This window comes from Oncorhynchus kisutch, linkage group LG15 (genome assembly GCF_002021735.2).
Source record: "Oncorhynchus kisutch isolate 150728-3 linkage group LG15, Okis_V2, whole genome shotgun sequence".
Lineage (NCBI taxonomy): Eukaryota > Metazoa > Chordata > Actinopteri > Salmoniformes > Salmonidae > Oncorhynchus > Oncorhynchus kisutch.
This window is the reverse complement of record NC_034188.2, coordinates 104,137-248,315: the sequence shown is the minus strand read 5'-3', so window position 1 is coordinate 248,315 and position 144,179 is coordinate 104,137. Positions and strand designations below refer to the sequence as shown.

Sequence of the window (144,179 nt, the reverse complement as noted above, 5' to 3'; positions counted from 1 at the left end):
GACGTTCCAAAGGTCTGTGTCAGCGGCAATAACCGTGAGACCGACAGTTATTTGCTTGACAATCACTGGCTGACGAAATTTCGTGACCGCCACAGCTCTAGTTAGTCCTCAGGCTGGTTAGGGTTGGTTAGTCCTCAGGCTGGTTAGGGATTGTCACTCATTCTGTAGACAAACACAAAGACACATCACATCAGTGATGTCTGTAGAAAGACGTCTAACACATAAAGGTGAGAGGTTAAAGGTCATGTCTTCACCTCAACCTCCAGGTCTGACTTCCTCTGAACCTTCTGAGTTTCTCTCCTCCTGGCCCCCTCTCTGCTCACCGCACCTACACACACATACAGCACATCTTAAACGTGTAATGTGTCTGCCTGCACATACAGTGTGTTGGTGTGTGTCTCACCATAGTCTGAGAGGCTGGTTGGTCTGTCTGGCTGGTCTCTCCCTGGTTGTCTGTCTGGCTGAGGATCATCAGACTTCTTATAGTAGTAGTCCTGGTCAGGGGGCCCGAATCTCTGACAAACATAGTACTATTGGATTTGTGTGTGTGTGTGTGTGTGTGTGTGTGTGTGTGTGTGTGTGTGTGTGTGTGTGTGTGTGTGCGTGTGCGTGTGCGTGTGCGTGTGCGCGTGCACACGTGTGCGTGTGCGCGTGCGTGTGTGTGTACCTTGTCCGGCCACATGTAGCTGATGAAGAGGGTGATGGGTAATCCCACCGTGAAGATGTAGACACCCCAGAGCCAGGGACGAGAGTTAGTTGCTATCAGGAGTCGCTCCAACAGGCCGGGCTGGGAGAACACACAGCGCACGGACACCGCACACACACACACAAACCGCACGCACACACACACAAACCGCACGCACACAGTTATTTCCGAGTGGAGTATCACAAAGAGAGACGTACAGATTGAGAGAGAGATGAGTGAAACAGAGAAAGAGAGACATACAGATTGAGAGAGAGATGAGTGAAACAGAGAAAGAGAGACATACAGATTGAGAGAGAGATGAGTGAAACAGAGAGAGAGAGAGACGTACTTGTTTCTGTCCCCAGGTGTCCTGTGTCCATCTCTCAGCCAGCTTCAGGTCATCAGTCAACAGGAAATTGTCAAACATAACTTCCCCTGACAATGACCACAGTTCCAGACCCAGCGCCGCGACTGACCCCACCCCTAATCCAGACACCGGGGACTCTGGTTGGCTGTCAGGGGATTCTGTGTACTGGACTTCGTCTGTCAGCAGGCGGCCTTGACTGATCAGCGATTGGTCAATGAAAATCTCATACCTGCTGTCTTGATACAATTCTACACACACACGCACACACGCACGCACGCACACACACACACACACACACACACACACACACACACACACACACACACACACACACACACACACACACACACACACACACACACACACACACACACACACACACACACACACACACACACACACACACACACACACACACACACATTTTAAATACTTTATTTGAATCCACCAATCAAATGTCTCTGTCTGCATGTCCCTCAAGGGTCCAGAGAGCACCTCCTTCTCCAAGCAGCTAGGATGCCCACGGCAGCTGAAACAGAGCAGTACCCAGTACCCAGCCTGCTTTGCCCTAGTTGTTGTCAGGCCCACAATCTGGTGGCCACACACTGCAAGCCTGTGAGCGTGGCAGAGACTGCCACATATCATCACCTCCAGCTTGCACCTCCACCGAGGCTGTTCCAGCCTGCCTGCACCTCCACCCGAGGCTGTCCCAGCATGCCATGAGGGGCTGGTATTTAAGCAGATTCTCTGCCAAGGCCTTTTCCATGTAGCCATCCAATGAGCAGCCCACTTCCAAAATGAGCACCTCCCCCTGGCCTCCCCCCACAACAACAATATCTGGTGTATTTGGCACACAGAAAACACATCATAAACATCACACCAGCTTCCCTTTACACAAAAATGTTCATGCATGTGTGTTGTTGGTGAGACCACTTGTCTCACCTCGCTGGCTATCAGGTCAACAAGCCAGTCATGTGAGAGTCATTTCTCTGGGTATGAACATTGACTGTCGCAACATGAATGGAAACAGACTCATGAGAAAAATCCTAGACACTAAACTGCTCCAGGAGAAAACCATGTTTGTCTCCTCCGGAGATCCAGGGAAATGGAGTAGAGTGGCGGCAATCCTGAATGGAACTTTCTATAGGAAAGCCATGTGTTTCACACACAGATGTGAGGTTTACTGTGTAGTATTTAGTGGTTAGGCTGCATACTAACGTAGTGTGTAGAGGTAGGGTTTAGTGGTTAGGCTGCATACTAACGTAGTGTATAGAGGTGTGGTTGTCGGTCGGTGAAGTACACCGTCAGGTCATCGACGGGTTGGGGGGCGTGTATCTCTTGGTTACGGCCGTTGCTAGAGTCCATTACCCTGACGATGAGATGGAGGCGGTGGCTGGTGCCGCACTTATCAGGACCAAACATCACAGAGTACGGAGTGGACTCACTGAACTGGCTCTAAGCACATACACAGAGATATATACAGAGAGATATATATATATATATATATATATATATATATATATATATATATATATATATATATATATATATATAAATACACACACACACACTTTGACACATGCACACACACAACATCATACAACTTCCTCCATACGAAACAAGAACAGAACAAGGAGCATCGTTATAGAGGACGAGTAGATGTTGAGCAGCAGCAGTTGGGTCAACTCACCAGTCGTAGCAGATGGGTCTGAGTCAGCAGTTTGATGTAGGCTCCACTGCACTCTACATCTCTCCCGAACCTCACCTCATACCTGTACACACACACACAGTAGTAAGTAGTTTGAAAAAGACTCAACTGATGTGGGCGTGTCGTGCATACATATGTGTGTGTTCTCACTGCAGGCAGAGCGGTGTGTGTATGACAGTGACGGGTGTGTGTACTCACTGCAGGCAGAGCGGTGTGTGTACTCACTGCAGGCAGAGAGGTGTGTGTATGACAGGGAAGGGTGTGTGTACTCACTGCAGGCAGAGCGGTGTGTGTATGACAGTGAATGGTATGTGTACTCACTGCAGGCAGAGCGGTGTGTGTATGACAGTGGAGGGTGTGTGTACTCACTGCAGGCAGAGCGGTGTGTGTATGACAGTGAAGGGTGTGTGTACTCACTGCAGGCAGAGCGGTGTGTGTATGACAGTGAAGGGTGTGTGTACTCATTGCAGGAAGAGCGGTGTGTGTATGACAGTGAAGGGTGTGTGTACTCACTGCAGGCAGAGAGGTGTGTGTATGACAGTGAAGGGTGTGTGTATTCACTGCAGGCAGAGAGGTGTGTGTATGACAGTGAAGGGTGTGTGTACTCACTGCAGGCAGAGAGGTGTGTGTATGAAGTTGAAGGGTGTGTGTAGGTAGGCAGCGATGGCATGGTGTCGTCCTGATGACTTCATCACCAGTGCTCTGTTCCCAGGATACATTGCAGCCGCTGGCTCTTCCACCACCCATTGGCCTGGAGGAAACACACCTTTAACCCCTGGCTCTAACGCTAACCTCTGGATACTCTACTGCCTCCTGCCCTGTAGGAAAACACATCGATGACTTTTAACCCCTGAAATTGTACACTTAACGTCGGTGACAGCTCCTGGTGTAGTCTACCTACCATCAAACTGTCAGTACTCTACCTCCTATCATACTGCAGTACTCTGTCTACCTCCCATCATACTGTCTACTCTGTCTACCTCCATCATACTGCAGTACTCTGTCTACCTCCCATCATACTGTCAGTACTCTCTCTACCTCCCATCATAATGTCAGTACTCTGTCTACCTCCCATCATAATGTCAGTACTCTGTCTACCTCCATCATACTGTCTACTCTGTCTACCTCCCATCATAATGTCAGTACTCTGTCTACCTCCATCATACTGTCAGTACTCTGTCTACCTCCCATCATAATGTCAGTACTCTGTCTACCTCCATCATACTGTCAGTACTCTGTCTACCTCCCATCATAATGTCAGTACTCTGTCTACCTCCCATCATAATGTCAGTACTCTGTCTACCTCCATCATACTGTCTACTCTGTCTACCTCCCATCATAATGTCAGTACTCTGTCTACCTCCATCATACTGTCAGTACTCTGTCTACCTCCCATCATACTGTCAGTACTCTGTCTACCTCCCATCATAATGTCAGTACTCTGTCTACCTCCCATCATACTGTCAGTACTCTCTCTACCTCCCATCATAATGTCAGTACTCTGTCTACCTCCCATCATAATGTCAGTACTCTGTCTACCTCCATCATACTGTCTACTCTGTCTACCTCCCATCATAATGTCAGTACTCTGTCTACCTCCATCATACTGTCAGTACTCTGTCTACCTCCCATCATAATGTCAGTACTCTGTCTACCTCCATCATACTGTCAGTACTCTGTCTACCTCCCATCATAATGTCAGTACTCTGTCTACCTCCATCATACTGTCTACTCTGTCTACCTCCATCATACTGTCAGTACTCTGTCTACCTCCCATCATACTGCAGTACTCTGTCTACCTCCATCATACTGTCAGTACTCTGTCTACCTCCCATCATACTGCAGTACTCTGTCTACCTCCCATCATAATGTCAGTACTCTGTCTACCTCCATCATACTGTCTACTCTGTCTACCTCCATCATACTGTCAGTACTCTGTCTACCTCCCATCATACTGCAGTACTCTGTCTACCTCCATCATACTGTCAGTACTCTGTCTACCTCCCATCATACTGTCAGTACTCTGTCTACCTCCATCATACTGTCTACTCTGTCTACCTCCATCATACTGTCAGTACTCTGTCTACCTCCCATCATACTGTCAGTACTCTGTCTACCTCCCATCATACTGTAAGTACTCTGTCTACCTCCCATCATACTGTCAGTACTCTGTCTACCTCCATCATACTGGCAGTACTCTGTCTACCTCCCATCATACTGTAAGTACTCTGTTTACCTCCCATCATACTGTCAGTACTCTGTCTACCTCCATCATACTGTCTACTCTGTCTATCTCCATCATACGGTCAGTACTCTGTCTACCTCCATCATACTGTCAGTACTCTGTCTACCTCCATCATACTGTCACATTGTAGTCTACATACCATCGTATTTGAGAGCCTCAGCATCTGTCTCTTTCACAGCCTTGGATTGGACCCATCTCCTGTAAAACACATGACACATTGTCTTACTGATACGATATTAGTTATATTACTAAGACACTACTATTACTAACTACTATTACCTTGACAATACTATTACTAACTACTATTACCTTGACAATACTATTACTAAGACATTACCATTACTTACTACTGTTACTAAGATAATACTATTCCTATTACCACCTACTTTTACCAATATATTACTGTTACTAACTATTATTACCAAGATATTACTGTTACTAACTACTATTACTAAGACAATACTATTACTAACTACTAATTCTACCTAGTAATACTAAGATATTACTATTACTAACTACTGTTACTTAGACAATACTATTACTAACTACTATTACTAAGACGATATTATTACTACCTACTATTACTAAGACATTACTATTACTAACTACTAATTCTACCTATTATTACTAAGATATTACAATTACTAGATATTACTATTACTAACTACTATTACTAAGACAATACTATTACTAACTACTATTACCAAGACATTACTATTGCTAACTACTATTACTAAGACATTACTATTGCTAACTACTATTACCAAGACAATACTATTACTAACTACTATTACCAAGACATTACTATTAAAACCTACTATTACTAAGACAATACTATTACTAACTACCGTTACTAAGACAATACTATTACTAACTACTAATTCTACCTATTATTACTAAGATATTACTATTACTAGATATTACTATTACTAACTACCGTTACCAAGACAATACTATTACTAACTACTAATTCTACATATTATTACTAAGATATTACTATTACTAGATATTACTATTACTAACTACTATTACTTAGACATTACTATTACTAACTAATATTACTAAGACAATACTATTACTAACTACTGCTACTTAGACAATACTATTACTAACTACTAATCATATCTATTATTACTAAGATATTACTATTACTAACTACCGTTACTAAGACAATACTATTACTAACTACTAATTCTACCTATTATTACTAAGATATTACTATTACTAGATATTACTATTACTAACTACTATTACGAAGACAATACTATTACTAACTACTATTACCAAGACATTACTATTACTAACTACTATTACTAAGACAATACTATTACTAACTACTAATTCTACCTATTATTACTAAGATATTACTATTACTAAGACATTACTATTGCTAACTACTATTACCAAGACATTACTATTACAACCTACTATTACTAAGACAATACTATTACTAACTACTATTACTAAGACATTACTATTACTAACTACTATTACTAAGACAATACTATTACTAACTACTATTACCAAGACATTAATATTACTAAGACATTACTATATGGTGAATGTAGAATACAGATTTAAACAGATCACGTCACCTATCTAGAGGATCTGAGTCAAACGTCTCTGCAAAATGTGCTTCTTCTGGAACCTGAACAAGTCTGTAGGTATCCTGAAAGAGAGAGAGAGAGGGGAGAGAGAGGGGAGAGAGAGAGGGGAATAGAGTGAGAGAGAGAGAGAGATATCTACTGGGTGAAATTCCACAGTGTGCCATCACAGCAGCAAGATTTGTGACCTGTTGCCACGAGAAAAGGGCAACCAGTGAAGAACAAACACCATTGTAAATACAACCCATATTTATGCTTATTATTTATGCTTGTGTCCTTTAGCCATTTGTACATTGTTAGAACACTGTATATATATATAATATGACATTTGTAATGTCTTTACTGTTTTGAAACTTCTGTATGTGTAATGTTTACTGTTAATTTTTGTTGTTTTTCACTTTATATATTCACTTTGTATGTTGTCTACCTCACTTGCTTTGGCAATGTTAACACATGTTTCCCATGCCAATAAAGCCCTTGAATTGAATTGAAATTGAGAGAGGGGAGAGAGAGGGGAATAGAGTGAGAGAGAGAGAGAGAGAGAGAGAGAGAGAGAGAGAGAGAGAGAGAGAGAGGGGAATAGAGTGAGAGAGAGAGAGAGGGGAATAGAGTGAGAGAGAGAGAGAGAGAGAGAGAGAGAGAGAGAGAGAGAGGGGGGGGGAGAGAGAGAGGGGAATAGAGTGAGAGAGAGAGAGAGAGAGAGAGAGGGGGGAATAGAGAGAGAGAGAGAGAGAGAGAGAGAGAGAGAGAGAGACAGAGACAGAGAAGGGAGAGAGAGAGAAAGACACAGAGAGAGAGAGAGAGAGAGAGAGAGAGAGAGAGAGAGAGAGAGAGAAGTGAGAAAGAGAGAAGTGAGAAAGAGAGAAGTGAGAAAGAGAGAAGGGAGAGAGACAGAAAGAGAGATAAGAGAGACAGAAAGAGAGAGAGAAGGGAGAGAGAGAGAAAGAGAGAGAGAGAGAGAGAGAGAAAGACAGAGAGAGAGAGAGAGAGAGAGAGAGAGAGAGAGAGAGAGAGAGAGAGAAGTGAGAAAGAGAGAAGTGAGAAAGAGAGAAGTGAGAAAGAGAGAAGGGAGAGAGACAGAGAGAGAGATAAGAGAGACAGAAAGAGAGAGACAGAGACAGGGACAGAGAGAGATGAGAGAGAGGAGAGAGAGAGAGAGAGGGGTAAACAACAGTTTATAGGTTAACAGGGAAGTTAAAGAGTAAAGAGGTCAGTGTCACCTCAGTTAATAAAACAACGACAGGAGAACAGCACTCAATAACTCTAATAATATGGCACATGTAGTAGACATTATAGTAATCCAGTCCATATACTGTATCTAGTATGAATGAGAGTAATCCAGGTCATATATCTAGTATGAATGAGAGTAATCCAGGTCATATTTCTAGTTTGAATGACAGTAATCCAGGTCATATATCTAGTATGAATGACAGTAATCCAGGCCATATATCTAGTATGAATGACAGTAATCCAGGTCATATTTCTAGTATGAATGACAGTAATCCAGGCCATATATCTAGTTTGAATGACAGTAATCCAGGCCATATATCGAGTATGAATGACAGTAATCCAGGCCATATATCTAGTATGAATGACAGTAATCCAGGTCATATTTCTAGTATGAATGACAGTAATCCAGGCCATATATCTAGTTTGAATGACAGTAATCCAGGCCATATATCGAGTATGAATGACAGTAATCCAGGCCATATATGTAGTTTGAATGACAGTAATCCAGGCCATATATCTAGTTTGAATGATATTAGCAGAGCCTGACCTGAACTGGATCCGCCGGGGTTAAACACACACAGGCAAGCAGCAGGCGGCCGAACATCATGTCTGTTTCACACGCAGGCACGCACACACAGACACACACACACACACACACACACACACAATACATAACCATGTTTCCCTCTCGTCAAGAGTTACGTCGCTAGCTACTAGATAACAGATACTGTATCAACACAACAGATCCTATAACCTACAAACCCCGCCACTCCAAAAAGATACAGTACGTAATCACCACGTGTGTAAAAACAACATACAGGTGTTTACCTGTTAATACACTTATAATAATTGTGAGTGTTTACCTGGTCAGACGAGGTTCTCAGAGACTGGTGGCTCGGTGGGAAACAGACTTCCTTACAGCTGGACTCTGACCCCTCCTCAGTCAGTCAGCCATCTCTTAGCAACCAATGAGCTTTGTCACCATTAAGGCATTAAGAGCAGCAATGCACTGTGGGATTGACATCAGGTGCTGCAGTTTCATCTGTATTGGTCATCATTATTTAATGACGTAAAACCAGTTTAATCTGTATTGGTCATCATTATTTAGTGACGTAAAACCAGTTTAATCTGTATTGGTCATCATTATTTAGTGACGTAAAACCAGTTTAATCTGTATTGGTCATCAATATTTAGTGACGTAAAACCAGTTTAATCTGTATTGGTCATCATTATTTAGTAAAGTAAAACCAGTTTAATCTGTATTGGTCATCATTATTTAGTAAAATAAAACCAGTTTAATTTGTATTGGTCATCATTATTTAGTAAAATAAAACCAGTTTAATCTGTATTGGTCATCATTATTTAGTGACGTAAAACCACTTTCATCTGTATTGGTCATCATTATTTAGTAAAATAAAACCAGTTTAATTTGTATTGGTCATCATTATTTAGTAAAGTAAAACCAGTTTAATCTATATTGGTCATCATTATTTAGTAAAGTAAAACCACTTTCATCTGTATTGGTCATCATTATTTAGTAAAATAAAACCAGTTTAATCTGTACTGGTCATCATTATTTAGTAAAGTAAAACCAGTTTAATCTGTATTGGTCATCATTATTTAGTAAAGTAAAACCAGTTTAATCTGTATTGGTCATCATTATTTAGTGACGTAAAACCAGTTTAATCTGTATTGGTCATCAATATTTAGTAAAGTAAAACCACTTTCATCTGTATTGGTCATCATTATTTAGTAAAATAAAACCAGTTTAATCTGTATTGGTCATCATTATTTAGTAAAGTAAAACCAGTTTAATCTGTATTGGTCATCATTATTTAGTAAAGTAAAACCAGTTTAATCTGTATTGGTCATCATTATTTAGTGATGTAAAACAAAGGTTCCATTATATTTGTGTCACTCCGCGGCGGAGGGATACATCCGAGGTGAGGATTTACCGATTTACTCCCGTGTACACCTGTCACGGTTAGGTCCGCCCCTATGTATAGACCCCATGGCAGCGACACACGTTCTCCACATCATTGAGGCGCCTCTAGCACCGTAGAGGATTGGAGTGATTCATATAGCTCATAAATGTGGTTACATACATAACCTTCATTATGTTTCACTATATTGGATCACTCCAATTTATTGGTATACCCGTACCAGATTAGTCGATGGGGAGATTAACAAGAAGTTTATCTTTCATTTAGTGTATTGGACTTGTTAATGTGTGAAAGTTGCATATGTAAAAAAAATAAAAAAGAATTTCGCACGCTGCCTTTTCAGCGGAATGTTGTTGAGCGGAACCCCTAGCCATAAGAAGCTTAGCTTGGTGATGAGCTTTGAGGACACTATGGTGTTAAACGCTGAGCTGTAGTCAATTAATAGCATTCTCAGGTGTGAAAGGGCAGTGTGGAGTGCAATAGAGAATGCATCATCTGTGGATCTGTTGGGGCGAGTCTAGGGTTTCTGGGATAATGGTGTTGATGTGAGCCATGACCAGCCTTTCAAAGCATTCCATGGCTATGGGTCGGTAGTCATTTAGGCAGGTTACCTTAGTCCCTGTGCCCAAGAATACTATGGTGGTCTACTTGAAGGATGTTGGTATTACAAACTCATTCAGGGAGAGGTTGAAAATGTCAGTGAAGACACTTGCCAGTTGGTCAGCTCATGCTCGGAGTACACGTCCTAGTAGTCCATCTGCCCCTGCGGCTGTGTGAATGTTGACCCGTTTAAAGGTCTTACTCACATTGGCTGCGGTAAGCAGGATCACACAGTCGTCCGGAACAGCTGATGCTCTCATGCATGTTTCAGTGTTACTTGCCTCGAAGCGAACATAGAAGTTATTTAGCTCATCTGGTAGGCTCGTGTCACTGGGCAGCTCTCGTTTGTGCTTCCCTTTGTAGTCTGTTATAGTTTGCGAGCCCTGACGATCTTAGTTTTATATTGACGCTTTGTCTGTTTGATGGTTTGTCGGAAAGCAGCAGCTCTACCCTTTAGCTCAGTGCGAATGTTGCCTGTAATCCATGGCTTCTGGTTGGGGTATATACGTACAGTCACTGTGTGTGCAAAGTCGTCGACACACTTATTGATGAAGCCAGTGCTTGATGTGATGTACTGCTCAATGCCATTTGCAGAATCCAAGAACATATTCCAGTCTGTGCTAGCAAAACCATTCCTGTTAGTAGAGACCTTGAAGAGTATGAATATTAAAATAAAAAGTACCAATTTAAAAGACTAAAAAGAAAAAAGATAGATAAAAAATAATCTGTGCTCAAACAAGTGGTTGATATGTCAATAAAAGGTAGACTAAGAATAAGGTACTTTTATTTTTTTATATACTTATTTTGGTGAAAAGTATTATTGAATTGTCGACAATATACCATAACCTATGGTCAATAATGAGAAAGAGTGTGTTATGGGTTTTCAACCTCTGCCATATTGTGGATTGAGAGCTATCTAATAGAACAGAGGGTTTTCTTTAATGGAAGCTTCTCTAATGTCAAACATGTAAAGTGGGGTGTACCGCAGGGCAGCTCTCTAGGCCCTCTACTATTTTCTATTTTTTACCAATGACCTGACACTGGCATTAAACAAAGCATGTGTGTCTATGTATACTGATGATTCAACCATATACCCATCAGCAACCGCAGATGAAGTCACTTAAACCCTTAACAAAGAGTTGCAGTCTGTTTTGGAATGGGTGGCCAGTAATAAACTGGTCCTGAACATCTGTAAAACTAAGAGTATTGTATTTGGTACAAATAATTCCTTAAGTTCTAGACCTCAGGTGAATCTGGTAATGCATGGTGTGGCTGTTGAACAAATTGAGGAGACTAAATTACTTGATATTACCTTAAATTGTAAACCGTCATGGTCAAAATATATTGATTCAATGGTTGTAAAGATGGGGAGAAAAAATGCTTTGCTTTTTTGACACCACAAAGCAAGTTCTGCAGGCTCTAGTTTTATCTTATCTTGATTATTGTCCAGTCATATGGTCAAGTGCTGCAATAAAATACCTAGTTAAGCTGCAGCTGATCCAGAATAGAGCTGCACGTCTTGCTCTTCATCGTAATCAGATGGCTATACTGTATCAACACCGTGCATGCCAGTCTCTCTCAGCTAAGAGTCGAGGAAGACTGACTGTGTCACATCTTGTTTTTATATGTGAAGGAAATTCAAAATTGTTTGCATAGTCAACTTCCACACAGCACTGACACACACACTTATCCCAGCAAACATGCCACCAGGGGTCTTTTCACAGACCCCAGGTCCAGAACAAATTCAAGGATACATACAGTATTATACAGAGCCATGAGTGCATGGGACTCCCTTCTTATATAGTGAACAGCATACCTGGTTTCAAAAACGAATAAAACAACAAATAATTTCAGTCGAATGCATTCAGTTGTACAACTGACAAGATATCCCCCTTTCCCTTTCCCTCATGGCACAACGACTCTCCTCCATGTGACCTACTTGTTGTGTGTATGTACTGATATGTATGTGGAGCAGTGGTCTAAGGCACTGCATCTCAGTGCAAAAGGCATCACTACAATCCCTGGTTCAAATCCAGGCTGTATCACAGATCTGTTATTTCCTGTTGACTTCTCAACCGCCTGGTAGAGAGCTCTGTTATTTCCTGTTGACTTCTCAACCGCCTGGTAGAGAGCTCTGTTATTTCCTGTTGACTTCTCAACCGCCTGGTAGAGAGCGCTGTCATTTCCTGTTGACTTCTCAACTGCCTGGTAGAGAGAGCTCTGTTATTTCCTGTTGACTTCTCAACTGCCTGGTAGAGAGCTCTGTCATTTCCTGTTGACTTCTCAACCGCCTGGTAGAGAGCTCTGTTATTTCCTGTTGACTTCTCAACCGCCTGGTAGAGAGCTCTGTTATTTCCTGTTGACTTCTCAACCGCCTGGTAGAGAGCGCTGTCATTTCCTGTTGACTTCTCAACTGCCTGGTAGAGAGAGCTCTGTTATTTCCTGTTGACTTCTCAACTGCCTGGTAGAGAGCTCTGTCATTTCCTGTTGACTTCTCAACCGCCTGGTAGAGAGCTCTGTTATTTCCTGTTGACTTCTCAACTGCCTGGTAGAGAGAGCTCTGTTATTTCCTGTTGACTTCTCAACTGCCTGGTAGAGAGCTGTCATTTCCTGTTGACTTCTCAACCGCCTGGTAGAGAGCTCTGTTATTTCCTGTTGACTTCTCAACCGCCTGGTAGAGAGCTCTGTTATTTCCTGTTGACTTCTCAACCGCCTGGTAGAGAGCTCTGTTATTTCAAAAAATAACCATCAAGTAAAAAAAAAACTATTGGAAGTTATTATTTGGGTTGTCATTAACAGGAATTTAAGGTGAAATCATTTTTTCAACATGTTTTTCAAGAGCCAGTTTTGTTTTTACATTGTTGAACATACAGTAGCTTACAGGTAGACTCAGCGTTACACCATCATTAAACACAGCGACACCCTGCTGACAACAACAACAACAGATATCAAATCTGCCACAAAATATGAAATCTAACTAAATAAAACAGAGTAAATAAGATTAATGATCTTCCAGCTGTCTCTATGGCGATACAGCGTTGTTGTCACAGTCTGATGTTGATCTCACTGCGTGCTCCGTCGTCACCACCACTCTCATTGCCATCGGCGTCGGACAGGAAACCGCTTCCGACGGTAACCGTGGTGCCGACGCTGTGTTCCAGAGCCGTGATTCGCTGCTTCAGACGTTGTTGCGCGGTGGCATACTCCATTTGTAAACGTGCCAACCGCGTCTGGAGACGATCCACACACGCCTCCAACTTCCCCACCTATAAGAGGACAGCAGTTAAGATGATGATGATTAGTATTATAATTCTGTACCCAGTTCAAATACTCGGTTCACACACTCTTCCATGTGAGGCCCATGAGGAAAATTTGTATTCCATATACTCTTAGCGGTGAGTTCTATGGGGGCCCTCCATGAGGCTAGAGTCATATGGGGGCATTCCTTGAGGCTAGAGTTCTATGGGGGCATTCCTTGAGGTTAGAGTTCTATGGGGGCATTCCTTGAGGTTAGAGTCCTATGGGGGCATTCCTTGAGGCTAGAGTCCTATGGGGGCATTTTTTGAGGCTAGAGTTCTATGGGGGCTCTCCTTGAGGTTAGAGTTCTATGGGGGCATTCCTTGAGGTTAGAGTCCTATGGGGGCACTCCTTGAGGTTAGAGTTCTATGGGGGCATTCCTTGAGGTTAGAGTCCTATGGGGACACTCCTTGAGGTTAGAGTCCTATGGGGGCACTCCTTGGGCTAGAGTCCTATGAGACCATTCAGGAAACACATAGGTCTTTAATGTGTCCACCTCAATCATCTGCATGTTGTGCTTCCTTACAAACAAACAAAACACACCTTCTCCTCCATTTCCTCCACTCCCAGGCTATCTCCTCCCACTTCATCCAGTAGCCCCTCCTTCCTGAGGATATCCCGCCCCCTCTGCTCCAACTGGGTTCTAGCATGAGGGAAGTCGCTGAGTGCCTCGGTCAGATCTCTCTTAGACAGACAGAACAGGTCAGAGTAACCAAGGCTACGGATGTTAGCTGTTCTCCTGTTTCCCATCTTACTGCCCCGGATGTTCAGGATGCTGACAGAGGAAAACACACAAACATTATAGTATTTATGTAACAACAATTAGACAGAAACACCCACAGTCGTGCACACACTCCCACCCCCACTTACCTGATCTCCCCGAAGCAGCTTCCTGAGGTGAGCATGGCCAGCTGAGTAGCTCCATCATCTCCCACCACCGCCAGGCGGCCATCTTTAATAATGTACATCTCCTTCCCAATATCTCCTTTACGACAGATATAATCTCCTGGAGAGAAGACCTGGGGACGCAGCTTCAATACCAACTCTACTAGCAGGCCTGCTTCACAGTCCTGGAAGATACGCACCTAGAGGAGTGGGGGAGAGGGGGGAACAGAGAGAGAGAGGAGGAGAGAGAGAGAGGCAGGCAGGCAGTCCGAGGGAGAGGCCGTGAGAGAGGCAGAGAGAGAGAGAGAGAGAGAGAAAGAGAGAGAGAAGCAGAAACAGCTTCAATACCAACTCTACTTCCTCACAGTCATGGAAGTTGCACACCTCGAGAGAAGGGGAGAGAGAAAGAGAGGGAGGCGAGGAGATGGGACAACAAGTGTATGTGGGTGTGTGTGCGTGTGTGTCTGTGCATGTGTGTGTTCTACCTTCTTTAAAGTTTCCAGGTGCACATTGATAGCAATCTCAGCCCTCAGTTTATTGGGCAGGCTCTTCAGAACTTCCTGTTCGTCTACCGCCTTCTGATTGGTCCAGAGGTAGTCGAACCAGCGAATGACACGGTGCTCCAGGTCACGGCTGACGTGTCTGAACTGCATGTAGTGTTTGACCTGGTCGATGCGGCTCTGGAACTCTGCCCGCGTAGCGTTCATATTGGAGATCATGGCTCCCACGTTCCCCACGATGCTGGCAAAGATCAACACACCCACCTAAAATAAACATATCCAATATGTTAATATTCTAGGATTAAGACACCCAATATGTTAATATTCTAGGATTAAGACACCCAATATGTTAATATTCTAGGATTAAGACACCCAATATGTGAAAGTTTCCACAGATGGTTCTACCTGGAACCAAAAAAAGGATTCTCCCTGGAAACAAAAAGGACCATTTTGGAACACTTTTTCCTAAGAGTATATCTGATCTGGGGAATAAGGTGTACTATCTAGGGAATAGAGAGCACTATCTAGGGAATAGAGAGCACTATCTAGGGAATAGGGAGCGCTATCTAAATTACTAAATAAACATACTAAATTACAAATAAACATAAATACATTAATTTATATTGACATGTTTAAAAGTGTCACTATTCGCTGTAATTGTCCCTAACCTTAAAAATCTAATTTCACATTTCGACCTTAAAAAACAATCTATAATTGCCCATCATACCTATCATTCATATGAATACACCTGACCAGCAGTAGGGGCACAAGGGGCAGTGGAGTGGCTTCTCTAACTTAGACAACCTAGTCCAAATGAAAACCTTTGCCTGCTTTTTAAAGCTATTTCTACTTTATCTTTGCTTGATCTCCAAGAGGAAGCTATTCCATAGACAAATGCCTGTATAGAAAAACCTGCTCCTCGCTGTAGTGTTTACTCTTGGGATTTTACAAGACATAACACTAGATCTGGTATTGTACCCTTATTCTACTCCTCCTATGTTCCTCTGGCGATGTAGAGGTGAATCCAGGCCCTGCAGTGCCTAGCGCCACTCCTATTCCCCAGGCGCTCTCTTTTGGCGACTTCTGTAACCGTAATAGCCTTGGTTTCATGCATGTTAACATTAGAAGCCTCCTCCCTAAGTTTGTTCTATTCACTGCTTTAGCACACTCTGCCAACCCGGATGTTCTAGATGTGTCTGAATCCTGGCTTAGGAAGACCACCAAAAATTCAGAAATTTTAATTCCAAACTACAACATTTTCAGACAAGATAGAACTGCCAAAGGGGGCGGTGTTGCAATCTACTGCAAAGATAGCCTGCAGAGTTCTGTCCTACTATCCAGGTCTGTACCCAAACAATTTGAACTTTTACATTTAAAAATCCACCTCTCTAAAAACAAGTCTCTCACCATTGCCGCCTGCTATAGACCACCCTCTGCCCCCAGCTGTGCTCTGGACACCATATGTGAACTGATTGCCCCCCATCTATCTTCAGAGTTCGTGCTACTAGGCGACCTAAACTGGAACATGCTTAACACCCCAGCCATCCTACAATCTAAACTTGATGCCCTCAATCTCACACAAATTATCAATGAACCTACCAGGTACCTCCCCAAAGCCTTAAACACGGGCACCCTCATAGATATCATCCTAACCAACTTCCCCTCTAAATACACCTCTGCTGTCTTCAACCAAGATCTCAGCGATCACTGCCTCATTGCCTGCATCCGTAATGGGTCAGCGGTCAAACGACCTCCACTCATCACGGTAAAACGCTCCCTGAAACACTTCTGCGAGCAGGCCTTTCTAATCGACCTGGCCGGGGTATCCTGGAAGGATATTGATCTCATCCCGTCAGTAGAGGATGCCTGGATATTTTTTTTAAATGCCTTCCTAACCATCTTAAATAAACATGCCCCATTCAAGAAATTTTGAACCAGGAACAGATATAGCCCTTGGTTCTCCCCAGACCTGACTGCCCTTAACCAACACAAAAACATCCTATGGCGTTCTGCATTAGCATCGAACAACCCCCGTGATATGCAGCTGTTCAGGGAAGCTAGAAACCATTATACACAGGCAGTTAGAAAAGCCAAGGCTAGCTTTTTCAAGCAGAAATTTGCTTCCTGCAACACTAACTCAAAAAAGTTCTGGGACACTGTAAAGTCCATGGAGAATAAGAGCACCTCCTCCCAGCTGCCCACTGCACTGAGGATAGGAAACGTTGTCACCACTGATAAATATACGACAATCGATCATTTCAATAAGCATTTTTCTACGGCTGGCCATGCTTTCCACCTGGCTACTCCTACCCAGGCCAACATTTCATCACCCCCCACAGCAACTTGCCCAAGCCTCCCCCGACTTCTCTTTCACCCAAATCCAGACAGCTGATGTTCTGTAAGAGCTGCAAAATCTGGAACCCTACAAATCAGTCGGGCTAGACAATCTGGACCATCAATTCAATTCAATTCAATTCAAGGGCTTTATTGGCATGGGAAACATGTGTTAACATTGCCAAAGCAAGTGAGGTAGACAACATACAAAGTGAATATATAAAGTGAAAAACAACAAAAATTAACAGTAAACATTACACATACAGAAGTTTCAAAACAGTAAAGACATTACAAATGTCATATTATATATATATACAGTGTTCTAACAATGTACAAATGGCTAAAGGACACAAGCATAAATAATAAGCATAAATATGGGTTGTATTTACAATGGTGTTTGTTCTTCACTGGTTGCCCTTTTCTCGTGGCAACAGGTCACAAATCTTGCTGCTGTGATGGCACACTGTGGAATTTCACCCAGTAGATATGGGACTTTTTCAAAATTGGATTTGTTTTCGAATTCTTTGTGGATCTGTGTAATCTGAGGGAAATATGTCTCTCTAATATGGTCATACATTGGGCAGGAGGTTAGGAAGTGCAACTCAGTTTCCACCTCATTTTGTGGGCAGTGAGCACATAGCCTGTCTTCTCTTGAGAGCCATGTCTGCCTACGGCGGCCTTTCTCAATAGCAAGGCTATGCTCACTGAGTCTGTACATAGTCAAGGCTTTCCTTAATTTTGGGTCAGTCACAGTGGTCAGGTATTCTGCCGCTGTGTACTCTCTGTGTAGGGCCAAATAGCATTCTAGTTTGCTCAGTTTTTTTGTTAATTCTTTCCAATGTGTTAAGTAGTTATCTTTTTGTTTTCTCATGATTTGGTTGGGTCTAATTGTGCTGCTGTCCTAGGGCTCTGTAGTGTGTGTTTGTGTTTGTGAACAGAGCCCCAGGACCAGCTTGCTTAGGGGACTCTTCTCCAGGTTCATCTCTCTGTAGGTGATGGCTTTGTTATGGAAGGTTTGTGAATCGCTTCCTTTTAGGTGGTTGTAGAATTTAGCAGCTCTTTTCTGGATTTTGATAATTAGTGGGTATCGGCCTAATTCTGCTCTGCATGCATTATTTGGTGTTCTACGTTGTACACGGAGGATATTTTTGCAGAATTCTGCGTGCAGAGTATCAATTTGGTGTTTGTCCCATTTTGTGAAGTCTTGGTTGGTGAGCGGACCCCAGACCTCACAACCATAAAGGGCAATGGGCTCTATGACTGATTCAAGTATTTTTAGTCAAATCCTAATTGGTATGTTGAAATTTATGTTTCATTTGATGGCATAGAATGCCCTTCTTGCCTTGTCTCTCAAATCGTTCACAGCTTTGTGGAAGTTACCTGTGGTGCTGATTTTTAGGCCAAGGTATGTATAGTTTTTTGTGTGCTCTAGGGCAACAGTGTCTAGATGGAATCTGTATTTGTGGTCCTGGTGACTGGACCTTTTTTGGAACACCATTATTTTGGTCTTACTGAGATTTACTGTCAGGGCCCAGGTCTGACAGAATCTGTGCATAAGATCTAGGTGCTGCTGTAGGCCCTCCTTGGTTGGTGACAGAAGCACCAGATCATCAGCAAACAGCAGACATTTGACTTCGGATTCTAGCAGGGGGAGGCCGGGTGCTGCAGACTTTTCTAGTGCCCTCGCCAATTTGTTGATATATATGTTGAAGAGGGTGGGGCTTAAGCTGCATCCCTGTCTAACCCCACGACCCTGTGTGAAGAAATGTGTGTGTTTTTTGCCAATTTTAACCGCACACTTTAGCACCACTTTCCATCAGTTTGTATAGCAGACCCTCATGCCAGATTGAGTCGAAGGCTTTTTTGAAATCAACAAAGCATGAGAAGACTTTGCCTTTGTTTTGGTTTGTTTGGTTGTCAATTAGGGTGTGCAGGGTGAATACATGGTCTGTTGTACGGTAATTTGGTAAAAAGCCAATTTGACATTTGCTCAGTACATTGTTTTCATTGAGGAAATGTACGAGTCTGCTGTTAATAATAATGCAGAGGATTTTCCCAAGGTTACTGTTGACACATATTCCACGGTAGTTATTGGGGTCAAATTTGTCTCCACTTTTGTGGATTGGGGTGATCAGTCCTTGGTTCCAAATATTGGGGAAGATGCCAGAGCTAAGTATTGTTGTCTGTATATTTGATCATTTCATTGAGGATACCATCAACACCACAGGCCTTTTTGGGTTGGAGGGTTTTTATTTTGTCCTGTAACTCTTTCAATGTAATTGGAGAATCCAGTGGGTTCTGGTAGTCTTTAATAGTTGATTCTAAGATCTGTGTTTGATCATGTATATGTTTTTGCTCTTTATTCTTTGTTATAGAGCCAAAAAGATTGGAGAAGTGGTTTACCCATACATCTCCATTTTGGATAGATAATTCTTCGTGTTGTTGTTTGTTTAGTGTTTTCCAATTTTCCCAGAAGTGGTTAGAGTCTATGGATTCTTCAATTGCATTGAGCTGATTTCTGACGTGCTGTTCCTTCTTTTTCCGTAGTGTATTTCTGTATTGTTTTAGTGATTCACCATAGTGAAGGCGTAGACTCAGGTTTTCCGGGTCTCTATGTTTTTGGTTGGACAGGTTTCTCAATTTCTTTCTTAGATTTTTGCATTCTTTATCAAACCATTTGTCATTATTGTTAATTTTCTTCGGTTTTCTATTTGAGATTTTTAGATTTGATAGGGAAGCTGAGAGGTCAAATATACTGTTAAGATTTTCTACTGCCAAGTTTACACCTTCACTATTACAGTGGAACGTTTTACCCAGGAAATTGTCTAAGAGGGATTGAATTTGTTGTTGCCTAATTGTTTTTTGGTAGGTTTCCAAACTGCATTCCTTCCATCTATAGCATTTCTTAATGTTACTCAGTTCCTTTGGCTTTGATGCCTCATGATTGAGTATTGCTCTGTTTAAGTAGACTGTGATTTTGCTGTGGTCTGATAGGGGTGTCAGTGGGCTGACTGTGAACGCTCTGAGAGACTCTGGGTTGAGGTCAGTGATAAAGTAGTCTACAGTACTACTGCCAAGAGATGAGCTATAGGTGTACCTACCATAGGAGTCCCCTCGAAGCCTACCGTTGACTATGTACATACCCAGCGTGCGACAGAGCTGCAGGAGTTGTGACCCGTTTTTGTTGGTTATGTTGTCATAGTTGTGCCTAGGGGGGCATGTGGGGGAGGGAATGCTTTCTAAAAATGATCCACCGAAATTGCTGCAACCCCTATTACTAGCCTGTTCAACCTCTCTTTCGTATCGTCTGAGATCCCCAAAGATTGGAAAGCAGCTGCGGTCATCCCCCTCTTCAAAGTTCAAGACACTCTAGACCCAAACTGCTACAGACCTATATCTATCCTACCCTGCCTTTCTAAGGTCTTCGAAAGCCAAGTCAACAAACAGATTACTGACCATTTCGAATCCCACCATACTTTCTCCGCTATGCAATCTGGTTTCAGAGCTGGTCATGGGTGCACCTCAGCCACGCTCAAGGTCCTAAACAATATCATAACCGCCATCGATAAAAGACAATACTGTGCAACCGTCTTCATCGACCTGACCAAGGCTTTCGACTCTGTCAATCACTGCATTCTTATTGACTCAATAGCCTTGGTACTGCACTATCTAGGGAACAGGGTTCCATGTCAGACAAAGTAGTCCGCTATCTAGGGAACATGGTTACACATCAGACAAAGTAGTCCACTATCTAGGGAACAGGGTTCCATGTCAGACAAAGTAGTGCACTATCTAGGGGATAGGGTTCAATGTCAGACAAAGTAGTGCACTATCTAGGGAACAGGGTTCCATGTCAGACAAAGTAGTCCGCTATCTAGGGAACAGGGTTCCATGTCAGACATAAAGTAATCCACTATCTCGGTCAATTGGTTCCTTGTCAGAAATAAAATGGTACACTATCTATGGAATAGGGTATATGGTATACGGTTACATTATACACTCACCAGGAAGTCAAAGACCACAAAGAGGAACTCCTCATCTCGTACGGGTGGCGGTGTCTCTCCTATGGTGGTGAGGGTGAGGGTGGACCAGTAGAGGCAGTAGATGTAACCCCGCGACAGAGTTGTCTGGTTGGGATACACCCAGGAGTCAGACCCCAGTCCCAGGGCCTTGGAGAAGGAGTAGTACATACAGGCATTCCAGTGGATGATCACCTGGAGGAGAGACAGCAGGGTTAAATCAAATCAACATGAATTAGTCAACAGGTGATCAGACTAACAGACTAACAGGAAAAGCTAACTTATGGGTCCTTTTCCAACAACCCACTGGGCAAAAAATTGTTGAATCAAGATTGTTTCCTAGACATTTCAACCCCTCAAATCTATGCGATAACGTTGAATCAGTGGCAGACAGACTCAGGGTATTAGATTAATCATTGGATTTGCAAAAAGTCATCAACGTAAGGGCATTTCAGTATTTTTTTCATCCAACTTTTACCCTAAATCCAATGATAGGTAGCCTAGCGGTCAGGAGTGTTGGGCCAGTAACCGAAAGGTTGCTGGTTTGTAAAAAATCTGCCGATGTGCCCATGAGCAAGGCACTTAACCCTAATCGCCATAGTAAGTCACTCTGAATAAGAGGGTCTGCTAAATTACTCAAGTTTGTGTGTGTTGGGGTGTCAGTATATGTATGTGTGTATGTATGTCTGAGTGTGTGGGTAGAGTCAGTGTAAAAGAGTTGGAAAAAGAGCTGGAAAAAGGGTCAATGCAGGTAGTCCGAGGTAGCCATTTGATGAGCTATTTAGTGGTCTATGGCTTGGGGGTAGAAGCTGTTCAGGGTCCTGTTGGGTGGCTGGACTCTCCTCCTGGTATAGAGGTACTGGATGGAAGGGAACTCGGGCCCAGTGATGTACTGGGTCGATCACACCACCTTCCCAGTGATGTACTGGGTCGATCACACCACCTTCCCAGTGATGTACTGGGTCGATCACACCACCTTCCCAGTGATGTACTGGGTCGATCACACCACCTTCCCAGTGATGTACTGGGTCGATCACACCACCTTCCCAGTGATGTACTGGGTCGATCACACCACCTTCCCAGTGATGTACTGGGTCGATCACACCACCTTCTCAGTGATGTACTGGGTCGATCACACCACCATCTCAGTGAAATACTGGGTCGATCACACCACCTTCCCAGTGATGTACTGGGTCGATCACACCACATTCCCAGTGATGTACTGGGCCGTTCACATCACCTTCCCAGTGATGTACTGGGTCGTTCACACCACCTTCTCAGTGATGTACTGGGTCGATCACACCACCTTCCCAGTGATGTACTGGGTCGATCACACCACATTCCCAGTGATGTACTGGGCCGTTCACATCACCTTCCCAGTGATGTACTGGGTCGATCACACCACCTTCTCAGTGATGTACTGGGTCGATCACATCACCTTCTCAGTGATATACTGGGTCGATCACACCACCTTCCCAGTGATGTACTGGGTCGATCACACCACATTCCCAGTGATGTACTGGGCCGTTCACATCACCTTCCCAGTGATGTACTGGGTCATTCACACCACATTCCCAGTGATGTACTGGGACGTTCACACCACCTTCCCAGTGATGTACTGGGTCGATCACACCACCCTTTGAAGTCACATCATTACTGTCACAACAGCGCCTTACGGTTGGGTGCATTGCAGTTGCCATACCAAGCGGTGGCGCAGCTAGTCAAGATGCAGCTGTAGAATCTTGTGAAGATCCGAGGGCCCATGCCAATATTTTCAGCCTAGTGAGAGGGACGAGGCGCTGTTGTGCCCTCTTCACAACTGTGTGAGTGTGTGTGGACAATGATAATTCCTTAATAATGTGGACACTGAGAAACTAATACAACCCCATTGATGTGGATATGGGTGTGCTCGCTCCCCCGTTTCCTGTGGTCCACGATCAGCTCCTTTTTGATGTTAGAGTCTGTGTGTGTTTATATACTGGTTTAATGCTGTTTGCTTATCAGTATAGCTTCCTTCCTGATGAGCCCAAACTGGTATGCCATGTTGAATCCTCAGCCTCGCAAACCCATGTGACCACCCTGTTTGAAACACTTTAGACAGCTGCGCCACCAAAAAATGGCGCAGGTGGTGGTATTTTTAGCTGAGCTGTTAGTTTAACTAATTCAACTTGGTTACACATGCATGCTTGTGTGTGTGTAAATGTGTTAGTTTGTGTGTGTACCACATATCTCCCACCAGTGTGTGTGTGTGCGTGTGTGTTCACACACCAGTATGTAAAGGACCAGGTTAGTGATGCGGAAGGCGTTGGGGTAACTGGTCCTGGTCTCTGTACGGTCGAAGAACTCGAACATGCGGTTAAACCGCAGAAGTCTGTTGAAACGGAGGAGAGGAGTGTGTATTCCCAGAGATAGGTAGAACAGGTCAGTAGGCAGGATAGACAACAGATCTAGTTTAAACTGAACCGTCTTCAGATAACTGTCTCTCAGCTTAGAGAGGTCCTTCACCAACAGACCCTGCTCCAGGAAACCTGATAAACAAACAGGTAGAGTTACACAGTCAGTGTTAGGGCACAGGCTCAGGGTAGGCAGACAGATTCAGGGTAGGCTGACAGACTCAGGGTAGGCTGACAGACTCAGGGTAGGCTGACAGACTCAGGGTAGGCAGACAGACTCAGGGTAGGCAGACAGACTCAGGGTAGGCAGACAGACTCAGGGTAGGCAGACAGGCTCAGGGTAGGCAGACAGATTCAGGGTAGGCTGACAGACTCAGGGTAGGCAGACAGGCTCAGGGTAGGCAGACAGACTCAGGGTAGGCAGACAGACTCTTTCAGGAGGTGAGAACATGGGACATGAGGAATCAAGGGAAGAGAACAGAAACACGACAGAAACAAATTGTGGAGAATTGACCTCTGACCTGTGCGTAGCCTGACGGCTGTGTCCAAGATGTAGAGACCGTCACACAGGTAGTCCAACACCAGCCACACGATGGCACCACTCGTCTGAAGCTCATCAAAACATGCCCTGCACAGAACACACAACAATTCTGTCACAACATTACTGTCACTACATTACTGTCACTACATTACTGTCACTCCAATACTGTCACTCCAATACTGTCACTACATTACTGTCACTCCATTACTGTCACTACATTACTGTCGCTACATATCTTTAAGGTGAGTAAAGAATGAACCAGTCAGTCTGATGCTAGGTGGGGTAGCTTCGAATCCATATACATTGTTGACGAAAAGGGAGTGGTCAAAATGTACACAATTACCCAGAGGAAAATGGGGGATGGTCATCCATTTTAAATTTGAATTTAGATTAAATGTCATAATGCTAAGGGGTTGATAATGAGTTGCTTGTTATAGTATCTCATGTGTGCTCGATGATGCCCCCAATCCCTGATTCTCTGCTGGACGCTCAGTATCAAGTTCAGTTAGTGTGGTGTTGATTACTATAGGCCATAGGCCTAGGCTACAGTGGCTTGCCAAAGTATTCACCCCCCCCCCCCTTGGCATTTTTCCTATTTTGTTGCCTTACAACCTGGAATTAACATAGATTTTTTTGGGCTGTTAATATCATTTGATGTACACAACATGCCTACCACTTTGAAGATGCAAAATCTTTTTTTATTATGAAACACAAGAAATAAGACTTGAGCGTGCATAACTGTTCATCCCCCCCAAAGTCAATACTTCGTAGAGCCACCTTTTGCAAGTCTCTTGGGGTATGTCTCTATAAGCTTGGCACATCTAGCCACTGGGAATTATTATACCCATTCTTCAAGGCAAAACTGCTCCAGCTCCTTCAAGTTGGATGGGTTCCGCTGGTATACAGCAATCTTTAAGTCATACCACAGATTCTCAATTGGATTGTTAAACCATTCAAGTTTTGCTTTAGCAGTATGCTCAGGGTCATTGTCCTGCTGGAAGGTGAACCTACGTCCCAGTCACAAATCTCTGGAAGACTGAAACACGTTTCCCTCAAGAAATTCCCTGTATTTAGCGCCGTCCATCATTCCTTCAATTCTGACCAGTTTCCCAGTCCATGCTGATGAAAAACATGTCCCCCGGCATGATGCTGCCACCATCATGCTTCACTGTGGAGATGGTGTTCTCGGGGTGATGAGAGGTGTTGGGGTTGCGCCAGAGTAGAGTACCAGAGTACCTTCTTCCATATGTTTGGGGTGTCTCCCACATGCCTTTTGGCGAACACCAAATGTGTTTGCTTATATTTTTCTTTAAGCAATTACTTTTTTCTGGCCACTCTTCCGTAAAGCCCAGCTCTGTGGAGTGTACGGCTGAAAGTGGTCCTATGGACAAATACTCCAATCTCCGCGGTAGAGCTTTGCAGCTCCTTCAGGGTTATCTTTGGTCTCTTTGTTGCCTCTCTGATTAATGCCTTCCTTGACTGGTCTGTGAGTTTTGGTGGGTGGCATTCTCTTGGCAGGTGTCACGACTTCCGCCGAAGTCGGCTCCTCTCCTTGTTCAGGCAATGTTCGGCGGTCGACATCACCGGCTTTCTAGCCATCGCCGCTCCGTTTTTCATTTATCCATTTGTTTTGTCTTGTTCTCTGTACACCTGGTTTTCATTCCCCAATCAATCTACATGTATTTATTCCTCATGTTTTTGTGTGGAATTGTTTGTGTTACGTGTTTATTGTTGACTGGTTTGCTTTTACCGTGTTTGTTCACATGTTTATTGTTAAACATAAATAATTGTGACTGTTTTTGCGTGTTTTTCACTTTTGTCTATGGGCTGGAGGTTTAGACGCAGTTGCGTCCATCTGTTGGTTTCTCCTGCCTCATTAAAGTGTGCGCCTATTCACAACTCTCTGCTCTCCTGCACCTGACTTCGCTACCAGTAGCGCACACCTGACAGCAGGTTTGTTGTGATGCCATATTCTTTCAATATTTTAATAATTTATTTAATGGTGCTCCTTGGGATGTTCAAAGTGTTTTTATAACGCAGCCCTGATCTGTACTTCTCCACAACTTTGTCCCTGACCTTTTTGGAAAGCTCCTTGGTCTTCATGGTGCCACTTGCTTGGTGGTGCCGATGCTTAGTGGTGTTGCAGACTCTGAGGACTTTCAGAAAAGGTGTATATACACAGTTGAAGTCGATGGTTAAATATACCTCAGCCAAATACATTTAAACTCAAATCCTGACATTTAATCCTAGTACAATTACCTGAATTAGGTCAGTTAGGATCACCACTTTATTTTAAGAATGTGAAATGTCAGAAAAATAGTAGATATGACTTATTTCAGCTTTTATTTATTTCATCACATTCCCAGTGGGTCAGAAGTTTACATACACTCAATTAGTATTTGGTAGCATTGCCTTTAAATTGTTTAACTTGGGTCAAACATTTCAGGTAGCCTTCCACAAGCTTCCCACAATAAGTCGGGTGAATGTTGGCACATTCCTCCTGACAGAGCTGGTGTAAGGCCTCCTGACAGAGCTGGTGTAACTGAGTCAGGTTACCTCTTTGCTCACGCACACTTTTTCAGTTGTGCCCATGCATTTTCTATAGGCTTGAGGTCAGGGCTTTGTGATGGCCACTCCAATACCTTGACTTTGTTCTCCTTTAGCCATTTTGCCACAACTTTGAAAGTATGCTTGGGGTCATTGTCCATTTGGAAGACCCATTTGCGACCAAGCTTTAACTTCCTGCCTGATGTCTTGAGATGTTGCTTTGATAAATCCACGTAATTTTCCTACCTCATGATGCCATCTATTTTGTGAAGTGCACCAGACCCTCCTGCAGAAAAGCACCGCCACAACATGATGCTGCCACCCCTGTGATTCACGGTTGGGATGGTGTTCTTCGGGTTGCAAGCCTCCCCCTTTTTCCTCCAAACATAATGATGGTCATTATGGACAAACAGTTCTATTTTTGTTTCATCAGACCAGAGGACATTTCTCCAAAAAGTACGATCTTTGTCCCCATATGCAGTTGCAAACCATAGTCTGGCTTTTTTTACGGCGGTATTGGAGCAGTGGCTTCTTCCTTGCTGAGCAGCCTTTCAGGTTATGTCGATATAGGACTCTTTTTACTGTGGATTGCGTACTATTGCCTACCTTTTTGACATATTATAATAATATTAATAATAATAATAATATATGCATTGTGTCCCACCACCCGCCAACCCCTCTATTTACGCTACTGTTACTCTCTGTTCATCATATATGCATAATCACTTTAACCATACCTACATGTACATACTACCTCAATCAGCCTGACTAACCGCTGTCTGTATATAGCCTTGCAACTGTTATTTTCAAATGTCTTTTTACTGTTGTTTTATTTCTTTACTTACCCACACACACACGCCTTTTTTTCGCACTATTGGTTAGAGCCTGTAAGTAAGCATTTCACTGTAAGGTCTACTACACCTGTTGTATTCAGCATTTCACTGTAAGGTCTACTACACCTGTTGTATTCAGCATTTCACTGTGAGGTGTACTACACCTGTTGTATTCAGCATTTCACTGTAAGGTCTACTAAACCTGTTGTATTCAGCATTTCACTGTAAGGTCTACTACACCTGTTGTATTCAGCATTTCACTGTAAGGTCTACTACACCTGTTGTATTCAGCATTTCACTGTAAGGTCTACTACACCTGTTGTATTCAGCATTTCACTGTAAGGTCTACTACACCTGTTGTATTCAGCATTTCACTGTAAGGTCTACTACACCTGTTGTATTGAGCATTTCACTGTAAGGTCTACTACACCTGTTGTATTCAGCATTTCACTGTAAGGTCTACTACACCTGTTGTATTCAGCATTTCACTGTAAGGTCTACTACTGTTGTATTCAGCATTTCACTGTAAGGTCTACTACACCTGTTGTATTCAGCATTTCACTGTAAGGTCTACTACTGTTGTATTCAGCATTTCACTGTAAGGTCTACTACTGTTGTATTCAGCATTTCACTGTAAGGTCTACTACACCTGTTGTATTCAGCATTTCACTGTAAGGTCTACTACACCTGTTGTATTCAGCATTTCACTGTAAGGTCTACTACACCTGTTGTATTCAGCATTTCACTGTAAGGTCTACTACACCTGTTGTATTCAGCATTTCACTGTAAGGTCTACTACACCTGTTGTATTCAGCATTTCACTGTACGGTCTACTACACCTGTTGTATTCAGCATTTCACTGTAAGGTCTACTACACCTGTTGTATTCAGCATTTCACTGTAAGGTCTACAACTGTTGTATTCAGCATTTCACTGTAAGGTCTACTACTGTTGTATTCAGCATTTCACTGTAAGGTCTACTACTGTTGTATTCATCATTTCACTGTAAGGTCTACTACACCTGTTGTATTCAGCATTTCACTAAGGTCTACTACACCTGTTGTATTCAGCATTTCACTGTAAGGTCTACTACTGTTGTATTCAGCATTTCACTGTAAGGTCTACTACACCTGTTGTATTCAGCATTTCACTGTAAGGTCTACTACTGTTGTATTCAGCATTTCACTGTAAGGTCTACTACTGTTGTATTCAGCATTTCACTGTAAGGTCTACTACACCTGTTGTATTCAGCATTTCACTGTAAGGTCTACTACACCTGTTGTATTCAGCATTTCACTGTAAGGTCTACTACACCTGTTGTATTCAGCATTTCACTGTAAGGTCTACTACACCTGTTGTATTCAGCATTTCACTGTAAGGTCTACTACACCTGTTGTATTCAGCATTTCACTGTGAGGTCTACTACACCTGTTGTATTCAGCATTTCACTGTAAGGTCTACTACACCTGTTGTATTCAGCATTTCACTGTAAGGTCTACTACACCTGTTGTATTCAGCATTTCACTGTAAGGTCTACTACACCTGTTGTATTCAGCATTTCACTGTAAGGTCTACTACACCTGTTGTATTCAGCATTTCACTGTAAGGTCTACTATACCTGTTGTATTCAGCATTTCACTGTAAGGTCTACTACACCTGTTGTATTCAGCATTTCACTGTAAGGTCTACTACACCTGTTGTATTCAGCATTTCACTGTGAGGTCTACTACACCTGTTGTATTCAGCATTTCACTGTAAGGTCTACTACACCTGTTGTATTCAGCATTTCACTGTGAGGTCTACTACACCTGTTGTATTCAGCATTTCACTGTAAGGTCTACTACACCTGTTGTATTCAGCATTTCACTGTAAGGTCTACTACACCTGTTGTATTCAGCATTTCACTGTAAGGTCTACTACACCTGTTGTATTCAGCATTTCACTGTAAGGTCTACTATACCTGTTGTATTCAGCATTTCACTGTAAGGTCTACTACACCTGTTGTATTCAGCATTTCACTGTAAGGTCTACTACACCTGTTGTATTCAGCATTTCACTGTAAGGTCTACTACACCTGTTGTATTCAGCATTTCACTGTAAGGTCTACTACACCTGTTGTATTCAGCATTTCACTGTAAGGTCTACTACACCTGTTGTATTCAGCATTTCACTGTAAGGTCTACTACACCTGTTGTATTCAGCATTTCACTGTAAGGTCTACTACTGTTGTATTCAGCATTTCACTGTAAGGTCTACTACACCTGTTGTATTCAGCATTTCACTGTAAGGTCTACTACACCTGTTGTATTCAGCATTTCACTGTAAGGTCTACTACACCTGTTGTATTCAGCATTTCACTGTAAGGTCTACTACACCTGTTGTATTCAGCATTTCACTGTAAGGTCTACTACAGCTGTTGTATTCAGCATTTCACTGTAAGGTCTACTACACCTGTTGTATTCAGCATTTCACTGTAAGATCTACTACACCTGTTGTATTCAGCATTTCACTGTAAGGTCTACTACACCTGTTGTATTCAGCATTTCACTGTAAGGTCTACTACACCTGTTGTATTCAGCATTTCACTGTAAGGTCTACTACACCTGTTGTATTCAGCATTTCACTGTAAGGTCTACTACACCTGTTGTATTCAGCATTTCACTGTAAGGTCTACTACACCTGTTGTATTCAGCATTTCACTGTAAGGTCTACTACACCTGTTGTATTCAGCATTTCACTGTAAGGTCTACTACACCTGTTGTATTCAGCATTTCACTGTAAGGTCTACTACACCTGTTGTATTCAGCATTTCACTGTAAGGTCTACTACACCTGTTGTATTCAGCATTTCACTGTAAGGTCTACTACACCTGTTGTATTCAGCATTTCACTGTAAGGTCTACTACACCTGTTGTATTCAGCATTTCACTGTAAGGTCTACTACTGTTGTATTCAGCATTTCACTGTAAGGTCTACTACACCTGTTGTATTCAGCATTTCACTGTAAGGTCTACTACACCTGTTGTATTCAGCATTTCACTGTAAGGTCTACTACACCTGTTGTATTCAGCATTTCACTGTGAGGTCTACTACACCTGTTGTATTCAGCATTTCACTGTAAGGTCTACTACACCTGTTGTATTCAGCATTTCACTGTAAGGTCTACACCTGTTGTATTCAGCATTTCACTGTAAGGTCTACTACACCTGTTGTATTCAGCATTTCACTGTAAGGTCTACTACACCTGTTGTATTCAGCATTTCACTGTAAGGTCTACTACACCTGTTGTATTCAGCATTTCACTGTAAGGTCTACTACACCTGTTGTATTCAGCATTTCACTGTAAGGTCTACTACACCTGTTGTATTCAGCATTTCACTGTAAGGTCTACTACACCTGTTGTATTCAGCATTTCACTGTAAGGTCTACTACACCTGTTGTATTCAGCATTTCACTGTAAGGTCTACTACCTGTTGTATTCAGCATTTCACTGTAAGGTCTACTACACCTGTTGTATTCAGCATTTCACTGTAAGGTCTACTACACCTGTTGTATTCAGCATTTCACTGTAAGGTCTACTACACCTGTTGTATTCAGCATTTCACTGTAAGGTCTACTACACCTGTTGTATTCAGCATTTCACTGTAGGTCTACTACACCTGTTGTATTCAGCATTTCACTGTAAGGTCTACTACACCTGTTGTATTCAGCATTTCACTGTAAGGTCTACTACACCTGTTGTATTCAGCATTTCACTGTAAGGTCTACTACACCTGTTGTATTCAGCATTTCACTGTAAGGTCTACTACACCTGTTGTATTCAGCATTTCACTGTAAGGTCTACTACACCTGTTGTATTCAGCATTTCACTGTAAGGTCTACTACACCTGTTGTATTCAGCATTTCACTGTAAGGTCTACTACTGTTGTATTCAGCATTTCACTGTAAGGTCTACTACACCTGTTGTATTCAGCATTTCACTGTAAGGTCTACTACACCTGTTGTATTCAGCATTTCACTGTAAGGTCTACTACACCTGTTGTATTCAGCATTTCACTGTAAGGTCTACTACACCTGTTGTATTCAGCATTTCACTGTAAGGTCTACTACACCTGTTGTATTCAGCATTTCACTCTAAGGTCTACTACACCTGTTGTATTCAGCATTTCACTGTAAGGTCTACTACTGTTGTATTCAGCATTTCACTGTAAGGTCTACTACTGTTGTATTCAGCATTTCACTGTAAGGTCTACTACACCTGTTGTATTCAGCATTTCACTGTAAGGTCTACTACACCTGTTGTATTCAGCATTTCACTGTAAGGTCTACTACACCTGTTGTATTCAGCATTTCACTGTAAGGTCTACTACACCTGTTGTATTCAGCATTTCACTGTAAGGTCTACTACTGTTGTATTCAGCATTTCACTGTAAGGTCTACTACACCTGTTGTATTCAGCATTTCACTGTAAGGTCTACTACACCTGTTGTATTCAGCATTTCACTGTAAGGTCTACTACTGTTGTATTCAGCATTTCACTGTAAGGTCTACTACACCTGTTGTATTCAGCATTTCACTGTAAGGTCTACTGCACCTGTTGTATTCAGCATTTCACTGTAAGGTCTACTACACCTGTTGTATTCAGCATTTCACTGTAAGGTCTACTACACCTGTTGTATTCAGCATTTCACTGTAAGGTCTACTACACCTGTTGTATTCAGCATTTCACTGTAAGGTCTACTACTGTTGTATTCGACACACGTGACAAATACACTTTGATTCGATTCTATAGCGCTTTTCATAACAATCTCAAAGCGCTTCAAAAGCAACCAAGTAATACATGAGTTAGGGTTAGGGTTAGTAATACATGAGTTAGGGTTAGGGTTAGTAATACATGAGTTAGGGTTAGGGTTAGTAATACATGAGTTAGGGTTAGGGTTAGTAATACATGAGTTAGGGTTAGGGTTAGTAATACATGAGTTAGGGTTAGGGTTAGTAATACATGAGTTAGGGTTAGGGTTAGTAATACATGAGTTAGGGTTAGGGTTAGTAATACATGAGTTAGGGTTAGGGTTAGTAATACATGAGTTAGGGTTAGGGTTAGTAATACATGAGTTAGGGTTAGGGTTAGTAATACATGAGTTAGGGTTAGGGTTAGTAATACATGAGTTAGGGTTAGGGTTAGTAATACATGAGTTAGGGTTAGGGTTAGTAATACATGAGTTAGGGTTAGGGTTAGTAATACATGAGTTACTCATGATGATGTTGTCAGATCTCTCCAAAAGGAGATGTGGGTGTGGAGTCAGGCGCAGGAGAAAGCAAGTTTCTGAAAAGGGAGTTTAATAAACAAGGTCCAAAGAGCATGAAAAACAGGACTAACACAGTATCCTCAAACCACCTGTACAACAGAACCTGTACAACAGAACCTAAAACGTAGCCCAGAACAGAACGACAGCAAACAAAACAATCCCGCACAAAACCCGGAAGAAATTAAGAGATTTTGAATACCACCCCCCTAATTACCCAAATAGAACACAGGTGGCACATAAGACAGACATAACCAAATGAAAAGAAAAAAGGATCGTTGGCAGCTAGTAGACCGGCGACGACGACCACCGAGCACCGCCCGAACAGGGAGAGGAGCCACCTTCAGTGGAAATCGTGACAGATGTATTGGTTGATCTAACTATAACTAGACTACTAGTGATGATGTATTGGTTGATCTAACTATAACTAGACTACTCATGATGTATTGGTTGATCTAACTATAGTTGCATTTGAATGAACGTTTAGAAACACAGGTTTGACCCGTCTTTTGTTTGAGAATCATGTGGTGATTTATGCATGTCTTCTTAATTTAGCCTATCAGATGCTCTTATATTCCCATGTGGTAAGCTAAGCATGCTTTGTTAATTTAGCCTATCAGATGCTCTTATATTCCCATGTGGTAAGCTAAGCATGCTTTGTTAATTTAGCCTATCAGATGCTCTTATGTTCCCATGTGGTAAGCTAAGTATGCTTTGTTAATGTAGCCTATCAGATGCTCTTATATTCCCATGTGGTAAGCTAAGCATGCTTTGTTAATTTAGCCTATCAGATGCTCTTATATTCCCATGTGGTAAGCTAAGCATGCTTTGTTAATTTAGCCTATGAGATGCTCTTATATTCCCATGTGGTAAGCTAAGCATGCTTTGTTAATTTAGCCTATCAGATGCTCTTATATTCCCATGTGGTAAGCTAAGCATGCTTTGTTATTTTAGCCTATCAGATGCTCTTATATTCCCATGTGGTAAGCTAAGCATGCTTTGTTAATTTAGCCTATCAGATGCTCTTATATTCCCATGCCCTGATCACAGTCACCATACATCTATTTTGTAACAACAATATCAAGGAATGAATTAGAAAATGTTCATATATAAAATGTGCATACAGGCCTACCTAATGTGTTAAGAATCCAATCAAACTGGTTCTGTTGAGCTACATTTTTAAAGTTGGTAGATTTAAATAAATAAATAAATAATAATATTTCCCCTTTATTTAACCAGGTGACCAGTTGAGAACAAGTTCTCATTTACAACAGCGACCTGGCCAAGATAAAGCAAAACAGTGCGACAACAACACAGAGTTACACATGAAATAAACAAACATACAAGTGCGGACAGCGATCGGTTGAAGTGCTTGCATTTAGTTTTACTAGCGTTTAAGAGCAGTTGGAGGCCATGGAAGGAGTGTTGAATGGCATTGAAGCTCGTTTGGAGGTTTGTTAACACAGTGTCTATTGAAGGGCCAGAAGTATACAGAATGGTGTCGTCTGCGTAGAGGTGGATCAGAGACTCACCAGCAGCAAGAGCGACATCATTGATGTATACAGAGAAAATAGTCGGCCCGAGAATTGAACCCTGTGGCACCCCCATAGAGACCGCCAGAGGTCCGGACAACAGGCTCTCCGATTTGACACACTGAACTCTATCTGAGAAGTAGTTAGTAAACCAGGCGAGGCAGTCATTAGAGAAGCCAAGGCTATTGAGTCTGCCGATAAGAATGTGGTGATTGACAGAGTCGAAAGCCTTGGCCAGGTTGATGAAGACAGCTGCACAGTACTGTCTTTTATTGATGCCAGTTATGATATTGTTTAGGACCTTGAGCGTGGCTGAGGTGCACCCATGACCGCTCCAAAACCAGATTGCATAGTGGAGAATGTACGGTGGGATTCGAAATGGTCGGTGATCTGTTTGTTAACTTGGCTTTCAAAGAATAGAAAAGCAGGGCAGGATGGATATATGTCTATAACAGTTTGGGTCTAGAGTGTCTTGCCCTTTGAAGAGGGGATTACTGCGGCAGCGGGATTACTGCGGCAGCGGGATCTCAGAGGGATCTCAAACGATACAAAAGAGAGGTTGAACAGGCTAGTAATAGGTGTTGCAAAAAATGTTGGCGTATAATTTTAGAAAGAGAGGGTCCAGATTGTCTAGCCCAGATACTTTGTAGGGATCCAGATTTTGTAGCTCTTTCAGAATATCAGCTATCTGGATTTGGGTGAAGGAAAAGCGGGGGGGGGGGGGGCTTGGGCAAGTTGCTGCAGGGGGTGCAGAGCTATTGGCCGGGGTAGGGGTAGCCAGGTGGAAAGCATGGCCAGCTGTGGAAAAATGCTTTTTGAAATATTCGATTATCGTAGATTTATTGGTGGTGACAGTGTTTCCTATCCTCAGTGCAGTGGGCAGCAGGGAGGAGGTGCTCTTATTCTCCATGGACTTTACATTGTCCCAAAACATTTTGGAATTAGTGCTACAGGATACAAACTTCTGTGTAAAAAAAGCTAGCCTTAGCTTTCCTAACTAACTTTGTATTTTGGTTCCTGACTTGCATATCGTGGGGGTAATTCGATGCTAATGCAGTACGCCACAGGATGTTTTTGTGCTGGTCAAGGGCAGTCAAGTCTGGAGTGAACCAAGGGCTATACAGTTGAAGTCGAAAGTTTCCATACACTTAGGTTGGAGTCATTAAATCTAGTTTTTCAACGGCTCCACAAATTTCTTGTTAACAAACTATAGTTTTGGCAAGTCTGTTAGGACATCTACTTTGTGCATGACAAGTCATTTTCCCAACAATTGCTTACAGACAGATTATTTCACTGTATCACAATTCCAGTGGGTCAGAAGTTTAAATACACTAAGCTGACTGTGCTTTTAAACAGCTTGGAAAATTCCAGAAAATAATGTCATGGCTTTAGAAGCTTCTGGATAATTGAGTCAGTTGGAGGTGTGCACCTGTGAATGTATTTCAAGGACTACCTTCAAACTCAGTGCCTCTTTGCTTGACATCGTGAAAAATCTAAAGAAATCAGACAAGACCTCAGACAAAAAATTGTAGACCTCCATCGCTGGTTGAAAACTGTTTTCTGCCCCTCCCAAAAGATAGAATTTGTAGATAATTGGCCCTCTTTCTGGGACTCACCCACAAACAGGACCAAGCCTGGCCTGTTGAGGAGTGATGGACTCCATCCTAGCTGGAGGGGTGCTCTCATCTTATCTACCAACATAGACAGGGCTCTAACTCCTCTAGCTCCACAACAAAATAGGGTGCAGGCCAGGCATCAGGCTGTTAGCCAGCATGCCAGCTTAGTGGAGTCTGCCACTAGCACAGCCTGCTTAGCTATCCCCATTGAGACCATGTCTGTGCCTCGACCTAGGTTGGGCAAAACTAAACATGGCGGTGTTCGCCTTAGCAATCTCACTAGAATAAAGACCTCCTCCATTCCTGCCATTATTGAAAGAGATCGTGATACCTCACATTTCAAAATAGGGCTACTTAATGTTAGATCCCTCGCTTCAAAGGCAGTTATAGTCAATGAACTAATCACTGATCATAATCTTGATGTGATTGGCCTGACTGAAACATGGCTTAAGCCTGATTTAAATGAGGCCTCACCTCCTGGTTATACTAGTGACCATATCCCCCTTGCATCCCGCAAAGGCGGAGGTGTTGCTATAATTTACGATAGCAAATTTCAACATACAAAAAACCCTCCCTGATGTTTTCGTCTTTTGAGCTTCTAGTCATGAAATCTATGCAGCCTACTCAATCACTTTTTTTAGCTACTGTTTACAGGCCTCCTGGGCCATATAATGCATTCCTCACTGAGTTCCCTGAATTCCTATCGGACCTTGTAGTCATAGCAGATAATATTCACATTTTTGGTGATTTTAATATTCACATGGAAAAGTCCACAGACCCACTCCAAAAGGCTTTCGGAGCCATCATGGACTCAGTGGGTTTTGTCCAACATGTCTCTGGACCTACTCACCCTCACAGTCATACTCTGGAGCTAGTTTTGTCCCATGGAATAAATGTTGTGGATCTTAATGTTTTTCCTCATAATCCTGGACTATCGGACCACCATTTTATTACGTTTGCAATCGCAACAAATAATCTGCTCAGACCCCAACCAAGGAGCATCAAAAGTCGTACTATAAATTCTCAGACAACCCATAGATTCCTTGATGCCCTTCCAGACTCCCTCTGCCTACCCAATGATGTCAGAGGACAAAAATCAGTTAACCACCTAACCGAGGAACTCAATTTAACCTTGTGCAATACCCTAGATGCAGTTGCACCCCTAAAAACTAAAAACATTTGTCATAAGAAACTAGCTCCCTGGTATACAGAAAATACCTGAGCTCTGAAGCAAGCTTCCAGAACATTGGAACGGAAATAGCGCCACACCAAACTGGAAGTCTTCTGAGCCCTCACTGCTGCTCGATCATCCTATTTTTCCAACGTAATTGAGGAAAATAAGAACAATCCTACATTTATTTTTGATAACTTCACAAAGCTAACTAAAAAAGCACCTGTCACACCCTGACCATAGTTTGCTTTGTATGTTTCTATGTTTTGTTTGGTCAGGGTGTGATCTGAGTGGGCATTCTATGTTGTGTGTCTAGTTTGTCTGTTTCTGTGTTTGGCCTGATATGGTTCTCAATCAGAGGCAGGTGTTAGTCATTGTCTCTGATTGGGAACCATATTTAGGTAGCCTGTTTGGTGTTGGGGTTTGTGGGTGATTGTCCCTGTCGAACCAGATAGGGCTTCTTCACGGTTATTGTTTTTGTATATTGTTCTATTGTCATCTTTATTAAAGATGTATCCAAATAACCACGCTGTGTTTTGGTCCGCCTCTCCTTCAACAGAAGAATCCCGTTACAGCACCATTCCCCAAGAGAGGATGGCTTTCACTTCAGCAGTAATAAATTCATGAACTTCTTTGAAGAAAATATCATGATCATTAGAAAGAAAATTACGGACTCTTTAAATCTGCGTATTCCTCCAAAGCTCAGCTGTCCTGAGTCTGCACAACTCTGCCAGGACCTAGGATCAAGAGAGACACTCAAGTGTTTTAGTACTATATCTCTTGACACAATGATGAAAATAATCAATCTTCAAGCTGCATACTGGACCCTGTTCCAACTAAACTACTGAAAGAGCGGCTTCCTGTCCTTGCCCCTCCTATGTTGAACATAATAAACGGCTCTCTATCCACCGGATGTGTACCAAACTCACTAAAAGTGGCAGTAATAAAGCCTCTCTTGATAAAGCCAAACCTTGACCCAGAAAATTTTAAAAACTATGGGCCTATTTCAAATCTTCCATTCCTCTCAAATAAAATGTAAAAAGCTGTTGCGCAGCAACTCACTGCCTCCCTGAAGACAAACAATGTATACCAAATGCTTCAGTCTGGTTTTAGACCCCATCATAGCACTGAGACTGCACTTGTGAATGTGGTAAATTACCTTTTAATGGCGTCAGACCGAGGCTCTGCATCTGTCCTCGTGCTCCTAGACCTTAGTGCTGCTTTTGATACCATCGATCACCACATTCTTTTGGAGAGATTGGAAACTCTAATTGGTCTACACGGACAAGTTCTGGCCTGGTATAGATCGTATCTATCGGAAAGATATCAGCTTGTCTCTGTGAATGGTTTGTCCTCTGACAAATCAGCTGTAAATTTCAGTGTTCCTCAAGGTTCCATTTTAGGACCACTATTGATTTCACAATATATTTTACCTCTTGGGGATGTCATTCGAAAACATAATGTTAACTTTCACTGCTATGACACATGGTGAAACCCCAAAATTGCCCTCGCTAGAAGCCTGTGTTTCAGACATAAGGAAGTGGATGGCTGCAAACATTCTACTTTTAAACTCGGACAAAACAGAGATGCTTGTTCTAGGTCCCAAGAAACAAAGAGATCTTCTGTTGAATCTGACAATTAATCTTGATGGTTGTACAGTCGTCTCAAATAAAACTGTGAAGGACCTCGGTGTTACTCTGGACCCTGATCTGTCTTCTGCAACGCTCTACTTTCCGGACACCTGGATAAAGCACTAAATAAACTTCAGTTAGTGCTAAATACGGCTGCTATAATCCTGACTAGAACCACCAAATGTGATGATATTATTCCAGTGTGGCCCAGGAGTGTGAGTGTGAAGGTGAACGGAAAGGCTCTGGCGCAACGAACCGCCCTTGCTGTCTCTGCCTGGCCGGTTCCCCTCTCTCCACCGGGATTCTCTGCCTCTAACCCTATTACAGGGGCTGAGTCACTGGCTTACTGGTGCTCTTCCATGCCGTCCCTAGGAGGGGTGCGTCACTTGAGTGGGTTGAGTCACTGACGTGATCTTCCTGTCTTGGCTGGCGCCCCCCCCTTGGGTTGTACCGTGGCGGAGATCTTTGTGGGCTATACTCGGCCTTGTCTCAGGATGGTAAGTTGGTGGTTGAAGATATCCCTCTAGTGGTGTGGGGGCTGTGCTTTGGCAAAGTGGCTGGGGTTATATCCTGCCTGTTTTGCCCTGTCCGGGGGTATCATTGGATGGGGCCACAGTGTCTCCTGACCCCTCCTGTCTCAGCCTCCAGTATTTATGTTGCAGTAGTTTATGTGTCGGGGGCTAGGGTTAGTGTGTTATATCTGGAGAATTTATCCTGTCTTATCCAGTGTCCTGTGTGAATGGAAGTATGCTCTCTCTAATTCTCTCTTTCTTTCATTCTCTCTCTCGGAGGACCTGAGCCCTAGGACCATGCCTCTGGACTACCTAGCATGAATACTCCTTGCTTTCCCCATTCCACCTGGCCGTGCTGCTGCTCCAGTTTCAACTGTTCTGCCTGCAGCTATGGAACCCTGACCTGTTCACCGGATGTGCTACCTGTCCCAGACCTGCTGTTTTCAACTCTCTAGAGACAGCAGGAGCAGTAGAGATACTCTAAAAGATCAGCTATGAATTGCCAACTGACATTTACTCCTGAGGTGCTGACTTGCTGCACCCTCGACAACTACTGTGATTATTATTTGACCATGCTGGTCATTTATGAACATTTGAACATCTTGGCCATGTTCTGTTATAATCTCCACCCGGCACAGCCAGAAGAGGACTGGCCACACCTCATAGCCTGGTTCCTCTCTAGGTTTATTCCTAGGTTTTGGCCTTTCTAGGGAGTTTTTCCTAGCCACCATGCTTCTAGACCTGCATTGCTTGCTGTTTGGGGTTTCTGTACAGCACTTTGAGATATCAGTTGATGTAAGAAGGGCTATATAAATACATTTGAGGTCTGGTTTGTCCATGGGATCAATTTCCAAACGCCTGAATGTACCACTTTCATCTGTACAAACAATAGTACGCAAGTATAAACAACATGGGACCACACTGCCGTCATACCGCTCAGGAAGGAGACTCGTTCTGTCTTCTAGAGATGAACGTACTTTGCTGAGAAAAGTGAAGATCAATCCCAGAACAACAGCAAAGGACCTTGTGAATATGCTGGAGGAAACAGGTACAAAAGTATCTATATCCACAGTAAAACAAGTCCTATATCGATATAACCTGAAAGACAGCTCAGCAAGGAAGATCCAATGCTCCAAAACCACCGTAAAAAAGCCAGACTATGGTGTGCAACTGCACATGGGGACAAAGATCGTACTTTTTGGAGAGATGTCCTCTGGTCTGATGAAACAAAAATAGAACTGTTTGGCCATAATGACCATCATTATGTTTGGAGGAAAAAGGGGGAGGCTTGCAAGCCGAAGAACACCATCCCAACCGTGAGCTTTGCTGCAGGAGGCACTGGTGCACTTCACAAAATAGATGGCTTCATGAGGCAGGAAAATGTTGTTTATATATTGAAGAAACATCTCAAGACATCAGACAGGAAGTTAAAGCTTGGTTGCAAATGGGTCTTCCAAATGAACAATAACCCCAAGTATACTTCCAAAGTTGTGGCTAAAGGACATCAAAATAACGCTATTGGAGTGGCCATTAGAAAGCCCTGACCTCAATCCTATAGAAAATGTGTGGGCAGAACTGATAAAGTGTGTGCGAGCAAGGAGGCCAAAACACCTGACTCAGTTACACCAGCTCTGTCAGAAAGAATGGGCCAAAATTCACCCAAATTATTGTGGGAAGGTTGTGGAAGCCTACCTGAAACGTTTGACCCAAGTTAAACAATATAAAGGTAATGCTACCAAATACTAATTGAGTGTATGTAAACTTCTGACCCACTGGGAATGTGATGAAAGAAATAAAAGCTGAAATAAATAATTCTCTCTATTATTATTCTAACTGACCTAAGACAGGGAATTGTTGCTGGGATTAAATGTCAGGAATTGTGAAAAACTGAGTTGAAATGTATTTGGCTAGGGTGTATGTAAACTTCCGAATTCAACTGTATCTTTTCTTAGTTCTACATTTTTGAATGGGGCATGCTTATTTAAGAGAGTGAGGAAAGCACTTTTAAAGAACAACCAGGCATCCTCTACTGACGGGATGAGGTCAATATCCTTCCAGAATAGGGTTGTACCTGGTAGGTTCCTTGATAATTTGTGTGAGATTGAGGGCATATAGTTTAGATTGTAGGATGGCCGGGGTGCTAAGCATATCCCAGTTTAGGTCACCTAACAGTACGAACTCTGAAGATAGATGGGGGGCGATCAATTCACATATGGTGTCCATGGCACAGCTGGGGCTAAGGGGGGTTTATAACAAGTGGCAACAGTGAGAGACTTATTTCTGGAAAGGCGGATTTTTAAAAGTAGAAGCTTGAATTGTTTGGGCACATACCTGGATAGTGTGACAGAACTCTGCAGGCTGTCTCTGCAGTAGATTGAAACTCCTCCCCCTTTGGCAGTTCTATCTTAACGGAAAATGTTGTAGTTGGGGATGGAAATGTCAGAATTGTTGGTGACCTTCCTAAGCCAGGATTCAGACACGGCATCAGATAACTTCAGCACTGTTCCAAACTTAGACTCTTTTTAACAACTGCATGAATAGAAATCAAAACGTCTCCGGTGCTGCAGCATGTGCTCACTTGTTGTCATGCTCTGTTGTGGTATTAAAAGAGATTCTGCTTGCCTCTAGTCATGTAGAATTGCATGAAATATGTTTATAAAAGTAAATTTTTTTCTCGGATGCAAATAAGTAGAAAGATTTAAGTAGTGCTTTATAGTGGCTATCTTTTCACTCCAACCCTTGTCAGCGGTGATATGCTACAACCTTCTGGCTACTTTGCCATGTAATGCTTGCAAACCGAAGAACAGCAGGTTAGGCATGTTCTCTGCTATCCACTTTGTTTTAATTATTATTTAGGGTCAGTAGTTTTTTCTCTCCAAGCATTCAGGGAGGGTTGATTTGCAACATGATCTGATAGTTGACCAGGCGATGCATTAAGAGGTGCTGAAAAGGAAATCATGTGCAGATATGGCTACACCCTGATAAGCAGCGCACAACGATTCCATGATTGGGCGTATGATCGTACAACATCCCTGATCACAAATGCATGATCTAATTAGGCTGGCCAAGAGCCAATTGCTGAACCCCTGACACTCACAACCATCGAGAAAGTGGTCATAGATAAATGTATACGCTCTCTCCCGGTCGAAGCTCCCAGTTAGCCAGCCAAGTTAACCCGCAGAGTGCAGATCAGCTGGTGGAACCGGTTGAAGGACAGGAAGCGGCTTTGGAGGTCCTGCGCAGTGGAAAACCACGGAAGGCAGAACCCTCCACTCGCCCAAAGGAGCGGAAAAGGAAGGCGGACAAGGCCGTAACCCCAGCCAAGGATGGGGGACACCGACAGGCAGCTCCTCGAGATGACGCCCCTTCCTGAACCTGGCAGGAAGTGCTACGAGTGTGGTGAGCTGGGACACATTGCCTGGAACTGTCCAGCCCGCAATGTCCCAATGCCTTCAGCCTCAGCCAGTGAGGTAGCCACCGGGCTTACTGAGGGCATGCTGGGCTGAGGAGTGTGGTCCTTCCCCTGTCACCTGGGTAAGAGCCAACGGAAAGGACACCACGGCACTTTTGGAATCCTGGAGTATGGTGACCTTGATCCGACCTGACTTCGCCAGGTCCCTGAACCTGACTGACACTGTGAGACTCCTCCACCTACAGACCACAAAGGGACCAGTGGTTAAAAGCAATGGTTCGTGCTTTCAGTTTCACGCGAATGCTGCCATCAATAAACGGTTTCTGGTTTGGGAATGTTTTAATTGTTGCTATGGGAATGACATCATCAATGCACTTTCTAATGAACTCGCTCACCTAATCAGTGTATTTGTCAATGTTGTTGTTGGTCACAATGCGGAACAGACCCCAATCCACGTGATCGAAGCAGTCTTGAAGCGTGGAATCAGATTGGTCGGACCAGCGTTGAACAGACCTGAGCGCGGGAGCTTCTTGTTTTAGTTTCTGTCTGTAGGCAGGAAGCAACAAAATGGAGTCGTGGTCAGCTTTTCCAAAAGGAGGGTGGGGGAGGGCCTTATATGCGTTGCGGAAGTTAGAATAGCAATGATCCAAGGTTTTACCAGACCTGGTTGCGCAATCGATATGCTGATACAATTTAGAGTCTTGTTTTCAGATTAGCTTTGTTAAAATCCCCAGCTACAATGAATGTAGCCTCAGGATATGTGGTTTCCAGTTTGCAAAGAGTCAAATAAGGTTAGTTCAGGGCCATCAATGTGTCTGCTTGGGGGGGAATATATACCGCTGTGATTATAATCGAAGAGAATTCCCTTGGTAGATAATGCAGACGACATTTGATAGTGAGGAATTCTAAGTCAGGTGAACAGAAGGACTTGAGTTCCTGTATTTTGTTGTGGGCACGTCTCGTTAATCATAAGGCATACGCCCCCGCCCCTCTTCTACCAGAAATATGTTTGTTTCTGTCGGCGCGATGCGTGAAGAAACCAGCTGGCTGCACCGATTCCATTAGCATCTCTCGAGTGAGCCATGTTTCCGTGAAGCAAAGAACGTTACAGTCTCTGATGTCTCTCTGGAATGCTACCCTTGCTCGGATTTCATCAATCTTGTTGTCAAGAGACTGGACATTGGCAAGTAGTATGCTAGGGTCTGGTGCGCGATGTGCCCATCTCCGGAGCCTGACCAGAAGACCGCTACGATTCCCTCTTTTACGACGTCTTTGTTTTGGGTCGCAGGCTGGGATCCATTCCGTTGTCCTGGGTGGAAGGCAGAACACAGGATCCGCTTCGGGAAAGTCATATTCCTGGTCGTACTGATGGTGAGTTGACATTGCTCTTATATTCAGTAGTTCTTCCCGACTGTATGTAATGAAACCTAAGATGACCTGGGGTACCAATGTAAGAAATAACACGTAAAAAAACAAAAAACTGCATAGTTTCCAAGAAACGCGAAGCGAGGCGGCCATCTCTGTCGGTGCCGGAAATGATCGATTCTGTAATGATTTTAGGAAGGTAAATTAAATCTCAAAGTTCGACGCCTACCCCATGCCCCGACTTGATGAACTAATAGAATGGCAAGGGACCGCCCGATTGATCAGCACGCTCGACCTGACAAAGGATTATTGACAGGTGCCCTTAGCTCTCAAGGCATGGTAGAAAACTGCTTTCGCCACCCCGGATGGTCTGTTCCATTATAAGAAGCTGCCCTTTGAACTGCAAAGGGCCCCGGAGGTTGATGGACATGGTTCTCTGACCCTATCGGAAGTACGCGGTGGCGTACATTGATGATTTTGTGATCCATGAGAGTGAGTGGGAGGTACATCTAAACCAGGTGATCACAGTACCAAAATCCCTAATAAACTTCCCCTTTGCATTCTATTTGTGCTACTGGTGCCTGTTTTGTTATTGAACTTGGTGACGTGGAAACCCCACACCCTTGATCTTGCTACAATGTAAAGTGCTGGTCCAATGTTTTATGAGCTGAAATTTAAAAAATCCCCGAAATCTTCCATATGCACAAAGCTTATTTGTCTAAAATGTTGTACACAAATTTGATTACATTCCTGTTAGTGAACATTTTATCATTTGTCAAGATAATCCAGCCACTTGGCATATCAAGATGATTAAACAGCATGATCATTACACACAGCTGCGTGATCATCAAGGAGGGGGGTGTGAATGCTGAAATATAGCCCTTTTGTGGGGGAAAAAACAAATTCTGATTGGCTGGGGCTGGCTCCCCAGTGGGTGGGTCTGGCTACCTCCCAGGCCCACCCATGGCTACACCACTGCCTAATCATGTGAAATCCATAGATTAGGGCCTAATGAATTCATATAAATTGACTGATTTCCTCATATGAACTGTAACTCTGAAAAATATTTGAAATTGTTGCATGTTGCTTTTATATTTTTGTTCAGTATAAATAACATCCCTAACAGACTTTTAAAGGTGGAGCAAAATGCCTTGATTGTCAGCTGTCTAGCGCGCTGCTCTGAAAAATTGCCTTGGATTAATTCCTGACCTACGTAAAAAGTCTCAGAAGTCTCACAGCAATGATGTTGTATTAAAGAAGAGAAGTGTGCTGCCTTACCTGGCCACCAGGAGGCACCAGTTGTAGAGCACAGCAGTCGAGATGATCAGGAGCCAGTGGTAATAGATATTATCAGCTGGAGATAATATCAACATACCTGGACTCTTACTGCAGGAAGGGGGGAGAGAGGGGTGAGAGGAAGTGAGTGACAGAGAGGGAGTGAGTGACAGAGAGGGGTAGGGAGAGAGAGAGAAAGAAAGAGTGCGAGAGAGAGCGGAAGAGTGGAATTGCTTTGCTGTGTTTGTCAGCTGACTGGTGGTATGAATTGTCACTATTTGTAGTAAATCAGAAATTAGGAGCATCATACGTGTTGTGTATGTGGTCGTTGTGGACAGTGGGCTCAGCATCCGGTCGTGATTGGCTGATCCTGCTGGGCGGAGCCTGCAGATCAGGGCCTCGGAACCTTTCCAGGAACGAATCAGGTCTCTCTTGCTCCTCAACCAAACTCTTATGAGCCCACTCTCTCAAAGTCACCACCATGCTGACCAACCTGGAAACACACACAGAAACACACACACAAACACACATGTATATTAGGATATTGTGACATAACACTGTATTGTACTATGTTAGAAAATATTGACATATTATTTATACCGAAGCAAAACTTATAAAACACACTTCATATCAGGAAATCAGTCAATTGAAATAATTTCATTAGGCCCGACTCTATGGATTTCATGACTGGTTAGGGGCGCAGCCATTGGTAAGCCATGGAGAGCATAGGCCCACCCACTGGGGAGCCAGGCTCAGCCAATCAGAATTAGTTTTTCCCCCAAAAAGGGCTTTACTACAGACAGAAATACTCCTATTTCATCAATCTTGTTGTCAAGAGACTGGACATTGGCAAGTAGTATGCTAGGGTCTGGTGCGCGATGTGCCCATCTCCGGAGCCTGACCAGAAGACCGCTACGATTCCCTCTTTTACGACGTCTTTGTTTTGGGTCGCAGGCTGGGATCCATTCCGTTGTCCTGGGTGGAAGGCAGAACACAGGATCCGCTTCGGGAAAGTCATATTCCTGGTCGTACTGATGGTGAGTTGACATTGCTCTTATATTCAGTAGTTCTTCCCGACTGTATGTAATGAAACCTAAGATGACCTGGGGTACCAATGTAAGAAATAACACGTAAAAAAACAAAAAACTGCATAGTTTCCAAGAAACGCGAATCCTCCGGATTTTAAAATTCAGTTCATGAAACATTGGACTAACACTTTACATGTTGCGTCTGTAATTTTGTTCCTTGTATAAACGTTATATGTGAAAATAACAGACAACAGTGTTTTTTGTGTCACCTGGACATGGCTCCTCTTCCTCTGAAGGAGTTCTGGGAGGTGAGTCCTCTCCGGTCAATGACAGCCATCCGTTGTAGTTCTGACGACGTGTCATCACACATAGACTGGCCCCTACACGCACACATGAAGGATTAAGAAATGTGTGTGTGTGTGTGTGTGCGTGTGCGTGTGCATGCGTGTACACCTGAGAGACATCCTATTAAACATCCTGTGTACCAGTCAAAAGTTTGGACACACCTACTAATTCAAGGGTTTTTCTATATTTTTAACATTTTCTACATTGTAGAATAATAGTGAAGACATAACAACTAAGAAAAAACACATACGGAATCATGTAGTAACCAAAAGAAGTGTTAAACAAATCAAATATATTTCAGATTTTAGGTTCTTCAAAGTAGCCACCTTTTGCCTTGATGACAGCTTGCACACTCAGAGGAAGGGCCCTAAAATGTTCAAAGACTCCAGTCACCCGTCATAATTCTCTATGCTACGACACGGCAAGCCATACCGGATCACAGGTCCACGTCCAAAATCAAATCAAATCAAATTTATTTATATAGCCCTTCGTACATCAGCTGATATCTCAAAGTGCTGTACAGAAACCCAGCCTAAAACCCCAAACAGCAAGCAATGCAGGTGTAGAAGCACGGTGGCTAGGAAAAACTCTCTAGAAAGGCCAAAACCTAGGAAGAAACCTAGAGAGAAACCAGGCTATGTGGGGTGGCCAGTCCTCTTCTGGCTGTGCCGGGTGGAGATTATAACAGAACATGGCCAAGATGTTCAAATGTTCATAAATGACCAGCATGGTCGTATAATAATAAGGCAGAACAGTTGAAACTGGAGCAGCAACACAGTCAGATGGACTGGGGACAGCAAGGAGTCATCATGTCAGGTAGTCCTGGGGCATGGTCATAGGGCTCAGGTCCTCCGAGAGAGAGAGAAAAAAAGAGAGAATTAGAGAGAGCATATGTGGGGTGGACAGTCCTCTTCTGGCTGTGCCGGGTGGAGATTAAAACAGAACATGGCCAAGATGTTCAAATGTTCATAAATGACCAGCATGGTCGTATAATAATAAGGCAGAACAGTTGAAACTGGAGCAGCAACACAGTCAGATGGACTGGGGACAGCAAGGAGTCATCATGTCAGGTAGTCCTGGGGCATGGTCATAGGGCTCAGGTCCTCCGAGAGAGAGAGAAAAAAAGAGAGAATTAGAGAGAGCATATGTGGGGTGGACAGTCCTCTTCTGGCTGTGCCGGGTGGAGATTAAAACAGAACATGGCCAAGATGTTCAAATGTTCATAAATGATCAGCATGTTTGAATAATAAGAAGGCAGAACAGTTGAAACTGGAGCAGCAGCACAGCCAGGTGGACTGGGGACAGCAAGGAGTCATCATGTCAGGTAATCCTGGGGCATGGTCCTAGGGCTCAGGTCCTCAGAGAGAGAGAAGGAGAGAATTAGAGAACGCACACTTAGATTCACATAGGACACCGAATAGGACAGGAGAAGTACTCCAGATATAACAAACTGACCCTAGCCCCCTGACACATAAACTACTGCAGCATAAACACTGGAGGCTGAGACAGGAGGGGTCAGGAGACACTGTGGACCCATCCGAGGACACCCCCGGACAGGGCCAAACAGGAAGGATATAACCCCACCCACTTTGCCAAAGCACAGCCCCCACACCACTAGAGGGATATCTTCAACCACCAACTTACCATCCTGAGACAGGGCCGAGTATAGCCCACAAAGATCTCCGCCATGGCACAACCCAAGGGGGTGCGCCAACCCAGACAGGATGACCACATCAGTGAATCAACCCACTCAGGTGACGCACCCCTTCCAGGGACGGCATGAGAGGGCCCCAGTAAGCCAGTGACTCAGCCCCTGTAATAGGGTTAGAGGCAGAGAATCCCAGTGGAAAGAGGGGAACCGGCCAGGCAGAGACAGCAAGGGCGGTTCGTTTCTCCAGAGCCTTTCCGTTCACCTTCCCACTCCTGGGCCAGACTACACTCAATCATATGACCCACTGAAGAGATGAGTCTTCAGTAAAGACTTAAAGGTTGAGACCGAGTTTGCGTCTCTGACATGGGTAGGCAGACCGTTCCATAAAAATGGAGCTCTATAGGAGAAAGCCCTGCCTCCAGCTGTTTGCTTAGAAATTCTAGGGACAATTAGGAGGCCTGCGTCTTTGACAGGAAGCCAGTGTAGAGAGGCTAGCACTGGAGTAATATGATCAAATTTTTTGGTTCTAGTCAGGATTCTAGCAGCCGTATTTAGCACCAACTGAAGTTTATTTAGTGCTTTATCCAGGTAGCCGGAAAGTAGAGCATTGCAGCAGTCTAACCTAGAAGTGACAAAAGCATGGATTAATTTTTGGACAGAAAGTTTCTGATTTTTGCAATGTTACATAGATGGAAAAAAGCTGTCCTTGAAATGGTCTTGATATGTTCTTCAAAAGAGAGATCAGGGACCAGAGTAATGCCGAGGTCCTTCACAGTTTTATTTGAGACGACTGTACAACCATTAAGATTAATTGTCAGATTCAACAGAAGATCTCTTTGTTTCTTGGGACCTAGAACAAGCATCTCTGTTTTGTCCGAGTTTAAAAGTAGAAAGGGCAATTTTGGGGCTTCACCATGTTTCATTGAAATGTACAGCTGTGTGTCATCCGCATAGCGGTGAAAGTTAACATTATGTTTTCGAATAACATCCCCAAGAGGTCAAATATATAGTGAAAACAATAGTGGTCCTAAAATGGAACCTTGAGGAACACCAACATTTACAGTTGATTTGTCAGAGGACAAACCATTCACAGAGACAAACTGATATCTTTCCGACAGATAAGATCTAAACCAGGCCAGAACTTGTCAGTGTAGACCAATTTGGGTTTCCAATCTCTCCAAAAGAATGTGGTGATCGATGGTATCAAAAGCAGCACTAAGGTCTAGTAGCACGAGGACAGATGCAGAGCCTCGGTCCGATGCCATTAAAATGTCATTTACCACCTTCACAAGTGCCGTCTCAGTGCTATGATGGGGTCTAAAACCAGACTGAAGCATTTCGTATACATTGTTTGTCTTCAGGAAGGCAGTAAGTTGTTGCGCAACAGCCTTTTCTAAAAATGTTGAGAGGAATGGAAGATTCGATATAGGCCGATAGTTTTTTATATTTTCTGGATCAAGGTTTGGCTTTTTCAAGAGAGGCTTTATTACTGCCACTTTTAGTGAGTTTGGTACACATCCGGTGGATAGAGAGCCGTTTATTATGTTCAACATAGGAGGGCCAAGCACAGGAAGCAGCTCTTTCAGTAGTTTAGTTGGAATAGGGTCCAGTATGCAGCTTGAAGGTTTAGCGGTCATGATTATTTTCATCATTGTGTCAAGAGATATATTACTAAAACACTTGAGCGTCTCTCTTGATCCTAGGTCCTGGGAGAGTTGTGCAGACTCAGGACAACTGAGCTTTGAAGGAATACGCAGATTTAAAGAGGAGTCCGTAATTTGCTTTCTAATAATCATAATCTTTTCCTCAAAGAAGTTCATGAATTTATCACTGCTAAAGTGAAAGTCATCCTCTCTTGGGGAATGCTGCTTTTTAGTTAGCTTTGCGACAGTATCAAAAAGGAATTTCGGATTGTTCTTATTTTCCTCAATTAAGTTTGAAAAATAGGATGATCGAGCAGCAGTAAGGGCTCTTCGGTACTGCACGGTACTGTCTTTCCAAGCTAGTCGGAAGACTTCCAGTTTGGTGTGGCGCCATTTCCGTTCCAATTTTCTGGAAGCTTGCTTCAGAGCTCGGGTATTTTCTGTGTACCAGGGAGCTAGTTTCTTATGAGAAATGTTTTTACATCTAGGGTATTGCGCAAGGTTAAATTGAGTTCCTCAGTTAGGTGGTTAACTGATTTTTGTCCTCTGGCGTCCTTGGGTAGACAGAGGGAATCTGGAAGGCAATCAAGGAATCTTTGTGTAGTCTGTGAATTTATAGCACGACTTTTGATGTTCCTTGGTTGGGGTCGGAGCAGATTATTTGTTGCAATTGCAAACGTAATAAAATGGTGGTCCGATAGTCCAGGATTATGAGGAAAAACATTAAGATCCACAACATTTATTCCATGGGACAAAACTAGGTCCAGCGTATGACTGTGACAGTGAGTGGGTCCAGAGACATGTTGGACAAAACCCACTGAGTCGATGATGGCTCCGAAAGCCTTTTGGAGTGGGTCTGTGGACTTTTCCATGTGAATATTAAAGTCACCAAAGATTAGAATATTATCTGCTATGACTACAAGGTCCGATAGGAATTCAGGGAATTCAGTGAGGAACGCTGTATATGGCCCAGGAGGCCTGTAAACAGTAGCTATAAAAAGTGATTGAGTAGGCTGCATAGATTTCATGACTAGAAGCTCAAAAGACGAAAATGTCTTTTTTTTTTTTTGTAAATTTAAATTTGCTATTGTAAATGTTAGCAACACCTCCGCCTTTGCGGGATGCACGGGGGATATGGTCACTAGTGTAGCCAGGAGGTGAGGCCTCATTTAACACAGTAAATTCATCAGGCTTAAGCCATGTTTCAGTCAGGCCAATCACATCAAGATTATGATCAGTGATTAGTTCATTGACTATAATTGCCTTTGAAGTAAGGGATCTAACATTAAGTAGCCCTATTTTGAGATGTGAGGTATCATGATCTCTTTCAATACTGACAGGAATGGAGGTGGTCTTTATCCTAGTGAGATTGCTAAGGCGAACACCGCCATGTTTAGTTTTGCCCAACCCAGGTGAAGGCACAGACACGGTCTCAATGGTGATAGCTGAGCTGACTACACTGACTATGCTAGTGGCAGACTCCGCTATGCTCGCAGGCTGGCTAACAGCCTGCTGCCTGGCCTGCACCCTATTTCATTGTGGAGCTAGAGGAGTTAGAGCCCTGTCTATGTTGGTAGATAAGATGAGAGAACCCCTCCAGCTAGGATGGAGTCCGTCACTCCTCAGCAGGTCAGGCTTGGTCCTGTTTGTGGGTGACCCCAGAAAGAGGGCCAATTATCTACAAATTCTATCTTTTGGGAGGGGCAGAAAACAGGCTCCTCCACCCCCAAGCCATCAGACTGCCAAACAGCTTCTAACCCTCAAGCCATCAGACTGCCAAACAGCTTCTACCCCCAAGCCATCAGACTGCCGAACGGCTTCTACCCTCAAGCCATCAGACTGCCAAACAGCTTCTACCCTCAAGCCATCAGACTGCCGAACAGCTTCTACCCTCAATTCATCAGACTGCCGAACAGCTTCTACCCTCAAGCCATCAGGCTGCTGAACAGCTTCCACTCCCAAGCCATCAGACTTCCAAACAGCTTCTACCCTCAAGCAATCGGACTGCCGAACAGCTTCCACCCCCAAGCCATCAGACTGCCAAACAGCTTCTACCCCCAAGCCATCAGACTACCAAACAGCTTCTACCCTCAATCCATCAGACTGCCAAACAGCTTCTACCCTCAAGCCATCCGACTGCCAAACAGCTTCTACCCCCAAGCCATCAGACTGCCAAACAGCTTCTACCCCCAAGCCATCAGACTGCCAAACAGCTTCTACCCTCAAGCCATCAGACTGCCAAACAGCTTCTACCCCCAAGCCATCAGACTGCCAAACAGCTTCTACCCTCAGGCCATCAGACTGCCAAACAGCTTCTACCCTCAAGCCATCAGACTGCCGAACAGCTTCTACCCTCAAGCCATCAGACTGCCGAACAGCTTCAACCCTCAAGCCATCAGACTGCCGAACAGCTTCTACCCTCAAGCCATCAGACTGCCAAACAGCTTCTACCCTCAAGCCATCAGACTGCCAAACAGCTTCTACCCTCAAGCCATCAAATGGCCAAACAGCTTCTACCCCCAAGCCATCAGACTGCCAAACAGCTTCTACCCTCAAGCCATCAGACTGCCAAACAGCTTCTACCCTCAAGCCATCAGAATGCCAAACAGCTTCTACCCTCACGCCATCAGAATGCCAAACAGCTTCTACCCCCAAGCCAGACTGCCAAACAGATTCTACCCTCAAGCCATCAGACTGCTGAACAGCTTCTACCCTCAAGCCATCAGACTGCCAAACAGCTTCTACCCCCAAGCCATCTGACTGCCAAACAGCTTCTATCCTCAAGCCATCAGACTGCCAAACAGCTTCTACCCTCAAGCCATCAGACTGCCAAACAGCTTCTACCCCCAAGCCATCAGACTGCCGAACAGCTTCTACCCTCAAGCCATCAGACTGCCGAACAGCTTCCACCCCCAAGCCATCAGACTGCCGAACAGCTTCTACCCTCAAGCCATCAGACTGCCAAACAGCTTCTACCCTCAAGCCATCAAATGGCCAAACAGCTTCTACCCCCAAGCCATCAGACTGCCAAACAGCTTCTACCCTCAAGTCATCAGACTGCCAAACAGCTTCTACCCTCAAGCCATCAGACTGCCAAACAGCTTCTACCCCCAAGCCATCAGACTGCCAAACAGCTTCTACCCTCAAGCCATCAGACTGCCGAACAGCTTCTACCCTCAAGCCATCAGACTGCTGAACAGCTTCCACCCTCAAGCCATCAGACTGCCAAACAGCTTCTACCCTCAAGCCATCCGACTGCCAAACAGCTTCTACCCTCAAGCCATCCGACTGCCAAACAGCTTCTACCCCCAAGCCATCAGACTGCCAAACAGCTTCTACCCTCAAGCCACCAGACTGCCAAACAGCTTCTACCCCAAGCCATCAGACTGCCAAACAGCTTCTACCCTCACGCCATCAGAATGCCAAACAGCTTCTACCCCCAAGCCAGACTGCCAAACAGCTTCTACCCTCAAGCCATCAGACTGCTGAACAGCTTCTACCCTCAAGCCATCAGACTGCCAAACAGCTTCTACCCCCAAGCCAGACTGCCAAACAGCTTCTACCCTCAAGCCATCAGACTGCTGAACAGCTTCTACCCTCAAGCCATCAGACTGCCAAACAGCTTCTACCCCCAAGCCATCTGACTGCCGAACAGCTTCTACCCTCAAGCCATCAGACTGCCGAACAGCTTCCACCCCCAAGCCGTCAGATTGCTGAACAATTAATCAAATGTTGACATCCTGCTAGTAGCTATGTTAAACACCTAACCTGACAGACATCCTGCTAGTAGCTATGTTAAACACCTGACAGACATCCTGCTAGTAGCTATGTTAAACACCTGACATACATCCTGCTAGTAGCTATGTTAAACACCTGACAGACATCCTGCTAGTAGCTATGTTAAACACCTGACAGACATCCTGCTAGTAGCTATGTTAAACACCTGACCTGACAGACATCCTGCTAGTAGCTATGTTAAACACCTGACAGACATCCTGCTAGTAGCTATGCTAAACACCTGACAGACATCCTGCTAGTAGCTATGTTAAACACCTGACCTGACAGACATCCTGTTAGTAGCTATGTTAAACACCTGACCTGACAGACATCCTGCTAGTAGCTGTGTTAAACACCTGACCTGACAGACATCCTGTTAGTAGCTATGTTAAACACCTGACAGACATCCTGCTAGTAGCTATGTTAAACACCTGACCTGACAGACATCCTGTTAGTAGCTATGTTAAACACCTGACCTGACAGACATCCTGCTAGTAGCTATGTTAAACACCTGACAGACATCCTGCTAGTAGCTATGTTAAACACCTGACAGACATCCTGCTAGTAGCTATGTTAAACACCTGACCTGACAGACATCCTGTTAGTAGCTATGGTAAACACCCAGTTGCCCTGCCTCTCAGAGGCTGCTGCTGTATATAGATATGGAACACAGGTCACTTTAATAGTGGAACACTCGTCACTGGCAAGCCAGCGGTGGAAAATAGGATGGTGTGCTGCTGGAAAATAAATGTGTGTGTGTGTTCATACCGACTCAGATGACTCAGGTTGCTGTCTGCTCTCTCGCATTCCTCGTCCAGCCATGTCTTCACTGACAGCCTCTGAGACGCCAGCTCAGTACCCTCACCCAACACCTGCCCCGTCATCTAGACACACAGTGTGAAGGTCAGCCAGGACATGGATTGTCCAGAAACATAACCAAACGTAACCAACAAGCTGCCATCACCATGGAGACAACCTTGGCCACCATAGCAACCACCTGGTCACAGAAACAAAGAATGGGATGAGTAACGAAGGAGAGAGAGGGAGGAGAAAGATGGGGGGGAGAAGGAGAGAAGAAGAAAGAAAATGAGAGGGAGAGAGGAACGAGAGAGCGTGAGGGACAGAAAGGGAGATTGAGAGAGAGGGAGAGAGGAGAGAAGGAGAGAGGAGAGAAGGAGAGCTAGAGACAGAGGTAAAGAGGAAAGGACTAGTGGGATGAAGAGAGGAGAAGTGTGAAGTGAGGAACCCTAGACAAATACCTTCACATTTGGTATTTTTCAGGCTTCACCTTCCTGTTGTCCTCCGTCCCTGTAGAATGCTAGACACTAGATTGTCCCGTCCCAGCCAGTCAACCAGCCACACAACCTCAAAACCAACTCACCGTGTACTAACATTGAGTAGTAAACCACAGACTAAATCATCTGTCTCTCTCCATAGCCGTGTGAATGTGTGTGTGTGTTGAAAATGTGTGTGTTGTCTGTCAGTTTAGATGTGTGTATATGCTATAGAGGTCTGCCTATATGTCAGTCTGCCCCTGAATGCAACAGGTTATTTCTGTGAAATCCAAACACAGACAGATGGAGGGACGAGGGGAGAGATGAGAGGGACGAGGGGAGAGATGAGAGGGAGGAGGGGAGAGATGGAAGGATGGAGAGACGGAGAGATGGAGAGAGTGGGAAGAGCTGAGAGGAAATGAGAGGGTAATCATATGCCACTCCAAACAGAAACACACCACACGCCTCCCTTCATCTCAGTTCAACTAAGACAAATGCTTTCTCTCTCTCTCTCCATTCCTCCCTCTCCCTCCATCCATCCGTATCTCTCCATCGCTCCATCTCCTTTGAGTGGTGGTCTTCCAACGTTCTGTCTTTGTGTTCAACCCCCTCCCAGCTCCTGTCCTATTGTACCATGAGCTCATCATTATTCAGGAAGCTTGTTTGAAGTGTGTGAAGTGCCGAGAACGTTTGGTAATGTGTATGTCTGTGTGGACTAAGTGCAGAAATTTAATTCAGAGTGTTCTGTTTCATGTTCAGATCTGCTAATTAATACATGGTTCTAATTGAGATACAGGTAGCTGATTAATACATGGTTATATTAGAGATACAGGTAGCTGATTAATACATGGTTCTAATTGAGATACAGGTAGCTGATTAATACATGGTTCTAATTGAGATACAGGTAGCTGATTAATACATGGTTATATTAGAGATACAGGTAGCTGATTAATACATGGTTATATTAGAGATACAGGTAGCTGATTAATACATGGTTATATTAAAGATACAGGTAGCTGATTAATACAGGGTTATATTAGAGATACAGGTAGCTGATTAATACATGGTTATATTAGAGATACAGGTAGCTGATTAATACATGGTTCTAATTGAGATACAGGTAGCTGATTAATACATGGTTCTAATTGAGATACAGGTAGCTGATTAATACATGGTTCTAATTGAAATACAGGTAGCTAATTAATACATGGTTCTAATTGAGATACAGGTAGCTGATTAATACAAGGTTATATTAGAGATACAGGTCGCTGATTAATACATGGTTATATTAGAGATACAGGTCGCTGATTAATACATGGTTATGTTAGAGATACAGGTAGCTGATTAATACATGGTTATATTAGAGATACAGGTAGCTGATTAATACATGGTTCTAATTGAGATACAGGTAGCTGATTAATACATGGTTATAGTAGAGATACAGGTAGATGATTAATACATGGTTATATTAGAGATACAGGTAGCTGATAAATACATGGTTATATTAGAGATACAGGTAGCTGATTAATACATGGTTATATTAGAGATACAGGTAGCTGATTAATACATGGTTATAGTAGAGATACAGGTAGCAGATTAATACATGGTTATATTAGAGATACAGGCAGCTGATTAATACATGGTTATATTAGAGATACAGGTAGCTGATAAATACATGGTTATATTAGAGATACAGGTAGCTGATTAATACATGGTTATATTAGAGATACAGGTAGCTGATTAATACATGGTTATATTAGAGATACAGGTAGCTGATTAATACATGGTTATAGTAGAGATACAGGAAGCTGATTAATACATGGTTATATTAGAGATACAGGTAGCTGATTAATACATGGTTATAGTAGAGATACAGGTAGCAGATTAATACATGGTTATATTAGAGATACAGGTAGCTGATTAATACAGAGTTATATTAGAGATACAGGTAGCAGATTAATACATGGTTATATTAGAGATACAGGTAGCTGATTAATACAGAGTTATATTAGAGATGTATTTATTTATTTATTTATTTAACCTTTATTTAACCAGGTAGGCAAGTTGAGTTAAGTCTTCCAACGTTCTGTCTTTGTGTTCAACCCCCTCCCAGCTCCTGTCCTATTGTACCATGAGCTCATCATTATTCAGGAAGCTTGTTTGAAGTGTGTGAAGTGCCGAGAACGTTTGGTAATGTGTATGTCTGTGTGGACTAAGTGCAGAAATTTAATTCAGAGTGTTCTGTTTCATGTTCAGATCTGCTAATTAATACATGGTTCTAATTGAGATACAGGTAGCTGATTAATACATGGTTATATTAGAGATACAGGTAGCTGATTAATACATGGTTCTAATTGAGATACAGGTAGCTGATTAATACATGGTTCTAATTGAGATACAGGTAGCTGATTAATACATGGTTATATTAGAGATACAGGTAGCTGATTAATACATGGTTATATTAGAGATACAGGTAGCTGATTAATACATGGTTATATTAAAGATACAGGTAGCTGATTAATACAGGGTTATATTAGAGATACAGGTAGCTGATTAATACATGGTTATATTAGAGATACAGGTAGCTGATTAATACATGGTTCTAATTGAGATACAGGTAGCTGATTAATACATGGTTCTAATTGAGATACAGGTAGCTGATTAATACATGGTTCTAATTGAAATACAGGTAGCTAATTAATACATGGTTCTAATTGAGATACAGGTAGCTGATTAATACAAGGTTATATTAGAGATACAGGTCGCTGATTAATACATGGTTATATTAGAGATACAGGTCGCTGATTAATACATGGTTATGTTAGAGATACAGGTAGCTGATTAATACATGGTTATATTAGAGATACAGGCAGCTGATTAATACATGGTTATATTAGAGATACAGGTAGCTGATTAATACATGGTTCTAATTGAGATACAGGTAGCTGATTAATACATGGTTATAGTAGAGATACAGGTAGATGATTAATACATGGTTATATTAGAGATACAGGTAGCTGATAAATACATGGTTATATTAGAGATACAGGTAGCTGATTAATACATGGTTATATTAGAGATACAGGTAGCTGATTAATACATGGTTATAGTAGAGATACAGGTAGCAGATTAATACATGGTTATATTAGAGATACAGGCAGCTGATTAATACATGGTTATATTAGAGATACAGGTAGCTGATAAATACATGGTTATATTAGAGATACAGGTAGCTGATTAATACATGGTTATATTAGAGATACAGGTAGCTGATTAATACATGGTTATATTAGAGATACAGGTAGCTGATTAATACATGGTTATAGTAGAGATACAGGAAGCTGATTAATACATGGTTATATTAGAGATACAGGTAGCTGATTAATACATGGTTATAGTAGAGATACAGGTAGCAGATTAATACATGGTTATATTAGAGATACAGGTAGCAGATTAATACATGGTTATATTAGAGATACAGGTAGCTGATTAATACATGGTTATAGTAGAGATACAGGTAGCAGATTAATACATGGTTATATTAGAGATACAGGTAGCAGATTAATACATGGTTATATTAGAGATACAGGTAGCTGATTAATACATGGTTATAGTAGAGATACAGGTAGCAGATTAATACATGGTTATATTAGAGATACAGGTAGCTGATTAATACATGGTTATATTAGAGATACAGGTAGCTGATTAATACATGGTTATATTAGAGATACAGGTAGCTGATTAATACAGAGTTATATTAGAGATGTATTTATTTATTTATTTATTTAACCTTTATTTAACCAGGTAGGCAAGTTGAGAACAAATTCTCATTTACAATTGGCCAAGATAAAGCAAAGCAGTTCGACAGATACAACGACACAGAATTACACATGGAGTAAAACAAACATACAGTCAATAATACAGTATAAACAAGTCTATATACAATGTGAGCAAATGAGGTGAGAAGGGAGGTAAAGGCAAAAAAGGCCATGATGGCAAAGTAAATACAATATAGCAAGTAAAACACTGGAATGGTAGTTTTGCAATGGAAGAATGTGCAAAGTAGAAATAAAAATAATGGGGTGCAAAGGAGCAAAATAAATAAATAAATAAAAATTAAATACAGTTGGGAAAGAGGTAGTTGTTTGGGCTAAATTATAGGTGGGCTATGTACAGGTGCAGTAATCTGTGAGCTGCTCTGACAGTTGGTGCTTAAAGCTAGTGAGGGAGATAAGTGTTTCCAGTTTCAGAGATTTTTGTAGTTCGTTCCAGTCATTGGCAGCAGAGAACTGGAAGGAGAGGCGGCCAAAGAAAGAATTGGTTTTGGGGGTGACTAGAGAGATATACCTGCTGGAGCGTGTGCTACAGGTGGGAGATGCTATGGTGACCAGCGAGCTGAGATAAGGGGGGACTTTACCTAGCAGGGTCTTGTAGATGAGAGATACAGGTAGCTGATTAATACATGGTTCTAATTGAGATACAGGTAGCTGATTAATACATGGTTATATTAGAGATACTGGTAGCTGATTAATACATGGTTCTAATTGAGATACAGGTAGCTGATTAATACATGGTTCTAATTGAGATACAGGTAGCTGATTAATACATGGTTATATTAGAGATACTGGTAGCTGATTAATACATGGTTCTAATTGAGATACAGGTAGCTGATTAATACATGGTTCTAATTGAGATACAGGTAGCTGATTAATACATGGTTCTAATTGAGATACAGGTAGCTGATTAATACATGGTTATATTAGAGATACAGGTAGCTGATTAATACATGTTTCTAATTGAGATACAGGTAGCTGATTAATACATGGTTCTAATTGAGATAGAGGTAGCTGATTAATACATTGTTCTAATTGAAATACAGGCAGCTAATTAATACATGGCTCTAATTGAGATACAGGTAGCTGATTAATACAAGGTTCTAATTGAGATACAGGTAGCTGATTAATACATGGTTATATTAGAGATACAGGTAGCTGATTAATACATGGTTCTAATTGAAATACAGGTACCTGATTAATACAAGGTTCTAATTGAGATACAGGTAGCTGATTAATACATGGTTATATTAGAGATACAGGTAGCTGATTAATACATGGTTATATTAGAGATACAGGTAGCTGATTAATACATGGTTATATTAGAGATAGAGGTAGCTGATAAATACATGGTTATATTAGAGATACAGGTAGCTGATTAATACATGGTTATATTAGAGATACAGGTAGCTGATTAATACATGGTTATATTAGAGATACAGGTAGGTGATTAATACATGGTTATATTAGAGATACAGGTTGCTGATTAATACATGGTTATTTTAGAGATACAGGTAGCTGATTAATACATGGTTATATTAGAGATACAGGTAGCTGATTAATACATGGTTATATTAGAGATACAGGTAGCTGATTAATACATGGTTATATTAGAGATACAGGTATCTGATTAATACATGGTTATATTAGAGATACAGGTAGCTGATTAATACATGGTTATATTAGAGATACAGGTAGCTGATTAATACAGAGTTATATTAGAGATGTATTTATTTATTTAACCTTTATTTAACCAGGTAGGCAAGTTGAGAACAAATTCTCATTTACAATTGCGACCTGGCCAAGATAAAGCAAAGCAGTTCGACAGATACAACGACACAGAATTACACATGGAGTAAAACAAACATACAGTCAATAATACAGTATAAACAAGTCTATATACAATGTGAGCAAATGAGGTGAGAAGGGAGGTAAAGGCAAAAAAGGCCATGATGGCAAAGTAAATACAATATAGCAAGTAAAACACTGGAATGGTAGTTTTGCAATGGAAGAATGTGCAAAGTAGAAATAAAAATAATGGGGTGCAAAGGAGCAAAATAAATAAATAAATAAAAATTAAATACAGTTGGGAAAGAGGTAGTTGTTTGGGCTAAATTATAGGTGGGCTATGTACAGGTGCAGTAATCTGTGAGCTGCTCTGACAGTTGGTGCTTAAAGCTAGTGAGGGAGATAAGTGATTCCAGTTTCAGAGATTTTTGTAGTTCGTTCCAGTCATTGGCAGCAGAGAACTGGAAGGAGAGGCGGCCAAAGAAAGAATTGGTTTTGGGGGTGACTAGAGAGATATACCTGCTGGAGCGTGTGCTACAGGTGGGAGACGCTATGGTGACCAGCGAGCTGAGATAAGGGGGGACTTTACCTAGCAGGGTCTTGTAGATGAGAGATACAGGTAGCTGATTAATACATGGTTATATTAGAGATACAGGTAGCTGATTAATACATGTTTCTAATTGAGATACAGGTAGCTGATTAATACATGGTTCTAATTGAGATAGAGGTAGCTGATTAATACATGGTTCTAATTGAAATACAGGCAGCTAATTAATACATGGTTCTAATTGAGATACAGGTAGCTGATTAATACAAGGTTCTAATTGAGATACAGGTAGCTGATTAATACATGGTTATATTAGAGATACAGGTAGCTGATTAATACATGGTTCTAATTGAAATACAGGTACCTGATTAATACAAGGTTCTAATTGAGATACAGGTAGCTGATTAATACATGGTTATATTAGAGATACAGGTAGCTGATTAATACATGGTTATATTAGAGATACAGGTAGCTGATTAATACATGGTTATATTAGAGATACAGGTATCTGATTAATACATGGTTATATTAGAGATACAGGTAGCTGATTAATACATGGTTATATTAGAGATACTGGTAGCTGATTAATACATGGTTCTAATTGAGATACAGGTAGATGATTAATACATGGTTCTAATTGAGATACAGGTAGCTGATTAATACATGGTTCTAATTGAGATACAGGTAGCTGATTAATACATGGTTATGTTAGAGATACAGGTAGCTGATTAATACATGTTTCTAATTGAGATACAGGTAGCTGATTAATACATGGTTCTAATTGAGATAGAGGTAGCTGATTAATACATGGTTCTAATTGAAATACAGGCAGCTAATTAATACATGGTTCTAATTGAGATACAGGTAGCTGATTAATACAAGGTTCTAATTGAGATACAGGTAGCTGATTAATACATGGTTATATTAGAGATACAGGTAGCTGATTAATACATGGTTCTAATTGAAATACAGGTACCTGATTAATACAAGGTTCTAATTGAGATACAGGTAGCTGATTAATACATGGTTATATTAGAGATACAGGTAGCTGATTAATACATGGTTATATTAGAGATACAGGTAGCTGATTAATACATGGTTATATTAGAGATACAGGTATCTGATTAATACATGGTTATATTAGAGATACAGGTAGCTGATTAATACATGGTTATATTAGAGATACAGGTATCTGATTAATACATGGTTATATTAGAGATACAGGTAGCTGATTAATACATGGTTATATTAGAGATACCGGTAGCTGATAAATACATGGTTATATTAGAGATACAGGTAGCTGATTAATACATGGTTATATTAGAGATACAGGTAGCTGATTAATACATGGTTATATTAGAGATACAGGTAGGTGATTAATACATGGTTATATTAGAGATACAGGTAGCTGATTAATACATGGTTATTTTAGAGATACAGGTAGCTGATTAATACATGGTTATATTAGAGATACAGGTAGCTGATTAATACATGGTTATATTAGAGATACAGGTAGCTGATTAATACATGGTTATATTAGAGATACAGGTAGCTGATTAATACATGGTTATATTAGAGATACAGGTAGCTGATAAATACATGGTTATATTAGAGATACAGGTAGCTGATTAATACATGGTTATATTAGAGATACAGGTAGCTGATTAATACATGGTTATATTAGAGATACAGGTAGCTGATTAATACATGGTTATATTAGAGATACAGGTAGCTGATTAATACATGGTTCTAATTGAGATACAGGTAGATGATTAATACATGGTTCTAATTGAGATACAGGTAGCTGATTAATACATGGTTCTAATTGAGATACAGGTAGCTGATAAATACATGGTTATATTAGAGATACAGGTAGCTGATTAATACATGGTTATCTTAGAGATACAGGTAGCTGATTAATACATGGTTATATTAGAGATACAGGTAGCTGATTAATACATGGTTCTAATTGAGATACAGGTAGCTGATTAATACATGGTTCTAATTGAGATACAGGTAGCTGATTAATACATGGTTCTAATTGAGATACAGGTAGCTGATAAATACATGGTTATATTAGAGATACAGGTAGCTGATTAATACATGGTTATATTAGAGATACAGGTAGCTGATTAATACATGGTTATATTAGAGATACAGGTAGCTGATTAATACATGGTTATATTAGAGATACAGGTAGCTGATTAATACATGGTTATATTAGAGATACAGGTAGATGATTAATACATTGTTCAAAAACCAGGACTATTCTAAGTGACCCCAAAGTTTTGAATGGTAGTGTTTATGAACATTGTAGTAGTTATATATGTAGTATATATGATATAGTAGTAGGTATATATGAATATAGTAGTAGTTATTGTCATGACGTTGGCCTTGGTTTATGACAGTCATAAATACCTCTTCCCCCCTTTTTCCTCTCTCTAACCTACTGAGGTTACATTTAAATAAAAACTTGGTTAACATAGAGATTCTGGGAACATCAGTATGTGGGGGGAAATGAACTATATTCTGGTAATCCGATCAATTGAACATATGCAGTGGTACTTAATGAATATGATGTCAGTGCGGTTGTCATCTGAGACATTCTCATCAATGATAAGATGACATAAACTCAACAGTGGAAAGTCTACACATCAGAGTTATCGGATACACATGGAATTGTTGTTCAATTTAAATGTTTGAATATGAAATTATTCATGATGGGATGAAATGTGATTTTAGCTTCTAAAATGTGAGATTTGAGTTTTCATAAGATAGGGCTCTGCTCAATCAGTGGCCCTCCCCTGTGAACAAGGGCTATAAAACTTTTGAAACACACCCTCCTCTTCCTTCCTATATAAGCTCTCGACGACAACACAACTTTCTGTTCCGCGGATGTGAGGATGACGATCCCATGTCAGAATGGTTCAGATAAAACTACAAGCCAACATCAGCATGAGCTTTGGTTGCGAATGGAATGAACTTTTAACTCTTATTCACGACAGAAGTGATACCTCCTAGCCGTTGAGTTAGCGACCGCAGCTGCAAATGCAGGTTAGGAAGGAACAGACAGAGTATCCCATCCACCACACAACGACGTTACTACAACTTATCCAAGTGACCACCAGAGACATTCTTCAAGGACAAAGGACTCAGTTTGGCAACACGGCCTTCCATCTACCACCAACCTACTGAAGCGCAGCTCAGAGTAAATATTTATTTTCCTTTTCCAAATGGGCGGTAATTTAGAATGCATAAGATACTGTATTTACGATAGCACAACTTCTTCCCTTTGTTCTCCAGTCTCCCGCTCTTTCACTCAAACCCTGCCCCTTTTCCTTTGTGTAACAAGCCGTCATAGCTGTTCCGCCTGCTAGGGACGTTTTCCTATGACGTAAAGAATTATCTAGGTATAATTCATTCTTTGTATATGTAATTCTATGTGATTAGTTAGGTATTTAGTAAACAAATAATTAAACCCACTTTTGTATTGCTGATTCAACTTGTTAGCCAGGATTCTTGCAGATAACCAAGAATTTACAACTTTCAGATTATGAGACTGAAGTAAAATGAGGATTAATGTTGACTGCTATTGATGTAAAATATGACTAGGTCTTTAAGAGTTTATTCGGAAGATAACAGCTCTATAAATATTATTTTGTGGTGCCCGACTCTAGTTAATTACATTTACATGATTAGCTCAATCAGGTAATATTAATTACGGAGAAATTATTTTATAGAATAGCATGTCATAGCAATTAATCCGGCATAGCCAAAGACACAACATTATATATGTATTATATATGATATAGTAGTAGGTATATATGAATATAGTAGTAGTTATATATGTAGTATATATGATATAGTGGTAGGTATATATAAATATAGTAGTAGTTACATATTGTGGCAGACCAGGGGGTTTGGTCAAGACGTTTACACAGATCAGACAAGGACAGAGTAGGATTAGCGCAGTTTCAAGGGTGTTTATTTAAATAATAAATCAAAAAGAAAAGGATAGGTCTCCCCATGAGACCCTCTCCGGGATATCATCTTCTGGGCTTCGTGTCTTGCTCTATCCACAAAAACTAAACTCCCTCCTCATACCTCTGCAGCCATCCCCAACTATATGGGAGTCCTTTCTTCCCCCACTCTCCCTGTGTGCTGCCTTGCACAGCTGGTGAGCAATCAGCCCTTGATTACTCACCAACTCCCAATCAGCCCCAATTAGTCCTGGCCGGATAGCCCGTCGAGACCTGGCACATCCAGCAGATGGAACCATCGCCTCACGATGTATACTCCGTCTGTCACCAGGCCTCGACGAGTCTCCCCCTGGTGGCTGACCTGCTGTACGCCACAATATGTACTGTATATGAATATAGCTATAGTAGTTATAGTTATATATGTATTATATATAATATATATATATATATAATGTATTATATATGAATATAGTAGTAGCGTGTGTATATATATATATATATAGTAGTAGTTATATATGTAGTATATATGAATATAGTAGTAGTGTGTATATGTAGTGTATATGAATATAGTAGTAGTCTATATATGTAGTATATATGAATATAGTAGTAGTTATATATGTAGTGTATATGAATATAGTAGTAGTCTATATATGTAGTATATATGAATATAGTAGTAGTTATATACAGTTGAAGTCGGAAGTTTACATACACTTAGGTTGCAGTCATTAAAACTTGTTTTTCAACCACTACACAAATATCTTGTTAACAAACTATAGTTTTGGCAAGTCGTTTAGGACATCTACTTTGTGCATGACACAAGTCATTTTTCCAACAATTGTTTACAGACAGATTATTTCAATTATATTTCACTGTATCACAATTCCAGTGGGTCAGATTTTTACATAAACTAAGTTGACTATGCCATTCAACAGCTTGAAAATTCCAGAAAATTATGTCATGTCTTTAAAAGCTTCTGATAGGCTTATTGACATCATTTGAGTCAATTGGAGGTCTACCTGTGGATGTATTTCAAGGCCCACCTTCAACTCAGTGCCTTTTTGCTTGACATCATGAAAATCAAAAGAAATCAGCCAAGACCTTGTAGTAAAACGCCAAATGGATCTACCTCCTGGCCCTCTTCCCCTGGCTTACCCACCAATGGTAGAGACAGAGATGACCACGCCTACTGAAATGCCGGATTGGACAGCGTCACCAGAAGATGACTCAAGCCAACCCACTACTGAACAAGACTGGTGTCAGGAAGAACCACCCTCTGCCTCAAGTGACACCTCTGAATGGGAACAGCTGTTAGACTCATTGCTGATAGAGTAAGGGAACTGTCCTAAACGGATGCCCATATATGTACTGTTATAAGAGTAAGGGCACTATCATAAACGGATGCCCATATATCAACTGTTGTTAATATGTGGTAATGCAGCTGTGTGTCCTCCAAAGTTTGTAGAGGGGAGGACAGTCACGTGACCTCGAGTGAGAGATAAAAAGGTATATATAGAGAAACTGCCGATACTTCGGCGCTGCCTTCTTGAAATCTGAATTCATTTAGACAACCATTTGACTTAGGGTAATTGGCACCTGACTCAAATTACTTAAAGATTCTAACTTGTTGGATCTGAGAAGTGTCTCTCCGATATACCGTTTAACTATTGAACAGCTGTTCTGTCACCTGTGGCCTTGGTGCTTGTATACTGGTGCAAATTACATCCAGAGAAAGTCTAAAAAACTTAACCTCTCGATTGAGCTCAGTACCTCGCCCTAGTTGCATGGCACGGACGCTGCGGTAGTTCAACGGGACTGAGAGTCACTCTAGTCCTTAAGTTGATCCCCTGTCTATACCTATGGTTATCCGAATTGACTCCGTCGCCTGTGGCCTTGGTGCTTGTATACTGGTGCAAATTACATCCAGAGAAAGTCTAAAAAACTTAACCTCTCGATTGAGCTCCGTACCTCGCCCTAGTTGCATGGCACAGACTATTCGATATTCCAGTGGGGCAGGGAATCACCAGCGGGTTCTCTCATCCAGTACAAACTTGAATCTCTAAATTTAGTAAAGCACCGACTCCAATTCAACCTCTCAGCCAGTAGAGGGGAGTCGCTACCTACCTAAATTCTTAAAAGAACTCTGACCGACTGAAACTCTGCTCCTGATACCGTGGGTCTCCCTGTCAGCTTTTAAAGGTAATTAAGTTGAAATATTATGTTTTATTAGAGATAAGTGTTATCATTGTACCAGGCATTATAGAGCATTAAGGCAGTTGCATGTTTTTGATTAACGCTGTGTGTAACCAAGTAACAAATGGTGTATTTTGAAGTGTGCTTGATTGTAAAAGACAGTGTTTCCAAAAATAAATGGTAGTCTTATTTTGTCTCGAGTAAAACGCCCTCCCAAGACAGTTAACGGCACGGGAGATAACAACTCTGACACTCCCCCCTACCTGGACACTGGAAACCAATACTCCATGACAAAGTGAGTTACCATTAAAAGACAAAGAGGAAGGTGTGTCCAGTAGTGATTCATTAATTGTCTTATCGATCTATCTAAGTTTTATTATCCAAGCGATACATAGCTGACGGGCAGAGTAGTGAGACTAAGTTGACTAAAGGTCTTCACACTTTAAACTAGATACATCACAGAAGGGGAATACTCAACCTGAGGGAAATCATATAGAGACTGGTAGGAAGAAGGCTTAATAACACCTCAAGGATCCATTAGTGGTGTAAAAGGAGTCTAGAGGATAAACGTGGTGTTCACACATCCCAGCTAGAGCTAGACCGTTGAGAGTGACAAGGCAAAAGACCTCTCTACGCCAACGTATCGATAAAGAAAGAGAGGCCGGGCTACGCGAGTGGTCCTGGTTATACCGAGATAGCCTGAAGTACAGTGCCTTGCGAAAGTATTCGGCCCCCTTGAACTTTGCAAACTTTTGCCACATTTCAGGCTTCAAACATAAAGATATAAAACTGTATTTTTTTGTGAAGAATCAACAACAAGTGGGACACAATCATGAAGTGGAACGACATTTATTGGATATTTCAAACTTTTTTAACAAATCAAAAACTGAAAAATTGGGCGTGCAAAATTATTCAGCCCCTTTTACTTTCAGTGCAGCAAACTCTCTCCAGAAGTTCAGTGAGGATCTCTGAATGATCCATTGTTGACCTAAATGACTAATGATGATAAATACAATCCACCTGTGTGTAATCAAGTCTCCGTATAAATGCACCTGCACTGTGATAGTCTCAGAGGTCCTTTAAAAGCGCAGAGAGCATCATGAAGAACAAGGAACACACCAGGCAGGTCCGAGATACTGTTGTGAAGAAGTTTAAAGCCGGATTTGGATACAAAAAGATTTCCCAAGCTTTAAACATCCCAAGGAGCACTGTGCAAGCGATAATATTGAAATGGAAGGAGTATCAGACCACTGCAAATCTACCAAGACCTGGCCGTCCCTCTAAACTTTCAGCTCATACAAGGAGAAGACTGATCAGAGATGCAGCCAAGAGGCCCATGATCACTCTGGATGAACTGCAGAGATCTACAGCTGAGGTGGGTGACTCTGTCCATAGGACAACAATCAGTCGTATATTGCACAAATCTGGCCTTTATGGAAGAGTGGCAAGAAGAAAGCCATTTCTTAAAGATATCCATAAAAAGTGTCGTTTAAAGTTTGCCACAAGCCACCTGGGAGACACACCAAACATGTGGAAGAAGGTGCTCTGGTCAGATGAAACCAAAATTGAACTTTTTTGGCAACAATGCAAAACGTTATGTTTGGCGTAAAAGCAACACAGCGCATCACCCTGAACACACCATCCCCACTGTCAAACATGGTGGTGGCAGCATCATGGTTTGGGCCTGCTTTTCTTCAGCAGGGACAGGGAAGATGGTTAAAATTGATGGGAAGATGGATGGAGCCAAATACAGGACCATTCTGGAAGAAAACCTGATGGAGTCTGCAAAAGACCTGAGACTGGGACGGAGATTTGTCTTCCAACAAGACAATGATCCAAAACATAAAGCAATATCTACAATGGAATGGTTCAAAAATAAACATATCCAGGTGTTAGAATGGCCAAGTCAAAGTCCAGACCTGAATCCAATCGAGAATCTGTGGAAAGAACTGAAAACTGCTGTTCACAAATGCTCTCCATCCAACCTCACTGAGCTCGAGCTGTTTTGCAAGGAGGAATGAGAAAAAATGTCAGTCTCTCGATGTGCAAAACTGATAGAGACATACCCCAAGTGACTTACAGCTGTAATCGCAGCAAAAGGTGGCGCTACAAAGTATTAACTTAAGGGGGCTGAATAATTTTGCACGCCCAATTTTTCAGTTTTTGATTTGTTAAAAAAGCTTGAAATATCCAATAAATGTCGTTCCACTTCATGATTGTGTCCCACTTGTTGTTGATTCTTCACAAAAAAATACAGTTTTATATCTTTATGTTTGAAGCCTGAAATGTGGCAAAAGGTCGCAAAGTTCAAGGGGGGCGAATACATTCGCAAGGCACTGTATCTATAGTGCCCTGTCCAATCCAGGGAACGGGACGCTAACCACCTCTAGCACCCCGCTGCCGGCCAAGGGGCGGAGCTGAAGGTTTCGTATCGCGACAACCTCAGGAAAAAGAATTGTAGACCTCCACAAGTCTGGTTCATCCTTGGGAGCAATTTCCAAACGCCTGAAGGAACCACGTTCATCTGTACAAACAATAGTATGCAAGTATAAACAACATGGGACCACGCAGCCATCATACCGCTCAGGAACGAGACGCGTTCTGTCTCCTAGAGATGAACATACTTTGGTGTGAAACGTGCAAATCAATCCCAGAACAACAGCAAAGGACCTTGTGAAGATGCTGGAGGAAACAGGTACAAAAGTATCTATATCCACAGTAAAACGAGTCCTATATCGACATAACCTGAAAGGCCACTCAGCAAGGAAGAAGCCACTGCTCCTAAACCGCCATAAAAAAGCCAGACTACGGTTAACAACTGCACATGGGGACAAAGATCATACATTTTGGAGAAATGTCTTCTGGTCTGATGAAACAAAAATCTAACTGTTTGGCCATAATGACCATCATTATGTTTGGAGGAAAAAGCGGGAGGCTTGCAAGCCGAAGAACACCATCCCAATCGTGAAACACAGGGGTGGCAGCATCATGTTGTGGGGATGCTTTGCTGCATGAGGGACTGGTGCACTTCACAAAATAGATGGCATCATGAGGCAGGAAAATTATGTGGATATATTAAAGCAACATCTCAAGACATCAGGCAGGAAGTTAAAGCTTGGTTGCAAATGGGTCTTCCAACTGGACATTGACCTCAAGCATACATCCAAAGTTGTGGCAAAATGGCTTAAGGACAACAGAGTCAGGTTATTGGACTGGCCATCACAAATGTCTGACCTCAATCCTATAGAAAATTTGTGGGCAGAACTGAAAAAGTGTGTCAGCATTTTTACTAGGATTAAATGTCAGGAATTGTGAAAAAGTGAGTTTAAATGTACTTGGCTAAGGTGTATGTAAACTTCCGACTTCAACTTCATTTACTATATTGCTCGTTGTGCTTCTTTGTAAACACGTGACTGGCTCAAACTGCAGGTTTGGGAAACTAGTAAAGTAAACTAATCTAACAGGTGAAATGATGAACACGATCTGCTTGATCTATTACCTACGAGATGACTGATAGCATTTCTTTAACAAGGTACTAATATTAAAATTATAGAGAACCACTGGGTTTAGAGCTATAGAGAACCACTGGGTTTAGAGCTAAAGAGAAACACTGGGTTTAGAGCTATAGAGAAGCACTGGGTTTAGAGCTATAGAGAAGCACTGGGTTTAGAGCTATAGAGAAGCACTGGGTTTAGAGCTATAGAGAACCACTGGGTTAAGAGCTATAGAGAAGCACTGAGATTACAGCTATATAGAAAAACTGGGTTTAGAGCTATAGAGAACACTGGGTTTAGAGCTATATAGAAACACTGGGTTTAGAGCTATAGAGAACACTGGGTTTAGAGCTATAGAGAAACACTGGCTTTGGAGCGGCAGAGAAGCGCTGGGTTTAGAGCTATAGAGAAACAATGGGTTTAGAGCTATAGAGAACACTGGGTTTAAAGCTATATAGAGAAGCACTGGCTTTGGAGCAGCAGAGAAGCGCTGGGTTTAGAGCTATAGAGAACAATGGGTTTAGAGCTATATAGAAACACTGGGCTTAGAACTATATAGAAACACTGGGTTTAGAGCTATAGAGAACACTGGGGTTAGAGCTATAGAGAACACTGGGATTAGAGCTATATAGAGAATACTGGGTTTAGAGCTATAGAGAACCACTGGGTTAAGAGCTATAGAGAAGCACTGGCTTTGTGCGACAGAGAACCACTGGCTTGGTGCGACAGAGAAGCACTGGGTTTAGAGCTATAGAGAACCACTGGGTTTAGAGCTATAGAGAATACTGGGAGCTATAGAGAAGCACTGGCTTTGTGCGACAGAGAAGCACTTGGTTTAGAGCTATAGAGAACACTGGGTTTAGAGCTATAGGAAACACTGGGTTTAGAGCTATAGAGAACACTAGGGTTTAGAGCGGCAGAAAAGCACTGGCTTTGGAGCGGCAGAGAAGCACTGGGTTTAGAGCTATAGAGAACACTGGGTTTAGAGCTATAGGAAACACTGGGTTTAGAGCGGCAGAAAAGCACTGGGTTTAGAGCTATAGAGAACACTGGGTTTAGAGCTATATAGAAACACTGTGTTTAGAGCTATAGAGAACATTGGGTTTAGAGCTATCGAGAACACAGGGTTTAGAGCTATAGAGAAGCACTGGGTTTAGAGCTATATAGAGAACACTGGGTTTAGAGCTATAGAGAACACTGGGTTTAGAGCTATAGAGAACACTGGGTTTAGAGCTGCAGAAAAGCACTGGGTTTAGAGCTATAGAGAACACTGGGTTTAGAGCTATATAGAAACACTGGGTTTAGAGCTATAGAGAACATTGGGTTTAGAGCTATCGAGAACACAGGGTTTAGAGCCATAGAGAAGCACTGGGTTTAGAGCTATATAGAGAACACTGGGTTTAGAGCTATAGAGAACACTGGGTTTAGAGCTATAGAGAACACAGGGTTTAGAGCTATCGAGAACACAGGGTTTAGAGCTATAGAGAAGCACTGGGTTTAGAGCTATAGAGAACATTGGGTTTAGAGCTATAGAGAACATTGGGTTTAGAGCTATATAGAGAACACTGGGTTTAGAGCTATATAGAGAACACTGGGTTTAGAGCTATATAGAGAACACTGGGTTTAGAGCTATATAGAACACTGGGTTTAGAGCTATATAGAACACTAGGTTTAGAGCTATATAGAAACACTGGGTTTAGAGCTATATAGAAACACTGGGTTTAGAGCTATATAGAAACACTGGGTTTAGAGCTATATAGAAATACTGGGTTTAGAAATATAGAGAGGCACTGGGTTTAGAGCTACAGAGAACACTGGGTTTAGAGCTATAGAGAACACTGGGTTTAGAGCTATAGAGAACACTGGGTTTAGAGCTATATAGGAACACTGGGTTTAGAGCTATAGAGAACGCTGGGTTTAGAGCTATAGAGAACATTGGGTTTAGAGCTATAGATAACATTGGGTTTAGAGCTATAGAGAACACTGGGATTAGAGCTATATAGAGAACACTGGGTTTAGAGCTATAGAGAACACTGGGTTTAGAGCTATAGAGAACACTGGGTTTAGAGCGATATAGAAACACTGGGTGTAGAGCTACAGTGGGGCAAAAAAGTATTTAGTCAGCCACCAATTGTGCAAGTTCTCCCACTTAAAAAGATGAGAGAGACCTGTAATTTTTATCATAGGTTCACTTCAACTATGACAGACAAAATGAGAAAATAAAATCCAGAAAATCACATTATAGGATTTTTTATGAATTTATTTGCAAATTATGGTGGAAAATAAGTATTTGGTCAATAACAAAAGTTTATGTCAATACTTTGTTATATACCCTTTGTTGGCAATGACAGAGGTCAAACGTTTTCTGTAAGTCTTCACAAGGTTTCCACACACTGTTGCTGGTATTTTGGCCCATTCCTCCATGCAGATCTCCTCTAGAGCAGTGATGTTTTGGGGCTGTTGCTGGGCAACACGGACTTTCAACTCCCTCCAAGGATTTTCTATGGGGTTGAGATCTGGAGACTGGCTAGGCCACTCCAGGACCTTGAAATGCTTCTTACGAAGCCACTCCTTCATTGCCCGGGCGGTGTGTTTGGGATCATTGTCATGCTGAAAGACCCAGCCACATTTCATCTTCAATGCCCTTGCTGATGGAAGGAGATTTTTCACTCAAAATCTCATGATACATGGCCCCATTCATTCTTTCCTTTACATGGATCAGTCGTCCTGGTCCCTTTGCAGAAAAACAGCCCCAAAGCATGATGTTTCCACCACCATGCTTCACAGTAGGTATGGTGTTCTTTGGATGCAACTCAGCATTCTTTGTCCTCCAAACACGACGAGTTGAGTTTTTACCAAAAAGTTATATTTTGGTTTCATCTGACCATATGACATTCTCCCAATCTTCTTCTGGATCATCCAAATGCTTTCTAGCAAACTTCAGACGGGCCTGGACATGTACTGGCTTAAGCAGGGGGACACGTCTGGCACTGCAGGATTTGAGTCCCTGGCGGTGTAGTGTGTTACTGATGGTAGACTTTGTTACTTTGGTCCCAGCTCTCTGCAGGTCATTCTCTAGGTCCCCCCGTGTGGTTCTGGGATTTTTGCTCACCGTTCTTGTGATCATTGTGACACAACGGGGTGAGATCTTGCGTGGAGCCCCAGATCGAGGGAGATTATCAGTGGTCTTGTATGTCTTCCATTTCCTAATAATTGCTCCCACAGTTGATTTCTTCAAACCAAGCTACTTACCTATTGCAGATTCAGTCTTCCCAGCCTGGTGCAGGTGTACAATTTTGTTTCTGGTGTCCTTTGACAGCTCTTTGGTCTTGGCCATAGTGGAGTTTGGAGTGTGACTGTTTGAGGTTGTGGACAGGTGTCTTTTATACTGATAACAAGTTCAAACAGGTGCCATTAATACAGGTAACGAGTGGAGGACAGAGGAGCCTCTTAAAGAAGAAGTTACAGGTCTGTGAGAGCCAGAAATCTTGCTTGTTTGTAGGTGACCAAATACTTATTTTCCACCATAATTTGCAAATAAATACTTTTTTGCCCCACTGTATATAGAAACACTGGGTTTAGAGCTATATAGAAACACTGGGTCTAAGGCTTATTAACTAAGAGTTTCTAGTGAATCACAGATCACACAGTATAACAGACATTATAAAGCCACTCCGTTCCATCTGTCTTGTCACCTTGAAGCTGGAGATCTTAGAGTTCTTCCCGGCTCCAGTCTTGGTTCTGTTGACCCAGTTGATGATGAAGTCATCGTTAGCAGCCTCTCCATCTCAAGGTCCTCCAGAATATTCAGAGTGTATCTGAGGTGATCTATTAGTCAGGTCTGACAGAGGAGCAGGAGGGGTTGATCTATTAGTCAGGTCTGCCAGAGGAGCAGGAGGGGGTGATCTATTAGTCAGGTCTGACAGAGGAGCAGGAGGGTGTGATCTATTAGTCAGGTCTGACAGAGGAGCAGGTGGGGGTGATCTATTAGTCAGGTCTGCCAGAGGAGCAGGAGGGGGTGATCTATTAGTCAGGTCTGACAGAGGAGCAGGTGGGGGTGATCTATTTGCAGCTTCTCCATCTCCCAGGTCTTCCAGAACAGTCAGAGTAATTGAAAAGGACATTAGCTGTTAGTTAGATCTCCGCTCCTGCTCCCTCCCACTCTCCTTCCCCCCACCCTCTTCCTCCCACTCTCCTTCCCTCCCACCCACTCTCCTTCCCTCCCTCCCACCCTCTCCCTCCCACTCTCTTTCCCTCTCTATCCCTCCCTTCCTCCCTCTCTATCCCTTCCTCCCTCTCTATCCCTTCCTCCCTCTCTATCTTCTGACCTCCCATCAGCTCTTAGTTAAAACCCCTAACTCTCTCCCTCCCCCTACCCCTCTCCCTCCCTCTCTCTTTCTACTTCAAATCAGCTGTTAGGGAGGGGAGGGAGGGGATCAAACTAACAACTGATGGGAGTTAGAAAGAGAGCGGGGGGAGGTAGAGAAAGGGGGTGGAGGGAGATAGTTAGATCCCCTCCCTCCTCTCTCCCTCCACCCTCCTTTCTCTAACTCCCCCCGCTCTCTTTCTAACTCCCATCAGCTGTTAGTTAGATCCCCTCCCTCTCTCTCCCCCTATTCTTCCCTCCCACTCATTCCCTCCCTCCCTCCCCCTCTCTCTCTATCCTCTCGCCACCCCCACCCCGCTCCCTCACTCTCTTCCCAGTCACTCACTGTCTCCTCTAAAAATCAAATCAAATGTATTTATATAGCCCTTCGTACATCAGCTGATATCTCAAAGTGCTGTACAGAAACCCAGCCTAAAACCCCAAACAGCAAGCATTGCAGGTGTAGAAGCACGGTGGCTAGGAAAAACTCCCTAGAAAGGCCAAAACCTAGAGAGGAACCAGGCTATGTGGGGTGCCCAGTCCTCTTCTGGCTGTGCCGGGTGGAGATTAAAACAGAACATGGCCAAGATGTTCAAATGTTCATAAATGACCAGCTTGGTCAAATAATAATAATCACAGGCAGAACAGTTGAAACTGGAGCAGCAGCACGGCCAGGTGGACTGGGGACAGCAAGGAGTCATCATGCCCAGTAGTCCTGAGGCATGGTCCTAGGGCTCAGGTCCTCCGAGAGAGAGAAAGAAAGAGAGAAAGAGAGAATTAGAGAGAGCATACTTAAATTCACACAGGACACCGGATAGGACAGGAGAAGTACTCCAGATATAACAGACTGACTCTAGCCCCCGACACATAAACTACTGCAGCATAAATACTGGAGGCTGAGACAGGAGGGGTCAGGAGACACTGTGGCCCCATCCGATGACACCCCCGGACAGGGCCAAACAGGAAGGATATAACCCCACCCACTTTGCCAAAGCATAGCCCCCACACCACTAGAGGGATATCAACCACCAACTTACCATCCTGAGACAAGGCCGAGTATAGCCCACAAAGATCTCCGCCACAGCACAACCCAAGGGGGGGGCACAAACCCAGACAGGAAGATCACATCAGTGACTCAACCCACTCAAGTGACGCACCCCTCCTAGGGATGACATGGAAGAGCACCAGTAAGCCAGTGACTCAGCCCCTGTAATAGGGTTAGAGGCAGAGAATCCCAGTGGAGAGAGGGGATCCGACCAGGCAGAGACAGCAAGGGCGGTTCGTTGCTCCAGAGCCTTTCCGTTCACCTTCACACTCCTGGGCCAGACTACACTCAATCATATGACCCACTGAAGAGATGAGTCTTCAGTAAAGACTTAAAGATTGAGACCGAGTCTGCGTCTCTCACATGGGTAGGCAGACCATTCCATAAAAATGGAGCTCTATAGGAGAAAGCCCTGCCTCCAGCTGTTTGCTTAGAAATTCTAGGGACAGTAAGGAGGCCTACATCTTGTGACCATAGCGTACGCGTAGGTATGTACGGGAGGACCAAATCGGAAAGATAGGTAGGAGCAAGCCCATGTAATGCTTTGCAGTAAAACCTTGAAATCAGCCCTTGCCTCCTCTCCACCACACTCTATCTTCCTACCTCCCGTCAGCTTTTAGTTAGATCCCCTTCCTCCCCCTCCCCCTCCCCCTCTTTTCCCTCCCTCTCTCCTTCCCTCCCTCCCCACTTCTACCTCCTCATGAGTTGCCAGACTAGTGCCAGTGTGAGGGTAGATCTTTCTGTTGTTAATTAAGATCCTGTCCTCCAATCCCTCCCTTCTTCGATCCCTCTCTCCCTCTCTCTCTCTCTCTCTCTCCCCCCTCTCTCTCTCTCCCTCCCCCCCTTCTACCTCCTCATGAGTTGCCAGACCAGTGCCAGTGTGAGGGTAGATCTTTCTGTTGTTAATTAAGGTCCTGTCCTCTGATCCCTCCCTTCTTCGATCCTGCTCTCCCTCTCTCCCCTCTCGCTCTCTCTCCCTCCCCCATTTTCCCTCCCCCCTTCTACCTCCTCATGAGTTGCCAGATCAGTGCCAGTGTGAGGGTAGATCTTTCTGTTGTTAATTAAGGTCCTGTACTCTGATCCCTCCCTTCTTCGATCCCCCCCCCTCTCTCTCCTTATACCTCCTCACGGGTTGCCAGACCAGTGCCAGTGTGAGGGTAGAGTTCTCTGTTGTTAAGGTCCAGTCCTCCGATCCCCCTCCCTTCCCCTCTGCCCCTCTGCCCCCCTCCCTCTCTTCCTACCTCCCATCAGCTGTTAGATACCCTCTCTCCCCCTCCCTCCCTCTCTTCCTACCTCCCATCAGCTGTTAGATACCCTCTCTCCCCCTCCCTCTCTATCTTCTTACTTCCCATCAGCTGTTAGATACCCTCCCTCCCCCTCCCTCTCTATCTTCCTACCTCCCATCAGCTGTTAGATACCCTCTCTCCCCCTCCCTCCCTCTCTTCCTACCTCCCATCAGCTGTTAGATACCCTCTCTCCCCCTCCCTCTCTATCTTCCTACCTCCCATCAGCTGTTAGATACCCTCCCTCCCCCTCCCTCCCTCTCTTCCTACCTCTTCCTACCTACCTCCCATCAGCTGCCATCAGCTGTTAGATACCCTCTCTCCCTCATTACAAAAAAATTGAAAGAATGTGGCACCACAACAAATCTGCCAAGAGAGGACTTCCCACCAAAACTCACAGACCTGGCAAGGAGGGCATTAATCAGAGAGGCAACAAAGAGACCAAAGATAACCATGAAGGAGCTGCAAAGCTCCACAGCGGATATTGGAGTATCTGTCCATAGGACCACTTTAAGCCGTACACTCCACAGAGTTGGGCTTTACGGAAGTGTGGCCAGAAAAAAAGCCATTGCTTGAAAAAAATAAGCAAACACATTTGGTGTTTGCCAAAAGGCATGTGGGAGACTCCCCAAACATATGGAAGAAGGTACTCTGGTCGGATGAGACTAAAATGTTGCTTTTCAGCCATCAAGGAAAACGCTATGTCTGGCGCAAACCCAACAACTCGCATCACCCCGAGGACAGCATCCCCAGAGTGAAGCATGGTGGTGGCAGCATCATGCTGTGGGGATCATTTTCACCGGTAGGGACTGGGAAACTGGTCAGAATTGAAGGGAAAATTATTATTCAATAATCAAATTATTGAGGGAAACCTGTTTGTCTTCCAGAGATTTGAGACTGGGACGGATGTCCTGCTGGAAGGTGAACAACGACCCTAAGCATACTGCTAAAGCAACACTTGAGTGGTTTAAGGGTGAACATGTAAATGTCTTGGAATGTCCTAGTCAAAGCCCAGACCTCAATCCAATTGAGAATCTGTGGTATGACTTAAAGATTGCTGTACACCAGCGGAACCCATCCAACTTGAAGGAGCTGGAGCAGTTTTGCCTTGAAAAATGGGAATACTTTGCAGAGGCTAGATGTGCCAAGGTTATAGAGACATACCCCAAGAGACTTGCAGCTGAAATATCTGAAAAAAGTGTCTCTACAAAGTATTGACTTTGGGGGATGAAAAGTTATGCAAGCTCAAGTTTTATGGTTTTTTGTCTTATTTCTTGTTTGTTTCAAAGTGGTAGGCGTGTTGTGTAAATCAAAAGATTGTAAGGCAACAAAATAGGAAAAATGCTAAGGGGGTGAATACTTTCGCAAGCCACTGTAGATCCCCTCCCTCCCCCTCTCCTTCTCTTCCTTCCTCCTTGCTCTCCTCTCCCACTTCTACCTCATGAGTTGCCAGAGCAGTGCCAGTGTGAGGGTAGAGTTTTCTGTTAAGGTCCTCCGATCCCTCCCTCGCTCTCTCTCTACCTCCCCCTTTCCATCTCCTTCACCCCCCTCTTCCCCTCCCTCTCTCTCTTTATGCCTCCCATAAACTGTTTTCTCTCCTGCTCTCTCTCTACCTCCCCCTCTCCCTCCCTTAACCACTCTCTCTCCTAACCCCCATCAGCTGTTAGAGCCCCTCTCTGTCTCCCTCTCTCTCTTTCTACCCCCCATCAGCTGTTAGTTATATCCTCTCTCCCTCCCCCTATTCCTCTCTTCTCCCTCCCTCTCTCTACCTCTCCATTTCCTACTCTCTCACTACCTTCCACCTCCCATCAGCTATTAGTTAGATTCTCTCCCTCCCTATATTCCTCTCACTCCCTCCCTCTCCTCCCCTTTCTTTCCCTCACTCTCTCCAATCACTCCTTCCCTCTCTCTCTCCCTCCCCCTTTTTCTTTCCTTTATCTCATCAGTTGCCAGAGCAGGGCAGAGTTACCTGTCATTAAGGTCCTCCAATGCTGACCATAGAGAACACTGCCTTGGCCTTCCCGAGTTCCACATCATAGTTCCAGCTAGTCTCCAGCTTCTTCATGTTGGCCCCTAGCTTGGGGTAGGGAGGGCGGTTGACTTTGTGGTGCAAGTCCACTGGAACCTTAGTAATATCATACAGCTGGAGGATGAACAGCGCATCTAACAGACCACTGGAGGGCGGGAACTGATTGTGTTGTCAATTCTTGTCATGGTTTGTCCAGTTAAATACAAATCAATCATTCTTGCTTTCAGCTTCATACCCTCATGTTTTCTTTAATAATAAGAAAGTAGTACCACTGGGTGTGTTTAGTAGGGGAGATGTGTGTTACCACTGGGTGTGTTTAGTAGGGGAGACGTGTGTTACCACTGGGTGTGTTACCACTGGGTGTGTTACCACTGGGTGAGTTACCACTGGGTGTGTTTAGTAGGGGAGACGTGTGTTACCACTAGGTGTGTTCAGTAGGGGAGACGTGTGTTACCACTGGGTGTGTTTAGTAGGGGAGACGTGTGTTACCACTAGGTGTGTTCAGTAGGGGAGACGTGTGTTACCACTGGGTGTGTTTAGTAGGGGAGATGTGTGTTACCACTGGGTGTGTTTAGTAGGGGAGACGTGTGTTACCACTGGGTGTGTTACCACTGGGTGTGTTACCACTGGGTGAGTTACCACTGGGTGTGTTTAGTAGGGGAGACGTGTGTTACCACTAGGTGTGTTCAGTAGGGGAGACGTGTGTTACCACTGGGTGTGTTTAGTAGGGGAAACGTGTGTTACCACTGGGTGTGTTTAGTAGGGGAGACGTGTGTTACCACTGGGTGTGTTCAGTAGGGGAGACGTGTGTTACCACTGGGTGTGTTTAGTAGGGGAGACGTGTGTTACCACTGGGTGTGTTTAGTAGGGGAGACATGTGTTACCACTGGGTGTGTTCAGTAGGGGAGACGTGTGTTACCACTGGGTGTGTTCAGTAGGGGAGACGTGTGTTACCACTGGGTAAGTTACCACTGGGTAAGTTACCACTGGGTGTGTTTAGTAGGGGAGACGTGTGTTACCACTAGGTGTGTTCAGTAGGGGAGACGTGTGTTACCACTGGGTGTGTTACCACTGGGTGAGTTACCACTGGGTGTGTTTAGTAGGGGAGACGTGTGTTACCACTGGGTGTGTTACCACTGGGTGAGTTACCACTGGGTGTGTTTAGTAGGGGAGACGTGTGTTACCACTAGGTGTGTTCAGTAGGGGAGACGTGTGTTACCACTGGGTGTGTTCAGTAGGGGAGACGTGTGGTACCACTGGGTGTGTTTAGAAGGGGAGACGTGTGTTACCACTGGGTGAGTTACCACTGGGTGTGTTTAGTATGGGAGACGTGTGTTACCACTGGGTGTGTTTAGTAGGGGAGACGTGTGTTACCACTGGGTGTGTTTAGTAGGGGAGACGTGTGTTACCACTGGGTGTGTTTAGTAGGGGAGACGTGTGTTACCACTGGGTGTGTTTAGTAGGGGAGAAGTGTGTTACCACTGGGTGTGTTTAGTAGGGGAGACGTGTGAAACCACTGGGTGAGTTACCACTGGGTGTGTTTAGTAGGGGAGACGTGTGTTACCACTGGGTGTGTTTAGTAGGGGAGACGTGTGTTACCACTAGGTGTGTTTAGTAGGGGAGAAGTGTGTTACCACTGGGTGTGTTTAGTAGGGGAGACGTGTGAAACCACTGGGTGAGTTACCACTGGGTGTGTTTAGTAGGGGAGACGTGTGTTACCACTGGGTGTGTTTAGTAGGGGAGACGTGTGTTACCACTGGGTGTGTTTAGTAGGGGAGACGTGTGTTAGCACTGGGTGTGTTTAGTAGGGGAGACGTCTGTTAGCACTTGTTGTGGGGAGACCACTGGTGTGTTACCATTTATTCTACTTTCAAAATTGATTACAAATTGTAAATTGGATAATTTTGGTAATGATGTCATTCTCATCCAAAAAGGAGATTTGCAAAAATAATGAGGGAAAAAAATGTCATGTCATGGAATGAAGGGTACAGGAACAGTTTTCCTTGGGTTGATTTAAATCAAGCCCACAGCTGGCAGCAATTGGGAGTGCAGCTGCAAGTAACCCGATCATAATGCCCATTGTCAAATCAAATGTATTTATAAAGCCCTTCTTACATCAGCTGATATCTCAAAGTGCTGCACAGAAATCCAGCCTACAACCCCAATCAGCAAGCAATGCAGGTGTAGAAGCACGGTGGCTCATTGGTGGTCAATGGGGTTTGACAATCCATATCCTTATGGGGCTAGTTTTATTTAACTAGGCAAGTCAGTTAGAGAACAAATTCTTATTTACAATGATGGCCTACCCCGGCCAAACCTGGATGACACTGGGCCAATTCTGCATTGCCCTATGGGACTCTAAATCACGGCCGGATGTGATGCAGCCTGGATTTGAACTGGAGACTGCAGCTATGTCTCTTACACTGAGATGCAGTACAAAACATCACGCTAAATAGGGACCATCACTAAATTCCTCAATGTACATGGGACAATTTTATTAAATGTCAATAGCTGCAAATTTCAGTGACTTAAAAACCTCCACTTTGCCATGGTCGCACACCGGACAGCTGAATATAATTGGTGAAAGAAGTTGACTAGTTTACTATCTAACCTAGGCTACTTCCAGCCAAGACCTGGTTAGACTGTTAGTTATCTGTAAAAGGGTGAGTAACAAATTGTTTTGGCAGAGTGAATGTCCAAACTCTTCCCAACTTCAAACACACACAAGAGATACCCACATCAAAGCCACGCATCCAAGACCCACATCTGGTTCTCAGCCGCATTTCCTAATGAGGATAATTGAAACCAAGGCTAAATAAGGAAGTTCTTGCCTCGTTTAAAAATAAATTGTGTAATTCTGTTGAGTCAGGAGGAGATCTATACACAGATATACAGTCACACCAGTTGATCACCACAACTTCTCCTGGGGGTTCTGGGTCAGTCTGTTTCTTCTCCTCCTGGGGGTTCTAGGTCAGTCTGTTTCTTCTCCTCCTGGGGGTTCTGGGTCAGTCTGTTTCTTCTCCTCCTGGAGGTTCTGGGTCAGTCTGTTTCTTCTCCTCCTGGGGGTTCTGGGTCAGTCTGTTTCTTCTCCTCCTGGGGGTTCTGGGTCAGTCTGTTTCTTCTCCTCCTGGGGGTTCTGGGTCAGTCTGTTTCTTCTCCTCCTGGAGGTTCTGGGTCAGTCTGTTTCTTCTCCTCCTGGGGGTTCTGGGTCAGTCTGTTTCTTCTCCTCCTGGGGGTTCTGGGTCAGTCTGTTTCTTCTCCTCCTGGGGGTTCTGGGTCAGTCTGTTTCTTCTCCTCCTGGGGGTTCTAGGTCAGTCTGTTTCTTCTCCTCCTGGGGGTTCTGGGTCAGTCCATTTCTTCTCCTTCTGGGGGTTCTGGGTCAGTCTGTTTCTTCTCCTCCTGGGGGTTCTGGGTCAGTCTGTTTCTTCTCCTCCTGGAGGTTCTGGGTCAGTCTGTTTCTTCTCTTCTTGGGGGTTCCATTTCAGGGACTGGTGAGTCATCTTAGTGGTCAGATTCTGAAGGGCGTGTCTTACTTATCAAACTCCACTGATGTAGGGGTTGAAGGTGGCTAAAACGCAGCAGGGCTAGATGACAGCCAGTCCTAGAGGTTAAAGGTGACTAAACGCTGCCGGGCCAAATGACAGCCAGTCCTAGAGGTTAAAGGTGACTAAACGCTACAGGGCCAGATGACATCCAGTCCTAGGGGTTAAAGGTGGCTAAACGCTGCCAGATGACAACCAGTCCTAGGGGTTAAAGGTGGCTAAACGCTGCCGGGCCAGATGAAAGCCAGTCCTAGAGGTTAAAGGTGGCTAAACGCTGCCAGATGACATCCAGTCCTAGGGGTTAAAGGTGGCTAAACGCTGCCGGGCCAGATGACATCCAGTCCTAGGGGTTAAAGGTGGCTAAACGCTGCCAGATGACATCCAGTCCTAGGGATTAAAGGTGGCTAAACACTGCCAGATGACATCCAGTCCTAGGGGTTAAAGGTGGCTAAACGCTGCCAGATGACAGCCAGTCCTAGGGGTTAAAGGTGGTTAAACGCTGCAGGGCCAGATGACAGCCAGTCCTAGGGGTTAAAGTTGGCTAAACGCTGCAGTGCCAGATGGCAGCCAGTCCTAGGGGTTAAAGGTGGCTAAACGCTGCCGGGCCAGATGACATCCAGTCCTAGGGGTTAAAGGTGGCTAAACTCTGCCAGATGACAGCCAGTCCTAAGGCTTAAAGGTGGCTAAACGCTGCCAGATGACAGCCAGTCCTAGGGGTTAAAGGTGGCTAAACGCTGCCAGATGACAGCCAGTCCTAGAGGTTAAAGGTGGCTAAATGCTGCAGGGCCAGATGACATCCAGTCCTAGGGGTTAAAGGTGGCTAAACGCTGCCAGATGACAACCAGTCCTAGGGGTTAAAGGTGGCTAAACGCTGCCGGGCCAGATGACAGCCAGACCTAGGGGTTAAAGTTGACTAAACGCTTCCAGGCCAGACGACAGCCAGACCTAGGGGTTAAAGGTGGCTAAACGCTGCAGGGCCAGATGACATCCAGTCCTAGGGCTTAAAGGTGGCTAAACGCTGCCGGGCCAGATGAAAGCCAGACCTAGGGGTTAAAGGTGGCTAAACGCTGCCAGATGACAACCAGTCCTAGGGGTTAAAGGTGGCTAAACGCTGCCGGGCCAGATGAAAGCCAGTCCTAGAGGTTAAAGGTGGCTAAACGCTGCCAGATGACATCCAGTCCTAGGGGTTAAAGGTGGCTAAAACGCAGCAGGGCTAGATGACAGCCAGTCCTAGAGGTTAAAGGTGACTAAACGCTGCCGGGCCAGATGACAGCCAGTCCTAGAGGTTAAAGGTGACTAAACGCTACAGGGCCAGATGACATCCAGTCCTAGGGGTTAAAGGTAGCTAAACGCTGCCAGATGACAACCAGTCCTAGGGGTTAAAGGTGGCTAAACGCTGCCGGGCCAGATGAAAGCCAGTCCTAGAGGTTAAAGGTGGCTAAACGCTGCCAGATGACATCCAGTCCTAGGGGTTAAAGGTGGCTAAACGCTGCCGGGCCAGATGACATCCAGTCCTAGGGGTTAAAGGTGGCTAAACACTGCCAGATGACATCCAGTCCTAGGGGTTAAAGGTGGCTAAACGCTGCCAGATGACAACCAGTCCTAGGGGTTAAAGGTGGCTAAACGCTGCCGGGCCAGATGAAAGCCAGTCCTAGAGGTTAAAGGTGGCTAAACGCTGCCAGATGACATCCAGTCCTAGGGGTTAAAGGTGGCTAAACGCTGCCGGGCCAGATGACATCCAGTCCTAGGGGTTAAAGGTGGCTAAACGCTGCCAGATGACATCCAGTCCTAGGGATTAAAGGTGGCTAAACACTGCCAGATGACATCCAGTCCTAGGGGTTAAAGGTGGCTAAACGCTGCCAGATGACAGCCAGTCCTAGGGGTTAAAGGTGGTTAAACGCTGCAGGGCCAGATGACAGCCAGTCCTAGGGGTTAAAGTTGGCTAAACGCTGCAGTGCCAGATGGCAGCCAGTCCTAGGGGTTAAAGGTGGCTAAACGCTGCCGGGCCAGATGACATCCAGTCCTAGGGGTTAAAGGTGGCTAAACTCTGCCAGATGACAGCCAGTCCTAAGGCTTAAAGGTGGCTAAACGCTGCCAGATGACAGCCAGTCCTAGGGGTTAAAGGTGGCTAAACGCTGCCAGATGACAGCCAGTCCTAGAGGTTAAAGGTGGCTAAACGCTGCAGGGCCAGATGACATCCAGTCCTAGGGGTTAAAGGTGGCTAAACGCTGCCAGATGACAACCAGTCCTAGGGGTTAAAGGTGGCTAAACGCTGCCGGGCCAGATGACAGCCAGACCTAGGGGTTAAAGTTGACTAAACGCTTCCAGGCCAGACGACAGCCAGACCTAGGGGTTAAAGGTGGCTAAACGCTGCAGGGCCAGATGACATCCAGTCCTAGGGCTTAAAGGTGGCTAAACGCTGCCGGGCCAGATGACATCCAGTCCTAGGGGTTAAAGGTGGCTAAACGCTGCCAGATGACATCCAGTCCTAGGGATTAAAGGTGGCTAAACACTGCCAGATGACATCCAGTCCTAGGGGTTAAAGGTGGCTAAACGCTGCCAGATGACAGCCAGTCCTAGGGGTTAAAGGTGGTTAAACGCTGCAGGGCCAGATGACAGCCAGTCCTAGGGGTTAAAGTTGGCTAAACGCTGCAGTGCCAGATGGCAGCCAGTCCTAGGGGTTAAAGGTGGCTAAACGCTGCCGGGCCAGATGACATCCAGTCCTAGGGGTTAAAGGTGGCTAAACTCTGCCAGATGACAGCCAGTCCTAAGGCTTAAAGGTGGCTAAACGCTGCCAGATGACAGCCAGTCCTAGGGGTTAAAGGTGGCTAAACGCTGCCAGATGACAGCCAGTCCTAGAGGTTAAAGGTGGCTAAACGCTGCAGGGCCAGATGACATCCAGTCCTAGGGGTTAAAGGTGGCTAAACGCTGCCAGATGACAACCAGTCCTAGGGGTTAAAGGTGGCTAAACGCTGCCGGGCCAGATGACAGCCAGACCTAGGGGTTAAAGTTGACTAAACGCTTCCAGGCCAGACGACAGCCAGACCTAGGGGTTAAAGGTGGCTAAACGCTGCAGGGCCAGATGACATCCAGTCCTAGGGCTTAAAGGTGGCTAAACGCTGCCGGGCCAGATGAAAGCCAGACCTAGGGGTTAAAGGTGGCTAAACGCTGCCAGATGACAACCAGTCCTAGGGGTTAAAGGTGGCTAAACGCTGCCGGGCCAGATGAAAGCCAGTCCTAGAGGTTAAAGGTGGCTAAACGCTGCCAGATGACATCCAGTCCTAGGGGTTAAAGGTGGCTAAAACGCAGCAGGGCTAGATGACAGCCAGTCCTAGAGGTTAAAGGTGACTAAACGCTGCCGGGCCAGATGACAGCCAGTCCTAGAGGTTAAAGGTGACTAAACGCTACAGGGCCAGATGACATCCAGTCCTAGGGGTTAAAGGTAGCTAAACGCTGCCAGATGACAACCAGTCCTAGGGGTTAAAGGTGGCTAAACGCTGCCGGGCCAGATGAAAGCCAGTCCTAGAGGTTAAAGGTGGCTAAACGCTGCCAGATGACATCCAGTCCTAGGGGTTAAAGGTGGCTAAACGCTGCCGGGCCAGATGACATCCAGTCCTAGGGGTTAAAGGTGGCTAAACACTGCCAGATGACATCCAGTCCTAGGGGTTAAAGGTGGCTAAACGCTGCCAGATGACAGCCAGTCCTAGGGGTTAAAGGTGGCTAAACGCAGCAGGGCCAGATGACATCCAGTCCTAGGGGTTAAAGGTGGCTAAACGCTGCCAGATGACAGCCAGTCCTAGGGGTTAAAGGTGGTTAAACGCTGCAGGGCCAGATGACAGCCAGTCCTAGGGGTTAAAGGTGGCTAAACGCTGCAGTGCCAGATGGCAGCCAGTCCTAGGGGTTAAATGTGGCTAAACGCTGCCGGGCCAGATGACATCCAGTCCTAGGGGTTAAAGGTGGCTAAACGCTGCCAGATGACAGCCAGTCCTAAGGGTTAAAGGTGGCTAAACGCTGCCAGATGACAGCCAGTCCTAGGGGTTAAAGGTGGCTAAACGCTGCCAGATGACAGCCAGTCCTAGAGGTTAAAGGTGGCTAAACGCTGCAGGGCCAGATGACATCCAGTCCTAGGGGTTAAAGGTGGCTAAACGCTGCCAGATGACAGCCAGTCCTAGGGATTAAAGGTGGCTAAACGCTGCCAGATGACAGCCAGTCCTAGGGGTTAAAGGTGGCTAAACGCTGCCGGGCCAGACCTAGGGGTTAAAGGTGGCTAAACGCTGCAGGGTCAGATGACAGTCAGTCCTAGGGGTTAAAGGTGGCTAAACGCTGCAGGGCCAGATGACAGACAGTCCTAGGGGTTAAAGGTGGCTAAACACTGCCGGGCCAGACGACAGCCAGACCTAGGGGTTAAAGGTGGCTAAACGCTGCAGGGCCAGATGTGAGCCAGTCCTAGGGGTTAAAGGTGACTAAACGCTGCAAGGCCAGATGACAGCCAGTCCTAGGGGTTAAAGGTGGCTAAACGCTGCCAGGCCAGACGACAGCCAGTCCTAGAGGTTAAAGGTGACTAAACGCTGCCGGGCCAGATGACAGCCAGTCCTTGAGGTTAAAGGTGGCTAAACGCTGCCAGATGACATCCAGTCCTAGGGGTTAAAGGTGGCTAAGCGCTGCAGGGCCAGATGACAACCAGTCCTAGGGCTTAAAGGTGGCTAAACACTGCCAGATGACAGCCAGTCCTAAGGGTTAAAGGTGGCTAAACGCTGCCAGGCCAGACGACAGCCAGTCCTAGAGGTTAAAGGTGACTAAACGCTGCCGGGCCAGATGACAGCCAGTCCTTGAGGTTAAAGGTGGCTAAACGCTGCCAGATGACATCCAGTCCTAGGGGTTAAAGGTGGCTAAACGCTGCAGGGCCAGATGACATCCAGTCCTAGGGCTTAAAGGTGGCTAAACGCTGCCGGGCCAGATGACAGCCAGACCTAGGGGTTAAAGTTGACTAAACGCTTCCAGGCCAGACGACAGCCAGACCTAGGGGTTAAAGGTGGCTAAACGCTGCCGGGCCAGATGACAGCCAGACCTAGGGGTTAAAGTTGACTAAACGCTTCCAGGCCAGACGACAGCCAGACCTAGGGGTTAAAGGTGGCTAAACGCTGCAGGGCCAGATGCGAGCAAGTCCTAGGGGTTAAAAGGTGGCTAAACGCTTCCAGATGACATCCAGTCCTAGGGGTTAAAGGTGGCTAAACGCTGCCAGATGACAGCCAGTCCTAGGGGTTAAAGGTGGCTAAACGCAGCAGGGCCAGTTGACATCCAGTCCTAGGGGTTAAAGGTGGCTAAACGCTGCCGGACCAGATGACAGCCAGTCCTAGAGGTTAAAGGTGGCTAAACGCTGCCAGATGACATCCAGTCCTAGGGGTTAAAGGTGGCCAAACGCTGCCAGACCAGACGACAGCCAGCCCTAAGGGTTAAAGGTGGCTAAATGCAGCAGGGCCAGTTGACATCCAGTCCTAGGGGTTAAAGGTGGCTAAACGCTGCAGGGCCAGATGACAACCAGTCCTAGGGGTTAAAGGTGGCTAAACGCTGCCGGGCCAGATGACATCCAGTCCTAGGGCTTAAAGGTGGCTAAACGCTGCCGGGCCAGATGACATCCAGTCCTAAGGGTTAAAGGTGGCTAAACGCTGCAGGACCAGATGACAGCCAGTCCTAGAGGTTAAAGGTGGCTAAACGCTGCCGGGCCAGATGACAACCAGTCCTAGAGGTTAAAGGTGGCTAAACGCTGCCAGGCCAGACGACAGTCAGTCCTAGGGGTTAAAGTTGACTAAACGCTTCCAGGCCAGACGACAGCCAGACCTAGGGGTTAAAGGTGGCTAAACGCTGCCGGGCCAGATGACAGCCAGACCTAGGGGTTAAAGTTGACTAAACGCTTCCAGGCCAGACGACAGCCAGACCTAGGGGTTAAAGGTGGCTAAACGCTGCAGGGCCAGATGCGAGCAAGTCCTAGGGGTTAAAAGGTGGCTAAACGCTTCCAGATGACATCCAGTCCTAGGGGTTAAAGGTGGCTAAACGCTGCCAGATGACAGCCAGTCCTAGGGGTTAAAGGTGGCTAAACGCAGCAGGGCCAGTTGACATCCAGTCCTAGGGGTTAAAGGTGGCTAAACGCTGCCGGACCAGATGACAGCCAGTCCTAGAGGTTAAAGGTGGCTAAACGCTGCCAGATGACATCCAGTCCTAGGGGTTAAAGGTGGCTAAACGCTGCCGGGCCAGACCTAGGGGTTAAAGGTGGCTAAACGCTGCAGGGTCAGATGACAGTCAGTCCTAGGGGTTAAAGGTGGCTAAACGCTGCAGGGCCAGATGACAGACAGTCCTAGGGGTTAAAGGTGGCTAAACGCTGCCGGGCCAGACGACATCCAGTCCTAGGGCTTAAAGGTGGCTAAACGCTGCCGGGCCAGATGACATCCAGTCCTAAGGGTTAAAGGTGGCTAAACGCTGCAGGACCAGATGACAGCCAGTCCTAGAGGTTAAAGGTGGCTAAACGCTGCCGGGCCAGATGACAACCAGTCCTAGAGGTTAAAGGTGGCTAAACGCTGCCAGGCCAGACGACAGTCAGTCCTAGGGGTTAAAGTTGACTAAACGCTTCCAGGCCAGACGACAGCCAGACCTAGGGGTTAAAGGTGGCTAAACGCTGCCGGGCCAGATGACAGCCAGACCTAGGGGTTAAAGTTGACTAAACGCTTCCAGGCCAGACGACAGCCAGACCTAGGGGTTAAAGGTGGCTAAACGCTGCAGGGCCAGATGCGAGCAAGTCCTAGGGGTTAAAAGGTGGCTAAACGCTTCCAGATGACATCCAGTCCTAGGGGTTAAAGGTGGCTAAACGCTGCCAGATGACAGCCAGTCCTAGGGGTTAAAGGTGGCTAAACGCAGCAGGGCCAGTTGACATCCAGTCCTAGGGGTTAAAGGTGGCTAAACGCTGCCGGACCAGATGACAGCCAGTCCTAGAGGTTAAAGGTGGCTAAACGCTGCCAGATGACATCCAGTCCTAGGGGTTAAAGGTGGCTAAACGCTGCCGGGCCAGACCTAGGGGTTAAAGGTGGCTAAACGCTGCAGGGTCAGATGACAGTCAGTCCTAGGGGTTAAAGGTGGCTAAACGCTGCAGGGCCAGATGACAGACAGTCCTAGGGGTTAAAGGTGGCTAAACGCTGCCGGGCCAGACGACAGCCAGACCTAGGGGTTAAAGGTGGCTAAACGCTGCAGGGCCAGATGCGAGCCAGTCCTAGGGGTTAAAGGTGACTAAACGCTGCAAGGCCAGATGACAGCCAGTCCTAGGGGTTAAAGGTGGCTAAACGCTGCCAGGCCAGACGACAGCCAGTCCTAGAGGTTAAAGGTGACTAAACGCTGCCGGGCCAGATGACAGCCAGTCCTTGAGGTTAAAGGTGGCTAAACGCTGCCAGATGACATCCAGTCCTAGGGGTTAAAGGTGGCTAAACGCTGCAGGGCCAGATGACAACCAGTCCTTGGGCTTAAAGGTGGCTAAACACTGCCAGATGACAGCCAGTCCTACGGGTTAAAGGTGGCTAAACGCTGCAGGGCCAGATGACAGCCAGTCCTAAGGGTTAAAGGTGGCCAAACGCTGCCAGACCAGACGACAGCCAGCCCTAAGGGTTAAAGGTGGCTAAATGCAGCAGGGCCAGTTGACATCCAGTCCTAGGGGTTAAAGGTGGCTAAACGCTGCAGGGCCAGATGACAACCAGTCCTAGGGGTTAAAGGTGGCTAAACGCTGCCGGGCCAGATGACATCCAGTCCTAGGGCTTAAAGGTGGCTAAACGCTGCCGGGCCAGATGACATCCAGTCCTAAGGGTTAAAGGTGGCTAAACGCTGCAGGACCAGATGACAGCCAGTCCTAGAGGTTAAAGGTGGCTAAACGCTGCCGGGCCAGATGACAACCAGTCCTAGAGGTTAAAGGTGGCTAAACGCTGCCAGGCCAGACGACAGTCAGTCCTAGGGGTTAAAGGTGGATAAACGCTGCCAGATGACAGTCAGTCCTAGGGGTTAAAGGTGGCTAAATGCTGCCGGGCCAGACCTAGGGGTTAAAGGTGGCTAAACGCTGCAGGGCCAGATGACAGCAAGCCCTAGGGGTTAAAGGTGGCTAAACGCTGCCGGGCCAGATGACACCCAGTCCTAGGGGTTAAAGGTGGCTAAACGCTGCCAGACGACAGCCAGTCCTAGGGGTTAAAGGTGGCTAAACGCTGCCGGGCCAGATGACATCCAGTCCTAGAGGTTAAAGGTGGCTAAACGCTGCCAGACGACAGCCAGCCCTAGGGGTTAAAGGTGGCTAAACGCTGCAGGGCCAGACCTAGGGGTTAAAGGTGACTAAACGCTGCAGGGCCAGACCTAGGGGTTAAAGGTGACTAAACGCTGCCAGGCCAGACGACAGTCAGTCCTAGGGGTTAAAGGTGGATAAACGCTGCCAGATGACAGTCAGTCCTAGGGGTTAAAGGTGGCTAAATGCTGCCGGGCCAGACCTAGGGGTTAAAGGTGGCTAAACGCTGCAGGGCCAGATGACAGCAAGCCCTAGGGGTTAAAGGTGGCTAAACGCTGCCGGGCCAGATGACACCCAGTCCTAGGGGTTAAAGGTGGCTAAACGCTGCCAGACGACAGCCAGTCCTAGGGGTTAAAGGTGGCTAAACGCTGCCGGGCCAGATGACATCCAGTCCTAGAGGTTAAAGGTGGCTAAACGCTGCCAGACGACAGTCAGCCCTAGGGGTTAAAGGTGGCTAAACGCTGCAGGGCCAGACCTAGGGGTTAAAGGTGACTAAACGCTGCAGGGCCAGACCTAGGGGTTAAAGGTGACTAAACGCTGCCAGGCCAGACGACAGCAAGCCCTAGGGGTTAAAGGTGGCCAAACGCTGCCGGGCCAGATGACAGCCAGCCCTAGGGGTTAAAGGTGGCCAAACGCTGCCAGGCCAGATGACAGCCAGCCCTAGGGGTTAAAGGTGGCTAAACACTGCCGGGCCAGACGACAGCCAGCCCTACGGGTTAAAGGTGGCTAAACGCTGCCGTGCCAGACGACAGCCAGCCCTAGGGGTTAAAGGTGGCTAAACGCTGCCGGGCCAGATGACATCCAGTCCTAGGGGTTAAAGGTGACTAAACGCTGCCAGGCCAGGCGACAGCCAGCCCTAGGGGTTAAAGGTGGCTAAACGCTGTACAGTTCCACAGTAACAGAATGACACAGACAATCAGATTTTTCACTTTAAATCAATCATTTCAAAATTAAACAAACCATACAACTGTTTGCACAAGGACTACTTTGAACACTTTCCACTGAACAGTTCACAAAAACATATTTACTTGAAGAACAGTGGAGATGCAAAGTTAGGTAACAGAATGACGGGTTGTGCTGTTTGGGCATTCTGGTACAATGCTAATTTGTCAGGACTGTAGTGAGGAGACAGAACACTGGAAACATCCACAGGAGGCAGAATAGTCATTAAGGCACTTTAATGGCAACAAGCATCATCACCACCTGAGACAGACAGAGACAAACAGCAGCTCAGTCAGATATCACATAACCCTCCATACCCCAACACTCAGTTACAGACCCTCTCTGTTCTCTAACCCCAACACTCAGTTACAGACCCTCTCTGTTCTCTAACCCCAACACTCAGTTACAGACCCTCCCTGTTCTCTAACCTCAACACTCAGTTACAGACCCTCTCTGTTCTCTAACCCCAACACCCAGTTACAGACCCTCCCTGTTCTCTAACCTCAACACTCAGTTACAGACCCTCTCTGTTCTCTAACCCCAACACTCAGTTACAGACCCTCTCTGTTCTCTAACCCCAACACTCAGTTACAGACCCTCTCCGTTCTCTAACCCCAACACTCAGTTACAGACCCTCTCCGTTCTCTAACCCCAACACTCAGTTACAGACCCTCTCTGTTCTCTAACCCCAACACCCAGTTACAGACCCTCTCTGTTCTCTAACCCCAACACTCAGTTACAGACCCTCTCCGTTCTCTAACCCCAACACTCAGTTACAGACCCTCTCTGTTCTCTAACCCCAACACTCAGTTACAGACCCTCTCTGTTCTCTAACCCCAACACTCAGTTACAGACCCTCTCTGTTCTCTAACCCCAACACTCAGTTACAGATCCTCCCCGTTCTCTAACCCCAACACTCAGTTACAGACCCTCTCTGTTCTCTAACCCCAACACTCAGTTACAGACCCTCTCCGTTCTCTAACCCCAACACTCAGTTACAGACCCTCTCTGTTCTCTAACCCCAACACTCAGTTACAGACCCTCCCCGTTCTCTAACCCCAAGACTCAGTTACAGACCCTCCCCGTTCTCTAACCCCAACACTCAGTTACAGATCCTCCCCGTTCTCTAACCCCAACACTCAGTTACAGACCCTCTCTGTTCTCTAACCCCAACACTCAGTTACAGACCCTCTCTGTTCTCTAACCCCAACACTCAGTTACAGACCCTCCCCGTTCTCTAACCCCAACACTCAGTTACAGACCCTCTCTGTTCTCTAACCCCAACACTCAGTTACAGACCCTCTCTGTTCTCTAACCCCAACACTCAGTTACAGACCCTCTCCGTTCTCTAACCCCAACACTCAGTTACAGACCCTCTCCGTTCTCTAACCCCAACACCCAGTTACAGACCCTCTCTGTTCTCTAACCCCAACACTCAGTTACAGACCCTCTCCGTTCTCTAACCCCAACACTCAGTTACAGACCCTCTCCGTTCTCTAACCCCAACACTCAGTTACAGACCCTCTCCGTTCTCTAACCCCAACACTCAGTTACAGACCCTCTCTGTTCTCTAACCCCAACACTCAGTTACAGACCCTCTCCGTTCTCTAACCCCAACACTCAGTTACAGACCCTCTCCGTTCTCTAACCCCAACACTCAGTTACAGACCCTCTCTGTTCTCTAACCCCAACACTCAGTTACAGACCCTCTCCGTTCTCTAACCCCAACACTCAAGTTACAGACCCTCTCTGTTCTCTAACCCCAACACCCAGTTACAGACCCTCTCTGTTCTCTAACCCCAACACCCAGTTACAGACCCTCTCTGTTCTCTAACCCCAACACTCAGTTACAGATCCTCCCCGTTCTCTAACCAAGTCTGTACTGATCATGAACACACTAGACCAGTAAGACACTGTAGAACCATAGACCAACACAGAGCGTTAGATGCATATAGCAGAACAAACACTGCAGACCAATATCCCCTCCCCCTCTATGCAGATATAACAACTTTAATCCCTCCCCATTTCCTCTATGCAGATATAACAACTTTATCCCCTCCACTATGTAGATAGAACATCCTGATCTCCCCTCCACTATGTAGATAGAACATCCTGATCTCCCCTCCACTATGTAGATAGAACATCCTGATCTCCCCTCCACTATGTAGATAGAACATCCTGATCTCCCCTCCACTATGTAGATAGAGGAGGGGAGATAAGGATGTTCTATCTACATAGAGGGGGGGATTAGAATGTTCTATCTACATAGAGGACGGGAGATAAGGATGTTCTATCTACATGGAGGAGGGGAGGGGGGATAAGGATGTTCTATCTACATAGAGGGGGAGATAATTATGTTCTATATACATAGAGGAGGGGAGATAAGGATGTTCTATGTATATAGAACATAATTATCTCCCCTCCACTATGTAGATAGAACATCCTTATCCCCCCTCCCCTATGTAATTAGAACATCCTTATCCCCCCTCCCCTCCTCTATGTAGATAGAACATCCTTATCTCCCGTCCTCTATGTAGATAGAACATTCATATCCCCCCCTCTATGTAGATAGAACATCCTTATCTCCCCTCCTCTATGTATATAGAACATAATTATCTCCCCTCCACTATGTAGATAGAACATCCTTATCCCCCCTCCCCTATGTAGATAGAACATCCTTATCCCCCCTCCCCTATGTAATTAGAACATCCTTATCCCCCCTCCCCTATGTAATTAGAACATCCTTATCCCCCCTCCTCTATGTAGATAGAACATTCTTATCCCCCCTCCTCTATGTAGATAGAACATCCTTATCCCCCCTCCTCTATGTAGATAGAACATCCTTATCCCCCTCCTCTATGTAGATAGAACATCCTTATCCCCCCTCCTCTATGTAGATAGAACATTCTTATCCCCCCTCCTCTATGTAGATAGAACATCCTTATCCCCCCTCCTCTATGTAGATAGAACATCCTTATCCCCCCTCCTCTATGTAGATAGAACATCCTTATCTCCCGTCCTCTATGTAGATAGAACATTCTTATCCCCCCTCCCCTCCTCCATGTAGATAGAACATTCTTATCCCCCCTCCTCTATGTAGATAGAACATCCTTATCTCCCCTCCACTATGTATATAGAACATAATTATCTCCCCTCCACTATGTAGATAGAACATTCTTATTCCCCCTCCTCTACGTAGATAGAACATCCTTATCTCCCCTCCTCTATGTAGATAGAACATCCTTCACACCCCTCCTCTATGTAGATAGAACATCCTTATCTCTCCTCCTCTATGTAGATAGAACATTCTTATCCCCCCTCCCCTCCTCTATGTAGATAGAACATCCTTATCTCTCCTCCTCTATGTAGATAGAACATTCTTATCCCCCCTCCCCTCCTCTATGTAGATAGAACATTCGTATCCCCCCTCCCCTCCACTATGTAGATAGAACATTCTTATCCCCCCTCCCCTCCTCTATGTAGATAGAACATCCTTATCTCCCGTCCTCTATGTATATAGAACATAATTATCTCCCCTCCACTATGTAGATAGAACATTCTTATTCCCCCTCCTCTACGTAGATAGAACATCCTTATCTCCCCTCCTCTATGTAGATAGAACATCCTTATCTCCCCTCCACTATGTAGATAGAACATTCTTATCCCCCCCTCTATGTAGATAGAACTTCCTTATCCCCCCTCCCCTATGTAGATAGAACATCCTTATCTCCCCTCCTCTATGTAGATAGAACATCCTTATCTCCCCTCCTCTATGTAGATAGAACATCCTTATCTCCCCTCCTCTATGTAGATAGAACATCCTTAACACCCCTCCACTATGTAGATAGAACATCCTTATCCCACCTCCACTATGTAATTAGAACATCCTTATCCCCCCTCCACTATGTAGATAGAACATCCTTATCTCCCCTCCACTATGTAGATAGAACATCCTTATCTCCCCTCCACTATGTATATAGAAAATAATTATCTCCCCTCCACTATGTAGATAGAACATCCTTATCCCTCTCCTCTATGTAGATAGAACATTCTTAACACCACTCAACTATGTTATTAGAACATCCTTATCCCCCTCCTCTATGTAGATAGAACATCATTATCCCCCTCCTCTGTGTAGATAGAACATCCTTAACACCCCTCCACTATGTAGATAGAACATCCTTATCCCCCTCCACTATGTAATTAGAACATCCTTATCCCCCTCCTCTATGTAGATAGAACATCCTTATCTCCCCTCCTCTAAGTAGATAGAACATTCTTATCCCCCCTCCTCTATGTAGATAGAACATCCTTAACACCCCTCCACTATGTAGATAGAACATCCTTATCTCCCCTCCTCTAAGTAGATAGAACATTCTTATCCCCCCTCCTCTATGTAGATAGAACATCCTTAACACCCCTCCACTATGTAGATAGAACATCCTTATCCCCCCTCCACTATGTAATTAGAACATCCTTATTATCCTCCTCTATGTATATAGAAAATAATTATATCCCCTCCACTATGTAGATAGAACATCCTTATCTCCCCTCCACTATGTAGATAGAACATTCTTATCCCCCCCTCTATGTAGATAGAACTTCCTTATCCCCCCTCCCCCATGTAGATAGAACATCCTTATCTCCCCTCCTCTATGTAGATAGAACATCCTTATCTCCCCTCCACTATGTAGATAGAACATCCTTATCTCCCCTCCACTATGTAGATAGAACATCCTTCACACCCCTCCTCTATGTAGATAGAACATTCTTATCCCCCCTCCTCTATGTAGATAGAACATGCTTATCCCCTCTACACTATGTATATAGAACATAATTATCTCCCCTCCTCTATGTAGATAGAACATAAATATCTCCCCTCCACTATGTAGATAGAACATCCTTATCCCCCCTCCACTATGTAATTAGAACATCCTTAACACCCCTCCTCTATGTAGATAGAACATCCTTATCTCCCCTCCACTATGTAGATAGAACATCCTTCACACCCCTCCTCTATGTAGATAGAACATTCTTATCCCCCCTCCTCTATGTAGATAGAACATGCTTATCCCCTCTACACTATGTATATAGAACATAATTATCTCCCCTCCTCTATGTAGATAGAACATAAATATCTCCCCTCCACTATGTAGATAGAACATTCTTAACACCCCTCCACTATGTAGATAGAACATCCATATCTCCCCTCCTCTACGTAGATAGAACATCCTTAACACCCCTCCTCTATGTAGATAGAACATCCATATCTCCCCTCCTCTACGTAGATAGAACATCCTTAACACCCCTCCTCTATGTAGATAGAACATTCTTATCCCCCCTCTATGTGGATAGAACATCCTTAACACCCCTCCTCTATGTAGATATAACATCCTTATCTCCCCTCCACTATGTAGATAGAACATCCATATCTCCCCTCCTCTACGTAGATAGAACATCCTTAACACCCCTCCTCTATGTAGATATAACATCCTTAACACCCCTCCACTATGTAGATAGAACATCCATATCTCCCCTCCTCTACGTAGATAGAACATCCTTAACACCCCTCCTCTATGTAGATAGAACATCCTTAACACCCCTCCTCTATGTAGATAGAACATCCTTAACACCCCTCCTCTATGTAGATAGAACATTCTTATCCCCTCTCCCCTCCTCCATGTAGATAGAACATCCTTATCCCCCCTCCACTATGTAGATAGAACATCCATATCTCCCCTCCACTATGTAGATAGAACATCCATATCTCCCCTCCACTATGTAGATAGAACATCCATATCTCCCCTCCACTATGTAGATAGAACATCCATATCTCCCCTCCACTATGTAGATAGAACATCCATATCTCCCCTCCACTATGTAGATAGAACATCCTTATCCCCCCTCCACTATGTAGATAGAACATCCATATCTCCCCTCCACTATGTAGATAGAACATCCTTATCCCCCCTCCACTATGTAGATAGAACATCCATATCTCCCCTCCACTATGTAGATAGAACATCCTTATCCCCCCTCCACTATGTAGATAGAACATCCATATCTCCCCTCCACTATGTAGATAGAACATCCTTATCCCCCCTCCACTATGTAGATAGAACATCCATATCTCCCCTCCACTATGTAGATAGAACATCCTTATCCCCCCTCCACTATGTAGATAGAACATCCATATCTCCCCTCCACTATGTAGATAGAACATCCTTATCTCCCCTCCACTATGTAGATAGAACATCCTTATCTCCCCTCCTCTATGTAGATAGAACATCCTTAACACCCCTCCTCTACGTAGATAGAACATCCTTATCCCCCCTCCTCTATGTAGATAGAACATCCTTATCCCCCCTCCTCTATGTAGATAGAACATTCTTATCCCCCCTCCTCTATGTAGATATAACATCCTTATCCCCCTCCCCTCTATGTAGATAGAACATCCTTATGCCCCCTCCACTATGTAGATAGAACATCCTTATCCCCCTCCCCTCTATGTAGATAGAACATCCTTATCCCCCCTCCTCTATGTAGATAGAACATCCTTATCCCCCTCCCCTCTATGTAGATAGAACATCCTTATCCCCCTCCCCTCTATGTAGATAGAACATCCTTATAGGCCCTCCCCTCCTCTATGTAGATAGAACATTATTATGCCCCTACTCTATGTAGATAGAACATCCTTAACCCCCCTCCCCTACTCTATGTAGATAGAACATCCTTATGCCCCTCCCCTTCTCTATGTAGATAGAACATCCTTATGCCCCTCCCCTTCTCCATGTAGATAGAACATCCTTATCCCCCCTCCTCTATGTAGATATAACATCCTTATCCCCCCTCCTCTATGTAGATAGAACATCCTTAACACCCCTCCACTATGTAGATAGAACATCCTTAACACCCCTCCACTATGTAGATAGAACATTCTTATCCTCCCTCCTCGATGTAGATAGAACATTCTTATCCTCCCTCCTCTATGTAGATAGAACATCCGTATCTCCCCTCCTCGATGTAGATAGAACATCCTTATACCCCCTCCTCTATGTAGATAGAACATTCTTATCCCCCCTCCTCTATGTAGATAGAACATTCTTATCCCCCCTCCCCTCCTCCATGTAGATAGAACATCCTTATCTCCCCTCCTCTATGTAGATAGAACATCCTTATCTCCCCTCCTCTATGTAGATAGAACATTCTTATCCCCCCTCTATGTGGATAGAACATCCTTAACACCCCTCCACTATGTATATAGAACATAATTTTCTCCCCTCCACTATGTAGATAGAACATTCTTATCCTCCCTCCTCTATGTAGATAGAACATCCTTATCCCCCCTCCTCTATGTAGATAGAACATCCTTATCCCCCATCCTCTATGTAGATAGAACATTCTTAACACCCCTCAACTATGTTATTAGAACATCCTTATCCTCCCCTCCTCTATGTAGATAGAACATCCTAACCCCCCCCTCTATGTAGATAGAACATCCTTATCTCCCCTCCTCTATGTAGATAGAACATCATTATCTCCCCTCCACTATGTAGATAGAACATCCTGATCTCCCCTCCACTATGTAGATAGAACATCCTGATCTCCCCTCCACTATGTAGATAGAACATCCTTAACACCCCTCCACTATGTAGATAGAACATCCTAACCCCCCCCTCTATGTAGATAGAACATCCTTATCTCCCCTCCTCTATGTAGATAGAACATCCTTAACACCCCTCCTCTACGTAGATAGAACATCCTTATCTCCCCTCCTCTATGTAGATAGAACATCCTTAACACCCCTCCTCTACGTAGATAGAACATTCTTATCCCCCCTCCCCTCCTCCATGTAGATAGAACATCCTTAACACCCCTCCTCTACGTAGATAGAACATCCTTATCTCCCCTCCTCTATGTAGATAGAACATCCTTAACACCCCTCCTCTACGTAGATAGAACATCCTTATCTCCCCTCCTCTATGTAGATAGAACATCCTTAACACCCCTCCTCTACGTAGATATAACATCCTTATCTCCCCTCCTCTATGTAGATAGAACATCCTTAACACCCCTCCTCTACGTAGATAGAACATCCTTATCTCCCCTCCTCTATGTAGATAGAACATCCTTAACACCCCTCCTCTACGTAGATAGAACATTCTTATCCCCCCTCCCCTCCTCCATGTAGATAGAACATCCTTAACACCCCTCCTCTACGTAGATAGAACATTCTTATCCCCCCTCCCCTCCTCCATGTAGATAGAACATCCTTAACACCCCTCCTCTACGTAGATAGAACATCCTTATCTCCCCTCCTCTATGTAGATAGAACATCCTTAACACCCCTCCTCTACGTAGATAGAACATTCTTATCCCCCTCCTCTATGTAGATAGAACATCCTTAACACCCCTCCTCTATGTAGATAGAACATTCTTATCCCCCCTCCCCTCCTCCATGTAGATATAACTTCCTTAACACCCCTCCACTATGTAGATATTACATCATTATCCCCCTCCCCTCTATGTAGATAGAGGAGGGGGCATAAAGATGTTCTATGTAAATATTACATCATTATCCCCCCTCCCCTCTATGTAGATAGAGGAGGGGGCATAAAGATGTTCTATGTAAATATTACATCATTATCCCCCCTCCCCTCTATGTAGATATTACATCCTTATTCCCCTCCCCTCTATGTAGATATTATATCATTAATCCCCCTCCACTATGTAGATATTACATCATTATCCCCCCTCCCCTCTATGTAGATAGAACATCCTTATGCCCCTCCCCTCCTCTATGTAGATAGAACATCCTTATGCCCCCTCCCCTCTATCTACATAGAGTAGGGGCATAAGAATGTTCTATGTAGATAGAACATCCTTATCCCCCTCCCTCTATGTAGATAGAACATCCTTATCCCCCTCCCCTCTATGTAGATAGAACATCCTTATCCCCCTCCCCTCTATGTAGATAGAACATCCTTATAGGCCCTCCCCTCCTCTATGTAGATAGAACATTATTATGCCCCTACTCTATGTAGATAGAACATCCTTAACCCCCCTCCCCTACTCTATGTAGATAGAACATCCTTATGCCCCTCCCCTTCTCTATGTAGATAGAACATCCTTATGCCCCTCCCCTCCTCTATGTAGATAGAACATTATTATGCCCCTACTCTATGTAGATAGAACATCCTTAACCCCCCTCCCCTACTCTATGTAGATAGAACATCCTTATGCCCCTCCCCTCCTCTATGTAGATAGAACATTATTATGCCCCTACTCTATGTAGATAGAACATCCTTAACCCCCCTCCCCTACTCTATGTAGATAGAACATCCTTATGCCCCTCCCCTTCTCTATGTAGATAGAACATCCTTATGCCCCTCCCCTCCTCTATGTAGATAGAACATCCTTATGCCCCTCCCCTTTATGTAGATAGAACATCCTTATGCCCCTCCCCTTCTGCATGTAGATAGAACATTCTCATGCCCCTCCCCTCCTCTATGTAGATAGAACATCCTCATGCCCCCTCCCCTTTATGTAGATAGAACATCCTCATGCCTCTCCCCTCCTTCCATCTCACCACCATATTGAACACTGACTAACTGTTATGACCCGTCTGCTGCTGCTGTCAATGGTCACCTTCATATCTACATTTAATGGATTATGTTCATATTCATGTACAGTATTTATTAATAAAAAGACATTGTGAACTTTGTGAATGTCAATGTAAACAATGTCTTCCTGGTAGTTTCCAGCAACAGAAGAGGAGATAACCCCAGATGAACAGTGTTCTGGTGTGTGAGGCGTCCGAGGCACTATGGAGCTTCCAGGCTTCTTCCTCCCAGCTCTCTAACTCAACAGGAAACTGGAAACACAAACAGTCAGTCAGACAACGGAGTGAAAAGTAGGTGTGTGTGTGTGTGTGTTTATTACCTGTAAGGGTATCCATGGTATTTAGCTCTAAAGATGGACAGCAGCCAACTGAAGAAGAGCATCACCAGACCGATCCCTGCTACACACATGACTAGAGACAGAGGAGACAGAGAGGGGGAAAGGAGAGAGAGAGAGAGAGCAGAGCAGAGGTCACGATCAGATGAGCTCCTGCATTTTTCAGCATTTTCTTTAAAAAAGATAGATTAGGAGTTAGATAAACTTAGATTTTTTGTCAGGAACACATACTGGATTCTACCCTCTACAACATAACCCCCACTTCATATCAAAACTTAAAACCTACAACCTGATTTTGGACAGAATTACCAAGGATGATTACTATATACAGCAAATTCTCTGGAAAACAACAGAAACCTGAAAACACCATCCAACCTGGAACTGAGTGAGTAACGTTTAGTCGGAAATTATATTTTATTTCCAAAAGCCAAGAAGAAAAATACACAACATTACTTTATAAGGACTGAATTCTAACATAATTCTGCCTAGCTTGATACAGCTTCAACTAGCACTGACGTGTCAAGTGAGAGGTGTCAAAGCCCTTTAGCCCAACAATGGCAGGAGAGTCACACAGTCTACCCCAACCAAATGGAGAGGCCTTAGAAGCTCCCTCCCGCTGTTCAGAGGTAATTCAAATACAGTACCCTGTGTATGTAAAGAATGATAAGGCAAGAAAATATTACAAAATGAAGCTCCTTATGGAAAATCAAGAGACACTTTTTGCTGACTATTACAAAAATGGGAACATCAGCAACCTTATCTTCCACACAAACCATCCCCTGGCATGGCACAGTGCTATGTTAGCACACTACCCCTTTGTTAAGAGAGGGGGGGTTAACGAGGGGTGGAAACTCAGAATACTTGACAACGAGGAGTCAGCTAATATAAACCTCTATAAATCCGGAACAGTACTGGTACAGGGTAACCCCAAACAGTTCCAGCTGGACTTTCACCAAATTAAAGAATCAGCCCAGCAGGAGAAGCTCTCCCTTGACAAAGATAACCCCACCCCGAGCGGGTCAGACCAGACCTCTTCATTATGTAACCCCACAGACAAGCAACCCCCAGCAGAGAGTCAACCTCCCAGCACAGATTACTACTCCCTCATTGAAATGAAGGATAAATTCACCCAGCTGGAGGTAAGGCAGGTGGAGCTGGAACAGCAGGTGATTACACTTCAGTCAGCACAGACCCAGACAACAGTCCAGCACAACAACACCCCCTTAACCAGACCCGGAATGCTGGAGGTGGAGAGAGACATATCTGCACTCTGGACAGTGGTGAGACAACTTCAACAGGAGAAAGAGCAGGATCAGGAGAACAGAGCACTAGAGGAGAGGATCAGACTGCTGGTGGAGGAGAGGTTGAGGGGGATGGAGGAGAGTGTGAGGGGGACGGAGGAGAGGTTGAGGGGGACAGCGTGTGACAGAGAACAACCCACTAGAGAGGTGGCCACCCCCACAGAGAAGCCAGCAGAACAGCCCACCTCAGCACCCGACAAAAGTCTCGACACCACAGCAGAACAGTCCACATCAGACCCTGACCATAGAGTCGATATCACAGCAGAACAGACAAATGAAGAACCCCAAGCCCAGCGGCTCTCACCCCCTCTGAGCACCCCCCCTGTCAGCCACCCGGATAGCCCTTTTGACAACCCCCTCACACCCACTGAGGACAAACACAAGACACAGATTGTACTACTTATGGACTCAAATGGGAAATATATAGAAGAAAAAAAACTTTTTCCCAAAAACAATGTGTTTGAACTCTGGTGTCCAAACACCCAGCGCGCCCTCGACCTTCTGTCTGAGGACCAACTAGGCTCACCCAGCCACATAACAATACACACAGGCACAAACGACCTGAGAGCACAGCAGGAAAGGGTGGCCACAGCACTGAAGGGAGTGATTGAAAAGGCTTCTTCTACTTTCCCTAACGCACAAGTGGTTATCTCCACCCTGCTTCCACGAAAAGACTTCCACCCTGCCACAATACAGTGGGTAAACCCAAGTATTTCCCGTGACTGTGCCTCAAAACCAAATGTTTTCCTGGCCCACCACTCCACCCTGGACTTGAACAGCCTCTATGACCAGGTCCACCTCTACAAGGCAGCAGTGCCCACCTTTGCCCGAACTCTAAAGGACATCGCTATCAAACGTATCCCCAACACTTCACACAGGAGCAACAGATCAATAGACACCCCACCCAGACCAGCGAGACACCCTCCCAGACCTGCAGGACCCTCCCTGGACCTACGCCAAGAGGAATTACATCCAGACCACAGCACCCCCAGACACATCCACACCCCCACCCCATCCAATCCAATCAACACCTCCCCACGTCAACCATTCCCACACCCCATTTAGGCCCCCTCAGATCAGACCTATGCCACTCCTGCCCACCCCATGCACCCCACCCCCGCAAAGAGGGCCTCAACATGGAAGCCACACATACGCCCAGGTAGTGAGCGGGCAAACAGTCCCAACCCCCACTCTCACACTCGCCCAAGCCAATGGCATGTACCAGATGCTCAGCAGGCTCTGCTCACACTTACTGGCCTGGGGCCAAACCACGACCAACAACATTGGACACTCTATGGAACAAAAAGCCTTCACTATATCATCCTGGAATATCCAAGGCCTGAGGTCATTTGCCTTTGGCCTAAAGAGCAGGAACCCGGACTTCACCAAAGAAATCGGTAATACAGACATTGTCATCCTGCAAGAAACCTGGTATAGAGGAGACGGACCCACTGGTTGCCCTCTAGGTTACAGAGAGCTGGTAGTCCCATCCACCAAACTACCAGGTGTGAAACAGGGAAGGGACTCAGGGGGTATGCTAATTTGGTATAGAGCAGACCTAACTCACTCCATTAAATTAATCAAAACAGGAACATTCTACATTTGGCTAGAAATTCAAAAGGCAATTATCCTAACAGAGAAAAATGTCCTCCTGTGTGCTACCTATATCCCCCACTAGAATCCTCATACTTTAATGAAGACAGCTTCTCCATCCTGGAGGGGGAAATCAATCATTTCCAGGCCCAGGGACATGTACTAGTCCGTGGCGACCTAAATGCCAGAACCGGACAAGAACCTGACACCCTCAGCACACGGGGACAAGCAGCTGCCTGGAGGTGACAGCATTCCCTCCCCCATATGCCCCCCTAGGCACAACTATGACAACATAACCAACAAAAACGGGTCACAACTCCTGCAGCTCTGTCGCACGCTGAGTATGTACATAGTCAATGGTAGGCTTCGAGGGGACTCCTATGGTAGGTACACCTATAGCTCATCTCTTGGCAGTAGTACTGTAGACTACTTTATCACTGACCTCAACCCAGAGTCTCTCAGAGCGTTCACAGTCAGCCCACTGACACCCCTATCAGACCACAGCAAAATCACAGTCTACTTAAACAGAGCAATACTCAATCATGAGGCATCAAAGCCAAAGGAACTGAGTAACATTAAGAAATGCTATAGATGGAAGGAATGCAGTTTGGAAACCTACCAAAAAACAATTAGGCAACAACAAATTCAATCCCTTTTAGACAATTTCCTGGGTAAAACGTTCCACTGTAATAGTGAAGGTGTAAACTTGGCAGTAGAAAATCTTAACAGTATATTTGACCTCTCAGCTTCCCTATCAAATCTAAAAATCTCAAATAGAAAACCGAAGAAAATTAACAATAATGACAAATGGTTTGATGAAGAATGCAATAATCTAAGAAAGAAATTGAGAAACCTGCCCAACCAAAAACACAGAGACCCGGAAAACCAGAGTCTACGCCTTCACTATGGTGAATCACTAAAACAATACAGAAATACCAAACAAACAACAACACGAAGAATTATCTATCCAAAATGGAGATGTATGGGTAAACCACTTATCCTATATTTTTGGCTCTATAACAAAGAATAAAGTGCAAAAACATATACATGATCAAATACAGATCTTAGAATTAACTATTAAAGACTACCAGAACCCTCTGGATTCTCCAATTACATTGAATGAGTTACAGGACAAAATAAAAACCCTCCAACCCAAAAAGGCCTGTGGTGTTGATGGTATGCTCAATGAAATGATCAAATATACAGACAACAAATTCCAATTGGCTATACTAAAATTCTTTAACATCATCCTTAGCTCTGGCATCTTCCCCAATATTTGGAACCAAGGACTGATTACCCCAATCCACAAAAAGTGGAGACAAATTTGACCCCAATAACTACCAGAATATGCATCAACAGTAACCTTGGGAAAATCCTCTGCATTATCATTAACAGCAGACTCGTACATTTCCTCAATGAAAACAATGTACTGAGCAAATGTCAAATTGGCTTTTTACCAAATGACCGTACAACAGACCATGTATTCACCCTGCACACCCTAATTGACAACCAAACAAACCAAAACAAAGGCAAAGTCTTCTCATGCTTTGTTGATTTCAAAAAAGCCTTCGACTCAATTTGGCATGAGGGTCTGCTATACAAACTGATGGAAAGTGGTGTTGGGGGTAAAACATACGACATTATAAAATCCATGTACACAAACAACAACTGTGCGGTTAAAATTGTCAAAAAACACACACATTTCTTCACAGGGTCGTGGGGTGAAACAGGGATGCAGCTTAAGCCCCACCCTCTTCAACATATATATCAACGAATTGGCGCGGGCACTAGAAAAGTCTGCAGCACCCGGCCTCACCCTACTAGAATCCGAAGTCAAATGTCTGCTGTTTGCTGATGATCTGGTGCTTCTGTCACCAACCAAGGAGGGCCTACAGCAGCACCTAGATCTTATGCACAGATTCTGTCAGACCTGGGCCCTGACAGTAAATCTCAGAAAGACCAAAATAATGGTGTTCCAAAAAAGGTCCAGTCACCAGGACCACAAATACAAATGACATCTAGACACTGTTGCCCTAGAGCACACAAAAAACTATACATACCTTGGCCTAAACATCAGCGCCACAGGTAACTTCCACAAAGCTGTGAACGATCTGAGAGACAAGGCAAGAAGGGCATTCTATGCCATCAAAAGGAACATAAATTTCAACATACCAATTAGGATTTGGCTAAAAATACTTGAATCAGTCATAGAGCCCATTGCCCTTTATGGTTGTGAGGTCTGGGGTCCACTCACCAACCAAGACTTCACAAAATGGGACAAACACCAAATTGAGACTCTGCACGCAGAATTCTGCTAAAATATCCTCCGTGTACAACGTAGAACACCAAATAATGCATGCAGAGCAGAATTAGGCCGATACCCACTAATTATCAAAATCCAGAAAAGAGCCGTTAAATTCTATAACCACCTAAAAGGAAGCGATTCCCAAACCTTCCATAACAAAGCCATCACCTATAGAGAGATGAACCAGGAGAAGAGTCCCCTAAGCAAGCTGGTCCTGGGGCTCTGTTCACAAACACACCCTACAGAGCCCCAGGACAGCAGCACAATTAGACCCAACCAAATCATGAGAAAACAAAAAGATAATTACTTGACACATTGGAAAGAATTAACAAAACTAGCAAACTAGAATGCTATTTGGCCCTACACAGAGAGTACACAGCGGCAGGATACCTGACCACTGTGACTGACCCAAAATTAAGGAAAGCTTTGACTATGTACAGACTCAGTGAGCATAGCCTTGCTATTGAGAAAGGCCGCCGTAGGCAGACATGGCTCTCAAGAGAAGACAGGCTATGTGCTCACTGCCCACAAAATGAGGTGGAAACTGAGCTGCACTTCCTAACCTCCTGACAAATGTATGACCATATTAGAGAGACATATTTCCCCCAGATTACACAGATCCACAAAGAATTCAAAAACAAATCTAATTTTGATAAACTCCCATATCTACTGGGTGAAATTCCACAGTGTGCCATCACAGCAGCAAGATTTGTGACCTGTTGCCACGAGAAAAGGGCAACCAGTGAAGAACAAACACCATTGTAAATACAACCCATATTTATGCTTATTTATTTTATCTTGTGTCCTTAAACCTTTTGTACATTGTTACAACACTGGATATATATAATATAACATTTGTAATGTTTTTATTGTTTTGAAACTTCTGTATGTGTAATGTTTACTGTTCATTTTTGTTGTTTTTCACTTTATATATTATCTACCTCACTTGCTTTGGCAATGTTAACACATGTTTCCCATGCCAATAAAGCCCTTGAATTGAAATTGAGAGACAGAGGAGAGGGAGACAGAGGAGAGAGAGAGGCAGAGAGAGGGGGGGGGAGGAGCAACAGAGGAGAGAGAGAGCCAGAGGAGAGAGAGAGCCAGAGGAGAGAGATAGCCAGAGGAGAGAGAGAGCCAGAGGAGAGAGAGAGAGCCAGAGGAGAGAGAGAGCCAGAGGAGAGAGAGAGAGCCAGAGGAGAGAGAGAGCCAGAGGAGAGAGAGAGAGAGAAAGAGACAGAGGAGAGAGAGAGACAGAGGAGAGAGAGAGACAGAGGATAGAGCCAGAGGAGAGAGCCAGAGGAGAGAGAGAGACAGAGGATAGAGCCAGAGGAGAGAGCCAGAGGAGAGAGAGAGACAGAGAGGGGGGAGAGAGAGACACTTGGTTCCAGCACACCTGTGTCACATACTCATCAAGCCTAGTTGGACCAGCTACTTCAAAAGAGGTAGAGAAAAAAAAGAGAGAGAAATAAAAAGAGCGATTTAGAAATATACAGTGCCTTCAGAGAGTATTCAGAACCCTTGACATTTTCCACATTTTGTTGTAATACAAAGTGTGATTAAAATGGATGTCATTTTTTGTGTCAAAGATCTACACAACATATTCTGTCAAAGTGGAAGAATAATTCTTACAATATGTTTTTATTAATGGAGAAAAAAAACACGAATACACTACATGACCGGAAGTACGACAAACATCTCAGTACGCGGACAACTACTCGTCAAACATCTCAGTACGCGGACACCTACTTGTCAAACATCTCAGTACGCGGACACCTACTCGTCAAACATCTCAGTACGCGGACACCTACTCGTCAAACATCTCAGTACGCGGACACCTACTCGTCAAACATCTCAGTACCCGGACACCTACTCGTCAAACATCTCCTTACAAAATCAAGGCCTTTGCTGCAATAACAGTCTCCACTCTTCTGGGAAGGCTTTCCACTAGATGTTGGAACATTGCTGCGGGGACTTGCTTCCATCAGCTACAAGAGCATTAGTGAGGTCGGACAGTGATGTTGGGGGCGATTAGGCCTGGCTCACAGTTGGTGTTCCAGTTCATCCCAAAGGTGATCGATGGGGTTAAGGTCAGGGCTCTGTGCAGCCCAGTCAAGTTCTTTCACACTGATCTCGACAAACCATTTTGTATGGACCTTGCTTTGTGCACGGGGGCATTGCCATGCTGAAACAGGAAAGGGCCTTCCCCAAACTGTTGCTACAAAGATGGATTATGCACATTATTCCTCCTCCACCAAACTTTACAGTTGGCACGATGCATTGGGGCAAGTAGCATTCTCCTGGCATCTCCCACACCCAGATTTGTCCGTTGGACTGCCAGAGGGTGAAGCGTGATTCTTCACTCCAGAGAACGCCAGAGTCCAATGGCAGCGAGCTTTACACCACTCCAGCCGATGTTTGGCAGTGGGCATGGTGATCTCAGGCTTGTGTGCGGCTGTTCAGCCACGGAAACCCATTTCACAAAGCTCCCAACGAACAGTTATTGTGTTGACGTTGCTTGCAGAGACAGTTTGGAACTCGGTTATGGGTGTTACAAACGAGGACATTGGATTTTTACGCGGTTCAGCAGTCGGCTGTCGCGTTCTGTGGCCCAGCTGTTCAAAATGAAATGTGATTCACATAAAACATTTAAAATAAAATTTAAACGCAATTTTTTTTCTTCTTCAAATCTTCAAACAGTCCATTTATATTTTCCAACGGGGCTACGTATTTGGGTGAGTTTTTTTCCTCGCCTGAGTAGCCTCGTTTCACTGCCAAAAATACAATGAAACCATCCAGTGTTCATCGAAATAAAAACTAGTCAAATAATGAACATCCAATCACATTAACCGTTACTCTCTCATGGAAATTCCACTAACGGTCCGTATGTAGCCAAACGTAGCTGCTGCTCATGTTGGTATCTGTACTGACGGCACCAAAGCCATAACAGGGAGACATAGTGGAGTGGTAACACGCCTGCAACAGTTGCTCCCGACGCCACTTGGGTACACTGCAGCATCAACCGAGAGGCTCTTGCTGTCAAGGGAATGCCTGACAGCTTGAAAGACGTTTTGAACACCACAGTCAAAATAGTTAACTTTGTTAAACAAAGGCCCCTGAACTCTCGTGTATTTTCTGCATTATGCACTGATACAGGCAGCGACCATGTAACACTTTTACAACATACAGAAGTGCGCTGGTTATCAAGGGGCAAAGTATTGACACATTTTTTTGAATTGAGAGACGAGCTTAAAGTTTTCTTTACTGACCATTATTTTCACTTGTCTGACCGCTTGAGTTTCTCACACGACTGGCCTGTCTGGGAGACGATTTTTCCTGAATGATCTGAATCTAGGATTACAGGGACTCTCCGCAACTATATTCAATGTGCGGGACAAAATTTAAGCTATGATTAAGAAGTTGGAGCTCTTCTCTGTCTGCATTAACACGGACAACACACAGGTCATTCCATCACTGTAAGTTTTTTTGTGTGCAAATGAACTCAAGCTTACAGACAATGTCAAATGTGATATAGCGAAGCGAGTTGGTTGCGCATGTACTTTCCCGAAACAGATGACAGAAACAACTGGATTCGTTATCCCTTTCATGCCCTGCCTCCAGTCCACTTACCAATATGGGAACAAGAGAGACTCAACAAAATTGAAACAAGCGGTTCTGTGAAAACTGAATTTAATCAGAAGCCACAGCCAGGTTTCTGGATAGGGCTACGCTCAGAGTTTCTTGCCTTGGCCAATCATACTGTTAAGACACTGATGCCTTTCTCGGCCCTCACTAGCATGACAAATAAATACAGGCACAGACTGTTTGTGGAAAGTGATTTAAGACTGAGACTCTCTCCAATACAAGTTATGTGCATCCTTTCAAGCACACCCTTCTCATTAACCTGTGGTGAGTTATTCACAATTGTTGATAAACAAATAAGGTTTTATATGTAAGATGGTTAAATAAAGAGCAAAATGGTTGATTATTATGATATTATTATTTGTGCCCTAGTCTATAAGAGCTCTTTGTCACTTCCCACGAGCCGGGTTGTGACAAACTCACACTCATTCTTATGTTTAATAAATGTATTGTATAGCGTGTGTGTGGCAGGCTTACAATGATGTCAAAAAACAACATTTGAGAGTGCGCTGACCCTGGTGCTAGAGGGGGTACGGGACTATAAAACGTTTGGGAACCACTGGTCTAGACATTTCCACTTCACAATAACAGCACTTACAGTTGACCATTGCAGCTCTAGTAGGGCAGAAATTTGACCAACTGACTTGTTGGAAAGGTGGCATCCTATGACGGTGCCACCTTGAAGGTCACTGAGCTCTACAGTAAGGCCATTCTACTGCCAATGTTTATCTGTGGAGATTGCATGAATGTGTGCTCGATTTTATACACCTGTCAGCAATGGGTGTGGCTGAAATAGTCGAATCCACTCATTTGAAAAGGTGTCCACATACTTTTGGTGATGTAGTGTGTTTCCCATGCCAATTAAGCACTTTGAATTCAATTGAAAGAGAGAGACAGAAAGATGGATATAGACAGAGAGAGAGAGAAATATAGACAGAGATCGAGAGAGAGCAGAGAGACAGGCAGAGAGGAGAGAGAGATATCTAGATACATACTTTTCCTCTTGCCAATGTCCATATCTGACGTGGCAGCCTCGTGCAACAGCACCATCCCCATGGTAACAGCAGAGTCTGGAACAGGAGGTTAAGGGTCACAGAGAGAAGCTGTAGCCAATGAGAGGCTCTCATACAGGGTTAGAGGTCAGGGGTCAGACTGAGGTGTGTAAAGGATACTGAAGAGCAGCACGATGTGAGTTTCTGCTACAAACTGGGCCTGACTGCTGCCGTGGATGTAACTCTGAAACAACACACACACAGTGATGAACAAACACACACTGTTAAGACAGAGTTAAAACACACACACACAGTTATTAACACACACACACATACAGTTATTAACACACAGAGTTATTAACCCATCTTGGGTAGGGGGCAGTATTTTCACATCCAGATGAAAAGCATGCCAAAAGTAAACTGCCTGTTACTCAGGCCCAGAAGCTAGGATATGCATATCACTTGTAGATTTGGATAGAAAACACTCTAAACAGTCTAGTTTCTAAAACTGTTAAAATAATGTCTGTGAATATAAACAGAACTGATATGGCAGGCAAAATCCCGAGGACAAACCATCCAAAAAATAATAATTTCAGCCTACCACTGTTTCCAATGGCTTTCATGTTTATTATGAGGCGAAGTCCTCCCAGATTGCAGTTCCTAGGGCTTCCACTAGAAGTCAACAGTCTTTAGAAAGAGTTTCAGGCTGGTTTTTGGCAAAATGAAGTTGTAGTTTTTCTAAGTGGCTCGCATTTTGGCTGTAGTGTTTCCATGCGTGTGGATGAAAGAGCGTTCTTTGTTATTTATCTCCGGTAATGAACATACTATTCTCTGTCTTAAATTGTATTGTTTATTTACATATTAGGGTACCTGAGGTTTGATTATAAACGTTGTTTGACTTGTTTGGATAAGTGTATTAGTAACGTTTGGGATTCATTTTGTATGCATTTTGAAGGAGGGAAACCGGTGGATTATTGAATGAAGTGTGCCAGCTAAACTGAGTTTTTATGGATATAAAGAAGGACTTTATCAAACAAAAGGACCATTTACGATGTATCTAGGACCTTTTGGGGTGCCAACAGAAGAAGATCTTCAAAGGTAAGGCATTTATTATATCTCTATTTCTGACTTTCGTGTCGCACCTGCCTGGTTGAAAAATGTTTTTCATGCTTTTGTAAGTGGGCCGCTGTCCTCAGATAATCGCATGGTGTGCTTTCGCCGTAAAGCCTTTTTGAAATCTGACACAGTGGCTGGATTAACAAGTATTTCAGCTTTATTTTGAAGTATAATACTTGAATTTTTATGAATGGTAAATATTTTATGAATATAAATATCACCGGATGTTGGCCCGTAAGAAGTTCTCACACACACACACACACACACACACACACACACAAAAGGGACGCAGTGATTTCAGAGTTGGTGCGGATAGGAGCGGACGTCCGCACCGGATGTCCACATCAAATCATTTAGTAGGAGCTGACGGAAGGTGTAAATTAGGAGAGACAGAGAGAGAGACTGAGGGAGAGACAGACCGAGGGAGAGAGAGAGACAGAGAAACAGAGATGGAGAGAGAGACAAAGCGAGAGAGATACCCGCTAATTATCAAAATCCAGAAAAAAATAATATAACCACCAAAAAGGAAGCGATTCCCAAACCTTCCATAACAAAGCCATCACCTACAGAGAGATGAACCTGGAGAAGAGTCCCCTAAGCAAGCTGGTCCTGGGGCTCTGTTCACAAACACAAACAGACCCCACAAAGCCCCAGGACAGCAACACAATTAGACACAACCAAAACCAAAAGATAATTACTTGACACATTGGAAAGAATTAACAAAAAAACTATGCAAACTAGAATGCTATTTGTCCCTAAACTGCACAGGGTGGGGTTGAGACCCAGGGCCTCCAGCTTAATGATGAGCTTGGAGGGTACTATGATGTTGAATACTGAGCTGTAGTCAATGAATAGCATTCTGACATAGGTATTCCTCTTGTTCAGATGGGATAGGGCAGTGTGCAGTGTGATGGCGATTGCATCGTCTGTTGACCTATTGGGGAGATATGCAAATTGAATTGGGTCTAGGGTGTTGGGTAAGGTGCAGGTGATATGATCCTTGACTAGTCTCTCAAAGAACTTCATGATGACAGAAGTGAGTGCTACAGGGCGATTGTCATTAAGTTCAGTTATCTTTGCCTTCTTGGGTACAGGAACAATGGTGGCCATCTTGAAGCATGTGGGGACAGCAGACTGGGATAAGGAGAGACTGAATATGTCGGTAAACACTCCAGCCAGCTGGTCTGCACATGCTCTGAGGACGCGGCTAGGGATGCCGTCTGGGCCATCAGCCTTGCGAGGGTTAACACGTTTAAATGTCTTACTCACGTCCGCTAATTGTCATTATTACAAATAAATAAATAAAAATAGACCGATTAATCGGTATCAGCTTTTTTTGGTCCTCCAATAATCGGTATCGGCGTTGAAAAATCCTATTTTATTGCATGACATAAGTATTTGATCATCTACCAACCAGTAAGAATTCTGGCTCTCACAGACCTGTTAGTTTTTCTTTAAGAGGCCCACCTGTTCTCCACTCATTACCTGTATTAACTGCAACTGTTTGAACTCGTTACCTGTATAAAAGACACCTGTCCACACACTCAATCAATCTCTCCACAATGGCCAAGATCAGAGAGCTGTGTAAGGATATAAGGGATAAAATTGTAGACCTGCACAAGGCTGGGATGGGCTACAGGACAATAGGCAAGCAGCTTGGTGAGAAGGCAACAACTGTTGGCGCAATTATTAGAAAATGGAAGAAGTTCAAGATGACGGTCAATCACCCTCGGTCTGGGGCTCCATGCAAGATCTCACCTCGTAGGGCATCAATGATCATGAGGAAGGTGAGGGATCAGCCCAGAACTACACGGCAGGACCTGGTCAATGACCTGAAGAGAGCTGGGACCACAGTCTTAAAGAAAACCATTAGTAACACATTACGCCGGCATGGATTAAAATCCTGCAGTGCACGCAAGGTCCCCCTGCTCAAGCCAGCGCATGTCCAGGCCCGTCTGAAGTTTGCCAATGACCATCTGGATGATCCAGAGGAGGAATGGGAGAAGGTCATGTGGTCTGATGAGACAAAAATAGAGCTTTTTGGTCTGAACTCGTGTTTGGAGGAAGAAGAAGGATGAGTACAACCCCAAGAACACCATCCCAACCGTGAAGCATGGAGGTGGAAACATCATTCTTTGGGAATGCTTTTCTGCAAAGGGGACAGGACGACTGCACCGTATTGAGGGGAGGATGGATGGGGTCATGTATCGCAAGATCTTGGCCAACAACCTCCTTCCCTCAGTAAGACCATTGAAGATGGGTCGTGGCTGCGTCTTCCAGCATGACAACGACCCAAAACACACAGCCAGGGCAACTAAGGAGTGGCTCCGTAAGAAGCATCTCAAGGTCCTGGAGTGGCCTAGCCAGTCTCCAGACCTGAACCCAATAGAAAATCTTTGGAGGGAGCTGAAAGTCCGTATTGCCCAGCGACAGCCCCGAAACATGAAGGATCTGGAGAAGGTCTGTATGGAGGAGTGGGCCAAAATCCCTGCTGCAGTGTGTGCAAACCTGGTCAAGAACTACAGGAAACATATGATCTCTGTAATTGTAAACAAAGGTTTCTGTACCGAATATTAAGTTCTGCTTTTCTGATGTATCAAATACTTATGTCATGCAATAAAATGCTAATTAATTACTTAAAAATCATACAAATGTGATTTTCTGGATTTTTGTTTTAGATTCCATCTCTCACAGTTGAAGTGTACCTATGATAAAAACGTCAGACCTCTACATGCTTTGTAAGTAGGAAAACCTGCAAAATCGGCAGTGTATCAAATACTTGTTCTCCCCACTGTATATAATAGGCAGTGTCAGAGGAAAGCCCATAAAATTGTCGGAGACTCCAGTCACCCAAGTCATAGACTGTTTTCTCTTCTACCCAGGGTGGCAGGTAGCCTAGTGGTTAGAGCATTGAACTAGCAACTGGAAGGTTGCAAAATCGAATCACCGAGCTAACAACGTACAAATCGGTCTTTCTGCCCCTGAACAAGACAGTTAACCCACTGTTCCTAGACCGTCATTGAAAATAAGAATTTGTTCTTAACTTGTTATGGCTGGTGGCAGTATTGAGTAGCTTGGATGAATAAGGTGCCCAGAGTAAACTGCCTGCTACTCAGGCCCAGTTGCTAAAATATGCATATTATTAGTACATTTGGATAGAAAACACTCTGAAGTTTCTAAATCTGTTTGAATAATGTCTGTGAGTATAACAGAACTCATATGCCAGGCAAAAACCTGAGAAAAAAATCCAACCAGGAAGTGGGAAATCTGAGAATTGTAGTTTTTCAACTCTTTGCCTATCGAATACACAGTGTCTATGGGTTCAAATTGCACTTCCTAAGGCTTCCACTAGATGTCAACAATCTTTAGAACCGTGTATGATGCTTCTACTGTAAAAGGAGGGGGGAATGGGAGGGGAGTGAGTCAGTGGTCTGGCAGAGAGGCATTAGCTGATCACGCGCATTCACGTGAGAGTTAGCTTGAGTTCCTTTGCATTTCTGAAGACAAAGGAAGTCTCCGGGTGGAACATTATTGAAAAGTTATGATAAAAACATCCTACAGATTGATTCTATACATCGTTTGACATGTTTCCCAGGACTGTAATATAACTTTTTTGATCGCGCATTGAGCATTTGGATTAATGGGCTAAACACGCAAACAAAAAGGAGGTATTTGGACATAAATGATGGACTTTACCAAACAATTCAAACATTTATTGTGGAACTGGGATTCCTGGGAGTGCATTCTGATGAAGATCATCAAAGGTAAGTGAATATTTATAACACTATTTCTGACTTCTGTTGACTCCAACGTGGCGGATATCTGTATGGCTTGATTTGTTGTCTGAGCGCCGTACCCTGATTATTGCATGGTTTGCTTTTTCCGTAATTAAAAAAAAAAATCTGACACAGCGGTTGCATTAAGGAAAAGTGTATCTCTAATTCCATGCATGATCAATGTTTATTATGAGTATTTCTGTAAATTGATGTGGCTCTCTGCAAAATCCCCGGATGTTTTGGAACTACTAAACATAACGCGCCAATGTAAACTCAGATTTTTTGTATATAAATATGAACTTTATCGAACAAAACAAGTCCTATGAGTGTCATCTGATGAAGATCATCAAAGGTTAGTGATTAATTTTATCTATATTTTTGCTTTTTGTGACTCCTCTCTTTGGCTGGAAAAATGGCTGTATGTGTATTTGTGACTAGGCTCTGACCGAAGAATCATATGTTGTGCTTTCGCTGTAATGCCTTTTTGAAATCGGACACTGTGGTGGGATTAACAACAAGTTTATCTTTAAAATGGTGTAAAATAATTCTATGTTTGAGGAATTTTAATTATGAGATTTCTGTTGTTTTGAATTTGGTGCCCTCCACTTTCACTGGCTGTTGTCATATCGATCCTGTTACGGGATCCAAGCCATAAGAAGTTTTGCCTAGTTTTGCCTACTGACTTGCCTAGTTAAATAAAGGTAAAATAAATCAATAAAAACCCTACTGTTGGACAAGTGGTATGTCTCTCTCTCTGTAGATATCTCTTAACATAACCCCAGTATGCCCCTCTCTCTCTATAGATATCTCTTAACATAACCCCACTGCTGGACTAGTGCTACATCCTTCTCTCTCTCTATAGATATCTCTTAACATAACCCCACTGTTGGACTAGTGGTACGTCCCTCTCTCTCTATAGATATCTCTTAACATAACCCCACTGCTGGACTAGTGCTACATCCTTCTCTCCTTCTCTAGGGGTAGAAGCTGTTAAGGAGCCTCTTGGTCCTAGACTTGGCCCTCTGGTACTGCTTTTAAAACCTTTATTTAACTAGGCAAGTCAGTTAAAAACAAATTCTTATTTTCAACGACGGCCTAGGAACAGTGGGTTAACTGCCTGTTCAAGGGCAGAACGACAGATTTGTACCTTGTCAGCCATGGGATTTGAACATGAAACCTTTCGGTTACTAGTCCAACGCTCTAACCACTAGGCTACCCTGCCGCCCCATATTAAGAGATATCTATAGAGAGAGAGAGGGATGTACCACTTGTACAGCGGCGGGTTCTTTTAAGAGATATCTATAGAGAGAGAGGGACGTACCACTAGTCCAGCGGTGGGGTTATGCTTTACCGGGATGATATTACAACAGCCAGTGAAAGTGCAGGGCGCTTTTTATCAAACAATACATGTATGTTTTGTTTGATAAAGTTCATTTTTATATCAAAATATGAGTTTACATTGGCACATTACATTCACTAGTTCCAAAAACATCCAGGTATTTTGCATAGCCACATCATTCAACAGAAATACTCATCATAAATGTAGATGATAATACAAGTTATACACATGGAATTATAGATACACCTCTCCTTAATGCAACCGCTGTGTCTGATTTCAAAAAACCTTTCAGAATAAGCAAACAATGCAATAATCTGAGACTGCGCTCAGAAAAATTGTCAAAATAGCCGCCATATTGGCGTCAACATAAACAAGAAATTACATGATAAATATTCCCTTACCTTTGATGATCTTCATCAGAAAGCACTCCCAGGAATCCCAAGTCCACAATAAATGTTTGTTTTGTTCGATAATGTCCGTTATTTATGTCCAAATACCTCCTTTTGTTAGCGCGTTACGCCAGACAAAAAATTCAAAAAGTTATATTACAGGTCGAAGAAACATTTCAAACTAAGTACAGAATCAATCATTAGGATGTTTTTAACATATAGCATCAATAAAGTTCCAACCGGAGTATTCCTTTGCGTCTTGATGAGCAATGGAACGCAAGTGGATACCATGAGGAATGCGCATGATCAGAAATTGGCTGACTGCCAGACACCTGATACATTCTGCTCTCATTCAGTCCCACAATACAGTAGAAGTCTCATTCAAATTTCTATAGATGTTTGACATCTAGTGGAAAGCCCTAGGAAGTGCAACATCATTAATATCCCAAGGGGATTTCAATGGGAACTGTGATGAATACATACCAAGCTCAGATTTCTCACTTCCTGTTTTGATTTCTCCTCAGGATTTTGCCTGCCTTATGAGTTCTGTTATACTCACAGACATCATTTAAACAGTTTTAGAAACGTTAGAGTGTTTTCTATCCAATACTAATAATAATATGCATATATTAGCAACTAAGACTGAGGAGCAGGCCGTTTACTTTGAGCAACTTATTCATCCTAGCTAATCAATACTGACCCCCAGCCATAAGAAGTTGAGAGATATCTATAGAGAGAGAGAGAGGGACGTACCACTTGTCCAGTGGTGGGGTTCTTGTGGGCGTAGGGAGGTCCTCTAATGTGGTTCCACATCTGACCTGAAGTCATGATCAGGCAGAAACACTAGAGAGAACGCAAACCGTTGACAATGACTCAACACTTATTCATCCATAACTTTGATAGTCAGCTACATAATGAACCAGTGTGTTCCTACCAGAGCAGAGAAGGCCCAGACGTTCTTGTTGTAGAGGAATTCCAGGTTGTTTCTGCGGAGGTAAGCCAGTCCTCCTATGACTGCCAGCAGGAATCCCAGCATCAACGGCCCCGCATAGTTAGGAGGACGGATCACACGGATCTACACAGAGAGAGACACACACACACAAACAGATTGACACACACACATACATATTGTATTGCCTTACCTTCCTAATCTTACTACTGTCATGACGTTGGCCTGGGGGTAGGTTTAAGACAGTCATAAATACCTCTTTCCCCCTTTTTCCTCTCTTTACCCTACTGATGTTACATTTGCAAAACCCTTGGTTAACATAGAGATTCTGGGAACATCAGAAGGTGGAGGGGGGAAATGAACTATATTCTGGTAATCCGACCAATGGAACATATGCGGTGGTACTTATTGAATATGATGTCAGTTCGGTTGTCATCTGAGACATTCTCATCAATGATAAGATGACAAACTCTACAGTGGAAAGTCTACACATCAGAGTTATCGGATACACATGGAATTGTTGTTCAATTTAAATGTTTGAATATGAAATTATTCATGATGGGATGAAATGTGATTTTAGCTTCTAAAATGTGAGATTTGGGTTTTCATAAGATAGGGCTCTGCTCAATCAGTGGCCCTCCCCTGGGAAGGGACAAGGGCTATAAAACTTTTCAAACATGCCCTCCTCTCCCTTCCTATATAAGCCCTTGACGACAATATAACCTCCTGTTCCGAGGACGTGAGGACGATGGTCCGATGTCAGAATGGTTCAGATAATTACTACAGAACGAAGCCAACATCAGCGTGAGCTTTGGTTGTGAATGGTATGAACTTTGAACTCTTATTCACTACAGAAGAGATACCTACTAGCCGTTGAGTTAGCAACAGCCGCGGCAAACGAGGGTTAGGAAGGAACAGACAGAGTATCCCGTCTATCACACAACGACGTTACTACAACGTATCCAATTGACAATCAGAGACCTTCTTCAAAGGACTAGGTTGGGCAACATGGCCTTCCATCTACATCCAACCTACTGAAGCCCAGCTCAGAGTAAATATTTATTGCATTTTCCTTTTCCAAATTGGAGGTAATTTAGAATGCATGAGATACTGTATTTACGTCAGCACAGCTTCGCCCTTTGTTTCTCAGTCTTTCTGCTCTTTCACTTTCACCCAGCCCCTTTTCTTTGTGTAACAAGCTGTCATATCTGTTCAGCCGGCTAGGGACTTTTTCCTTTATGACGTAATTTGTAATCAAGTTATGATTAATTATGTGTATGTGTAATTCTGTGTGATTAGTTAGGTATTTAGTAAATAAATAATTAAACCCAATTTTGTATTGCTGATTCAACTTGTTAGCCAGGGTTCGTGCAGATAACTAAGAATTTACAACTTTCAGATGACGATTAATACCAACTGCTATTGAAGTAAAATATTACTAGGTCTTTAAGAGTTTATTCGGAAGATAACAGCTCTATAAATATTATTTTGTGGTGCCCGACTCTAGTTAATTACATTTACATGATTAGCTCAATCAGGTAATATTAATTACGGAGAAATTATTTTATAGAATAGCATCACATCACTTAATCCGGCATAGCCAAAGACACGACACTACATTTGCACACACTGTATATAGATTTATTTTCTATTGTGTTATTGACTGTACGTTTGTTTATCCAATGTGTAACTCTGCGTTGTTGTTTTTGTCGCACTGCTTTGCTTTATCTTGGCCAGATCACAGTTGTAAATGAGAACTTGTTCTCAACTGGCCAACCTGATTAATTCAAGTTGAAATAAAACTAATTTAAAAAATACACACCTGATCTACTCAGATAAACACAGACTAATACATTACGCAAATACCTAGCGTGAGAGGTGAAAGGTAAAGAGGTGAGAGGTCAGGAGGGGCTACCTGTACGTCAGTGCGGTCCCCGACCCAGCGGGCCAGTTGTTCTGCAGCGAAGCCTCTGACCTGCAGCTCATAGGAGTCAGACTTCTTAGGCTTCCCTTTAGCAGGAAAATGGATGAAGGAGGGAGCCGAGTTCATATTCAACTGGGGAGACAAATAACACAGATATATAAACACTACTATATACACAAAAAACACAGATATATAACTACTACTAAATACACAAATAACAGACATATAACTACTACTATATACACAAATAAGATATGTAACTACAACTATATACACAAATAACAGATATATAACTACTACTATATTCATATACACTACATATATAACTACTACTATATTCATATACACTACATATATAACTACTACTATATTCATATACACTACATATATAACTACTACTATATTCATATACACTACATATATAACTACTACTATATTCATATACACTACATATATAACTACTACTATATTCATATACACTACATATATAACTACTACTATATTCATATACACTACATATATAACTACTACTATAATCATATACACTGCATATAACTACTACTATATTCATATACATGACATACACTGCTCAAAAAAATAAAGGGAACACTAAAATAACACATCCTAGATCTGAATGAATGAAATATTCTTATTAAATACTTTTTTCTTTACATAGTTGAATGTGCTGACAACAAAATCACAGACAAATTATCAATGGTATTCAAATTTATCAACCCATGTAGGTCTGTATTTGGAGTCACAGTCAAAATTAAAGTGGAAAACCACACTACAGGCTGATCCAACTTTGATGTAATGTCCTTAAAACAAGTCAAAATGAGGCTCAGTAGTGTGTGTGGCCTCCACGTGCCTGTATGACCTCCCTACAACGCCTGGGCATGCTCCTGATGAGGTGGCGGATGGTCTCCTGAGGGATCTCCTCCCAGACCTGGATTAAAGCATCCGCCAACTCCTGGACAGTCTGTGGTGCAACGTGGCGTTGGTGGATGGAGCGAGACATGATGTCCCAGATGTGCTCAATTGGATTCAGCTCTGGGGAACGGGCGGGCCAGTCCATAGCATCAATGCCTTCCTCTTGCAGGAACTGCTGACACACTCCAACCACATGAGGTCTAGCATTGTCTTGCATTAGGAGGAACCCAAGGCTAACCGCACCAGCATATGGTCTCACAAGGGGTCTGAGGATCTCATCTCGGTACCTAATGGCAGTCAGGCTACCTCTGGCGAGTACATGGAGGGCTGTGCGGTCCCCCAAAGAAATGCCACCCCACACCATGACTGACCCACTGCCAAACCGGTCATGCTGGAGGATGTTGCAGGCAGCAGAACGTTCTCCACGGCGTCTCCAGACTGTCACATGTGCTCAGTGTGAACCTGCTTTCATCTGTGAAGAGCACAGGGCGCCAGTGGCGAATTTGCCAATCTTGGTGTTCTCTGGCAAATGCCAAACGTCCTGCACGGTGTTGGGCTGTAAGCACAACCTCCACCTGTGGACGTCGGGCCCTCATATCACCCTCATGGAGTCTGTTTCTGTGTTCCCTTTATTTTTTTGAGCAGTGTATATAACTACTACTATATTCATACATACTACATATATACACTACTACTATATTCATGTAGTATATGTGAATATAGTAGTAGTTAAATATGTAGTATATATGAATATAGTAGTATTTAAATCTGTAGTATATATGAATATAGAAGTATTTAAATATGTAGTATATATGAATATAGTAGTATTTAAATCTGTAGTATATATGAATATAGTAGTATTTAAATCTGTAGTATATATGAATATAGAAGTATATGAATAGTAGTAGTTCAATCTTTAGTATATATGAATATAGTAGGAGTTATATATGTAGTGTATATGAATGTAGTAGTGGTTATATATGTTATATATATGAATATAGTAGTAGTTAAATCTGTAGTTTATATGAATATAGTAGTAGTTATATGTGGTATATATGAATATAGTAGTAGTTATATGTGGTATATATGAATATAGTAGTAGTGTATATTTGTAGTATGTATGAATATAGTAGTAGTGTATATTTGTAGTATGTATGAATATAGTAGTAGTTTTATATGAATATAGTAGTAGTTATATAAGAATATAGTAGTAGTTTTATATGTAGTATATATGAATATAGTAGTAATTATACAGTGGGGCAAAAAAGTATTTAGTCAGCCACCAATTGTGCAAGTTCTTCCACTTAAAAAGATGAGAGAGGCCTGTAATTTTCATCATAGGTACACTTCAACTATGACAGACAAAATTAGAAAAAAAATCCATAAAATCACATTGTAGGATTTTTTATTTTTTTATTTGCAAATAATGGTGGAAAATAAGTATTTGGTTCATAATAAAAGTTTTTCTCAATACTTTGTTATATACCCTTTGTTGGCAATGACAGAGGTCAAACGTTTTCTGTAAGTCTTCACAAGGTTTTCACACACTGTTGCTGGTATTTTGGCCCATTCCTCCATGCAGATCTCCTCTAGAGAAGTGATGTTTTGGGGCTGTTGCTGGGCAACACGGACTTTCAACTCCCTCCAAAGATTTTCTATGGGGTTGAGATCTGGAGACTGGCTAGGCCACTCCAGGACCTTGAAATGCTTCTTACGAAGCCACTCCTTCATGCCCGGGCGGTGTGTTTGGGATCATTGTCATGCTGAAAGACCCAGCCACGTTTCATCTTCAATGCCCTTGCTGATGGAAGGAGGTTTTTACTCAAAATCTCACGATACATGGCCCATTCATTCTTTCCTTTACACGGATCAGTCGTCCTGGTCCCTTTGCAGAAAAACAGCCCCAAAGCATGATGTTTCCACCCCCATGCTTCACAGTAGGTATGGTGTTCTTTGGATGCAACTCAGCATTCTTTGTCCTCCAAACACGACGAGTTGAGTTTTTACCAAAAAGTTATATTCTGGTTTCATCTGACCTTATGACATTCTCCCAATCTTCTTCTGGATCATCCAAATGCTCTCTAGCAAACTTCAGACGGGCCTGGACATGTACTGGCTTAAGCAGGGGGACACGTCTGGCACTGCAGGATTTGAGTCCCTGGTGGCATAGTGTGTTACTGATGGTAGGCTTTGTTACTTTGGTCCCAGCTCTCTGCAGGTCATTCACTAGGTCCCCCCGTGCGGTTCTGGGATTTTTGCTCACTGTTCTTGTGATCATTTTGACCCCACGGGGTGAGATCTTGCGTGGAGCCCCAGACCCAGGGAGATTATCAGTGGTCTTGTATGTCTTCCATTTCCTAATAATTGCTCCCACAGTTGACTTCTTCGAACCAAGCTGCTTACCTATTGCAGATTCAGTCTTCCCAGCCTGGTGCAGGTCTACAATTTTGTTTCTGGTGTCCTTTGACAGCTCTTTGGTCTTGGCCATAGTGGAGTTTGGAGTGTGACTGTTTGAGGTTGTGGACAGGTGTCTTTTATACTGATAACAAGTTCAAACAGGTGCCATTAATACAGGTAACGAGTGGAGGCAGAAATGTGAGAGCCAGAAATGTTGTTTGATTGTAGGTGACCAAATACTTATTTTCCACCATAATTTGAAAATAAATTCATTAAAAAATCCTACAATGTGATTTTCTGGATTTTTTTTCTTCTCATTTTGTCTGTCATAGTTGAAGTGTACCTATGATGAAAATTACAGGCCTCATCATTTTAAGTGGGAGAACTTGCACAATTGGTGGCTGACTAAATACTTTTTTGCCCCACTGTATAACTACTACTATATTCATACACACTACTGAGTTGATATGCACCAGTTAAAGCAGTGTTCCAGAAGGTTCATGTTGTAATGATCCAGTCAGGTAGAGTCACCAGACATAGCTGCTGTCAAGTGTAGTATCACTGTCGAGATCAGGCTAGTTTACCGATGCCAACCGTTAGGCTCTAATGGACAGCTTAAAGCCCGGCTCTAAATAACACATGAAGGGTGAAATAAACTAAAAGAGATAGAATAGTTATACCATCTGAAAGACGTCAGATCCTTCATCAAAGTCGACGGTAGCGAAGAAGACCTTGTTGGTGAAGGCACTGGAGTAACGCCAGGAATTAGCTAGGATCTGGTACTCCTCGTCAGCCTGTCTGTAGAGGGGGTGGACACACACAGTATGTCAAATACCTTTCAATATTTGAGATACGATTGATTTAGTGTGTCCAGAACAATGGAACTAATAGAATAGTCACAAAAGTCTGGTGTACTGGGCGTACCACAAAGGCATATTAGGACATGCATATGCCCCATCCATGTGTAAAACTAACATGTGACCCCTTACTGGCAGACTACACACAGTCTCTGTTACTGACGGGCAGACTACACACAGTCTGTTACTGAAGGGCAGACTACACACAGTCTCTGTTACTGAAGGGCAGACTTTACACAGCCTCTGTTACTGAAGGGCAGACTACACACAGTCTCTGTTACTGAAGGGCAGACTACACACAGTCTCTGTTACTGAAGGGCAGACTACACACAGTTTCTGTTACTGAAGGGCAGACTACACACAGTCTCTGTTACTGAAGGGCAGACTACACACATTCTCTGTTACTGAAGGGCAGACTACACACAGTCTCTGTTACTGAAGGGCAGACTACACACAGTCTCTGTTACTGAAGGGCAGACTACACACAGTCTCTGTTACTGACGGGCAGACTACACACAGTCTCTGTTACTGAAGGGCAGACTACACACAGTCTCTGTTACTGAAGGGCAGACTACACACAGTCTCTGTTACTGAAGGGCAGACTACACACAGTCTATGTTACTGAAGGGAAGACTACACACAGTCTCTGTTACTGACGGGCAGACTACACACACTCTCTGTTACTGACCGGCAGACTACAAATTGTCTATGTTACTGACTGGCAGACTACACACAGTCTCTGTTACTGACTGGCAGACTACACACAGTCTCTGTTACTGACTGGCAGACTACACACAGTCTCTGTTACTGACTGGCAGACTACACACAGTCTCTGTTACTGACTGGCAGACTACACACAGTCTCTGTTACTGACTGGCAGACTACACACAGTCTCTGTTACTGACTGGCAGACTACACACAGTCTCTGTTACTGACTGGCAGACTACACACAGTCTCTGTTACTGACTGGCAGACTACACACAGTCTCTGTTACTGACTGGCAGACTACACACAGTCTCTGTTACTGACTGGCAGACTACACACAGTCTCTGTTACTGACTGGCAGACTACACACAGTCTCTGTTACTGACTGGCAGACTACACACAGTCTCTGTTACTGACTGGCAGACTACACACAGTCTCTGTTACTGACTGGCAGACTACACACAGTCTCTGTTACTGACTGGCAGACTACACACAGTCTCTGTTACTGACTGGCAGACTACACACAGTCTCTGTTACTGACTGGCAGACTACACACAGTCTCTGTTACTGACTGGCAGACTACACACAGTCTCTGTTACTGACTGGCAGACTACACACAGTCTCTGTTACTGACTGGCAGACTACGCACAGTCTCTGTTACTGACTGGCAGACTACGCACAGTCTCTGTTACTGACTGGCAGAATACAAATTGTCTCTGACTGGCAGACGGTTTGTTGGAATAAATTATTATTTTTTAATTATTTTTTGGCTCCATAAAGTAATCCAACAATGTGTACGCTGTCATCTTGTCTATTTCAAGTCTTCTCTCATTGATCGAGACAGGTGAGTATCATGACATATGACACCCACCTGTCACCCCAATTCAAATGAAACCCCTGCACTGTAGTCAGACATTTTATCAGACTCATGTTTGCACGAATCGTGGACAAATACAGTATCGCCAAGGTTGGTAGAAAATTCCCTCCACTACACCAAACTGTACCCACCCTGTAACTCCCAGTAATGGATGCCAAACACCTTTGATTAAATCACATTATCTGGTGTAACAATTTGTAGATAAGTTACTTGCAGACGCCACACTGTCTCTGTGGCTGCAGGGCGGTGAACATGATGACCACAGAGTAGTTCCTGGGAGGAGCCTTCACAAAGCGACGAAACTTCTCCCCGTTCATACGGATCACAGCTCTCTTCCCTGTCCAGTCCATAAGCTGACCCACCTTCTCAGAGAGCAGGGTCTGGAGGGAGAAAAGGGGAAGAGGGGTTAGAGGTCAGAGTCGTATAGCAACCTGGTCCATCAGCTGGCCCACCTACTGAGACTGCAGGGTCTGGAGGGAGAGAGAAGAGGGCAAAGAGGTTAGGGGTTACAGGTCAGGGTGTTATACCGGCCCACCCACTCAAACAGCAGGGTCTGGAGGGAGAGAGAAGAGGGGTTAGAGATCAGGGTCTTAATACCAGCCCAGTCCATCAACTGGCCAACCCTCTCAGAGAACAAGTCTCTAGTGTATCTACCTAGCTCGAGCCGAAAGAGGGCACCTTCCTCACCCGGAAGTGCTAACAACGTTTAGGAATGATGCGGATTATGATGATGCGGATTGCAGGAAAGGTCAAAGTTCTAGACCAAGTAGAACATAGACACAGCAATATGTGACGTGTTAGTTATTACAATGAGCTAGATACTTATATATGAAGCATACTGACGATGCAAACTAGCTAGGTAACCGGTTCCTTCCTAAAAGTTCATGGCTAGCTAGCTAAACCTATCTCTCCTAGACCCATGAGCTAACGTTAGCCTGCTAGCTAGTGTAATGATTATGACACCGTGCGCTGAGAATAAAATACCTCCTTTTTCTTCTGTCCGGTTGAAGGGATTCCATAGAAACTCAACATCAACAACAACGAATACAAAACTTTTAGATACATTTTAATCATCTTTCACAGAGGCGCTTCCGTCAATCGACTGACCACGGATTGAAGGATTCTCTGTAACATTCCGATTGGTCGATTTTCCGCCTCAAGAGCCAATGGCGTGATAGGGGCAGAGACTGTAAAGAAAGCGAGACACCCTACTTCCGTTTTTTTCTGATTGGGGTGGGGCATCTCCTTATTGTAATGCTTGTTTTTGGTATTTGATGAGGGTTGTTTACGTCAACCACCTGTATTAAATGGAGAGAGATGCTATGCTACTAGCCTCATATACCATGAATATGCATAGCCATCTCGAGACAATTCCGATATAAAGTGTTATTTTTTTCTCAAAGTTGCCGGGATGTCACGTGTCCTACTTATATTAGTACAATCATAAAAACTTAAGCCTTACAAAACTTCTATTCGATCAAAAAAAATTAACGTAGGAAATAAGCCATTCATTTTTTGGGGGGCCAAATTAAACACTTTTATTGATCTCCAAACAAAAACTTCTTGCTTGGTGGGGGGTGGGCCGCCACCTGCTGGAGATTTCACACAGATTTCATGCTAAATTGGGCCTCTCTTCCTCTTCTCTGCTGTAATGAAGGAACCGTGAGCTCATGAGGGAAAGCATGCTCACAGGACGTATATAAATGCTCACAATTATTTTCAATGGTAAACGGCCGGAATAAACTATCTTATTTATCCACCATCTTTGAAAATGAGTCTTGGGTGTAGGAAGTAAGATTTGGGGTGTATTCACCCCAAACGTTTAAACGTTTCAAATAGTTCACTCTGAAACGTTAAAAACAAAGAGTTCAAACAAGCAAACCAACAAGGGTTTAAGGAGAAGACACAGGTCATCACTTTTTATAACATCACATGTTCAGTTCTTCTACATCCGTGTCACTTTGAAAAGATTCAATTAATTAACATCAGAATGTGGTATTGGCATTGGTGTGTCATTGTGTAATAAATCAATCCATCTTTATTCAAATAGTGGACAATCTAAATTAGTTATCGCCGTTGCGGTAATGACCAGAATACAAAACACTTTCCTATTTTGACACATTCACAGACTTTTCTTGAAGGTCGAACCCTCTTGGAACCTACCAAACCCTCTTTCATGTCATATTCTGTTCCACTGTCACTTCCTTTTTTACACTGTCACTTCCTGTTCTACAGCATGCGTCAAACTCATAACAGGGAAGGCCGAGTGTCTGATGGTTTTCGCTCCTTCCTTGTATTTGATTGATGAAATAAGGTCACTAATTAGTAAAGAACTCCCCACAAATGGTTGTCTAGTGCTTAATTGAACGATTTGAAACCTGGAGACACCAGGCCCTCCGAGGAATGAGTTTGACACCCTTGTTCTACACTGACTTCACAGTTCTTGGGTGACTCGATGTCTAAAAATGTTGTAAAACTCCAAAATTGGTCATGTTGTTCAGTGTGATGTTAATGAGGCGATACTGTGAAACAGCTGTTGTGTACAACCATAGAGTACTTAGTCTTATGTACATTTATATAGCTTTATTAATCTGACCCGCTATGTAAATAATGTTTATATAGCGTTATTAATCTGACCCGCTATGTAAATAATGTTTATATAGCGTTATTAATCTGACCCGCTATGTAAATAATGTTTATATAGCGTTATTAATCTGACCCGCTATGTAAATAATGTTTATATAGCGTTATTAATCTGACCCGCTATGTAAATAATGTTTATATAGCGTTATTAATCTGACCCTTCTATATTCTGTGGTGTACAGCAAGTCAGCCAGCAGGGGGAGACTCGTAGTGGCCTGGTGACAGACGGTGTATACATCGAGGCGATGGCTCCATCTGCTGGACGTGCCAGGACTCGACGGGCTCACCGGTCAGAACTAATTAGGGCTGATTGCTCACCAGCTGTGCAAGGCCCATAAAGCTGCCAGAAGGGCAGCACACAGGGAGAGTGGGGGAAGAAAGGACTCCCATATAGTTGGGGATGGCTGCAGAGGTATGAGGAGGGAGTTTAGTTTTTGTGGATAGAGCAAGACACGAAGCCCAGAGGACGATATCCCGGAGAGGGTCTCATGGGGAGACCTATCCTTTTCTTTTTGATTTATTATTTAAATAAACACCCTTGAAACTGAGCTAATCCAACTCTGTCCTTGTCTGATCTGTGTAAACGTCTTGACCAAACCCCCTGGTCTGCCAGAGTACATAACATTTAGATAGCGTTATTTACCTGACCTGCTATGTACATAACATTTAGATAGCGTTATTTACCTGACCTGCTATGTACATAACATTTATATAGCTAATTGTTTTCATTAAATATTTTCAAATTATTAACATTGTGTAATCTGTAACAGAATATCAAAGTCTGGGTGTGAGACAAGACAAAAACTCAGTGAAATCCGGACATTAAATAAATATATATAAAAATGTGAAAGCTGAAAACAAAGTTACATTATTTTAGTGTCTACTTAAAATATGTAAAATAGTAACTCGGAAGCTGGGTGAGTTGTATGGTGGGGGTAGGCCATCGGGTATGGTGGGGTTGATCCGCTTCTAGGGAGAGTTATTCTGACATTGGTTCCCGTTGGAAGTGGTGTTGGTCCTCGAGGGGTTAGGGAAGTCCATCCTTGTTCCGTGAGTCCTGGTGAGAATTTTTAGTTTTTTACGTTGTGGTTTATTTTAGAGTTGGCTGCTGACCAATGAATCCTGGATGTTTTTGGTTCCTTTTGAAGGCCAGGGTTAGGGTTAGGTTCACTAAGTGACAGACGAATCTGATGTGCACTGGCACAGGCAACCTGTGGGATTAGGGTCTACAAGATGAACCACCCAATGAATAAAAAAAAATAAAAAATAAAAAGTCCATAGTGCCATCAAACAAAGAAAACTCAAAATAAGTGCTATAAAAGTATCCAAACAATAAAGTGAAGCCACGCCACACTAAAAGATCAAGGATATGATAAAAATAAGTGCCATCGTATTTATGGTCAGTGAGTAGATCCACAAATAAATAAATAATTAAATAAGTACATATTTTTTAAAAACAATCATAAGTGCTATCAGACAATGGCAAATCCCCCATGGACAAGTCAACATAACTAAATACATAATACAATAAACAAACATTTATAATGAGTGGCTCTCCCCCGGCCCCCACCACCTCCCCTCTTCCCTCCCCCCACCCCAAATAGCCCCTGTCACTACACCGAAGATGACCCCTTCCATCAGTTAGGATGAAAATCCTAACCCTAACCCTAACCCTTATAATGAGCGGCTCTCCACAGACCCCCACCACCTCTCCCTCTTCCCTCCCCCACCCCAAATAGCCCATGTCACTACACCGAAGATGACCCCTTCCATCAGTTAGGTAAGCCAAGGTAAATCAATATGTTTCATTCAGGCCCTTAGGGTCTATCGTATTGAGACACACAATCCAAGTTCTTTCCATCCCCTGTCGTTGTGTCCTGGGCCAGCTCCCATTTGTCTCCAGGCCAAAGATACTCAAAACGTCCACTGCATGTATGCCAAAATGCAAATACAATACCGTAGTCTTAGGGTTAGGGTTAGGTTCAATAAGTGACAGACGAATCTGATGTGCACTGGCACAGGCAACCCCTTTAGGATAAATGGTAAGACGTAGGGTTAGGGTTAGGGTTAGGGTTATTTCCGGTCACAACTTGCAGACTTGTTTTCGAGTTGCTGTGCGTTTTGTTGCCAACCTATTTTGCTACCTGACAACTTTACGGTTTTTACTTTTAATTACCGTTTATATATATATATTTTTTTTTTCCACTCAACTTTTTCACTCCGGACGCTTTATCTGGACACGATTCGTCAGGACCTCCAACAGCCGAAGCTAAGTAGTAACATTAACATGATGCCTTCTAATTGCAGTCGTTGTACTCGCCTTACGGCGAGGATAGCTGTGCTGCAAGCCCGGCTTCAGACGCAATCGTTAGGCAAGGGTAATTTCAGTATAGGAAAGGATGAAACAGCGTCTGTGCCACCAGTAGGTACAGATAGTAGTATAAATCCCCTGGCACAGTCCCCGCAGCTGGACAACTTTCTCACGGTTTCTGGAAGGAAATGCTGTAGGAATGCTCAACCGGTGTCGCTCATTCAGCCGACAGAAACTTTCAACCGGTTTTCCCCATTAAGCAGTCGGAGTCAGAGGCCGAGTCTTCTCTGGTCTCTACTCCTCTCGTTACGGGGTCTGAGACGCCGAAGCTTCCCACCATTAGCTCTGACAAATTGAAAACTCTTGTCATTGGCGACTCTATTACCCGCAGTATTAGATTTAAACAAATCATCATTTGTTGAAAGAGAGGACCGAAATGCAGCGTGGTGGTTACTCATGTTCTTTAATGAATGAATGGTGACGATACATGAAATAACTAATAAATACAAAAACAACAAACGGAACGTGAAACCTAATTACAGCCTATCTGGTGAAACTACACAGAGACAGGAACAATCACCCACGAAATACACAGCGAAACTCAGGCTACCTAAATACGGTTCCCAATCAGAGACAACAAGAAACACCTGACTCTGATCGAGAACCGCCTCAGGCAGCCCAAACCTAACTAGACACACCCCTAATCATAGCAATCCCAATCCTATAAAACCCCAATGCGAAACACAACACGTAAACCCATGTCACACCCTGGCCTGACCAAAATATATAACGAAAACACAAAACACTAAGACCAAGGCGTGACAATCATACACTGTTTACCGGGGGGCAGGGCTACCGACGTTAAGGCTAATCTGAAGATGGTGCTGGCTAAAGCTAAAACTGGCGAGTGTAGAGAGTATAGAGATATTGTTATCCACGTCGGCACCAACGATGTTAGGATGAAACAGTCAGAGATCACCAAGCGCAACATAGCTTCTGCGTGTAAATCAGCTAGAAAGATGTGTCGGCATCGAGTAATTGTCTCTGGCCCCCTCCCAGTTAGGGGGAGTGATGAGCTCTACGGCAGAGTCTCACAACTCAATCGCTGGTTGAAAACTGTTTTCTGCCCCTCCCAAAAGATAGAATTTGTAGATAATTGGCCCTCTTTCTGGGACTCACCCACAAACAGGACCAAGCCTGACCTGCTGAGGAGTGACGGACTCCATCCTAGCTGGAGGGGTGCTCTCATCTTATCTACCAACATAGATAGGGCTCTAACTCCTCTAGCTCCACAATGAAATAGGGTGCAGGCCAGGCAGCAGGCTGTTAGCCAGCCTGCCAGCATAGCGGAGTCTGCCACTAGCATAGTCAGTGTAGTCAGCTCAGCTATCACCATTGAGACCGTGTCTGTGCCTCGACCTGGGTTGGGCAAAACTAAACATGGCGGTGTTCGCCTTAGCAATCTCACTAGGATAAAGACCACCTCCATTCCTGTCAGTATTGAAAGAGATCATGATACCTCACATCTCAAAATAGGGCTACTTAATGTTAGATCCCTTACTTCAAAGGCAATTATAGTCAATGAACTAATCACTGATCATAATCTTGATGTGATTGGCCTGACTGAAACATGGCTTAAGCCTGATGAATTTACTGTGTTAAATGAGGCCTCACCTCCTGGCTACACTAGTGACCATATCCCCCGTGCATCCCGCAAAGGCGGAGGTGTTGCTAACATTTACGATAGCAAATTTCAATTTACAAAAAAAAAAATTACGTTTTCGTCTTTTGAGCTTCTAGTCATGAAATCTATGCAGCCTACTCAATCACTTTTTATAGCTACTGTTTACAGGCCTCCTGGGCCATATACAGCGTTCCTCACTGAATTCCTATCGGACCTTGTAGTCATAGCAGATAATATTCTAATCTTTGGTGACTTTAATATTCACATGGAAAAGTCCACAGACCCACTCCAAAAGGCTTTCGGAGCCATCATCGACTCAGTGGGTTTTGTCCAACATGTCTCTGGACCCACTCACTGTCACAGTCATACGCTGGACCTAGTTTTGTCCCATGGAATAAATGTTGTGGATCTTAATGTTTTTCCTCATAATCCTGGACTATCGGACCACCATTTTATTACGTTTGCAATTGCAACAAATAATCTGCTCAGACCCCAACCAAGGAACATCAAAAGTCGTGCTATAAATTCACAGACTACACAAAGAATCCTTGATGTCCTTCCAGATTCCCTCTGTCTACCCAAGGACGCCAGAGGACAAAAATCAGTTAACCACCTAACTGAGGAACTCAATTTAACCTTGCGCAATACCCTAGATGCAGTTGCACCCCTAAAAACTAAAAACATTTCTCATAAGAAACTAGCTCCCTGGTACACAGAAAATACCCGAGCTCTGAAGCAAGCTTCCAGAAAATTGGAACGGAAATGGCGCCACACCAAACTGGAAGTCTTCCGACTAGCTTGGAAAGACAGTACCGTGCAGTACCGAAGAGCCCTTACTGCTGCTCGATCATCCTATTTTTCAAACTTAATTGAGGAAAATAAGAACAATCCGAAATTCCTTTTTGATACTGTCGCAAAGCTAACTAAAAAGCAGCATTCCCCAAGAGAGGATGACTTTCACTTTAGCAGTGATAAATTCATGAACTTCTTTGAGGAAAAGATTATGATTATTAGAAAGCAAATTACGGACTCCTCTTTAAATCTGCGTATTCCTTCAAAGCTCAGTTGTCCTGAGTCTGCACAACTCTCCCAGGACCTAGGATCAAGAGAGACGCTCAAGTGTTTTAGTAATATATCTCTTGACACAATGATGAAAATAATCATGACCTCTAAACCTTCAAGCTGCATACTGGACCCTATTCCAACTAAACTACTGAAAGAGCTGCTTCCTGTGCTTGGCCCTCCTATGTTGAACATAATAAACGGCTCTCTATCCACCGGATGTGTACCAAACTCACTAAAAGTGGCAGTAATAAAGCCTCTCTTGAAAAAGCCAAACCTTGATCCAGAAAATATAAAAAACTATCGGCCTATATCGAATCTTCCATTCCTCTAAAAAATTTTAGAAAAGGCTGTTGCGCAGCAACTTACTGCCTTCCTGAAGACAAACAATGTATACGAAATGCTTCAGTCTGGTTTTAGACCCCATCATAGCACTGAGACGGCACTTGTGAAGGTGGTAAATGACATTTTAATGGCATCGGACCGAGGCTCTGCATCTGTCCTCGTGCTCCTAGACCTTAGTGCTGCTTTTGATACCATCGATCACCACATTCTTTTGGAGAGATTGGAAACCCAAATTGGTCTACACGGACAAGTTCTGGCCTGGTTTAGATCTTATCTGTCGGAAAGATATCAGTTTGTCTCTGTGAATGGTTTGTCCTCTGACAAATCAACTGTAAATGTCGGTGTTCCTCAAGGTTCCGTTTTAGGACCACTATTGTTTTCACTATATATTTTACCTCTTGGGGATGTTATTCGAAAACATAATGTTAACTTTCACTGCTATGCGGATGACACACAGCTGTACATTTCAATGAAACATGGTGAAGCCCCAAAATTGCCCTTGCTAGAAGCATGTGTTTCAGACATAAGGAAGTGGATGGCTGCAAACTTTCTACTTTTAAACTCGGACAAAACAGAGATGCTTGTTCTAGGTCCCAAGAAACAAAGAGATCTTCTGTTGAATCTGACAATTAATCTTAATGGTTGTACAGTCGTCTCAAATAAAACTGTGAAGGACCTCGGCATTACTCTGGACCCTGATCTCTCTTTTGAGGACATATCAAGACCATTTCAAGGACAGCTTTTTTCCATCTACGTAACATTGCAAAAATCAGAAACTTTCTGTCCAAAAATGATGCAGAAAAATTAATCCATGCTTTTGTCACTTCTAGGTTAGACTACTGCAATGCTCTACTTTCCGGCTACCCGGATAAAGCACTAAATAAACTTCAGTTGGTGCTAAATATGGCTGCTAGAATCCTGACTAGAACCAAAAAATGTAATCATATTACTCCAGTGCTAGCCTCTCTACACTGGCTTCCTGTCAAAGCAAGGGCTGATTTCAGGGTTTTACTGCTAACCTACAAAGCATTACATGGGCTTGCTCCTACCTATCTCTCTGATTTGGTCCTGCCATACATAACTACACGTACGCTGCGGTCACAAGACGCAGGCTTCCTAATTGTCCCTAGAATTTCTAAGCAAACAGCTGGAGGCAGGGCTTTCTCCTATAGAGCTCCATTTTTATGGAACGGTCTGCCTACCCATGTCAGAGACGCAAACTCGGTCTCAACCTTTAAGTCTTTACTGAAGACTCATCTCTTCAGTGGGTCATATGATTGAGTGTAGTCTGGCCCAGGAGTGGGAAGGTGAACGGAAAGGCTCTGGAGAAACGAACCGCCCTTGCTGTCTCTGCCTGGCCGGTTCCCCTCTTTCCACTGGGATTCTCTGCCTCTAACCCTATTACAGGGGCTGAGTCACTGGCTTACTGGGGCCCTCTCATGCCGTCCCTGGAAGGGGTGCATCACCTGAGTGGGTTGATTCACTGATGTGGTCATCCTGTCTGGGTTGGCGCCCCCCCCTTGGGTTGTGCCATGGCGGAGATCTTTGTGGGCTATACTCGGCCCTGTCTCAGGATGGTAAGTTGGTGGTTGAAGATATCCCTCTAGTGGTGTGGGGGCTGTGCTTTGGCAAAGTGGGTGGGGTTATATCCTTCCTGTTTGGCCCTGTCCGGGGGTGTCCTCGGATGGGTCCACAGTGTCTCCTGACCCCTCCTGTCTCAGCCTCCAGTATTTATGCTGCAGTAGTTTATGTGTCGGGGGGCTAGGGTCAGTGTGTTATATCTGGAGTACTTCTCCTGTCCTATTCGGTGTCCTATGTGAATTTAAGTGTGCGTTCTCTAATTCTCTCCTTCTCTCTCTCGGAGGACCTGAGCCCTAGGACCATGCCCCAGGATTACCTGACATGATGACTCCTTGCTGTCCCCAGTCCACCTGGCCGTGCTGCTGCTCCAGTTTCAACTGTTCTGCCTTCTTATTATTCGAACATGCTGATCATTTATGAACATTTGAACATCTTGGCCATGTTCTGTTTTAATCTCCACCCGGCACAGCCAGAAGAGGACTGGCCACCCCACATATGCTCTCTCTAATTCTCTCTTTTTTTCCTATCTCTCAGAGGACCTGAGCCCTAGGACCATGCCCCAGGACTACCTGACATGATGACTCCTTGCTGTCCCCAGTCCATCTGACTGTGCTGCTGCTCCAGTTTCAACTGTTCTGCCTTATTATTATACGACCATGCTGGTCATTTATGAACATTTGAACATCTTGGCCATGTTCTATTATAATCTCCACCCGGCACAGCCAGAAGAGGACTGGCAACCCCACATAGCCTGGTTACTCTCTAGGTTTCTTCCTAGGTTTTGGCCTTTCTAGGGAGTTTTTCCTAGCCACCGTGCTTCTACACCTGCATTGCTTGCTGTTTGGGGTTTTAGGCTGGGTTTCTGTACAGCACTTTGAGATATCAGCTGATGTACGAAGGGCTATATAAATAAATTTGATTTGATTTGATTTGATGTATAATATACTTTAAATGACTAAAAAAAGCTATAAAAGGAAAACCAGAATCAGACATTAAAATAGGGCTTAGGTTAAGAGCCAGAGATTCTAAACTAAGAATAGAGGCCAAGTGCCAAGGTCAGGGTTGTGCGGCCCATCTCGTGGGCTCTCGTTTGTGGTCTTGCAAGGGGCTGCTGATGGGGGTTCATTGGGGTGGTGTCCGTCGGCGTTCCGAAGGTGGATCGGTGGGGGTTTGGTTGGTGGTAGTCAGCGGCGACTCTGGACGCGTGCCGGGCCCTTTCTCGCGGATTTCTCCAGCTACGGTGCTCGTTGGCCTCGTTTACGCGGGGTCTCCGGAGGGTTGCCTCGTCCGGCACCTAGCAGCTGACTTAGAACTGGTGCGGACCGGGGGAATCTGACTGTTTAATTAAAACAAAGCATCGAAGGCCCAAGGTGGGTGATGACACGATGTGATTTCTGCCCAGTGCTCTGAATGTCAAAGTGAAGAAATTCAATAAAGCGCGGGTAAACGGAGGGAGTAACTAGACTCTCTCAAGGAGATGTCTGCACCGGACTCGTGGGGTTTCTAACTACTCTGTATGAGGAACAGTCGAAGAGAGGGCGCTACCCAATCCAAATTACATCCTAAGTGCAGGGATGAGACCTTGAAGGTGAGTGCGCGGGTCGTAGAGCTGAGTAGAGCAGCTAACCGCATACCGCTAATTGGGGCGGGGGAGGAAGTGGAGAAAAGTCGAAGAAGGCTTTAGATGAAGGGCTCTCCCAATTCCTACCCTGTATGACACCCGTAAAACGGTGACCCCAATAGCGGAAACAGTGAGTGAAAAGAGGTATCGAATGGGCCTTACATTGTTCTAACATGCCAGAGGCTGCTCACCTTGGAGACCTGCTGCGGATATGGGTACGGCCCGGCGCGAGATTTACACCCTCTCCCCCGGATTTTCAAGGGCCAGCGAGAGCTCACCGGACACCGCCGGGACCGCAACGTTTTCCAGGGCTTGGGCCCCTCTCTCGGGGCGAACCCATTCCAGGGCGCCCGTAAGGGAAGTCGGCAAGTCAGATCCGTAACTTCGGGATAAGGATTGGCTCTAAGGGCTGGGTCGGTCGGGCTGGGGTGCGAAGCGTGGCTGGGCTCGAGCCGTGGCTGGGGGAGCAGTTGCTCCGCCTCCCTTCTCTCGCCACTGCTGGAAGTTCATTGTGCGGCCCAACTCGTGGGCTCTCGTTTGTGGTCTCGCAAGGGGCTACTTATGGGGGTTCATTGGGGTGGTGTCCGTCGGTGTTCCGAAGGTGGATCGGTGGGGGTTGGGTTGGTGGTTGGCAGCGGCAACTCTGGACGCGTGCCGGGCCCTTCTCGCGGATCTCCCCAGCTACGGTGCTCGTTGGCCCCGTTTACGCGGGGTCTCCGGCGGGTTGCCTTGTCCGGTGCCTAGTAGCTGACTTAGAACTGGTGCGGACCAGGGGAATCCGACTGTTTAATTAAAACAAAGCATCGCGAAGGCCCAAGGTGGGTGATGACGCGATGTGATTTCTGCCCAGAGATCGATCTCAGCCCCGGACTCTAGGGATTATTACGAACTCTGCAGGAGGTTCAGTCGAAGAGAGGGCGCTACCCAAGTCGAAGTACATCCCTGGGAAGGGGATTAGAATAATAGAACGAAAGTCAAAAGTGGACCCGTATAACGCTAATTGGGGCAGGGGAGGAAAGTGGAGAAAAGTCGAAGAAGGCTTTAGATGAAGGGCTCTCCCAACTCCTACCCTGTGTGACACCCGTAAAACGGTGACCCCAATAGCAGCATAGTGGGAAGGAAGAAGGACTGCGGAGTCTGAATGGGCCTTCCCAATCATACATTGTGCAGCGTGCAAACTGAAGGGTTGAATGGCCACTTCTGCGGGTTAGTGCGGTGAGGTAAGGGAGGGGCCCTCTAGTAGGGCCTCTCCATCCCCTACCCACACGACACCCGACAGGGGTGGCCTTTTGACTTGGAATCGTGGTAGCGTACAAACAGATGGTTTGAATGGCCACTCCTGGCGGGTTAGTGCGGTGAGGTAAGGGAGGGACCCTCTAGCAGGGCCTCTCCAGCCCCTACCCGCGTGACACCCGACAGGGGTGGCCTTTTGACTTGGAATCGTGGTAGCGTGCAACAGATGGGTTGAATGGCCACTCCTGGCGGGTTAGTGCGGTGAGGTAAGGGAGGGACCCTCTGAGAGGGCCTCTCCAGCCCCTACTGAGTGGCTTTGAATTTTTGCTGTGAACTAACTGTCAGGATAAGTGGGATTCGGCTCGCTGAAGGTGAACGTAACATAGAGATGGGCGTTCAGCAGTCCGCTGTCAGGTCTCAGGTTCGCCTGAGCACGAGACTCTACACGTCATGGTGGGAACTCTCTCCACGCTCCTCGGAGCATGAAGTGGAGTGACAGTTGGATTAGCTGGCGCTACCAGGCCTCAGGCTTGCCTGAGTGTGGGACTGCACACGCAAATGTGTTGTCCCCTCTGGGTTCAGAGACTTGAGGCTGAGACGGCCCATGGGCCCAGCAGGGATGGGCACGGCCGGGTTCGGGGCGCTCAGCCGATGCGGGGTGGTGGGGGGGGTCCTCTGGTGAGGCCTCTCCAGCCCCTACCCGTGTGACACCCGACAGGGGTGGTGGTTTGACTTGGAATCGTGGTAGAGTGCAAATGGTGGGACCGAATAGCCATCTCTGGCGGGTTAGTGCGGTGAGGTAAGGGAGGGTTAGGGTTAGGGTTAGGGTTAGGTTAGGGTTAGGGTTAGTTAGGGTTAGGGTTAGGGTTAGGGGGGGTTAGGGTTAGGGTTAGGGTTAGGGTTTAGGGTTAGGGTTAGGGTTTAGGGTTAGGGTTAGGGTTAGGGTTAGGGTTAGGGGGGGTTAGGGATAGGGTTAGGGGTTAGGGTTAGGGTTAGGGTTAGGGTTAGGGTTAGGGGGGGTTAGGGTTAGGGTTAGGGTTAGGGTTAGGGTTAGGGTTAGGGTTAGAGGGTTAGGGTTAGGGTTAGGGTTAGAGGGTTAGGGTTAGGGTTAGGTTTAGGGGTTAGGGTTAGGGTTAGGGTTAGTGGTTTTATTTTTATTTTATTTTTATTTTACCTTTATTTAACCAGGTAGGCAAGTTGAGAACAAGTTCTCATTTACAATTGCGACCTGGCCAAGATAAAGCAAAGCAGTTCGACAGATAAAACGACACAGAGTTACACATGGAGTAAAAACAAACATACAGTCAATAATGCAGTATAAACAAGTCTATATACAATGTGAGCAAATGAGGTGAGAAGGGAGGTAAAGGCAAAAAAAGGCCATGATGGCAAAGTAAATACAATATAGCAAGTAAAATACTGGAATGGTAGTTTTGCAATGGAAGAATGTGCAAAGTAGAAATAAAAAAATAATGGGGTGCAAAGGAGCAAAATAAATAAATAAATAAAAATTAAATACAGTTGGGAAAGAGGTAGTTGTTTGGGCTAAATTTTAGGTGGGCTATGTACAGGTGCAGTAATCTGTGAGCTGCTCTGACAGTTGGTGCTTAAAGCTAGTGAGGGAGATAAGTGTTTCCAGTTTCAGAGATTTTTGTAGTTCGTTCCAGTCATTGGCAGCAGAGAACTGGAAGGAGAGGCGGCCAAAGAAAGAATTGGTCTTGGGGGTGACTAGAGAGATATACCTGCTGGAGCGTGTGCTACAGGTGGGAGATGCTATGGTGACCAGCGAGCTGAGATAAGGGGGGACTTTACCTAGCAGGGTCTTGTAGATGACATGGAGCCAGTGGGTTTGGCGACGAGTATGAAGCGAGGGCCAGCCAACGAGAGCGTACAGGTCGCAATGGTGGGTAGTATATGGGGCTTTGGTGATAAAACGGATTGCACTGTGATAGACTGCATCCAATTTGTTGAGTAGGGTATTGGAGGCTATTTTGTAAATGACATCGCCAAAGTCGAGGATTGGTAGGATGGTCAGTTTTACAAGGGTATGTTTGGCAGCATGAGTGAAGGATGCTTTGTTGCGAAATAGGAAGCCAATTCTAGATTTAACTTTGGATTGGAGATGTTTGATATGGGTCTGGAAGGAGAGTTTACAGTCTAACCAGACACCTAAGTATTTGTAGTTGTCCACGTATTCTAAGTCAGAGCCGTCCAGAGTAGTGATGTTGGACAGGCGGGTAGGTGCAGGTAGCGATCGGTTGAAGAGCATGCATTTAGTTTTACTTGTATTTAAGAGCAATTGGAGGCCACGGAAGGAGAGTTGTATGGCATTGAAGCTTGCCTGGAGGGTTGTTAACACAGTGTCCAAAGAAGGGCCGGAAGTATACAGAATGGTGTCGTCTGCGTATAGGTGGATCAGGGACTCACCAGCAGCAAGAGCGACCTCATTGATGTATACAGAGAAGAGAGTCGGTCCAAGAATTGAACCCTGTGGCACCCCCATAGAGACTGCCAGAGGTCCGGACAGCAGACCCTCCGACTTGACACACTGAACTCTATCAGAGAAGTAGTTGCTGAACCAGGCGAGGCAATCATTTGAGAAACCAAGGCTGTCGAGTCTGCCGATGAGGATATGGTGATTGACAGAGTCGAAAGCCTTGGCCAGATCAATGAATACGGCTGCACAGTAATGTTTCTTATCGATGGCGGTTAAGATATCGTTTAGGACCTTGAGCGTGGCTGAGGTGCACCCATGACCAGCTCTGAAACCAGATTGCATAGCAGAGAAGGTATGGTGAGATTCGAAATGGTCGGTAATCTGTTTGTTGACTTGGCTTTCGAAGACCTTAGAAAGGCACGGTAGGATAGATATAGGTCTGTAGCAGTTTGGGTCAAGAGTGTCCCCCCCTTTGAAGAGGGGGATGACCGCAGCTGCTTTCCAATCTTTGGGAATCTCAGACGACACGAAAGAGAGGTTGAACAGGCTAGTAATAGGGGTGGCAACAATTTCGGCAGATAATTTTAGAAAGAAAGGGTCCAGATTGTCTAGCCCGGCTGATTTGTAGGGGTCCAGATTTTGCAGCTCTTTCAGAACATCAGCTGAATGGATTTGGGAGAAGGAGAAATGGGGAAGGCTTGGGCGAGTTGCTGTTGGGGGTGCAGTGCTGTTGTCCGGGGTAGGAGTAGCCAGGTGGAAAGCATGGCCAGCCGTAGAAAAATGCTTATTGAAATTCTCAATTATGGTGGATTTATCAGTGGTGACAGTGTTTCCTATCTTCAGTGCAGTGGGCAGCTGGGAGGAGGTGTTCTTATTCTCCATGGACTTTACAGTGTCCCAGAACTTGTTAGGGGTTAGGGGTTAGGGTTAGGGTTGGGGGGGGTTAGGGTTAGGGTTAGGGTTAGGGGGGGTTAGGGTTAGGGTTATGGGTTAGGGTTAGTTTGTCTAGTTTTGAGTCGGTTGATCCACTTCCATCTCTGACACGTGGAAGCCGAAGGGGGGGAAGGGAGGGGTGGGTTAGGGTTAGGGTTAGGGTTAGGGGGTTAGGGTTAGGGTTAGGGTTAGGGTTAGGGTTAGGGTTAGGGGGTTAGGGTTAGGGTTAGGGTTAGGGTTAGTTTGTCTAGTTTTGAGTCGGTTGATCCACTTCCATCTCTGACACGTGGAAGCCGAAGGGGGGGAAGGGAGGGGTGTGCACTCCACATCATATACGCGCGGTACGGGTTGGTCCGGGCGCGGCCGGCCAAAGTAGTAGGCCCCATGGTTGCCCACTTGTAGATTAACCCGTTGGTTGGGTTAAAAGACTGTCTGTCAGTAGGTTTTAGGTTTAGGTATAGTTTTTAGAGTGGTTAAGGTTAGGTTTAAGGTTAGGGTAAGGAATAGTTTTTTTTAGAGAGGTTAAGGTTAGGTTTAGGTAAGGGTTTTTAGAGTGGTTAAGGTTAGGTTTAGGGTTAGGTATAGTTTTTCAGAATGGTTAAGGTTAGGGTTAGGGTTTAGTGTTAGGTAAGTTAGGGTTAGGGTTAGGGTTAGGGTTAGGGTTAGGGTTAG

General features: G+C 44.1%; 3 protein-coding genes and 1 long non-coding RNA gene across 5 annotated transcripts in view; all 4 read right to left on the bottom strand.

Moving 5' to 3' along the window:
* The window catches only part of si:ch211-274f20.2 (calnexin), a 9,584-nt gene extending 794 nt beyond the window's left edge, over positions 1-8,790 (bottom strand). Inside the window, exons 1-12 of one of the 2 annotated variants that reach the window (XM_031789446.1) lie at positions 8,703-8,790; positions 8,387-8,448; positions 6,601-6,674; positions 5,145-5,203; positions 3,370-3,511; positions 2,743-2,824; positions 2,315-2,507; positions 1,035-1,300; positions 668-787; positions 404-461; positions 255-328; positions 1-162 (exon numbers count right to left, since the gene is read on the bottom strand). The exon at positions 1-162 is cut by the window's left edge and continues 41 nt beyond it. In XM_031789446.1, coding sequence (XP_031645306.1) covers positions 154-162; positions 255-328; positions 404-461; positions 668-787; positions 1,035-1,300; positions 2,315-2,507; positions 2,743-2,824; positions 3,370-3,511; positions 5,145-5,203; positions 6,601-6,674; positions 8,387-8,446 — 1,137 coding nt within the window. In that variant the 5' untranslated portion in view covers positions 8,447-8,448; positions 8,703-8,790 and the 3' untranslated portion in view covers positions 1-153. Of the gene's footprint in view, positions 163-254; positions 329-403; positions 516-667; positions 788-1,034; positions 1,301-2,314; positions 2,508-2,742; positions 2,825-3,369; positions 3,512-5,144; positions 5,204-6,600; positions 6,675-8,386; positions 8,449-8,702 lie in introns of both variants that reach the window. The other variant, XM_031789445.1, reaches the window with a different exon arrangement.
* Positions 8,791-13,144: 4,354 nt separating this feature from the next.
* On the bottom strand, positions 13,145-54,919 carry LOC109880481 (cyclic nucleotide-gated cation channel). The gene is made up of 11 exons (XM_031789444.1): positions 54,762-54,919; positions 46,847-46,957; positions 45,860-46,042; positions 45,553-45,660; positions 24,332-24,438; positions 23,686-23,945; positions 21,403-21,612; positions 15,050-15,328; positions 14,550-14,764; positions 14,223-14,454; positions 13,145-13,648 (listed from the first exon to the last, which is right to left on the bottom strand). The coding sequence occupies exons 1-11, from the start codon at positions 54,875-54,877 to the stop codon at positions 13,427-13,429; spliced, it is 2,043 nt and encodes a 680-aa protein (XP_031645304.1). The 5' UTR covers positions 54,878-54,919; the 3' UTR covers positions 13,145-13,426.
* Positions 54,920-79,452: 24,533 nt separating this feature from the next.
* Positions 79,453-94,808, bottom strand: LOC116353554 (uncharacterized). The gene is made up of 3 exons (XR_004202964.1): positions 92,929-94,808; positions 82,426-82,433; positions 79,453-79,473 (listed from the first exon to the last, which is right to left on the bottom strand). It is a non-coding gene; the product is annotated as an uncharacterized LOC116353554 (long non-coding RNA).
* Positions 94,809-102,286: 7,478 nt separating this feature from the next.
* LOC109880483 (magnesium transporter protein 1) lies at positions 102,287-128,820 on the bottom strand. Its single transcript, XM_020472689.2, has 10 exons — positions 128,642-128,820; positions 127,868-128,037; positions 125,899-126,016; positions 121,883-122,023; positions 119,953-120,093; positions 119,772-119,861; positions 112,579-112,642; positions 112,402-112,476; positions 102,554-102,644; positions 102,287-102,485 (listed from the first exon to the last, which is right to left on the bottom strand). Exons 1-10 carry the CDS (start codon positions 128,729-128,731, stop codon positions 102,470-102,472), a joined length of 996 nt encoding a protein of 331 aa, XP_020328278.1. The 5' UTR covers positions 128,732-128,820; the 3' UTR covers positions 102,287-102,469.
* Positions 128,821-144,179: the final 15,359 nt, after the last annotated feature.

Bases quoted from the DNA above. Each gene is read 5' to 3' on its own strand.
- LOC109880481 (XM_031789444.1), bottom strand. From the start codon at position 54,877: ATGACGGGGCAGGTGTTGGGTGAGGGTACTGAGCTGGCGTCTCAGAGG. The intron at 46,043-46,846 runs GTGACACAAAAA...GTGTGTTTCCAG, and splicing joins GGAAGAGGAGCCATGTCCAG to GTTGGTCAGCATGGTGGTGA. The intron at 24,439-45,552 runs GTAAGGCAGCAC...TGTTCTGTGCAG, and splicing joins TGGTGCCTCCTGGTGGCCAG to GGCATGTTTTGATGAGCTTC.
- LOC109880483 (XM_020472689.2), bottom strand. From the start codon at position 128,731: ATGATTAAAATGTATCTAAAAGTTTTGTATTCGTTGTTGTTGATGTTG. The intron at 122,024-125,898 runs GTATAACTATTC...TTGTCTCCCCAG, and splicing joins GATCTGACGTCTTTCAGATG to TTGAATATGAACTCGGCTCC. The intron at 112,643-119,771 runs GTACGTCCCTCT...GTGTTGTTTCAG, and splicing joins ACCCCACCACTGGACAAGTG to AGTTACATCCACGGCAGCAG.